The sequence below is a fragment of the Typha angustifolia genome, chromosome 7 (genome assembly GCF_048772165.1).
Source record: "Typha angustifolia cultivar Huaian chromosome 7, ASM4877216v1, whole genome shotgun sequence".
Taxonomy (NCBI): Eukaryota; Viridiplantae; Streptophyta; class Magnoliopsida; order Poales; family Typhaceae; genus Typha; species Typha angustifolia.
In genome coordinates this window covers 12272858-12377128 of record NC_133245.1, presented here as the reverse complement: position 1 = coordinate 12377128, position 104271 = coordinate 12272858, and the positions used below count along the sequence as shown (strand labels likewise).

The 104271-nt window shown below is 37.6% G+C and overlaps 2 protein-coding genes across 3 annotated transcripts; both read left to right on the top strand.

Moving 5' to 3' along the window:
* The first annotated feature begins 536 nt into the window (after window positions 1–536).
* LOC140763168 (pullulanase 1, chloroplastic) lies at window positions 537–93811 on the top strand. 2 transcript variants are annotated; one of them, XM_073101239.1, is made up of 28 exons: window positions 537–844; window positions 1215–1350; window positions 8140–8192; window positions 8358–8466; window positions 26955–27091; window positions 27190–27389; window positions 27514–27663; window positions 35616–35676; window positions 36276–36396; window positions 40196–40286; window positions 40376–40469; window positions 40577–40672; window positions 43954–44094; window positions 45349–45399; window positions 46628–46698; window positions 46835–46927; window positions 58305–58395; window positions 59391–59462; window positions 64128–64184; window positions 69099–69167; window positions 69447–69503; window positions 70150–70224; window positions 88842–88930; window positions 89119–89196; window positions 89990–90128; window positions 93043–93152; window positions 93243–93342; window positions 93448–93811. In XM_073101239.1, exons 1-28 carry the CDS (start codon window positions 605–607, stop codon window positions 93562–93564), a joined length of 2898 nt encoding a protein of 965 aa, XP_072957340.1. In that variant the 5' UTR covers window positions 537–604; the 3' UTR covers window positions 93565–93811. The 2 variants fall into 2 exon arrangements, with proteins under 2 accessions (XP_072957340.1, XP_072957339.1); XM_073101238.1 differs by having other exon boundaries at window positions 40193–40286.
* Window positions 93812–98087: 4276 nt separating this feature from the next.
* Window positions 98088–99535, top strand: LOC140763136 (aquaporin TIP1-1-like). Its single transcript, XM_073101198.1, has 2 exons — window positions 98088–98275; window positions 98620–99535. The coding sequence occupies exons 1-2, from the start codon at window positions 98143–98145 to the stop codon at window positions 99237–99239; spliced, it is 753 nt and encodes a 250-aa protein (XP_072957299.1). The 5' UTR covers window positions 98088–98142; the 3' UTR covers window positions 99240–99535.
* The last annotated feature ends 4736 nt before the right edge of the window (window positions 99536–104271 follow it).

Below are 104271 nucleotides of genomic sequence, written 5' to 3'. Positions count from 1 at the left end.
TAAAGGATAAAGTCCACATTGTAACATCTAGTTTGAATGGGTAAGTGTGCATCTTAACTTTTTTTTAATTGAAACCATGGGTAGATCTCCCTTCGTGCTTATTTCAAATCGACGGCATTACAAACTATGAGAAGATAAAAGAACGGTGAACAAGCAATTAGTGAAAGATACTCACAACTTTCTTAATATAATGCTACAGTGCTATAGTATCAATCTTAATTGAGCATATGCTAACTCCGCTCAACTAAATTATACTTTCGAGCTAAAAATTAGCTCGTTTATGGCACAAGATGACCACGAGGCTTGATTTGAGTCCATAAGTCTTAGAAGCCCATGGGCCTTTTTTTTTTTTTGACGGACTTAGCGTTAGATTTTATATAAATTATTAAATATTAAATAAGCCAAGCTAAGCTCATAAGAATTTCTTACGAGAAAATTTAAAAATTAAGCAGAGCCCAAGAACCCATAGGCCTTTATTTATTTATTTTTTAAGGGACCTAAAAGTCATTGAATATGAGCGCTATCGGCGATATTCGTCCTAAAGCGTGCCCCCTCGTCAGTTATTGACAGAACTTCCAGAACCGTCTGTCACCCCCCCCGAACCATGCCTCTCCCCTTGTCCTCGCCCCTGTCCGCGTCTCTCTTTCCTCTTCCTCCATTCCCGCCTCCTTCCTTCCCTCTCCGCCTCCCTTCTCCGACGCAAACCCTCCTTGTTTCAATCCGGCGACCCTCTTCTCCTCTCCTCTCATCTATCTCCACGGCTCGCTTCTCTCGCCGGAGCCGTCGCCGGATCTCCTGCTGCTCCCCCGTTCCCGCATCCATGGAGGAGTCTTCGCACTCTCAGGTTCTCTATATTCTCCATGAATCTCTTGTGGCTTAGCAAATTTGTGTCCCACCTGAGTTAGATATCACAGGAATCAATAAAATGAATAAGAAATTGTCCAGAATTCGACTAAGATCTTAAATGTCTTTGTCGAGGTACATCTTGATCGCAAAACAAACTAGAGTGCTTCGCGGTGATAACGAATGCCTTTTGCTTTTGGTTCTACTTGTTACTCTGTTGGAGTGCATTGTCCTTCCATTTACTTTACAACTAACACACTAAATAATGGGATTGTTTCCACACTGGCATAGCTGATATTGCTTAAAATGTCATGTTTTCAACTGCTATATTTTGTAGTGATGAACTCACTATTAATGCATAATATACTCAGGAATTCTTATCACACGCAAGGGCTCACTGGGTTGTTAGATATCTCATTTCTTGGAATGTTGCTGATGATGATAATTTAGTCTACCTCTACGCAAGCAGGAAAGCTAATCTATTCCTGTCGGACAAGGGCATTGAAGGTTGGTAATCTGCTTGCGTAGCCTTTGTTTCTTTACTCTTAAACATTTAAAATGCTATTTGCTACTGAACATTTTGATTCACATAGGGGAAATTTTTTGATAACATTCTTTCCTTTTGTTCATCTAAGATTCTGTTTAAGCAACTTGTGCAGTGAAGTAGTCGGTGTTCTCTCATTTTCATTTGTGACAATCCTCATCAAGTGAGAATACCAAACAAATGGGATCCATATAATACAGTTCCAATTAATAGATTCATTTTTATTTTAAAATTAGTAATTGCCAGAAAAAAAAGATAAAGATTACGTTAAGGTTTGAAAGTGAATATATTATTTATGTTAAGTGTATCTTATTATGAGAAAGAAACTCTTCACAATTTATTGAAGATTGGGTTGGAGATCTGCAGAAACCTTGGGTTGACTAGCTTGGACTTTGATCCCCATTTTTATCAATTCATACATTAGGCAGTTCGTTAATCATATTAGACATAACACTGCTTTTATCAATAATAACCTAATATGTAGTTTACAAGAAAATTTATGTTTTTGTGTGTGCTTATGTCCTTTGGCCTACCACTCGTCACTAAAGTTTGTTTGCATTTTTCTTCCCGCTACTTGGACCATTCGTTGTTCCGTGCATGACAACTATTTTCTCTGGATTTACCTAAGGATTACGACTAGCCATTCTCATAGTTTAGTAGAACACTGATATTAAGTCAATAGACCCTTGAATTACTTTAGGAATCAATGTTACTTAGCACTATAGAGTAGTAATATTCTTGGGTTACAAATCCCCTTTGTTAACATATTTTAATATGTGGAAGATAACTTTATACACCACAAGATATTCCATATATTTGTCTTAACCATTTCCATGTGATACAACAGCCTTCCATTCGAATGTACAAAATTCCACTCAATTGGAAGTTCACATGTTCTGTCGTTCAGACGTGTTTCGAATGAGTTGAGAACATCTACATTCTGGAAAATTCATTCAAACACTTATCGGGTTTTCGTAGTTATTGGTTGAGTCCATTTGAATGCCTATTGTAGTTTATGTTCGAGTTAATTTATTTTGAAGAGTTTGTTTTAGATAGGAGTTTGGTTTATCTCTAAATCTTGGCACATTGGAGAGAGCCTATATATATGTATTATGGTTCTGTGTTGGGTGATTATGCTATTCTTATTCGGTAAAGTTATTTTTCCCCATATTATATGAGATTTGAGATGAGGCCCCTTAATTTGGAGAGATTTTGAGGTTAATTTTGATTAGATGTCAATTTCTTAGATTGTCATTCGTTTATTTTATTATGTTTTCCAAGAGAATCATTTGAGTACCCCTTATCATCTGTGCCATTATGTCTAAAGGTAATGCCATGAGGCCATTGAGTTTAGATCGACTCACCAATAACATTGACATCTAATGCTATTGTGCTGTATGAATCACGATTCACATTTGACTGTAGTTATCTACTTGACATAGTGGTTTTAACTTTTATCTTATAAAGCTTCTCATCTACGATCCATTGTAATAGTATAGATCACCATATTTGAATTGCGAATTTGCGGTGACTAATGAGCATAATGTGTTACTCATTGACCTGTTGCCTCACCTTGTAGGTTGTATTGATTGCTCAACACTTTTTCCTAAGTATGCCTAGGCATAATTGAGAGCTTGCACATTACTTGCGTTTTGTCTAGTACATGCTTTTACTTTTATACCATCATGTGAGCTCTCAAGTTGCTATTTTAGCATGAGTTTTATGAGAAACATGGCATGTACCGATCTCTATTCCTGCTTGATGCAATGTATCTAAGAAAATGTCTTGCAGAATGAACATGGAATTTTTTTTGTTATTAATAATCTAATACCATCACAGGAGGAGAGAGTGACAATCTATGAGATGAAAACTTGTGGTGTTGTACATGGAGAGTGAACTGATATTTCAGTAGCTATGTCTCTCCATTATATTGTGTTGGACCTAATAATGCGAATAATGCGAATAAGAGATGCACGCACTACTCTTCAATATGGTTTGAAGTTTCAGTTTGAGCCATAGAAAAAAAATGAATATTTTAGACTGAAATAGAATTGTTGTAACCTATTGTGGTCCAAAATAAATGTCAAAAACCATAAATCTTAATAGCCTTAACCAAATGAGTATTAGCTTTAGTTTTCATTGACTTTTGGCCGTTACCGGTCTTTCTCTGGTGAAACTTCAAACCATACTTTTCAAGATCCTTTTTGTAAGTCCTTGGAATTGTAAAATCACAATATTTGGCACTTTCTTATCTTTGTTATGATATACCCATATTAGGGATTAATGGTTGATTCATCATCCTTGTTCCTTATTTGGCTTGTTACTAGCTAGAGGCATCTAAAGAAGTTGAATTCCTTTTCTTTTATATATATCGAACATATTGATCAAGGTCATTGATTTGACTGCGAAATACATGTGCCTATATAACATTTTTTTAATCACACTAATATTCTAGCAAGTAGCAACAATTACTCTTTGTTACATGTGTATAGTTGAAAAAAAATGAATTTGAAATACATGATTTCATGCTTTAAAAGTTCATATGTTGTTATTATGACCGATCATGTACCTCAATGCACTTGAGATACATAAAGTCTTAATAACATATTTTTAAGGTCCACATTAACAAGAATTTTAATATGAATATATTTAACTCCAGATAAATATACTCTAACAATAATGTCTAACAATAATGAAATAACTAAATGTCACTACTAATGTATCTTCAATCAAACTAAAATAACAAATAATTTAGAACTTAATGACTAATACATTTGAAAGATAAAAGGGGTAAGTCCTAAGTGGAGGTAGAGTTCCGGTACATTTCGCTTGGTCGCCACGCTGACTAGTACCTGAAATATTAGGATAAGGATCCCATGAGCCAATAACTATAATTTAGTGAGTGAAATCTACTCAAAGGCCAAACAAATTCAAAATTCATAGACATGATTGTAAGGTAAACCTTCAAATTCAGCGATATAAAATAACAGTTACACTAAGCATGCTTACAACAACAACAATAACTACGGAAACAATAATAATGTTAGTCATATCTAATAACATGCTTAGTATCAATGTACTGAATTTTTTCCATATTAATAATGCCTTATATGTCAATTGGGATAATACCCTATGGATCCATATCAATTAGAAGTCATCTCGATATATCGCTCATAACTTTTCCTCATAGCTGATCCAATTAGAGTTACCGGAAGGTATTACTATGTGATAAATGCATTTGTCTTTCCTCTTAAGGGTCACTAAGAGATGTCATTATATGATAAACTCATCATATCTCTTTCACTAATCATTGACTAGAGTCACGACACGAAATCTTTCGATTTAATCGGAGATTGTTCTTTAACCTCGTTAGAATCATCTAAGAAAGTCACTAAGTGATCCAAAAAAATTTTAGGTAGACTTGAGTCACCACAGAAAGTCGTAAGACGATCTATGCTAGGATTATTTTCTAAGCCATACCAATCATTAGTTTTGTTTTTTCACTAATATTCACGGTCAGTAAAATTGCTATTTACACGAAGTATAGCAATGCACTAAGTCATATATTTTGCACAGAAATATGATATTTAATTTACACATAGAAAGATAACATGATTATGTAAAAAATATGAAGTACAAGACGAATAAAAATATTAATGAACCCACTCACCTGAGTCTAGATAAAATGGCTGAATCTCTATTTTATGAACAAAGGCAAATCACCACCTTAAATTACATATTTTAGTTTAATTAATATCATGATTTTTGAAATTTAAAACGAATCGATTGTTAAAATATGCTAAATTAAGCGTAGAGATTTGGGTGGGCTACACCCTGCTAAAACCAATTAAATAGGATAGGCCCATGCCCCAAAACCCTTTAACTCATGAGCTGGGCTGTGGCTAGCCGGCAACCCATAATTATGAATCGAGTGGAGTCGTCCTTAGATTTGAAATCCAAATCTGAGTGAACCCGAAATTAAAATGGCTGGCTCGGGTTGAGTCTAAGCTCGACCATGCCCTCTCTCTTGAGTGAATTGACGAGAGAGGGAGGGGAAGATCATCGGCGATCATTGCCGCCAGCGGTCCACCGACTGCACCGGAGGATCCATGCCATCGCAGCCTTCAATTGGGTCAATGCTCTATGGATCCACATCAACTAGAAAACACTTCAAGATGATGCTTCGGTCTTTTTCTCATAGCCTATCCAGTTAGGGTTACCAGGAGGTATCACTAAGTGATAAACGCACCTTGTCTTTTTCACTAACTATTAAGAGAGATTAGAGTCATATCAGGAAATCTTTCAATCTAACCTAAGACTGTTCCCTAACCCTACCAAAATTATCTAAAAAGTCACCGTAGTGATTTAAAATAGGACTTTCCCCTAGACTTCCAAGTAGACTTGAGTTATGACAGAAAATCATAAGCGATATATGTCAAGATTGTTATCTAAGTCAAATTAAAAATCAGTTGTATTTTTCCACTAATATTCTTGTTTATAACAATTGCTATTTGCACGAAGTATATCAATACATTGAATCATATATTTTACACACAGAAATGTAATAACTAAATTTGCACAGAAATATAATAATTAAATTTGCATACAAAAATGTGGTTCGACAAAAAACACGAAATACGATACAAATAAATATATGAGCGAACCTACTCACTTGAGTCTAGGTAAGATAACGGAAATCTCTAATATTTAGTCCAGGTACTAGAAATCACCACCTTTAAATAATAAAGAAATAACACAAATTTTTATTTAATCCCTAATATAATTTTTGAATTTTAAAACATAATAAATGGCTAAAGTGGGCTGATTTAAACATCGTTGGATTGGACTGGGTTGAGCTGTAGTTGGCTTGCAGCCTATCTTTTCTTTTCATACTAATCGAGCTGGGCCAAAGTCCTACTCAAAACTAATGAAGGACTGGGTTGCGAGTTAGCCTATAGCCCACAACTTACTATTAAGGGTTAGGTCCGAAACCCAGATCCAAACCTGAGAGAAGAAAGAGGGAGAAAGAAGAGAGGGAGAAAAGGAAAGAGAGAGAGAGAAAATCGCTGTCGATCATTATCGTCGGCAGTCCACTAACCTCACCAATCACTCAGGAAGGTGAAAAAGTGGCCGACGACAAAGACTCCTCTTTCCATGGCCGACGGCCATGGAGGTTGCTTCCACGGTGGTCTGAGCCACGAAAGGTCCCACTTAAGGCATCCATCACAAGGCCAATAGCGTGGACAGCCGTGTGAAGGCTGTAAACTCCAGTTCTTGCTCAATCTTAGGCGTGGCCAAAGACGTTGAAATTATACTTGGCACATGGAGAGGAGAGGGCAAACTGACATAACGATGACAAACCTTGACGACTTTTAACTCATCGTCAGTTTATAGCTCCTTATTGCTGCCAAAGTTATGCTAATACCACATCTTGGAGCAGTGAGGATCTTAGATAAAATACCATGTGTGGTGTGGACCAGTGAATGCCAAAAGAGACAAGACGCTAATGGCAAGAAGCGACGAGGACGCAACTGAGGAAACTGCAAGCATGCAACCGGGACGGTCACGCATTAGGTAGGGGGAGAATGTGATGCCCAATCAAAATTTTGGGTGAAACCAAAGTGTCAAGGATGTCTAAAGACCGATTCGACATCATAGCGAAGCTAGTCTTAAGGGACACTGGGCAATAAATAGGCAAAATTGATATTTATCCGCTGTATTATTAAACAGATATATGGTAGCTGCTTTTGTTGACTTTCGGAAACCAAAGCCTCACTCGCAGCCTTATCTAGTTAGATGAGATATTTAGAATCCTTAGTCTTATCTCTAGCCTTCTAAATATCTAGAAAAGATATTTATAACTTTGGTTTTATCTATAGCCTTCTGAATATCTTAAAGAAGGTATTTGGAAATCATAGTAACTAAGTTTCTTTTGACTTTTATAAAAAGGCTTGAAAATTCTACTTGTAAAGGGATTTAAAGTTAGTGAATTAAAATAAAAATAAGAACTTTATAAAAAAAGTTTGTCTTTTCTACCTTATTAAAGTCTCTTTCTCTTTTTTTGCTTCTGCACTACATTTAAGTTGAGACTTATCTCATCTTGTGAAGAAGGTGGAGCATCGTGTGGACTAGCAAATCGATCAAAATAGTTAAGTCCGTGACAGCGTGCTCCTCATGTGACTTTTTTTCCCTAGTTATTATAGTGTAGATCTCCTAACTAACTATAATCCATGGTGAATTAGGAGGATTAAAGCCTCAATATCTTAATCCTCCAAAAGGATAGTAACCAACTCCTCCTGCTTATACCACCCAACTCCTGCCACCCACCTTAAAGAAGAAAGAGAAAGAAAGAGAATGAACAACAGGCAAATAAAACACAATTGGGTTGTGCATGTTGTATATTTAATATGTGAAATTTGTGTTGTCACTTCTCAAAATCAATGAGAATTCAACTGTGAAGATTGGCAGACAAATCTATGTTTTAACACATTAAAGTCATTCTTTATCCATATAGTTGATCTCTGTGTGGGCATATTTGTATAGCTACTACATTAAAAGTAAAATAAAAAAAGATAACCTTGAAGTGTGCAAACATGTCTAAAAAGTAAAATAAAAAAGATAACCTTGAAGTGTGCAAACATGTCTAACCGAGTGTGTACAGTTTTATTCACATGCAGAAATGTACTTGTGTCTATGTTTATATATTAAAGAAATACTATTGCTTTTGAACCAAACTTCTCTCTCCATGGCAGGTTATGATTTGAAAATTCAGCTTGAAGCAGAACATTGTGGACTTCCTGTGAATGTAAGCTATTGATACCCTAGTAGACCTTACAGTCTTTGATTAATAATTTCCAGTGTGCAGCTTTCAAAATCAAAATTCAGATACTTCAAGCATGGTACTTCAGTAAAACTTAATGTCTACCTGTAGATTTCACTCTATCTCTTATATGTTTTTGTCATTCTTCAGGTGACTCAGAAGTTCCCTCATCTTATGGGTTATAAAGCATTTAAACTTCCACAATCCACGGATGTCAGAAACCTCCTCAAATGCCAGTTAGCTGTTGCTTCTCTTTGTGGCAAGTCTTACTCTTTTGAGAAACAAACTAATCAATATACCGACTCAATTGACTTTATCTGTTTTTTTTAACTTCAAGTAATTTCTTCTATTTTTTTGTTCTATATATATATATATATATATATTTATGAACTTGAACAGCAGGTGGCAGAATTAAAAAATTAATCAATATGAGTTTTAATGCATCCTCTACTGAAAATCGTGTACGCTACAATTCTATATGGAAGAAGATGCTTTTTGGTATTACACTTTCTACATTTGCTTAATTCCACTTTTATATATCGAAAAATGCAAGCTACACCCTGGTTCGTAGGATCAGTCGATGTCAATCGAGGCTCGATTCGAACTCTTTCTTCTCACTCTCTCACTTTCTTTCTCTTACTCTTTCTTTCTCTTTCTCTTCTTATCATATAGCCATTATTTTTTTTACAGAGAGATTTATCTCCGACGAACTCCGACAATGCATATCTAACTCCGGCGAACTTCGTTATATAATTTTTTAATTTTTATTTATTTATTTCTCTCTTAGTTTTCTCATTTCTTCTATTCTCTATCTCCTTTTCTTCTCTTTTTTTTCTTCTTCTTCACTTCACTATAGTTTTATTTTCTTTGTTTTGTTTTCTTCCACTAGCTCTCTCTCTAATCTCTTCTTTTTTTCAATTTTCATCGCACCATAGTTTTTCTTTCTTTATTTTGTCATTTTTTTCTTATTTTTATTTTTTTTTGTATTTTAAAATAATATTTAGAATTTACATAATTAAAAAAAGTTCGATATGATCTAGGCGACCGATATGTATCGTTTTTTCGAAAGACCGACTCTGATCTTGATCCCTATTTTTTGAACCTTGAGCTACACAGTTATGTGGAACAACTTAAAACTTTCTTTTTGTTATCCTTTGAGAATAAAGTTAAATATTGCAATTTTAATTGCACATACCAACTTAAAGTACTTCACATATAGATAGCCAATATAGCTACATGTATTAGGCTTGGAGGTCTCCTTATATAAAACTATCATATATAACAATTATATATATATAGATATAAATATATGCATATATGAGCTATGTATACTAAGCATGTATTGTCTCTGTATTTTTCAAGGTTTGTCGTATTAGCGTATTCGTATCGTATTGTATCTATATCCATGCTTCATAGCCTGAAGGTTATGTTACATCGAATTTAGTATGTGCATGGTCCATCCATTTATTATGGCCACTACATTACGAGCCCTCTAACGTGCTTCATTAATTTAAGAAGCTAATGCATCTATAGTTTGATTGACTCTTGAGGATAGGTCATACATTAAAGCTGATTATGTTATTGTTGATGTACATATAATCTTATGTTATATCTTAGGTATATCATATCACATGTATGATGTATATCTATATATTTTCATAATGAGAAAGAGAACCATGGTTCCCTTTCATTACATGGTATCAGTGCCCAAGGCACGATCCCCCCAGTCCATCTCGAGTCACATCTTCTTGAGAGCGACAAGTTGCCCTATCCCGATCGTGTTCGAATGCCCTTGCGAACATCTGCATCAGGTACGCAAAAACAGAGAACGCGAAATGCGCGTTCGTACACCTGCATCGCATTCGCACATACAGAGAACGTCTTTTATGTGTTCAAACGCGATCAGGCGCGTTTGAACGCGATCGGCGGGATTCCACTAGGATTAGGGTTAGTTATTGTTATTAGAATTTGTTGGCTAGCCTCTATAAAGGTGTGGATGGCAGCCAAATTCATTATGCTATTGGAATATTGGTTTCTTTGCCAACCTACTACCTCTACCGTTGGCAAGGTCTCTCATAACTTCTAATCTCCCTTGTCTGTCAAGTCTTCCCTCTTCTTTGGAATCTCGACCACTTCTTCCCTTTCGTCTTAATCTTTTAAACAACATCACTCATCCACCCTCATCTCCATTATCATCCATAACCCTAACTTTCACTCTACCCGTCACCATCACCATCATCCGCAATATATCGTATTTTCGTCCCAGTTATAATTCGAATCTGCGAAGGGCGTAAATACGAAAAACGTAGATCAGGGAGTTACTGTCACGACCCAAAATCGGAATCACGACCGGCCATGCATCTCAATATGCTTGAGATGCACGAAGCCTTAATAATACTCTCTATCTATACGATGACGAGATAATTAAATAAAATAAGAATATGCTTTATTAAAATTTTTATTACTAAAGGCAATTGGAATAAAATAAACAATGTTAATGTTTTTGAATCTCTAAAACTAAATAAAATAAAATAAAATCTTCTAATCTAGAGCATAAAATCTAAAAGAGCGGAAGGGTAAATAGGTGAATCCTAAGTGGAGGTGGAATCCGGGTACATCACGCTCAGTCGCCCCGCTGACTATTACCTGAAATAAATAAACAAATACAAAACAATAGAACTCGTGAGCCAACAAATATAGCTCAGTGAGTGGAATCCACTCGAACCAAATAAACTTTTAAAACATATTAATGCTGAATAAATGAACTAAAAGCAACAATAACCATCATAATATGCAATAGACATGCTCTCTACATAATAACAATAGTAACAATAGAGAAATGTCACAACTTGTAACCTTGTACGTTTTCCAATTTATTACATCTTTTTGATATTTATACTGTCATATGTCTCAATGGGTCTAAACCCTGTGGATCCATATCAACTAGAAGTCACCTCGAGATGACGCTCGGGACTTTTCTTCATAGCTGATCCGGTTAGGGTCGCCAGAGGGTATCACCCTGTGATCAACACACTCTGTCTTTTCCTCTAACCGTTGAGAGAAGTTAGAGTCACCTAGGAATCTCTCCTAGGACTGTTCCCTAACCCTGCCAGAGTCACCTAAGGAAGTCACCGCAGTGATCTAATTTAGGACTTTCCCCTGGACTTCCAGATAGACTTGAGTCACCACGGAAAATCACAAACGATTTATACCGGGACTGTTCTCTAAGTCATATCAACATTAGTCTCATTTTTTCTTTTCAAAATTTTCAATATTAGCACGAAGTATGGTGATACACTGAATATAATAATTAAATGCACACAGAAAATAAAACAATTAAATTTTCACATGTACGGATGAAATAAATAGACTTGCATACAAAAATTGCAATAAATTAATTTTTACACATGGGGGTGAAATAAATAATTTGCACACAGAAAATTTATATAATCTGACAAAAATACGAAATACAATAAAATAAATACGTGAGTGAACCCACTCACCTGAGTCTAGGCAAGACAACCAAAATCTCAAATCTCTAGCCCACGTACTAAAAATCACCACCTTAAATAATAAATAACAATAACGTTTTTAATTAACATAATTAATTAAAAAAATTTATACAATTTTACCTAAGAATAATTTATTTGGGCTAAAATAAACCCAAATCAATTGGGCTGGGCTGCAGCTGGCCCGCAGCCCACCCAAAACCGTTTCATCAATGGATTGGGCCAAGGCCCAATCCAATTAGATAATGGAACCGGGTCGGGTTCCTTGGATTCGGATCCAACCCGACCCGAATCCACTACTAAAGGGGTAAGATCAGACTCGACAACCCGAGTCTGTCTTCCCCAAACCGAAGAGAGAGAGAGAAAAAGAGAGGAAGAAGGAAGAAGAAGAAGAAGAAGAAGAAGAAGAAGGAGAAGGCGACGCCGGCGGCCGCCACTGCGGGGGTTCGTCGGCGCACCCTTAGTTCCTGACGGGATCCGGAGGTAGCGGCCGCGACTCGAAGCCATCGGCCGGCGCGATTTGCCGACGAGGCCGAAAACCCCCAAATCAGGTAATTTCGAATTTTCTCATTTAAAATTTAATTAAGTTAGAGGGGTGGGAGAGGGCTTACGTGGGAGTCGTGTGGTGGTCTCTGCTGGCTCCGGCGACGCTCCGGCTGGCCGATTCCACGGCGACAACTCCGTCGGTGAAGGAGGATGAAAAGAGAGAGAGAGAGAGAGAGAGAGAGAGAGAGACTCAGATCCTTAAACAGAGATTAGGGTTATTAATTTATAGATTAGAAAAGGATTAAACCTAATCTGATTCGGATTAGGTGAAATCCCTTCTCTCCCACTGCGTACCAGAGTGGGAGAGGGGAGGGGCTGCACGTGCAGAGCACGTGCACCCTCCTCTCTCAACCCCTTTTTTTTTTTTTATATTATTCTGGTTTTGACAACTATTCCCAACAAAAAGAAATTTCGTCCTCGAAATTAAGATTAGTGTAATATAAGAATAAGGTAATACCGTAATAGTCTTTAAGAAGATTAAGGAAATAGCTCTGGATGCTTTTCCCTCATCTCATCTTCACGCTCCCAAGTCGCTTCCTCTGGCCTGTGGTTTTGTCATAAAATCTTCACGAAGGAGATTACCCTATTTCGAAGAGTTCTTTGCTGAGTCTCTAGAATTTCCACAGGTTGCTCCTCATAAGATAGATTTTCTCGGATCTCCAGAGGCTCGAAATCGATCACATGGTCTGCACTAGGCACATACTTTCTCAACATAGATACATGGAAGACATTATGCACTTTAGATAACCTAGGTGGTAGTGCTATCTGGTATGCCACCTCTCCGATGCGCCCTAACACCTCAAAAGGTCCAATAAAACGAGGACTTAACTTGCCTTTCTTACCAAACCTGATCAATCCTTTCCAAGGTGACACCTTTAGGAAAACCATGTCGCCCACCTGAAACTCAAGGTTTCTTCTCCGGTTATCAGCATAGCTCTTTTGACGGCTTTGAGCTGCAAGAAGCTTTTCCTTGATTTTAACAATTTTCTGCGTGGCATCTTGTACCATATCAGGTCCCAATAACTGTTTTTCACCAACCTCAAACCAACAAAGTGGAGATCTACATTTTCTACCATACAACGCCTCGTAAGGTGCTAACCCCAAACTCGAATGGTAGCTATTATTATATGAGAACTCCATGAGTGGAAGATGATCATCCCAATTTCCTTTCCATTCCAAAGAGCATGCTCGCAACATATCCTCAAGGGTTTGAATAGTCCTCTCGGATTGTCCATCAGTTTGCGGGTGATAAGCTGAACTGAATCTCAAACGTGTGCCCATAGCTGAATGAAGACTCCGCCAGAATTTAGAAACAAAACGAGGATCTCGATCAGATACGATAGACAAAGGTGCGCCATGGAGTCGAATAATCTCTCTAATATAAAGCTGTGCAAGACGATCTAAAGAGTAAGTCATACGAATGGCCAAGAAGTGAGCAGACTTAGTTAGTCTGTCCACGATCACCCAAATTGCATCATGATTCGATCTAGTGCGGGGGAGTCCCGAGACAAAGTCCATAGTCACATCCTCCCACTTCCATTCCGATAAAGGCAAAGGCTGTAACATCCCTGCAGGTTTTTGGTGCTCAACTTTGACTTGCTGACAAGTAAGACATTTGGCCACAAAGTTTGCTATGTCCTGTTTCATGCCATTCCACCAGAAATTTTCTCGCAAATCTCTATACATTTTTGTGCTGCCTGGGTGGATACTGAATCCTGAACTGTGAGCCTCTGACATAATTTCATTCTTTAACTCCTCACTAACTGGGACGCAAACTCGATTATGGTACTTGACTAGTCCTTCATCTGATCTTGAATAGCCAGGAGCTTCTCCTTTTTCTAATCCTTCCAAGATCTTCTTAAGGTTGGCATCCTCTAATTGAGCAGCCTGGATGCGATCTAAAAGTGTAGGTTTGACCACTAGCCGGTTGCAAATAGCTACTCTCTCTGGGTTTAATGTTACTTCAATCTTCAGGCGTCTAAAATCTTCAATAATACACTGCTGACAAGTAAGTGCTGATAAGTGCCCCTCTGATGATTTCCTGCTCAAAGCATCGGCTACCACATTTGCCTTCCCAGGATGGTAATTAATACTAACATCATAATCCTTGATTAACTCTAGCCACCTGCGCTGCCTCAAATTAAGTTCTTTCTGAGTGAAAATATACTTGAGGCTTTTGTGATCAGTAAAAATTTCACAAGATTCTCCATAAAGATAGTGACGCCAGATTTTTAGTGCAAAAACCACTGCAGCCAACTCAAGATCATGAGTAGGATAATTCTTCTCATGAATCTTAAGTTGTCTAGATGCATAAGCTATCACCTTTCCATGCTGCATCAAAACACAACCGAGACCCTGTCGGGATGCATCACTGTAAATCACAAAGTTACCACCCTCTGCCGGAAGTGAAAGGATAGGAGCTGAAATCAAACTCTGCTTGAGTACTTGGAAGCTATTTTCACAATCATCTGACCACTCAAATTTTACCCCCTTTTTGGTGAGGTGAGTAAGTGGCAAGGCAATCCGTGAAAATCCCTCCACAAATCTTCTATAGTAGCCTGCCAATCCAAGAAAACTACGTACTTCAGATACTGAAGTAGGCTTCGGCCATTTGCTAACAGCCTCGATCTTCTTTTGATCCACCTTGATTCCATCCTTGCTGATTATATGTCCTAAGAACGCCACCTCGTCCAACCAAAACTCACATTTCTTAAACTTGACATAAAGTTTTTCCTCACGAAGAGTTTGAAGTATTGTCCTCAGATGTTCCTCATGCTTTTCTTTGCTCTTGGAATAGATCAATATATCATCAATGAATATCACAAAACAAATTGGTCCAAGAAGGTTTTGAAGATCCGGTTCATTAAGTCCATAAAAGCTGCAGGTGCATTTGTAAGGCCAAAAGGCATCACTAAGAACTCATAATGGCCATAGCGAGTCCTAAATGCTGTCTTTGCAATATCCTCATTCCTTATCTTCAATTGGTGATAACCAGACCTCAAATCGATTTTTGAGAAGACCTGAGAGCCTTGAAGTTGATCAAAGAGATCATCAATCCGGGGTAGTGGATACCTGTTCTTCACAGTGACTTTATTTAATTCCCGATAATCAATGCAAAGACGCATTGATCCATCTTTCTTCTTTACAAATAAAACTGGTGCTCCCCAAGGTGACACACTCGGACGAATAAAACCCAAATCCAGCAACTCTTGAAGTTGGGTCTGTAACTCTCTAAGTTCTGCTGGTGCCATCCTGTAGGGTGCCTTTGATATTGGTTCAGTGCCAGGGAGCAGGTCTATGGTGAAGTCTATCTCTCTATCGGGTGGAAGACCAGGTAGATCTTCAGGAAAGACATCTGGAAATTCACTTACCACTTGAAGTTCATGAATCTCCTGCTCTGCACGCTCCACGCCCACTACCGATGCCAAAAAGCCTGGGCATCCCTTCTTCATTAATCGATTTGCTTGAAGTGCTGAGATAATACTGGTCGTAGGAATCTTTCGCTCACCTTGGAAGAAAAATTCTGGCTTCTCCGGGATAGAAAATGTAACCCTTTTCATTCTACAGTCCACTATAGCATGATGTGCAGATAACCAATCCATACCCAGTATAACATCAAAATCATGCATGTCTAGACAAATAAGATCTACTGGAAGTTTCTGACTGTCTATCTCTACTAAACAAGATTTGCAGATAAGATTTAAAAGTATGGTCCTCCCTATGGGTGTAGTCACTGCTAAACATGATTCCATAATCTCAGGTGCAATAGGTAATAAGGAAAGAAAATCAGGTGAACCAAAAGAATGAGAGGCTCCAGAGTCAAAAAGGACTTTTGCTGGTATGGAAGAAACAGATAATATACCTTGCACCACGGATGGTGAGTGCTCAGCTTCTTCCTGGGTCAAAGTATAAACTCTTCCTTTATTCTCTGGCCTCGCTCCTGGATTTCCGCTACTTGCTGGAGGCCTATTGTTCGTTGTACCAGACTGGGACGGGCGATGCTGTTGATCCTGCTGAGAAGTCGGACGCCATCCCCCACATGGTGCTCTGCAATCTCTCGCTAAGTGGCCCGGTCTCCCACAGTTGTAGCAGCTTCGAGGTACTCCATTGCACCCAACACTAGACGAATGTGAGCGTCCACACCTCGTACAACTTTTAGGCTGACTCTGTTTGGGACCTCCCCCAGAAGGGTTTGGTCCACTCCCGACCCTCAAGGGCTGTCCAAACGACTGACCACCTCCTCTGTTTTGCTCCTGAAACCTCCTCGGCTTCTTCTGTGGATGCTGCTGTTCTCGTTCTTGGCGAAGCTCCCCAATATTTCTTTCGGCAAGTAGTGCCTTAGACACCATTTCTGGAAGTGTCTGACACTGAAATAATGATATCCTATCTCTGATGGCTGGCCGCAACTTACCCTCGAAGAAGCTAACTTTCTCTTCCTCGCTCGCTGCTATGTGTGGAACAAATCGCAACAGCTCGGTGAACCTCGCCTCAAAGTCCACTACAGACATGCCTCCCTGTCTCAGCTCAAAGAACTCATCATGCTTCTTCTTCTTTAAGGCCCGAGGGTAGTACTTCTCGAAGAAAATCTTCTTAAAGTTTCCCCAAGTAAGCTCCTTCTCTCGTCCAATGAACTGGCGCTCAATCATCTGCCACCAATGCTCTGCCCGATCCTCAAACAAATAGGTTGTCAAAGCAACCTTTTGATCCTCTGAACAATCCAAAACCCGTAATATCTTCTCAATTCGCAGCAGCCATGCCTCTGCTTCGATCGGATCAGTAGTCCCTCTAAAGGCAGGCGGAGATGCCTTTAAAAATTTTTCAAACACTGTACCCCTATCTAGACTAAGGGGCCTAGACTCTGATGGAGCCGGAGTCTGCGATGACTGTCCTCCAACGGCCTGAAGAAGGGTCTGAAGCACCGATAACACAGTATGAGTAGCAGGAGCTGGGGCAGGAGTAGGAATCTGGGCAGAGGTAGGAGCAGTTTCCGATCCCAAACCAGGAATAGCAGTAGGTGCAAGAGCTGGCGCTTGAGTAGGAGTTGGCTCTTGCTCCCTAGTCCGGTCAGGAGATAAACTCTGGGCTGCAGCTCCCTGACGACGACGACGCGTATACATATTGTCCCTTCAAGATTTATAATGAGATAAGAATAATTTTACTGAATATAAAAAAAAAATTTCATAACGAACCTGAGCTGATGCCACCGGACCTCCACACAACTCTAAGGGTGATTTAGGATAACACAAATTTAGGCTCTGATACCAACATTGTCACGACCCAAAATCGGAATCACGACCGGCCATGCATCTCAATATGCTTGAGATGCACGAAGCCTTAATAATACTCTCTATCTATATGATGACGAGATAATTAAATAAAATAAGAATATGCTTTATTAAAATTTTTATTACTAAAGGCAATTGGAATAAAATAAACAATGTTAATGTTTTTGAATCTCTAAAACTAAATAAAATAAAATAAAATCTTCTAATCTAGAGCACAAAATCTAAAAGAGCGGAAGGGTAAATAGGTGAATCCTAAGTGGAGGTGGAATCCGGGTACATCACGCTCAGTCGCCCCGCTGACTATTACCTGAAATAAATAAACAAATACAAAACAATAGAACTCGTGAGCCAACAAATATAGCTCAGTGAGTGGAATCCACTCGAACCAAATAAACTTTTAAAACATATTAATGCTGAATAAATGAACTAAAAGCAACAATAACCATCATAATATGCAATAGACATGCTCTCTACATAATAACAATAGTAACAATAGAGAAATGTCACAACTTGTAACCTTGTACGTTTTCCAATTTATTACATCTTTTTGATATTTATACTGTCATATGTCTCAATGGGTCTAAACCCTGTGGATCCATATCAACTAGAAGTCACCTCGAGATGACGCTCGGGACTTTTTTTCATAGCTGATCCGGTTAGGGTCGCCAGAGGGTATCACCCTGTGATCAACACACTCTGTCTTTTCCTCTAACCGTTGAGAGAAGTTAGAGTCACCTAGGAATCTCTCCTAGGACTGTTCCCTAACCCTGCCAGAGTCACCTAAGGAAGTCACCGCAGTGATCTAATTTAGGACTTTCCCCTGGACTTCCAGATAGACTTGAGTCACCACGGAAAATCACAAACGATTTATACCGGGACTGTTCTCTAAGTCATATCAACATTAGTCTCATTTTTTCTTTTCAAAATTTTCAATATTAGCACGAAGTATGGTGATACACTGAATATAATAATTAAATGCACACAGAAAATAAAACAATTAAATTTTCACATGTACGGATGAAATAAATAGACTTGCATACAAAAATTGCAATAAATTAATTTTTACACATGGGGGTGAAAGAAATAATTTGCACACAGAAAATTTATATAATCTGACAAAAATACGAAATACAATAAAATAAATACGTGAGTGAACCCACTCACCTGAGTCTAGGCAAGACAACCAAAATCTCAAATCTCTAGCCCACGTACTAAAAATCACCACCTTAAATAATAAATAACAATAACGTTTTTAATTAACATAATTAATTAAAAAAATTTATACAATTTTACCTAAGAATAATTTATTTGGGCTAAAATAAACCCAAATCAATTGGGCTGGGCTGCAGCTGGCCCGCAGCCCACCCAAAACCGTTTCATCAATGGATTGGGCCAAGGCCCAATCCAATTAGATAATGGAACCGGGTCGGGTTCCTTGGATTCGGATCCAACCCGACCCGAATCCACTACTAAAGGGGTAAGATCAGACTCGACAACCCGAGTCTGTCTTCCCCAAACCGAAGAGAGAGAGAGAAAAAGAGAGGAAGAAGGAAGAAGAAGAAGAAGAAGAAGAAGAAGAAGGAGAAGGCGACGCCGGCGGCCGCCACTGCGGGGGTTCGTCGGCGCACCCTTAGTTCCTGACGGGATCCGGAGGTAGCGGCCGCGACTCGAAGCCATCGGCCGGCGCGATTTGCCGACGAGGCCGAAAACCCCCAAATCAGGTAATTTCGAATTTTCTCATTTAAAATTTAATTAAGTTAGAGGGGTGGGAGAGGGCTTACGTGGGAGTCGTGTGGTGGTCTCTGCTGGCTCCGGCGACGCTCCGGCTGGCCGATTCCACGGCGACAACTCCGTCGGTGAAGGAGGATGAAAAGAGAGAGAGAGAGAGAGAGAGAGAGAGAGAGACTCAGATCCTTAAACAGAGATTAGGGTTATTAATTTATAGATTAGAAAAGGATTAAACCTAATCTGATTCGGATTAGGTGAAATCCCTTCTCTCCCACTGCGTACCAGAGTGGGAGAGGGGAGGGGCTGCACGTGCAGAGCACGTGCACCCTCCTCTCTCAACCCCTTTTTTTTTTTTTATATTATTCTGGTTTTGACAACTATTCCCAACAAAAAGAAATTTCGTCCTCGAAATTAAGATTAGTGTAATATAAGAATAAGGTAATACCGTAATAGTCTTTAAGAAGATTAAGGAAATAGCTCTGGATGCTTTTCCCTCATCTCATCTTCACGCTCCCAAGTCGCTTCCTCTGGCCTGTGGTTTTGTCATAAAATCTTCACGAAGGAGATTACCCTATTTCGAAGAGTTCTTTGCTGAGTCTCTAGAATTTCCACAGGTTGCTCCTCATAAGATAGATTTTCTCGGATCTCCAGAGGCTCGAAATCGATCACATGGTCTGCACTAGGCACATACTTTCTCAACATAGATACATGGAAGACATTATGCACTTTAGATAACCTAGGTGGTAGTGCTATCTGGTATGCCACCTCTCCGATGCGCCCTAACACCTCAAAAGGTCCAATAAAACGAGGACTTAACTTGCCTTTCTTACCAAACCTGATCAATCCTTTCCAAGGTGACACCTTTAGGAAAACCATGTCGCCCACCTGAAACTCAAGGTTTCTTCTCCGGTTATCAGCATAGCTCTTTTGACGGCTTTGAGCTGCAAGAAGCTTTTCCTTGATTTTAACAATTTTCTGCGTGGCATCTTGTACCATATCAGGTCCCAATAACTGTTTTTCACCAACCTCAAACCAACAAAGTGGAGATCTACATTTTCTACCATACAACGCCTCGTAAGGTGCTAACCCCAAACTCGAATGGTAGCTATTATTATATGAGAACTCCATGAGTGGAAGATGATCATCCCAATTTCCTTTCCATTCCAAAGAGCATGCTCGCAACATATCCTCAAGGGTTTGAATAGTCCTCTCGGATTGTCCATCAGTTTGCGGGTGATAAGCTGAACTGAATCTCAAACGTGTGCCCATAGCTGAATGAAGACTCCGCCAGAATTTAGAAACAAAACGAGGATCTCGATCAGATACGATAGACAAAGGTGCGCCATGGAGTCGAATAATCTCTCTAATATAAAGCTGTGCAAGACGATCTAAAGAGTAAGTCATACGAATGGCCAAGAAGTGAGCAGACTTAGTTAGTCTGTCCACGATCACCCAAATTGCATCATGATTCGATCTAGTGCGGGGGAGTCCCGAGACAAAGTCCATAGTCACATCCTCCCACTTCCATTCCGATAAAGGCAAAGGCTGTAACATCCCTGCAGGTTTTTGGTGCTCAACTTTGACTTGCTGACAAGTAAGACATTTGGCCACAAAGTTTGCTATGTCCTGTTTCATGCCATTCCACCAGAAATTTTCTCGCAAATCTCTATACATTTTTGTGCTGCCTGGGTGGATACTGAATCCTGAACTGTGAGCCTCTGACATAATTTCATTCTTTAACTCCTCACTAACTGGGACGCAAACTCGATTATGGTACTTGACTAGTCCTTCATCTGATCTTGAATAGCCAGGAGCTTCTCCTTTTTCTAATCCTTCCAAGATCTTCTTAAGGTTGGCATCCTCTAATTGAGCAGCCTGGATGCGATCTAAAAGTGTAGGTTTGACCACTAGCCGGTTGCAAATAGCTACTCTCTCTGGGTTTAATGTTACTTCAATCTTCAGGCGTCTAAAATCTTCAATAATACACTGCTGACAAGTAAGTGCTGATAAGTGCCCCTCTGATGATTTCCTGCTCAAAGCATCGGCTACCACATTTGCCTTCCCAGGATGGTAATTAATACTAACATCATAATCCTTGATTAACTCTAGCCACCTGCGCTGCCTCAAATTAAGTTCTTTCTGAGTGAAAATATACTTGAGGCTTTTGTGATCAGTAAAAATTTCACAAGATTCTCCATAAAGATAGTGACGCCAGATTTTTAGTGCAAAAACCACTGCAGCCAACTCAAGATCATGAGTAGGATAATTCTTCTCATGAATCTTAAGTTGTCTAGATGCATAAGCTATCACCTTTCCATGCTGCATCAAAACACAACCGAGACCCTGTCGGGATGCATCACTGTAAATCACAAAGTTACCACCCTCTGCCGGAAGTGAAAGGATAGGAGCTGAAATCAAACTCTGCTTGAGTACTTGGAAGCTATTTTCACAATCATCTGACCACTCAAATTTTACCCCCTTTTTGGTGAGGTGAGTAAGTGGCAAGGCAATCCGTGAAAATCCCTCCACAAATCTTCTATAGTAGCCTGCCAATCCAAGAAAACTACGTACTTCAGATACTGAAGTAGGCTTCGGCCATTTGCTAACAGCCTCGATCTTCTTTTGATCCACCTTGATTCCATCCTTGCTGATTATATGTCCTAAGAACGCCACCTCGTCCAACCAAAACTCACATTTCTTAAACTTGACATAAAGTTTTTCCTCACGAAGAGTTTGAAGTATTGTCCTCAGATGTTCCTCATGCTTTTCTTTGCTCTTGGAATAGATCAATATATCATCAATGAATATCACAAAACAAATTGGTCCAAGAAGGTTTTGAAGATCCGGTTCATTAAGTCCATAAAAGCTGCAGGTGCATTTGTAAGGCCAAAAGGCATCACTAAGAACTCATAATGGCCATAGCGAGTCCTAAATGCTGTCTTTGCAATATCCTCATTCCTTATCTTCAATTGGTGATAACCAGACCTCAAATCGATTTTTGAGAAGACCTGAGAGCCTTGAAGTTGATCAAAGAGATCATCAATCCGGGGTAGTGGATACCTGTTCTTCACAGTGACTTTATTTAATTCCCGATAATCAATGCAAAGACGCATTGATCCATCTTTCTTCTTTACAAATAAAACTGGTGCTCCCCAAGGTGACACACTCGGACGAATAAAACCCAAATCCAGCAACTCTTGAAGTTGGGTCTGTAACTCTCTAAGTTCTGCTGGTGCCATCCTGTAGGGTGCCTTTGATATTGGTTCAGTGCCAGGGAGCAGGTCTATGGTGAAGTCTATCTCTCTATCGGGTGGAAGACCAGGTAGATCTTCAGGAAAGACATCTGGAAATTCACTTACCACTTGAAGTTCATGAATCTCCTGCTCTGCACGCTCCACGCCCACTACCGATGCCAAAAAGCCTGGGCATCCCTTCTTCATTAATCGATTTGCTTGAAGTGCTGAGATAATACTGGTCGTAGGAATCTTTCGCTCACCTTGGAAGAAAAATTCTGGCTTCTCCGGGATAGAAAATGTAACCCTTTTCATTCTACAGTCCACTATAGCATGATGTGCAGATAACCAATCCATACCCAGTATAACATCAAAATCATGCATGTCTAGACAAATAAGATCTACTGGAAGTTTCTGACTGTCTATCTCTACTAAACAAGATTTGCAGATAAGATTTAAAAGTATGGTCCTCCCTATGGGTGTAGTCACTGCTAAACATGATTCCATAATCTCAGGTGCAATAGGTAATAAGGAAAGAAAATCAGGTGAACCAAAAGAATGAGAGGCTCCAGAGTCAAAAAGGACTTTTGCTGGTATGGAAGAAACAGATAATATACCTTGCACCACGGATGGTGAGTGCTCAGCTTCTTCCTGGGTCAAAGTATAAACTCTTCCTTTATTCTCTGGCCTCGCTCCTGGATTTCCGCTACTTGCTGGAGGCCTATTGTTCGTTGTACCAGACTGGGACGGGCGATGCTGTTGATCCTGCTGAGAAGTCGGACGCCATCCCCCACATGGTGCTCTGCAATCTCTCGCTAAGTGGCCCGGTCTCCCACAGTTGTAGCAGCTTCGAGGTACTCCATTGCACCCAACACTAGACGAATGTGAGCGTCCACACCTCGTACAACTTTTAGGCTGACTCTGTTTGGGACCTCCCCCAGAAGGGTTTGGTCCACTCCCGACCCTCAAGGGCTGTCCAAACGACTGACCACCTCCTCTGTTTTGCTCCTGAAACCTCCTCGGCTTCTTCTGTGGATGCTGCTGTTCTCGTTCTTGGCGAAGCTCCCCAATATTTCTTTCGGCAAGTAGTGCCTTAGACACCATTTCTGGAAGTGTCTGACACTGAAATAATGATATCCTATCTCTGATGGCTGGCCGCAACTTACCCTCGAAGAAGCTAACTTTCTCTTCCTCGCTCGCTGCTATGTGTGGAACAAATCGCAACAGCTCGGTGAACCTCGCCTCAAAGTCCACTACAGACATGCCTCCCTGTCTCAGCTCAAAGAACTCATCATGCTTCTTCTTCTTTAAGGCCCGAGGGTAGTACTTCTCGAAGAAAATCTTCTTAAAGTTTCCCCAAGTAAGCTCCTTCTCTCGTCCAATGAACTGGCGCTCAATCATCTGCCACCAATGCTCTGCCCGATCCTCAAACAAATAGGTTGTCAAAGCAACCTTTTGATCCTCTGAACAATCCAAAACCCGTAATATCTTCTCAATTCGCAGCAGCCATGCCTCTGCTTCGATCGGATCAGTAGTCCCTCTAAAGGCAGGCGGAGATGCCTTTAAAAATTTTTCAAACACTGTACCCCTATCTAGACTAAGGGGCCTAGACTCTGATGGAGCCGGAGTCTGCGATGACTGTCCTCCAACGGCCTGAAGAAGGGTCTGAAGCACCGATAACACAGTATGAGTAGCAGGAGCTGGGGCAGGAGTAGGAATCTGGGCAGAGGTAGGAGCAGTTTCCGATCCCAAACCAGGAATAGCAGTAGGTGCAAGAGCTGGCGCTTGAGTAGGAGTTGGCTCTTGCTCCCTAGTCCGGTCAGGAGATAAACTCTGGGCTGCAGCTCCCTGACGACGACGACGCGTATACATATTGTCCCTTCAAGATTTATAATGAGATAAGAATAATTTTACTGAATATAAAAAAAAAATTTCATAACGAACCTGAGCTGATGCCACCGGACCTCCACACAACTCTAAGGGTGATTTAGGATAACACAAATTTAGGCTCTGATACCAACATTGTCACGACCCAAAATCGGAATCACGACCGGCCATGCATCTCAATATGCTTGAGATGCACGAAGCCTTAATAATACTCTCTATCTATATGATGACGAGATAATTAAATAAAATAAGAATATGCTTTATTAAAATTTTTATTACTAAAGGCAATTGGAATAAAATAAACAATGTTAATGTTTTTGAATCTCTAAAACTAAATAAAATAAAATAAAATCTTCTAATCTAGAGCACAAAATCTAAAAGAGCGGAAGGGTAAATAGGTGAATCCTAAGTGGAGGTGGAATCCGGGTACATCACGCTCAGTCGCCCCGCTGACTATTACCTGAAATAAATAAACAAATACAAAACAATAGAACTCGTGAGCCAACAAATATAGCTCAGTGAGTGGAATCCACTCGAACCAAATAAACTTTTAAAACATATTAATGCTGAATAAATGAACTAAAAGCAACAATAACCATCATAATATGCAATAGACATGCTCTCTACATAATAACAATAGTAACAATAGAGAAATGTCACAACTTGTAACCTTGTACGTTTTCCAATTTATTACATCTTTTTGATATTTATACTGTCATATGTCTCAATGGGTCTAAACCCTGTGGATCCATATCAACTAGAAGTCACCTCGAGATGACGCTCGGGACTTTTTTTCATAGCTGATCCGGTTAGGGTCGCCAGAGGGTATCACCCTGTGATCAACACACTCTGTCTTTTCCTCTAACCGTTGAGAGAAGTTAGAGTCACCTAGGAATCTCTCCTAGGACTGTTCCCTAACCCTGCCAGAGTCACCTAAGGAAGTCACCGCAGTGATCTAATTTAGGACTTTCCCCTGGACTTCCAGATAGACTTGAGTCACCACGGAAAATCACAAACGATTTATACCGGGACTGTTCTCTAAGTCATATCAACATTAGTCTCATTTTTTCTTTTCAAAATTTTCAATATTAGCACGAAGTATGGTGATACACTGAATATAATAATTAAATGCACACAGAAAATAAAACAATTAAATTTTCACATGTACGGATGAAATAAATAGACTTGCATACAAAAATTGCAATAAATTAATTTTTACACATGGGGGTGAAAGAAATAATTTGCACACAGAAAATTTATATAATCTGACAAAAATACGAAATACAATAAAATAAATACGTGAGTGAACCCACTCACCTGAGTCTAGGCAAGACAACCAAAATCTCAAATCTCTAGCCCACGTACTAAAAATCACCACCTTAAATAATAAATAACAATAACGTTTTTAATTAACATAATTAATTAAAAAAATTTATACAATTTTACCTAAGAATAATTTATTTGGGCTAAAATAAACCCAAATCAATTGGGCTGGGCTGCAGCTGGCCCGCAGCCCACCCAAAACCGTTTCATCAATGGATTGGGCCAAGGCCCAATCCAATTAGATAATGGAACCGGGTCGGGTTCCTTGGATTCGGATCCAACCCGACCCGAATCCACTACTAAAGGGGTAAGATCAGACTCGACAACCCGAGTCTGTCTTCCCCAAACCGAAGAGAGAGAGAGAAAAAGAGAGGAAGAAGGAAGAAGAAGAAGAAGAAGAAGAAGAAGAAGAAGAAGAAGAAGAAGAAGGAGAAGGCGACGCCGGCGGCCGCCACTGCGGGGGTTCGTCGGCGCACCCTTAGTTCCTGACAGGATCCGGAGGTAGCGGCCGCGACTCGAAGCCATCGGCCGGCGCGATTTGCCGACGAGGCCGAAAACCCCCAAATCAGGTAATTTCGAATTTTCTCATTTAAAATTTAATTAAGTTAGAGGGGTGGGAGAGGGCTTACGTGGGAGTCGTGTGGTGGTCTCTGCTGGCTCCGGCGACGCTCCGGCTGGCCGATTCCACGGCGACAACTCCGTCGGTGAAGGAGGATGAAAAGAGAGAGAGAGAGAGAGAGAGAGAGAGAGAGACTCAGATCCTTAAACAGAGATTAGGGTTATTAATTTATAGATTAGAAAAGGATTAAACCTAATCTGATTCGGATTAGGTGAAATCCCTTCTCTCCCACTGCGTACCAGAGTGGGAGAGGGGAGGGGCTGCACGTGCAGAGCACGTGCACCCTCCTCTCTCAACCCCTTTTTTTTTTTTTTTTTTTTATATTATTCTGGTTTTGACAGTTACGGATCGATTCCACTTGGTTTCGTAATTTTTTGACTACGAGAAAATATTTGGTGAATATTTTCCTCAGTTGCGCGGACTGCTTCCTGCAATAAATCCAAATCTTTAAAGAATTGTTCCGTAGCCTATCACACCACTAAGAATATGTTCATAAAATACAGTTCAACACTATTTTTTTTCTTTCTTTTTCTAATTCTTTAGCTGAAACTTGTCAGTAAAGTAACAGTCTCTTGTATAATTTGTTAGTAGTCAGTACTACCTTTTCTTGTATGCAGTTGACGGGAAATGCAAGAATTCTACTGGCCTGCAATTACCTGGTGTCTTGGACGACATGTTTTCATATTCTGGGCCACTTGGTCCAGTTTTCAGTAAGGAAGCTGTTGCACTTCATCTTTGGGCTCCTACAGCACAGGTATGGACAGAAATATTTAATTTTAATTTTTTTGAAGATTTCTTTATATGTCATCTCTTTTATCTTCCATTTTGTTAAAGAACTGTACATAAAAGTAGGATGTGAGTGCATGTTTCTATGAGGATCCATCTGGTGGAGATCCACTCGAACATGTCAAACTTGAGGAGCTAAATGGTGTTTGGAGTGTTGTTGGACCAAGAAATTGGGAAGCCCGCTATTACGTTTATGAAGTTTCTGTATATCATCCAAGCACTTCACGGATTGAGATGTGTGCAGCAAATGATCCTTATGCTAGAGGGTTTGTTGATTATCATATGAAATACAGTTATATGACAAAATAGTTATATTAGTAATATGTAAATGTTATAGATGCAGAGCTTGTTCTGTCTGTTTTACTCTTCGCACCTTTTCTCTTGAATCAGACTTTCTTCTGATGGAAAACGGACTTGGTTAGTTGATCTAGATAGTGAAAAATTAAAACCGGCAAACTGGGATGAACTGGCTGATGAAAAACCATGCCTTCTTTCCTTTTCTGACATCAGCATCTATGAGTTACATATTCGGGATTTCAGGTACTAATCTTTCTAATCTACTACTAAGTACAGTGTTAAGTGGACTTAGTCTTAGGCTTTACATGTAATTAAACTTCTCAACCTTGTGTACTTCTTGTCTCTTATGGAGAACATATTATGATGGTAATTTTACTTTTTTAGAATATCTTCCATGAGTGGGTGACTGTTTTCATTTTCTTAGAGGCAGAAAAGACTTGACTCCTAAGATATTGTTAGAACATTCAGAATCATCATGCGTTTGTGCCACTTTGCTGCAACTGGTTTGTGTAAGGGTAAGTCATTGTGCTTTAAGTTCTCAAACAAGTTTAGGAGTCTAGTTTAAAATTCAAGTTCACATATACCACAAGAAATAGAGAAAGAGAAAACTGCAGAAAGATGTAGGAGAACTATGTAGAAAATCTCCTTTTGAAGTGTCTTACTTATGATTCAGTGAGTTTAACATCTCTCTTTTGAATATGATGCTCATCGAGCTTTCTGTTCTTTCGTAGCTTGAGTTTTTGGAATTATTGGTGAATTAACATGGTACCAGAGCAGGAGGGTCATGAGTTCGGATTTGTCGGGCTGACCTATCATTTAAAATATTAAAAGCTTTAGCTGTTTTCGGATACACTTTTTGGTCCAATTAAATGTCTCAAGCCCAAAAGTGAGGGAGAATGCTAGTGTAAAAGAGTAAAACCATCGTTCACTATCATTGTAAGCTTTAAGAGCAATTTGTGAGATAGCACAACAAAAGCATCAACGAAAGCATCAAAGCACTACATCTATGTCCAATGAACTTTCTGTTTCTTGATATCAAGATAGTCTTTGTTATTCTTAATGAGTTTTAATAGGATAAGTTTACATCTTTGTTCACTGTTCAGTCAATAAAGAACACCCAGGAAATATATATTATTTTCAGAATAGCAAAGGAAGTGAGAAACGCCAATCAACATCAGGATTAGAATAGCAAAGGAAGTTGTCATGACCAAGGATTGTTGTACCAGTGGCACAAGGCATCCCGACCTTGGCCATGACACGTGTTAGCAAGGTCGGCATTGTAGATATTGTTGACATGTGTCATGCTGAGTTGATGTGCTATTGGCACACTTAATGGTTTTGACATACCCAAAAACAATCTTTAAAAATTTCTATGACCTTAAAAATTAAAATAGGTTTTAGGGGTTGAATCAGAGTTCATGAATGCTATATATAATCATAGATTAGTGCATGGATGGCCGTGCCAGTAATGGCATGGCACTTGGCACGGGGTGTGCTGACCCGTGCCAAGCCGTGCCGTGCTGGCACGACTGTGTGTCGTTCAGCACGGCCGCGTGCCAGTCGTTGTGCCATATGGAGTTATTTGTCCTTAATTTTTTTCTATTTTCATCAGTCATTATTAAATCAACTAATCAATTGATCATTTAGAAGGCTTAGATAAAATTTATGATAATGAGACTAGATATGATAATGATAATGATAATGATAATGATAATGATGATGATGATGATGGTGATGTTGATGGTGATGATGATGATGATGGTGATGTTGATGGTGATGGTGATGTTGATGGTGATGGTGATGGTGATGGGGATAATAATGAGATTCAGTTTGGTGGCGGTAATAATGGAGATGAGACATGCGTCCCTGTTATACGACCTTCTCAGAGAGGTATTCTTTTTACAGATTACTTGAGTTTGTAGGTAACAGAATATTAGGGGAGGTGTACTCATAGGATGATATGAGTTCATCATAATTACCATTATATTAACCACACCCACCAGAGCCAGAATACCATTATTATACTCTATATCTACAATCTACATATGCTTATGGTGTGTCTGTGCTTGTGTCGGTGCCGTTCATTCCCGTGTATGTTCATATTATAGGAGAATTATAAAATTTTTATTTGTATAAAGACTATATGAGACATTACAATAAGCAATATTATCAGTGAACGAGTTTTGAAGAATATCGACAATATTTAATGCAACATTTTCGTGTTATTCTCATGCTGACAAATGAAGTATTTGATTCTCCTCGTCATTTTACGTTCAACTAAATATTAATTTTAATTATTAAATTATTATCGATTAATATTGTGTTCAATTATATTATGGAGTATTCAATCATTAATATTAATTTTAATGAATGTCTTCAATTATAGTATGTGTTGAATAATATTTATATTTAACTGTTGCTTTATCTTTAATAAAATATGTCATTTATAAAATAATTTAAAGATAAAACATTATAATGTAGGTTTTAAACTTTTAATACATATATTTAAACAAAAAACTAAAGATTGACATATCAATGACCAAAGAATATCTTTAAATATCCTAAAAAATTTATTAAAAATATTTTAAATGCGTGCCAGTGGCACGTAGGGGTGTGCCATCGGCACGGCGGGGCATGCCGTGCCGATGGTGGCACGGCCATCGTTGCATTAGTGTAACATATGTAGTTAGATTTTAATCTCATGGTTTTCTTTACTTTTTCTTGGATTCTCTTTGTTGGGGCAAATGATCGGAGCAAAGCAAAATTTTTCTTTGATTTCTAAATGTATAATTTATAGAGATCAAGCACAAAATGCAAAGAAATAGCCAAAGGTGTCACACCCCGATCTGGGAACATGATGGCCGCGAATTTCTAGGATAAAAACCGGAAAAAACACGAAAGCCCAAATAGTAATCAAATCCTAAAATAGATTGACACAGCGAAAACGATCAGTCTTCAGAGTCCTCACTATGCAGCTTCTTAAATTTCTGCAAAATAATAAGTCCTCATGAGCGAAACGCTCAGCAAGTAACCCACTCTACTAATAATATGTCTAATGACAAATATCAACATGTGATACAAGTAGAAAAAGAATCATAATAATATAATATATATAAGCCTTCTTGAAAAATAAATAATTTTATTGTCTCTTATATTGAATTTCGATTTCCATATATACTAAATTAAAATCATAAATTATTCATATCATTTTGAATAAATTAATATAAAACGAATCAATCTCTTCTGAAAGTGTATTATCATGGAAATCGAATTAGAAATAATTCATATTAACACAATCTGAATAAATCAAGTGATAAAATGTCATATTCTCTCGTTAATGGGTACTCTGACCCATGGCCACATCGCACTACCTAGTCACAATCGAGATAGCGCCCGAGACTTTTCTAGATAGTTGATCCGTCTAGGGTCATAGTAGGTATTATATAGTGTCATAATTTTTTCACTAGTTGTTGAGAAAGATTAGAGTCACTAGGACAAAAATTCAGGAATCTTTTTCCTAATCCCTCCAGAGTCACTTGGTAGCATGTCGCAACGTTACATTCCAAGAATCTTTTCCCTAGACGTATCTTGAAATAAATTGGGTTCCAGATCTCACTTTTATCAGTATTCAACTATACTGATTCATTCTGAATCTCAAGCATCAAATTCCTTAATCATAAAAAATTCTCAATTCTTCAAATACAATATATGCACGAATAATCCATAAATCCAAGTACTACTATTTCCTCTATTATATATATAATATAAATCATTCTTAATAAGTCAGAAAACAGAATAAATAATAATCTAATATTTGACATTGCAAAATTTCACATCTCAAAAATAATATTTTATGTTTGATCATATTCTCAAAAATAAAGATCTCTTATATTTTATTTATAGAAAATAAAACATATTAGCATAAAGATTTTCTCTGTTATTTTCTGAAAATAAAATATAATAATAAATATTTTTATAAATATGAAATTCCTATAAAATATAAATAATCTTAACATCTCTAATTCTTTATTGAAAATTCTTAAAACAACAAATTTCTTAATTTTTCACATAATTGACATCATTATATTGTAAAATTTATTATCTCATAAAATTAAACTGGATAAGAATAAATATAAGGAGATATTTCCAAATCAATTCTATTTTTATATAATAGAAATTTAAGAAAATATGAGTGGGAACTTGCCTTGATCGCTCAATCCAAAATAATTTGATTTTTGCATCCTAATCGTAATCTGCACGAATTCCAATGCGCTCCATTATTCACTTCTTTTTTCTTTTCTCCTCTTTGGTACGATAAGCTCTCCTCTCTCTATTCTTCTTTTTTTGTACTTTTCTCTCTAATCTCTAATCTCTAATCTTTCTCAAGAATAATCTCTCCTTTTTTTTTCTCCCGCTACAGTACCGCCTCTGTCAAAACCAGAAAAAAAATAAAATAATAATAATAATAATTTAGGGGTTGAGAGGGGAGGGTGCACGTGCAGCCCCTTCCCTCTCTCTCTCCAGCACGCGTCGAGGCTGATAAGGGGGGGGGGGGATTTCATCTAATCCGAATCGGATTAGATTTAATCTTCTTCTAATCTATAAATTAGCCCTAATCCTCTCTCTGGTACCCCCCAGCCCTCTTCTCTCTCTCCTTCCTTCCTTCTTTCGCTTCTTCCTCACCGTCGGAGTCGTCGCCGTGGAATCGGCCAGCCGGAGCGTCACCGGAGGAAATTGGAACCACTACCCTCCTCCCCAGTGAGCCCTTTCTCATCTCTCTAGTTTAATTTAAAATTAAATAGGTAAATCCGAAATACCTAATTTGCGGAATTCGGCCTCGTCGGCAAATCTAGCCGGCCGGCGGCTTCGAGTTGCAACCGCATCGTCACCGGAGGCTTCGTGCTTCGAGCCTGGTGTCGGAGATGTCTTCTGCGAGGCCCTCGTGGCTCTGATCGGCGTTGGATTTCGCGTCGGCCGTCGGTGATGAGTCCTCCTCCACCTCGTGAGGACGACAGAGGAAGGGTGAGAGGGAGAGGAGAGGTTGAAGGTGGTCGTGAAGGGGTCACCGGCGAGAGGTCGCCGGCGGTCACCCTCTCCCTCAGCCTTCTTCTCGCGTCGGTCGCGAGGGGGGGGGGGGGGGAAGAAAAGGGTTGGTTGGGCTCGGGTGAAACCCGAGCCAACCACCTTTTCCTTTTTAGTCGGGTTCGGTTCGGGTTTGGATTTCGGATCCACAAACCCGAACCGAACCACTTAAGTTGGTGGGCTGCGGGTTAGCCCGAGCCCAATTCAATTAATTCGGCTGGGCCTCGGCCCAATCCGATTTAGTTGATTTCTTTTGGATTGGGCCGGGCCAGCAGCCCAGCCCAATCCAATGGGTAATTTTAAACTCATTTTAGTTATTTTTGGTTTTTAAATTTTAAAAATATTGTTATTATTCAAATTAAAAATTTGAATATTATTTATTATTTAAGGTGGTGAATTTTAGTACGTGAGCTAGAGATTAGAGGTTTCGGTTATCTTGCTTAAACTCAGGTGAGTGGGTTCACTCACGTGTTTATTTTATTGTATTTCGTATTTTTGTCAGACCATGTAAATTTTCTGTGTGCAAATTATTTATTTCACCCTCATGTGTAAAAATTTAAATTGTTGCAATTTCTGTGTGCAAGTCTAATTATTTCATCCCTACATGCGAAAATTTAATTGTTTTATTTTCTGTGTGCATTTAATTATTATATTCAGTGCATCTCCATACTTCGTGCTAATATTGAAATTTGTGAAAATAAAAATGAGACTAGTATTGATATGACTTAGAGAACAGTCCCGATATAAATCGTTTGCGATTTTCCGTGGTGACTCAAGTCTATCTGGAAGTCCAGGGGAAAGTCCTAAATTAGATCACTGCGGTGACTTCCTTAGGTGACTCTGGTGGGATTAGGGAACAGTTCTAGGAAAAATGAGAAAATTTCTTAGGTGACTCTAACTTCTCTCAACGGTTAGAGGAAAAGACAGAGTGTGTTGATCACAGGGTGATACCCTCTGATGACCCTAACCGGATTAACTATGAAGAAAAGTCCCGAGCGTCATCTCGAGGTGACTTCTAGTTGATGTGGATCCACAGGGTTTAGACCCATTGAGACATATGACAGTATAAATATCAAGAAGATGTTAATATGTTGAAAACGTGCAAGGTTACAAGTTGTGACATTTCTCTATTGTTATCATTGTTATTATGTAGAGAGCATGCCTATTGCATATTATAATGGATATTGTTGCTTTTAGTTTAATTTATTCAGCATTAATATGTTTTAAAATTTATTTGGTTCGAGTGGATTCCACTCACTGAGCTATAGTTGTTGGCTCATGAGTTCTATTGTTTTTTGTATTTGTTTATTTATTTTAGGTAATAGTCAGCGGGGCGACTGAGCGTGATGTACCCGGATTCCACCTCCACTTAGGATTCACCTATTTACCTTTCCGCTCTTTTAGATTTTGTGCTTTAGATTAGAAGATTTTATTTTAGTTTAGAGACTCAAAAACATTAACATTGTTTTTATTTTAATTGCATTTAGTAATAAAATTTTAATAAAGCACATTCTCATTTTATTTATTTATCTTGTCATCGTATACGTAGAGAGTATTATTAAGGCTTCGTGCATCTCAAGCATATTGAGATGCATGGCCGGTCATGATTCCTATTTTGGGTCGTGACAGCCTCTAACTACTCCCTTAGAATCTCCTCTAGGGTTTTCTTCTAGGCTCCCTTTTTATAGTTAAAAAAAATATAATGAGAGTCCTATTAGAATAAGGATTCTAATATCTTAAAGATATGCTTAAAATTTTAATTAAATTTAATCTAAATCCTAAAATATAAGAGATAAAATAAAATTTCTCATTATCTAAATGTTTTTTTATATTTTATTTATTTATGTTTTAAAATTTTGGGTTGTTAAAAAGGGATGGAAAAAACCCTCAAATTAGATTTCTTTAAAGTAAGATATACACAATTATAGTGGCTCAACAAGTGGTCTCGAAAGAGTATCGAGATACTCCCCTCATATCAGTCCCGATAATTCATTTATATTATACGTGTCAACCCTTGCTGATTGGCACGACAATTCATGGCCATAACTCATATCTACTTCGAATTGGATAGCTGAAGAATCTATAGATGGTCGTGCCGGTCGGCACGCCCCATGCTGATCGGCACTTATCGTGCAAGTAGTGGCACAGCACTTGACACGGGGTGTGCTAGTGGCACACCCCCATGCCGAGCCGTGCTGTCCAGCACGACTGCTTGCTGGTCATTGTACCATGTTGAGTTCTTTTTTTCGAAAAAGTTTATTAAAAAATATTATAAATGCATGTCAATGGTATATAGGGGCATGCCACTAGCACGCAGGGCATGTCACTAGCACGCAGGGCATGTTGAGGTGTGCCGATGGTGGCATGGCATAGCATGGCTATCGTTGGAGAAATCTATTTCATGTTGGAGATGTCACTTTTGATAGCCAGAAAACACTAGCAGTTTGGTTCACGTTTTTTGACATTTTCATGCTTTTAGACTGTTGAGCTTAGTTAAATATTTGTCATGAGAGGGACGGGGATGACTTGGCCTCATAAGTTGTACAAAAGAACAAGGGTGGTATCCTCCATTCCTCCTACTTTATGTTTGTCAGTGGCAGATAAACCAGACTAACTAGTGACCTGCCAAATACCATGAAGCTTCAAATGCAATCACTCTATGCATCTGGAGGGCTGGTGACCCTTTAATTGCATAGCATGCTTCCCAGATGAAGATTATGTTAGGGGCTCCCATGGAGTAGTCCAACAGGGGTATTATAGCTCTGGCTGGTGATTAATCCACACTGTTACAATAGGCTGTGGCCTATGTGCCAAATTATGACCTAGTTTGGGCAATGGCAGCTGCCTTCTGGTGTGACATGTAATGGGAAGGTTTTCCCTAGAACTAATGAGAGGCACGTCAAAGATATTGTTAAATTTTATTAAAACTATACTTTTTATCTTGTTTGGAAGTTGGCATTCGTTTGAGTCTTGAAAGTTGAAGTCATACTAATGTATATAGACATTTAGATTCATTTACCTTTTAAATGCTTCTCTATTATTCTCTTTCCTTTGTCATATATGTTTGCACACTAGGATTCTATGATGTTAGTTTGTTTGTAATTCATTTGCAGTGCCAGTGACAGCACAGTGGATCCCAATTTTAAAGGAGGCTACCTTGCCTTTACCTCTCAGGTTGATATTTATATTTTTGTTATCAAGATTGTATCATGAACTTAGCACTTCAGCACTTTACAGAAAGCAAATGCATCTTGAGAAAAACATACTTTGTTGTTCCTGGTAGGTATTATTTGAAATACCTTTTGGATAATTTCAATACTAGTGGATAGTGGATAGTGGAAATTAGAGTAATGCTATTTAAGAATTTTAGATTATACTTCCCTAGTTTGGGTAATGATTTTTAGCGTTTTACTCACCTACTTAAAGCAAAGAACGTTATTTTTTCAGTTAAATGTCATGATTCGATCTAAGTACCTGGCATCAGTTCAATTAATTTATTTCTAAGGGACCATATTTGTATTATTATAAATTTATATCTAATGGACCCTATTTCCCCTTTAGCTACATGAACTTAAATTTCACCAATAAGAATTTCTCTTTGAATTTCTTAGCATTTGAAAGCAGATCGATCCATGAGATATAATATTTTTTACCACTAAATTTTAATTCATAGTAGTTGATGTAGTTGATTTCTCTGTAGTATCAGTTAAAAGTTGTTGTAGAATGAGCAGACATAAATTACTGCTTTGGTGGACTAAATCTTACTAATTCAGGATTCAGCTGGCATACACCACCTGAAGAAAATGTCCAATGCTGGTTTGACTCATGTGCATCTTCTGCCGACTTTTCATTTTGGTGGTGTTGACGATAATAAAGATAACTGGAAATATCTTGGTGAGTGTTTAAATTCATTAGAATTTACTTTTTAGTTAATTAACATCTTCTCTAACTTTGGGTGATGCTTATTTAGCACAGTTTGTTAACTTGGAGTGACCTGCTAATTTATTGTCTCTACAAATCAAGTCGTTTTGTAGAAACATGGATGGTCATGTCGGTCAGTACTAGGGCTGTCAAAATAAACGAGTGGCTCGAGCTCGGCTCGGCCGAAGCTCTAGTTCGGCTCGACTCAGTTAGAAATGGGTCGAGCCTGAGCCGTCGAAACCGGCTCGAAATTAATACCGAGCTGAGCTTGAGCTAGAGCCGGTTCACTCAGGCTCGGCTCGATAGGCTCGATAGACATTGCTACTTGGCTGCGAGTCCTAAATCCTAATTGGTCAAGACAAACGAACGGCTCGGATTAGACCATCAGGAGATTCTAGGGCGAGCGAGGATCAGGCAGGTGGTGAGTCATGTGCAATTCCCCCTCGAGGTGAGTGCCAGGAGGGCTTGTTGTGGGGCCCAAAATTTGCCAGCTAGTACTTTGCTAGCATTGTCCGTCCAATCTCTAGTTCTCTATTGTTCTTCTAAGGGTAAACTGGTAAAAAACATGTGGCAGATAGTAAGGTCTGTGATTCGAATAAATGTAACACGTCACCATCTTAGAATCGCACTCGATTAGGCCTCGGGCTGCGGGTTGCACTAGCTGTCGAGCATCAAAAACCCAAATTCCATGGAACAAGGTGAAGGAGAGGTGCTTCTGTTATGGAACATATTGTAGCCTTGCGAACGGAATAGCTCTAGCCCGAAAGCCAAGAGAGGCGATGTCACCGCTGAACGAGGTGAAGGAAAGGTGGATGCATTCGACTATGGAATAAGGTGAAGGAGAGGTGCGAGGTGACGCCGCTGCTGAAGTCAGACGAGGGGTTGCTAGATGCATTGGCCGACGTCCTCCTCAAGCTCGTGAGCTCGTCCTCCTCAAGGAGAGGTGGATGCATTCGGCATCGGTGCTCGTGAGCTCGTCCTCCTCAAGCTGCCGTAGTGCCGACCGCCTCGTCCTCCTTCACCAAGCTCCGCCTCCTCCTCAAGCTGCCGGCAGCCTCGTCCTCCTCAAGTTGCCGTGGTGCTCGGCTTGGGCTCGATCTGGCTCTATCCAGCTCAATCCGGCTCGACTTGAATGAGGCTCGATAATAGGCTCATTTCAAGCTCGAACTCGGTCTAGCCCGGCTCGGGCTCGGCTCGAGTTGAGCTGAGCCGAGCTTGAGCCCAATTCAAGGCTCGAAATTCATTTCAAGCCGAGCCTGAGCCTGAGCCGGCTCGCTCAGGCTCGGCTCGTTTACACTCCTAGTCAGCACACCTCATGCCGACCAGCACTTGTCGTGCCATTAGTGGCACGACATTTGGCACGTGGTGTGCTAGTGACACACCTCCATGCCGAGTCGTGCTGATTGGCATGGGTGCGTGCCGTCCGGCACAGTTGTGTGCCGGTTATTGTACCATGTGGAGTCATTTTTTTTATTTTTTTTTCTATTTTCATAAATTATTATCAAATCAACTGACCAATTGATCATTTAAAATGCTTAAGTAAAATTGACGATGATGAGACTTGAGATGATAATAATGATGATGACGGTGATGATAATGGTGATAATAATAAGACTCAGTTTGGTGACGATGATAATGGAAATGAGACGTATGTCTCTGTTACACAACATCTTCAGAGAGATTTTTTTTACAAAGGATTTGAGTCTGTAGGTAGTAGGGCATTAGAAGAGATGCACCCACATGATGATATAAATTCATTATCATTACCATCATATCAATCACACCCACTAGAGCCACAACACACTTATTATACTCTATATCTACAATCTGTATATCTTTATAGTGTGCCTGTGCCGATTGTTCCCGTGCATGTTTAATATCCATTTCATATCATAGGAGAATCATAAAATTTCTATTTGTATGAAGACTATGTGAGCCATTACAACGAGCAATACTATTAATGGATGAGTTTTGAAAAATATCGACAGTATTTAATACAAACATTATCATGTTATTCTTGTATCAACAAATGAAGTCTTTGATCCTCTTCGTTATTCTACATTCAACTAGATATTAGTTTTAATTATTGAATTATTATCAATTAATATTATGTGTTCAATTTTATTATGGAGTATTCAATTATATCATGAAGTGTTTAATCATTAATATTAATTTTTATGAATGTATTCAATCATATTATGTGTTGAATAATATTTATATTTAACTGTTGTTTTATCTTTAATAAAATATGTCATTTACAAAAATAATCTAAAGATAAATCACTATAATGTAGCTTTTAATACATAATATTTAAACAAAAGAGCAAAGATTGACATTTGGAAAACCCAAAACATCTCTAAATATCCTAAAAAGTTTATTAAAAATACTATAAACGCGTGCCAATTGTGCCGATGGTGGCATGATACGGCACGTGCCACTGGCACGGCTATTGTTGGGTAGAAACTTTTTGTCTAAGAATTGTTATGTTATACCTAAATATACTTTAATCTGGAGTTAGTTATCTACTTTCTTGCTGAAACACAATCTAATGTGTCTAATTGATTTTAGTTGAATATTCATTCTTGATTATGTGTATATCTATTTGAGAATTATTTACTTTATTAGATGAAATGATTTATACAGTGGAATGAAAATTTTTGAGAGAAACTTTAGATCAACTCCTCAAGAATATATTTGAAAATTGTGTCAGAAGAACTTGATGGTTTTCTTTTTCTGATTTAAGTAAAGAAAATAGGATTTCATTTGCCGGAACCTCTTTCTTTTGTTCCTAAATGCAAGCTATTGACCACTAAGCATGTTTGTTGGTCTGACTCTGAAGGAAGCTCATTATTGGGCAGTTCCTCCTTCTGGAGCATGGGTCCTTCTTTAAATCCTTTTTCTTACTTGACTGAGCTTATTCAGGGCTTACTCTTGAGGCAAACAAAAATTCTGACAAACTATCACAAAAAAGCTCATTGTTTTGGCAGTCATATATGTGACAGTTTGATTTTTTTGGTCATGTGCTATGGGCCTTACAAGTTATCTAGCACACATATTGCATGCACTAACAGCGTCATCTTAGATCTATCCTATACATTGGATGCGCATTCCAGAAACCTGTGTTTTAAACTTTAACTTATAAAGAAAGGAATTTGCCCTTTGATTCCAAGGTATAAGAGCAGGTTGCTGGCAATGACTTGGTTGAATTCAAGGGTTATTGAACCTATAGACTAAAAGCTCAGATGGCCCACAACCTCTCTTCTGGATGTGAAATAAGATTCAATCAACATACCAGGACAAGTAAAGCCAATGATGGAGCTTCCCAGTTATATATACCTACCCTATTTCACTCCATTCAATCTATTTCAAGACCATTTGACTGACGGGGGAGTTAGATGAGGGAAGACAAGAACAATCTCACTCAACAGAATGCGATTATCCAGAATATCTGCAGGCAACTTTTATGAGTAGTTGGGAAAGTCATTATCTGGTCATGGTTATTACTTATTAGCCTTAAGGTGTTTCTATGTTAGTAATGAATTTTATGATCTTGATTATGGCATTTGATGGATTTGCTTACCTTTTCCCAGAAATCTTTCAACACTTCTGAAATTATCTTTTCTAATATCTTATGTGTATTTCTTGCCGTTACTTCCCTTGCTAATTTAGAATTAGAGTTTGATTTCACTATGAAATTGCTTGGGACATAAAACTTCATCATTCTTCTTCTTTTCCCCTTTGCTTGCTCCATTTATGTGGTTCTCAACAGCAGATGAGGTTGCAATGGCAAAACTCCCTCCAGATTCAGATAAGCAACAAGCTGAAATTACAGCCATTCAGGACGAAGATGGTTATAATTGGGGGTATTTATCTCTGTTTTCAGAATAATATTTTATGACATAATTTTAATAACTTGCCAAGGTATGCTTATGTATGATAATATGCAAGAAAGGTATAACCCTGTGCTTTGGGGGATTCCAAAGGGAAGCTATGCTAGCAACCCAAATGGGCCAGCTCGTATTCTTGAATTCCGGAAGATGATCCAGGTGCACATGTTTAGTTTTATGTCATTCAAATGATTTTTTTTTATTATAGATGATAATCATGATATTCTAGTGTAAGATGATATTCTACATATTATGTTGCTTTACAGGCCCTTAATCGCATTGGTCTTCGCGTGGTCTTGGATGTTGTCTACAGTCATTTATATGCAAATGGTCCCTCAAATGAGAACTCAGTTCTTGACAAGGTTATTTCTTTTTATCAACTAATGTTGCCACTTAGTAAAAGAAAAAGAAACCATTGTGATTTTATTTGTTTTTATATATGATTTTCCTACGATGACCATTCCTTTTAGCATGCACCATGCCGATGAGGGCAAAACACTCGGCACAGGCTATGCTAGTGGCACAGGGCCTTGTCGAGCTGTGTCCATCGGCATGGGTGCTTGCCAAACTAGCACAGCCTTGTGCTGACCCAAGCCGATGGGCACAGATGGAGCGATGTCCAAATCCAATAACTCGTTAAGACTTAGAGTTAGTCGAAGAGACGTTTTGTCTCTTTGTTTGAGAGCCACTTTATTAAAAATAAAAAATAAAAGTGACAAGATCTCTAGAAGGTGAGAGAGAAAATTAAAAAAGAATTTAAGATTTCTTCTTCAAATCTTATCAAGAGGTAATTTTTTTTCTTTTCCATGAGTTTTCTTTTGTTTTACACCCTAAAACTAATTTAGGATGTACAAATACTAGATCTAGCTCAATATTGTTAGATTAATCATTTGTAAGGGTCTTTCTATGTAGATCTAGTATTTTTGTGCTAGATCTATGAAAAATATTTTTTAAAATATAGGAATTAAAGGGAATATTAGATTTCCTTGAAATTTCAAATGTGCAGTAGAATTTATCAAAGATAGAAGAAAGAAAAGGAATCATCTCAAGTTCAATATGCTTACAGTCAAATAAGGGAAGAACTTGAGCCTATAAGTAACGAAATTTCAAGGGATGTGCGCTTGTAGGTTGAGATGAGTTAATCATTATCATTGTCATCATACTAGTCACCTATCGGATTTACAACACTCTTATTATGCTCCATATCCACAATCTGCATATTGTTATGGTATTAATGTATCGATTATTCCCATACATGTTTAATATATATATCACGTTATATGAGAATTGCAAATCTCATATTTGCATGAAGAGTATATAAGATGTTACAACGATCAATACTATCAATGGATGAGTTTCTAGGATTATCGATTGTATTTAACGCGACAGTCTTATTATTGTGTCAGCAAATGAAGTTATTTATCATCCCTACCATTCTACGTTCAACTAGGTTTTGGTTTTAATTATTAAATTATTGTCAATTAATAAACATATTCAATTGTATTATATGTTGAATAATGTTTCTACTTTACTACTATTGTCTTTTTAACGATAGAAGATTGTAACTTAGGCTTTTAAAACATATATTCAAACTAAAAATATTTGTAAATTCCCTAAAAAATTATGTCAGAGGTGCGCCAAAAGCATGACAGTGGCACACGAGGGTGTACTAGTGGCACTTAGGGGCATGTCAACTTGGGATAGGCATGACATATGCCTTTGGCACAGCAATCCTTGGGTTTTTTTTATATTTCTTTATTGTTTGAGGGATAATTATGTAATGAAAGTATAAACTGTTCTCCCTTTTCCTTAAGTTTCTTTTCCATGGCTCTTAAGTAGAAACAGCAGAAGAAAAAAAAAGATAAAGTAGAGAAGAGAAAATTGGAAGAGCAGCCTATGCCACTGTTTGCTAATCTTTCTTTTTCTGGCAGCTATAGAAGGGAAAAGGGAGGGAGAACAAAGGGAATGTTGCAAATGCTTTGCCGGTTCTTCCCTTCTTGGTCTGTCAGTAGATTTCCTATGGTAATAGAGAAAGAGGTTTTTTAACCAAACTAGACCCGTTTTGAATTTTTTTTACCAAAATGGCTTACAACCCAAACTTAATACCAAAAGGGGTCTATTTTACTATAGCCCTAAATAAAACGTTAAACTGTTAAGTGTTTTATCCGGTCTGAAGTAAAATATTGATCAGATCAGCATTTTATTAAGTAAAAATGATGATCTGATTAGCATTTTTATTGAAAAAAAAGAACGCTAAACATTTCAGTGATTTACTAAAAAGAAAGATTTATGTAAAAATGCTGAAAATTAAGCGTTTTATAGTTAAAAATACTATACGAGAAACATATAGATAAAAATATAAAGAAAAAGTTTATAACGTCATAACTTTATTCTCGGTTATCCATTTTAGTCATAAAATATGTTATTGTGAAGATATAGAAGAGTTCTATAAGTTGGAATGGCGTAGTGATTCCTCAAAACCAACTCGCTCAAAATCCTCCTCCAAATTTACTTTGAATCTTTTTTTTTGATTCTTTCAGATAAAATGCTTATCTTTTCAGTGTTTTCTAAACACAAAATGCTGAAGAGTTGAGAGTTTTATAAAATGAAATTTTCCGCATTTTTATTTAAAGCTTATCATCGTTTTACCTAGGGCTACAGTGTTTCAGACCCATTTTGGTATTAAGTTTGAAAAGTAGTCTATTTAGGTAAATAAAATATGAAAAAGCGCTAGTTTGGTCAAAAACTCATAGAGAAAGAGAAAAACAAAGGCAAGGTGACAAATTGGGAAAAAACAAACAAGAAATAAAATTAAAGAAAGAAAAATGAAGAGACGGGAAGAATAACTGGCTTATTAGACCAGTAATTTATTTACTCCTGTACGCCTTGCGAGCGTCACTGAAGTCTTCTTCTTCACCAAGGAATGATAGCATGGGAGCCAACTCTCTTTTTTTCATTCTACAGTGATTACAATTTGCTAACCAAGGTTTTCACCATTTTAAATTTCTGTGTTTTGGGATCAAAAGAAGGGAAGATATTGTCTCAATGGAGTTCTAGGTCTATGTAGTGTTTATCTTTTCGTTGACTTATTTATCTCTTTTTTGTTAATGTAATGAAACTTTAGCTATATATATTTACCCATATTAAAATATAAAATATTAAAACCACTATTATTTTTAGAGCAGTTGGGTAGTTATCAGGGTATTAGAGCAACACAAACTAATTTGAATTGCACCGTACTTGTCAATTAAATAAAAAAGTGTTCACTTATTTAAGTCAAGTCTACTTCCCGAGCCATAAAATTAGCGCAAACTTAATAGTGAGAGTAATGTTAGAATATAAAGCGTGAACATGTTACAGATGATCAAACAGATACATAGATAATTGAATTCAAACAGATATATATAGATAATTAAATTCAAACAGATACATAGATAATTGAACATGAGAACTCCAAAAGAAATGATGATGTTATGATTTTTCGTCTTGAAAAAAATTTGAGCAGAGAGCCAGAGACTGATGTGTTATCCTCTGGATGTGGTTATTTGTTAGTGGAAAAGATGGATTATTGTTTTGAAGTGCAGTCTATCTATACCTGTTAAATTCTTTCTGCTTGCTTAATGATAGCATTATCTTTTTATAGATTGTTCCTGGATACTTCCTTCGGAGTAACGCTGATGGTGGGATTGAGCATAGCACATGCATGAATAATACTGCTAGTGAGCACTTCATGGCAGAACGTTTAATTCTGGATGATCTTATACACTGGGTAGTCGATTATAAAGTGAGCATTGTTGTCTTAATTTTGTGAATCTTGATATTTTGTACATTTTCCTACAAATCCGATAGATATTAATATATTATAAGTAAAAAAAATCTACAAGCATTAGTATGTTGCGTCATTTGTCCCTTGTATACACAGCATTCCACTGGATTTTTGTGGGATTTTGTATATCTTACATACTTTTCTTTCTTTTAAATAAGTAGAACTCTTGGATTTCACAAATTGTCCTTCCATCTTATGCTTCTATATATACTTTTTATGAATTGAAGGTTGTGTTGCAAAGGCAGCAAATAAATCACATTTTGTGTCTTATTCATCATTAGTTGAACATTGTGTGCTGTCATTGTCTTGTACAGACTGTGAAAGATCAAAAGACAATTGTTTCCCTTTTATTCTTTTAACACACTAAATATTGTTTTAAACTACTTAAGTCTTTGTTAGTTTGGCAATTCTATTTTCCTGGGGAGATTTTCACTGACTGATTCTGTTTAGAACTTTGTATATGGATTATCATTTGTGAGCTGCTTATTCCACAACTTAGAAAGCACCCTTTCATTTTCATATACTAGGGGATCTCCCTCAGGAAAGAAAATGTTCCACGCTGAAGTATTTAGGTCCATAACCATTGTTTCAATGCATGAGGTCTTGTAGTGTATATCAATGAGTTACAAAGACACCCCTTGAATCATTTGATTCCTCTTCACCGGAAAAAGCCCGTATTCAGTGAAATGAAGCAATTGATTATTTTATGTACAGGATTCTTCTAGTCATGGGTTGTTTTTCTTGGTTAATAATGCTTGTCGTTTTGCTGATATTTGGGGATTAAAATTTTAAGTTGCCAGCTTACCTGATAAATTTTCCTTTTTGGGTCTTGGGTGAGGAGATAATAACCTTATAACAAATTTCAAGAGGGTAGGAACTGTCCCTAACCTTATGGGTTATGATAACAAAGTCTAGTTAGGAAGGAACTTTCCCCAGGACAAGAGGACATATACCTCTGGATACAAGTTGTCATGCCCACCGTAAATGTTGTAGTTTTGTATGACATATTAACAACTTTTCTTTTATGAAAAGTTGTTGACTCTTTCTGTTTTTTTGCTGACTTTTTTATGCTTGACTGATCTGTCTTCAATTTTCCAGTCCATGCAATTTACTCTTGTCGACTACTGCAATTTCCTACTTATTTTTGTGGATCGATATCTCTAACGTCACATACGATGATCTTACTGACAACTATTATGGTTGCAATATTAGGTTGATGGGTTCCGGTTTGATCTCATGGGACACATGATGAAGAGCACCATGGTAGGTGAGGCTGGCTTTATTCCACTCCAGCTCAAGATCACTTTCTTAGTTGACTTTACTTTCACTCTCTCATTGTGGTTCGGTCCAGATTGTATTACACTAAGTGGCAAAATGACTAATTAGTTGGTAAAAGCATAATCGCGACATGTATTTCTTAGTTTCTTTCTGTTGAGTTATGTTTAGCATATTGTATTAGCATTGAGAAGCCTAGGGATCTTGTCTTCTAGAAGTAGTCTCAAGTAGGGGTTGACATGACATGGCAAGGGAAATGAGTTTAGTGCTTAGGTGCCCAACTGACGATGCAGCATCATACTATGGGATCAGCTTGCTTGACCTTGCTTATTCCACAACTTCATATGCAGTTTTCAGTGCCTTTTTGATATAAAATATTGAACAAAATAAAATTATTTTATATAGAAAATGAATTGTCAGTATATTTGAAATTATTATTCTCATTTTCATGTCCACTGGTGCCAATTATCAGCATGTTGTTCTTTTTTCTGTTAAAATTGGCATGTTTTCAATTGAGAAGATATCTCATATCAAATTAAATTCGAGGTTCAAAGCGGATTGCCAAGGTATTTGTCATCTGAATCGAGAACCTTGACCTTCATGGCTGCTATGATGACACTATGGTCAGAGAGGCTTGTGTTTGTGACGAAATGGATAGCAGACTTGTCATAATTTATAGCTTGGCTGGATTAAGTATAGTAGCTATCAATGACAAAGATTAGCTGCCTCTCTCGGGGTGGCTTTGCTGAATAGCAGGAGATTGTCGGCGAAGTGATGTGTTAAGAGGAGGAGCCAACCTGGTCACCTTTAAAGTTTAAACCTCCCAGCTTGCCTGCACTCATGCTAGCATCAAGGAGGTAGACAGCATGCTAGTTCAATAATAAAGATATAGGGCGAAAGAGAGAAACCCCTGCCTTAATCCTCTAGTTGGAGAGAAGAAGCCATTGAAGCTCCCATTAATATTAACAACTAAAGTGGCAGTGGAGATGCAGGAATGCATGAGTTTGATGTAGTGATTTGGGAAACCATGGAGTTTAAGGCAATCTCTGATGAATCCCTACCATAAACGGTCAAAATCCTTAGAAAGATCTGCTTTTAGCATGAAGGCTTCTCTCCTAGCTTTGGTGGACCTCATGTAGCTTATTATTAATTGCACAGAATTTTCTATTTTGTGCATGCCATATCAGAAAACTTAATTTATTCTTCTTGAATTTAGGTGAAAGCAAAATCTGTTCTTCAAAGTTTATCAAAGGGTGAACATGGAGTAGATGGTTCAAAGATCTACATGTAAGATATATGATTTCTTATATTTGTTAAAGACATTTTAGAAAATCAATTAGGATTTTTTCAATTTGATCAATTTTCCAATGATATTACAACTAGAATATAATTATCTTTCAAATTACAATTTCTGCTACCACAGATATGGCGAGGGGTGGGACTTTGGTGAAGTTGCAAACAACAAGCGTGGCATTAATGCTTCACAGTGTAACATCTGTGGCACTGGCATTGGCAGGTACATCTCCATTTATATCTTCAAGTGACAGTATCCCTTGTAATCTGTGGAACTGCTGTCTATTGAGAGGAGTTTTCCAACAATTATTTACATGTGATGAAGGATGAAATTCTGGTGTGAGTCCAAAATTTTTAGACGAGTTATTATTTATAATTTTAATTAAAGTCTTCTTTTTTCTGATTTTACTGTAGTAGTATTATACAGATGTGGTAAGGTAGCAATTATTGTTTGGGTAGTATTATACAGAAACTGTCGATCCTTAATTAGACGTTTCTCAAACCAACAAATTCACTATATCTTTCATGAAGCTAATCAACCAGTTGATTGGCTAGCTTCGTTTGCAAAATCAAATCTTTCATTTTTTGTTTGGAATGGCTCTTCCCCCTCCCGATTTTTGGCTTTAGTTGCGGCAGATATGTATGGCTGCTCTTTCTTGCATTGCTTATGACGTTGTATATTTTTGTGGGGTGTTTCCCCATCTTTTAATGCAATTTAATATAAAAAAAGGGTAGCTGCCACGACTCAAAATCGGAATCATGACTGACCATGTACTTTAATGTACTTGAGATACACGAAGCCTTATCTAATATTTTTTTAAGTCCCAAAATGACAAGAATTTAATTATGAACAACTAACTCCAATAAATATAATCCAATAATAAAGAAAAGATTGATGTCATCGATAATGTGTCACCCATCAAACTAAAATAACAGATGGTTTAGAATAAAATAGCTAGTACAACCGATGGATAAAATAGTAAAATCCTAAGTGGAGGTGGATTCCTGGTGTACCTCGCTAGTCGCCTCATTGATCAGCACCTGAAATATTAGAAGAGGGAACCCATGAGCCAACAACTATAGCTCAGTGAGTGGAATCTACTTAAAAATCAAATAAATCCAAATCCATAAACATAACTTTAATTAAATACAAGTCTAATAATATAAATGAGAATCTCACTAAGCATGCTTATGATAACAATAATAATATCAGTACAAGTAACGACAGAGTAAACTATATCTCATAACATAGCTCGTGTCAATATGCTGAATTTCTTTTAATATTAATAATAATGTCATATGTATCAACTTGGGACAATGCCTAAGGATCCATATCAACTAAAAGTCACCTCGAGATACGCTCGAGTCTTTTTCTTATAGTTGATCCAGTTAGGGTCACTAGGAGGTGTCACTATGTGATAAACTCACCCTGTCTTTTCCACTAACCATAGAGAAAGATTAGAGTCACCATAGGGATATTTCTAATCTAGCATGTAACTATTCTCTAACCGCGTCAGAGTCACCTAAACAGATTATTTACTGATCAGGAATAGGTCTGTCTCCTAGATTGTTCTCTAATCGCGCCAGAGTTACCTAAATAAATCATATGCCGATCAGGTATAGGTCTGTTACCTGGACTTCAAGATAGACAATGAGTCATCAGAGAGATGCACGAAAAATAGCTAGCCTGTGTTTGTTCTCAAAGTCCTACCACATTTCAATCATGTTTTTCCACTAATATTCACGATCATTTAAATGACTATATGCACTAAGTATAGCAATGCGCTGAGTCTTATAGTTTGCTCACAGAATTATAATAATTAAATTGCAAATAGAAAATATAATAAATAAATTTGCACACAGAAATATGATGTTTTATTTGCACACAAAGAAATACGTGATTTAATAAGAAAAAACACAAAGTATAAGACGAATAAATAGAATAAATATGTGAGTGAACCCACTCACCTGTGTCTAGGTAAAATGACTGAAATCTCTAGTCCATGTGTTAAGAGAATCACCACATTTAATAATAAATAAATAACATATTTCAATTTAACCAATATCATGATTTCTAAATTTTAAAATTAATTAAATTATTCAAATAGGCTAGTTTAAGCCCAAATGGTTGGGCTGGGCTATGGCTGGCCTGTAGCCCACAAAACCCACTAAATAGTTTGGGTTTAAGGCCCAAACCCATTATTATTCATGGGCTGGGCTGCAGTTGGCCCGCAACCCACCCAAAAATCCATTTAAATGGATTGGGCTTTTTTGCCCAATCTAACTAAATTAAATGGGTCGGGTCAAGTCCCTTGGATTCGAAATCCAATCCAACCCAACCCGAAACCCTTTACTTTAAAAATGAAGATGAAACTCAGTTGCCAGAGTCTGCCTTCCTTATCTCGAAGGGACCAATGAGAGAGAGCGAAAAGAGGGAAGGAGAGGTCGCCGGCAACGGTGCTGCCAAAAGGCCAACCCGAAGGCATCAACGCTACCCTCGCGACCTCAGCGACTCCTACGAGATGTCAGCTGTCACGACCCAAAAACAGGAATCATGACCGGCCATGCATCTCAATATGCTTGAGATACACGAAGCCTTATTAATACTCTCTACGTGTACGATGGCAAAATAAATAAATAAAATGAAAATATGCTTTATTAAATTTTATAACTAATTGCAATAAAAATAAAACAATGTTAATGTTTTTGAGTCTCTAAACTAAATAAATAAAACTTCTAATCTAAAGCATAAAATCTAAAAGAGCGGAAAAGTAAATAGGTGACTCCTAAGTGGAGGTGGAGTCCGGGTACATCTCGCTCAGTCGCCTCGCTGACTATTACTTAAAATAGATAAATAAATACAAAAATAGAATCCATGAGCCAACAACTATAGCTCAGTGAGTGGAATCCACTCGAAAACCAAATAAATTTTAAATCATATTAATGCTAAATAAAATTAAACTAAAAGTAACAATATCCATAACAATATGCAATAGGCATGCTCTCTAAATAATAACAATGATAACAATAGAGAGAGTCACAACTCGTAACCTTACACGTTTTCAACATATTAACATCTTTTCAATATTTATACTGTCATATGTCTCAATGGGTCTAAACCCTGTGGATCCACATCAACTAGAAGTCACCTCGAGATGATGCCCAGCCAGATAGGAAATGGATTGGGCTGCGGTTTAGCCCGTAGCTCATCCAATTTAATTAGTTAGGGTCGGGTTTGTGGATCCGAAATCCAAACCCGAACCCGAACCCGCATTCAAAAGAAAAGGGGGTGGCTCGGGTTAAACCCAAGCCAACCAATCCCCTTTTTTTTTCTTCTTTTCTCCCTTCTCACGTCTGACGTGAGGGAGGGAAGGATCGAGGGAGAGAGTGGCCGCCGGTGACTTTGCCGGTGGCGGTTCACGACCGGCTCCCTCCCTCTCTCTCTTTATTTCTCTCTCTCCCTCTCAGTTGTCCTCACGAGGTGGAGGAGGACTCACCACCGACGGCCGACGTCGACTGGAGCCACGAGGGCTCTTCCAGAAGGCATCCATGGCGCAAGACTAACGATTTGGAGCTCTCGAGCACGAGCCGCAGCAGCCCGACGCCGCCGGCCAGCGAGAGTTGCCTGCTCGAGCATGAGCCGCCGGCCAGTAGCCCAATGAGTCGCGTGGTGGTCTCAGATGGCTCCAGCAGGCCGATTCCACGGCGTGACTCCGATGGTAAGGAAGAAGAAAGCGAAAAAGGGGAGGAATAAGAGAGAGAAAGGGGGGGCTGAGATGGTTTAACAGAGGAAATAATTTTTTACGGTTTTAATTTATAGATTATAAGAAGATCAACTCTAATCCGAAAATCTTCTCTGCGCCTCGTCACGTGCCGGAGAGGGAGAGGGGAGGGGCTGCACGTGCAGAGCACATGCACCCTCCTCTCTCAACCCCAATTTTTTTTTTTTTGATTCTGACATCAGCGGTGGGCGGCCGGCACAGACAGACGTAACTCCACGATTGTCGCTCGCCTCTACCACTTTCCGAACCACGAGGACTAAAGGGCGACGCCGACGCCGAATATAAGTCACTAGCCGACGAACCTCGCCGACAGGTTGCAAATGCCCAAAACCGAGGTACCACATTAACCCTAAAATTTTCAACTTAACTTTGAGGGATTGGGGAGGGGGGGAGAGAAAAAACTCACTGATGAGTCGAGTTGCTGTGATCTCCGATTGCTCCGGCGGTGCTTCGGCGCGCCAATCTGAGGATGCGACTCCGACGAGAAATAGAAGAAGAAAATGAGAGAAAGAAAGAAGATGGGATCTCTGTCGTCGGAGTTGCGATCTCTGATTTCTCCGGAGATACTCTAGCTGTGCTCCGGCGTGCCAATCCGAGGACGTGAGTCCGACGAGAAATAGAAGAAGATGGGGGGTTTCGGCGTGTCCTCCCCAATTTAGGGTTAGGTTTAATTTTAAAGAGCAAATCCCAATTTCAATTAGGATTTAGCCGAAGATATCGCAGCCACCTCCTCGTCGCAACACGGGTGAGAGGAGAAGGGATTGCATGTGCAGTGCAGGTGAGCCCCTTTTTTTGGGTTCTTACAGTAGCAATTACTGTTCACTATGAATGCTGAACAGTACCGTCGATTACTCTGTTAGTACTTTCTTTAGTCAAGTTGGCTTCTCTCTCTCTATTCTCCATTTCTTTGTACTTCATCTTTTGACTTCTAGTCTCCTCAATCTCTTCTAATTGAAAGTCCAATGTCACATCGTAGGCAAGGTTTGAAAAGTCAAGATTGAGATCGGAATCAACCTCCCGAAATAACGATACCTGATCGGTCGTATCAGTTACCAGGATCGGATCATATTATTCTTAATTATGTGAAATTCTAAATATTATTTAGAAATGCAGGAAAATTTTTAAAAATCTAAAAATAAGATAAATAATAAGAAAATAACAATAAATCACATATGAAGCCTAAAAACTAAAAATAAGTATTAACTTACTCAAAATTTTAATGAATATCAAGCTGGTTTTTGTAAATTTCTATTATTGACGTCATCATAATCACCATAAATTTGTAAATAATGATGTCTACGGCCTATTACTTTAATTAGTGATTATATCTTAGTTATATCAAATAGATCTTATTGTCTCTTAGAAGGATAATAATCAGTATATAGATCTTCTATCTGAAGATACTGAGGAGAATAATAATTAGTATATGGATTTTATGATGGCTCCAAACAATGAATACTTGATGAATCATAGTAATGCGGACATCAATGACATATTACACAGGCACATGTATCAGTACAGTTTCTCCTTTAGAAAATTAGTCATAAATCATTTATTTTTATTATATATTTGCTATTTATAGTGTTTAGAGTCATATTTGTTTAGAGTCATATTTTTATTTATAAGTGTTTAGGGTGTTATTTGCTTATTTTTATTTATAGAATCTATATATATAGGCTAGCTTTTTTACTCAATTGAAGTTAATGAAGAAATAAAAATTTTGAAATTAATATTCAAAGTGAGTTTTGGTTATGAAACCCTAGTTGAGAATGAAGGTTTGAAACCCTGTTCCTTTTCTCTTTATTTCACCATCATTGGTATTAGAGCAATGGTTTTTAGGATTTAAATCTTCTCCAAACCACCTTTTCTCTCTCCATCGCCTATTAATTTACCTATGCTACCCATCTTTCCCAACCTTTATCACCATTCTACCGGGTATAGACACCTTCCAAGTTGTATGTTGCCTTCGTTCAACTGGAGCAATATGAATGCTGCATGGGACACACTCGACTGAGTCGAGTTCTCTGTCACTCGAGGAGAATGATTCGGATATCAATGACATATTACACAAGCACATGTATGAATGCAGTTCCTCCTTTAGAAAAGTAATCTTCAGTCAATTATTTTTATTATATATTTGCTATTTATGGTGTTTAAGGTTATATTTATTTTTTTGAAATTGTTTAGAGTATTATTTGCTTATTGTCATTCGTAAGGTTTATATATAGGTCAGCTTTTTACTCAATTGAAGTTAATGAAAAAATGAAATTTTTTTGAAATTTATCTTCAATGTGAGTTTTAGGTATGAAACCCTAGTTGAGAAAGGAGGTGCGAAACCCCATTACTTTTTTTCTTTCTTTCATCATCATCGTTCTTAGAATCCTAATGATCCCATTATTTCATATCATATAGTCATAGAGAGAAACATCCTAGCAAGAGCGGCCTCCAACCTCCCCTCCATCTTAGCCAGTATTTCTGCAATGCAAATTATCTTCTTCCCCATGCTCCATTATTTCCTTGCTTGTTGATGAAGAGTTAACTCCAGCGCATCGGGACGGTCTTCAGCCGACCTCACTCGTATCTTCGACATCCTCCCAAACCTTGTGGCAAGTTGTAGAATAGAATTGTGTTAATCAGCCACAAATGTTCTTGTACCAATTGATAGGATTTGGCCCAACAAATTTGCCAAGTAATACCACAACAGTTTTAATGGATAAAAGAGAAGAAATTAATAACCCTAGCCCCTTGGCTAGACTTAAGAGAGAAGAGATCGAGAAAAAAAATATTTACATTGTTTGCCCTAACTTACATAAAGCAACTTATATATAGTCTTTCAATTAAACAAATTACTTAAGGTTGTGCGCCCTGCGTGCCAGTGGCATGCCTCTAAATACTTTTTAGGGTTTTTATACATATTTTTGTTTTAATATATATATTGAAGCCTATATGAGAATCTTTTATCCTTGGATAATATTGTAAATGACTTTTTTTACTAAAAATATAGCAATAATCAAGTAAAAACATGATACAACACATAATATAATTGAATATGTTCATTAACGGATAATAGTTTAATAATTAAAACCAGAATTTAGCTAACAGTCGTAATATTTGGATTCAAATCAACTCATATTGAATTAATCTAATAGGTTCATAATTTCATATACCAATTATGATTCAATTTGAATGAATTTAACAAATTAATTTTGGATTTATTGAAATTTGGGGCAAAATTTAGGGAATCAAAAATTTTCTTTGATTTCTATATTTTAAATGGTATTCTTTATAGATCTAGCATCAAACTATTAGATCTATCTAGAATCCATCATTTGTATACCTCAAATTAGTTTTAAACAAGGTTCCCAGTATTGAGATCAGGATCGGTATCGGTCGTCCAGAAAAACGATACGTATCGGCTGTATCGGATCGGACTATTTTTTAATTATATAAAATTTTAAATATTATTTAAAAATGCAGAAAAAATAAGAAAAAATGACAAAAAAATAAGAAAACAAAAATTACTCACATATGAAGTCTAAAAACTTAAAAAATGTATTAACTTACTCAAAATTTAAAACTTTGATGAATACCGAGCTGGTTCTCGTAAATTTCTAGTCTTCATCATCATAATCACTATAAGTTTGTAAATATTGATGTCTAGGACCTGATGCTCCAAAAAGTGATTCCATCATACTAGTCATATTGCATTGATCTTGTTGTGTGACTTACGTATGAGGAGGATAATAACCAGCATTTGAATCCTGTGCCTGAGAATACTGAGGATAATAACTAGTATATGGATCTTGTGATGGCTCCAAACAATAAATACTCGATGTACCATAATCATAGGAACCAAAATGCATCTCATGACGACGTCGCTGATATGTATATATATCCTCAGTTTCTCTGTCTTCACTCCTTATGCCTCCTTGACTTTCCTCAACAAATGTAGATAGAACGATCTCACCACCATATGTATCATCAGGACTATGACTGGTACTAGTAGGTATACTATCTCTCGCTACTGAATGAGTCGTACCAGCCTCTGCCCTCGTCGTGGTCTCTCCCAATATTTCATCCAACCATGGGTTATCTCTGTCATCTAATAACCTATCCTCTATTTCTCCGATCCATGGAGTCAAGGGGGCTTCTTCATCAAAAACATGATTTAAATCAATCAGTTGTTCATTTTCTGCCTTTCTTTTTAAATCTCTCCCTCAATCTCATATTATAATGACAAAAAACTAACTTCTCCAATCTTTCCATTGTCAATCGGTTGCGTGTTTTTGTGTGGATTAAGGAGAAAGTAGTCTAATTTCTTTCACACTGTGATGAAGACACAGTTTGACTTAAAATCTTCTTTGCTATTGGCGTCAAATTTAATGCCTCCTCCCATCCATAGATAGACCACCATTCAGCTGGAGTGTTATGAGATATAGCTGCAGTAACTTTAGCAGTACTGAATTGCCCAGCTCTCAATATATATCTCTCCATCTGAAATCAGAAATATATTATTAGCTTATTGATTATATTGAAAGTTAAAACTTGAAACAAATAATAATAAATTATTTAATTGAATCATAACTCACTTCTTTATCGCACAGGATTTGTTTATGAATATCGGGCTCAAGCTTGCTGATTACCTTTCTAACCCCCAACAAGACTTCACTATCATTATTGACATTTTTAGAGAATTGAAATCTTGGATTAAGAAAATACCCTGTAGAAATTTAAAATTTGCAAGCATTCAAATTTTTAAATATTCATAAATAAAAGTAAATTAGTAAATTAAAACTTAAAACTTAAAAGCATGCCTATCAGCAGCGTGTATATTTTTATGTAGTTGTTTGTTCCATCTAGAATCAATCATCTTGCACCACTTCTTATAACTTTGGCCCACATTTTTTTTATTGATTCTTTAGCTATGTCCATTGCCTCATATAAGAAACCCATCTCAGACTTGTCATCACTGTCTACAAGTCTTAATACTTTAATAAGAGGCTCAAATACTGTGGTGGCAATTGTAATATTATCCCAAAATATATTTCTAAGAGCCATATTTTTCAAAGTTTCACCTAAAGATTTATCTTTAGGTTTCATATTCTTAATTTTTATAGACCACTCCTGTGATGTAAACATCCGCATAATATCATCCTAGTAGCACATGATGCTCTCCAAGGCTAAAAAGTGAGTGGCAAATCTAGTGACCCCAGGTCTGATGATCTCCTTACCACTAGTTATCTGCTTGAGTAAATTAAGAACCCAACCATGGTTATATATAAAATTTGTTAACCTCTGACCTTCACGTATGACCATGTCAATTTCAGGCTCTTTTGCAATATCCTCTAACATCAGATCAATACAATATGCAGCACATGGCGTCCAATATAAATGAGGTATTTTAATCATCAGTAAATTTCCAGCAGTTTTATAATTTGTCCTATTATCAGTAACCACTTGGACTACTCTTTTTTCACCGATTTCTTATACCACCTCATCCATCAACCGACAAATTTACCGACAAATTTAATCTGCATTTTTGAAATAGCAGTAGCATCTACAGACTTCAAAAATATTGTCTCCATGCCAGAGTACACTAAGAAATTAATTATATTTCTTCTGTTTTATGTACTCCACCCATCACACATCAGTGTACAACCAAATTCATCCCAATACCGTTTAATTGTCTCAATATAAGCATGAAGTTCATCTACCTCTGAGTCAAGATATTCAGTAGCAATATCATTTGAACGTGGAAGGGGAACACCAGGCCCTACTGATTGTATAGTATCCACCATAGTGTGATAGTAAGGACTATCAGCTACATTGAAAGGAATATGATTGTAGAAGAAAAATTTAGAGATAGCCCTACAAATGTGTTTCTTTGCAATTTTAATTACTTTGAGAGCTGTCTTGATAGAAGTCTGTGTACGACCCCTTTTTTTTCTGAAGATATGTATCTATTGGTCCAATATTTTCAGACTCTGCTGTAACACCAAGAGTCTTATGGGTAGAACTGCTCCCCCCATATTCTCTCTCTCCTCGTATATTAACTGATCTAGATCTCTGAAAGTTACCACCAATGCTTCTTCTCATCTCTTCCTATTCTCTATGCATATTTGTGCTCTTTTTCATTGCCTTCCTCATCCTCCTTACTTTGCTCACTACTATCATCATCAATGTGTACAGGATTATGCATCAATTCTTCACGAACCATTGACTCTCTTTGTTGTGCAGATTGTTTATCCTTCTTTTTGCCAATTAAATGAGCCAACATCTGCTTTCTAACTTCCAAGGACACTTGAGTGTAAGCTGCTACATTTCCTTGTCTTTCAGCTAAATGTTCTTTTAAACGGCTGACAGCACTACTCATTTCCTTTCCACACCAGTTACATTTAACACGACTTTTATCTTGCTCAATAGTGCTGCAATGTTGCCACTCAATGTTGATATCATATGACTTCTCTTTTGAAGCCATTGATATTTTAACTCTGCAACTAAAAACCATGAATAAAAATTAAAATAAAATATAAAATAATTTAAAATTTATGAGGCATAACTGTATAAGCAGCACAAGGTGCTGCTGCAGTAGAGAAGCTGCTGCTGCCGCTCTGCTTCTGCTGATGTGCTGAGAAGCAGCAGCAGCACCTGCTACAGGTTGTGCTACTGCAGGTGCAGGTGCAAGTGCGCAGCAGCACCTGCTGCAGGTGCAGCTGCTGCACAACGAAAAAAAAAAGAAACTGAAAAAAAAAACTTACCCGAGGTCGCCGGAGATTGAGGCCGTCGAATCTTCGTCGGAGAACGTCGCCGGAGGTCGAGGTCACTGGAGATCTACTCACTACTCAGTCGCCGGTGAGAAAGAGAGTAAGAGACCCATGAGAAAGAGAGAAAGAAAGAAAATAGAGAAAGAAAGAAAAGAGAGAAAGAGAAAAAAAAAAGAAAAGAGAGAAAGAGAAAAAAAAAGAAAAGAGAGAGAGAGAGGCAGGTGGGGGGTGCGGACATCAATTATTGATGTCCCCCGGGTCGGATCCGATCCGTTCCCACCCATTTCAGCCGAAACCAGCAAACCGACTGGTTTCGGCTGGGATTGGGATCGACTAGGGCCGATCCCGATTCGTTTCGGCCAATCCCACTCGGGATCGGCCGAAACTGGAAACCATGGTTTTAAAGTGTAAAACAAAGAAATTTGTGAGAATGATAGCAAAATTTACCTTTTGATGGGATGTGGAAAAGAAATTTACTTTGTTTTCGTAAATTGGTGACCAAAGAAACCTTAATGGGTCTATTTTACTAGCCCTTAATGGGTTAATGTATTTCCGGCGGCACCTAACCTGTGACAAGTGTCGTTTCTTCCAACGATGGTCGTGCCACAAGCATGGACCGTGCCAACCACCAGCCGTGCCATAAGAGAGGGAGAGAAAAAGGTAAGGGACTACTCACCTTCGCTGTCGCCGCTCGCCGCTTAGCTGTCGCTTGAGCTCGCACCCCCATCGGGTGCCCTAGCTCGAGGGATGAAGAAAGGGGTGATGTGCGGCACCTTTCGTGCCACGTGCTGGTACGCCGCTGGCACGATCATCCATGGTTTCTTCATTGCATGGTAACTACCAATCGACACAGGGCATGCCGACTAGCATGGCCATCCTTGACTAAAAGAGTGAAATAAAAAAAAGATAAAGAAATGTGAAAGTCTTATTAGTTCAACACAGAACTCGGTTACCTTCTTTCTCTAAATGTATTACGTATGTTAATTATGTTTGACTTTCTGTTCGTTTGTTTCTTGTGTTGCCTAAACTGTCCCTTTTTGTCCTAATTTTGTAGCTTCAATGACCGAATACGTGATGCAATTCTAGGTGGATCTCCATTTGGTCATCCACTTCAACAAGGTTTTGCCACAGGTCTATCTTTGGAGGTAACTGCAGGGGTTCATTTCACTGTTATTTTTCCACTGAATACTACTTGATTTCATTTTATGACTATGTTGGAAATGGGTCGCTCATCTTCCGGTAGCTCAGTTTGCTGAATGATAGTTATAGAAGTTTATATTCTAGATGTAGTCTGTGGCTCTGTGCATCTTTTTTTGTCTTATTATCTGCTTTATGTTAGCATTGACTTTATGATTTTTTTTCCCTCTGCTTGTCTTGAAAATGGAAGCATCTGAAACATTTTATGCTTGGATATGCCATATGTGTTTGTGATTTTTGAAGGTTAGAGCATGTGCATCTACGCTTTAAGGGGGCATCTCATAGAGATATGTCTAAACTATTGGTGAAAGTTTTAGCAGATTCGGAGATGATTTCTTCCATCCGTTTAATTTAACTTAAAAATCTGAAGAAAATAAAATTGATGACAACCACTGAAAGTAATAAAAAAGTAGAATGGATATCTGCCCTTTAGTGATTCATCCACTCAAATCTTGTGAAATTTGTTTGAAATTTCATATAAAATTGGGAAAGATTTCCACAGCAGTTTGTTGGTACAACATACAGGCAAAATATCTACTTTATTTTTTATGTTAAGATGTGTCTAGTAGGTTTACCTTCATAGATTTAGATCAAAGGGCCCCCCATACAACTTAACAATCCTCATATGGACCATGTTCTTGGAGGTTTAAGGTCCAATAGATTTCCCCTATAAATTGCTACTCGTTTTGCATCCTGTGTTTTTCTTTTTAAGCTGTTACATTATAGGAGAGGATCTTGACTGATGGACTATAATTATTTCGTATGAATTCCTATAAGGCATACACCAGAAATTTGGAATTTTCATTGAATTTCATTAGGTATATGTAGTTACGGTCTTTCCTGCTTTTACATTTATATCTTTCAGAAGTGTCTCAATATTGATGTCATCTGATATTTCTTTTGTTAGATCATTTACTCATTGTTCTTCTTTTTCTGTTGTCAGCCTAATGGATATGATCATGGTGATGAATCTGTTACCAACTGTATGCTCTCAACGTCAGCCGACCACATACAGGTTGTGTGTTTTTTAATTAATAATTTGTGCTTCCAATATTTTTTGTCAGATGATCTAGTTAGGGATCTTATCCACAATTGAACACACTGATTTTTCTACCTATCTGCTTCCTTTTCTTCTTACATCCAAAGAAAATGCTTTCTACAATGAGATGTTGGAATTAAACTTACTAAGGCAGATTATATCTGGTATGTCAATTCTTAAACAACCAGAATGCTCTGCTCAGTCTTTTCATCTGTCACTGCTGAAATTTGGAGTTCCTTTTATGGGAGCTTCAACCTGTGATCATCTTTAATAAGAATTGGCGTAACAGCTACCCATTATTCTCTGATATTCTGTCTAAATCTGCAGATTTATAAACAAAGAGAAAGACATTGGAAGTGAAACTAGGAGTTTGTTCTTCTTATAAGATAACAATGAGTATTTGTCTCTTTGTACAGATACATCAATTCTAGAGATTGTCCTCACTAGGTATTGCAGCATTAATGGTCAGGTTCTTATTACAGACATTCAGCTCGATAGTTGGCTATTTGCTGCAAACTATTCATACTTATCCCCAAAGTTTCTTTCTCCAACTATTTGGTCAAATTTTTCACAAAGAAACGTGATAGTCATCATCCTACTCTAAGAACTAGTCGAATATATGAGGAATCTTGATCATTAAAGCTAGTTTGAATCCATAATCTAGGTGGCATTTGGATGTAGTTTAACTTCTAAACCTAATTAGCTACTCTTATTTCTTAACCTTGAATAAGGTTAGCTTAAATCGGTTTAGAAAAATATGGTCTTTGGTTATAAAATAGTTCAATAGTGTCATGATTACACTTGATGTGACATGAAAAAGTAGTGAATTTAGGAGATATATAGTGAATAAATGAGGAGAGGAGAGGGGAGAAAAGGACTGAACGAATAGTTAATTGAAGTGATATATTTTTAAGGGTAAAATGGTAATTAAGTTTTTAAGGGTAAAATGGTAATTAAGTTTTTAAGGGTAAAAGGACTGAATGAATTTTAATCATGTTTGTTTGTACTTTGAAAGATTTGAAAGTTGAGATGATAACTGATGTATAGAGGTTCAACTAAATGTTATGCAATGATGGCCGTGCCGATCGGCAAGGGGTGTGCCGATCGGGACGCCCTCGGCACGCCCCGACGTGCCAGTGGCACACCCTTACGTCCCATTAGCATGCATTAATATATTGTTAATAAAAAATTTAGGATATTTAGATATATTTTTAATGACCTATTTTATTAAATATAAAACAATAGTCAAATATAAATATTATTTAACACAACATGATGGGGTTTTTTGCACCAAAAAGCCACTTGGTTTTCATTTTTGTGAGTCATGCTTGTATTCGATTTTCATTGCAAATGAGCATTTTTTTCCTTTATTTCTTTCAAGTTTGCCCTTCTGTCATTTAGTGCTCATTAAATGCCGATGGGGCAATGTAAGAGAAAAATGATTTTTACCCTCTTCTTTTTCTTCTTCTTCGTCTGTCTTCTTGTTTTTGTTGTTTTTTTTACTATTTTGCTGCTACTATTTTTCTTCTATCTCTTAATCTTTTTTTTCTATACAAGTCTCTCTAATCGCTCTTTAATTAGTATAATAAGAGACTAATTAGAACTAGTTTAAATAAATAAAAACTCTTTAATCAATGTTTCAAAAAGAGAATTTAACTTATGTTGCAAATAAATTACAGTATCTACTTAAAGAAATTATAAATTATAGTTATAATTTGTATTTAAATACAAATTTCGTACTTAAGTTATAAATTCTTTGTTCCGCTGTAGATAAATTTTGAATCTGAAAAAACTTCAAATATAAAAGTATAGATCATGATGTCACGGAATTTATCCAATTTGTTTCATAATTTTTGGACATTAGATGATTGATTATCTTTTGAATATTTTTTTGAAATCGTGCAGAATTAAAATTTCGTAGTTATGAAATTTCGTACTTTAAGTATGAAATTTGTACTTAAATTATGAATTTTATACTTAGACTACGAAATTTTTATTCTGCGTAGTTTTGATAAAATATTCAAAAAATATTCATATAACGTTCAAATAATATGAAACTAATTGGATAAAATCGGTGACATCATGATCTAGAATTTTATTATTTAGAGTTTCTTCAGATTAAGAATCTATCTAAAGTATTTTTTGCACAAAAAAAATAAGAAGAAAAGTATATGAGTCATATAGTTTTCGTACTTAAACTATAAAATTTTATTTTAGCGTAGTTTTAGAAAAATATGCAGAAGATAATTATTTAACATCCAAGTATCATGAAACCAATTGAATAAAATTGGTGACATCATAGTTTAGAATTTTTGTATTCGGAGTTTCTTCAAATTAAAAATCTATATACGGCAGAACGAATAATTCCTAGTTTAAATACGAAATTCTGCATTTAAGTACGAAATTTTAATTGTAATTCATAATTTTTTTAAGTAGATACCGTAATTTATTTGCAACATTAGATTAAGTTTTTTTTAAAACGTTGATTAAAGAGTTTTTGTTTATTTAATTTATTTTAATTATCTCACCACTATCTATGATTAGTCTTTTTACTGTATTTTTAAAGAGCTATTAGAGAGACATATAAAGAAAAAGAAAAAGAATGACTAAGACATAGAAGAATAAGAAGCAACAATAAATAAGAAGAAAAAAAAGAATTAGAAAAAAAATGAAAAGGGTATGGGTCAAATAGTTTTTGTACTAAAAACTACAAAATTTTAATTTAGTGCAGTTTAAAGAAATATTCAGAAGATAATTATCTGACGTCCAAATATTTATGAAACCAGCTGGATAAAATCAGTGACATCATGATATATGATTTTTGTATTCAAAATTTTTTCAGATTAGGAATCTATGTGCAGCAAAACGAATAATTCTTAGTTTAAGCATGAAATTATGAATTATACTCAGAATTTTGTACTTAAACTAGGAATTAGATGTTCCGCCACAGATAAATTCCTAATCTAAAAAAACTTTGAATACAAAATTTCTAGATCATAATGTCGTCGAATTTATCCATTTGGTTTCATAATATTTGGACGTCAGATGGTCAGCTTCAAAATATTTTTTAAAACCTACGCTAAACTATAATTTTATAGTATAAGTACAAAAACAATGTGACCCATACTCTTTTCTTCTTGTAGTTCTTTTTCTTTTTATTCTTATGATGCTGCTTTTTCTTCTTTATATTATTCTTCTTATTCTTATGATGATCCTTCTTCTTTATTGTTGCTTTTTATTTTTCTTCTATCTCTCAATCAGTCTTTTTCTTCTTTTTTTCTATACAAGTCTCTCTAATTGCTCATTAATTAATACAGTAAGAGACCAATCATAGATAGTGGTGAGATAATTAGGATAAATTAAATAAATAAAAATTCTTTAATTAATATTTTAAAAGGAGAATTTAATCTATGTTGCAATAAATTACGGTTAGAATTTCATATTTAAACGCAGAATTTCGTACTTAAATTAGGAATTATTCATTTGCCATAGATAGGTCCTAATCTGAAGGGACTCTGAATACAAAAGTTGTAGATTATGTTTTATCAGTTGGTTTCATAATATTTGGAAATCAGATTATTATCTTCTGAATGTTTTTCTAAAACTGCACTAAACTGGAATTTTGTAGTGTAAGTACGAAAGCTATATGACTCATACCCTTTTCTTCTTTTTCTTCTTATTCTATGTGACCCGTACACTAAACTGGAACTTTTATATTTTGAGTTTCTTCAGATTCAAAATCTATCTGTAGTAAAACGAAAAATTCTTAGTTTAACAAAATTCGTAGTCTATGTATGAAATTCTGACAATAATTCATAATTTTTTAAGTAGATACTATAATTTATTTGCAACATAGAATAAGTTCTTTTTTTGAAACATTGATTAAAGAGTTTTTATTTATTTAAACTATTTCTAATTAGTCTTACTATATTAATTAAAGAGCAATTAGAGAAATTAGAGAAATTTGTATAGAAAAAAAAATAAGAGTAGAAGAAAAATAGCAACAGCAAAGGAAGAAAAATAAGATGGGGTACGAATCATTTCTCTCTTACATTGTCCCATCAGCATTTAATGATCACTAAATAACATAAGGACAAACTTGAAAGAAATAAAGGAAAAAAATCTCATTTGCAACGAAAACCAAAAATAGACCTAACTTAGAAAAACGAAAATCAAGTGAATTTTTGATGCAGAAAATCCTAATATGATTAAATACATTCGCTAAAACTAATATTAATAATTGTATACATTCATTACAACTAATATTAATAATTAAACACTCCATAATATAACTAAACACATAACAACATTCAACACATAATATTAATTGATAATAGTTTAATAATTAAAATTAACATCTAATTGACGTAGAATAACGGGGAGGATGAAAGACTTCTTTTGATGATGATCGATAAAAATAGGAAAAACTTTATAGAAGAAGTGCTCCATATCAGCACGGAGACCAGCATGGCCATCCTTGATGTTATGTACTATATACTATATAATCATTGAGTAGGAGGAATGGTAGTGAAAGATACATACAGCTAAGAGGCTTACGCATTCTATCATAGTCATAGTCAATGATTGTTTTATTATGCAATTTATCATATTTTTAAGTAAATGTTGTGCTTTCTATCTCAGGTTGGATTAGCAGCTAATTTGAGAGACTTCATCATAACATGTCACACAGGGAAAGCAGTAAGAGCTAAATTTGATTATCTGCAATCTGAGTTTGCTATTAAGTCCTTTCTTTTCTTTTCTTTTTCCTTTTACAATTCAAACATGACAAGAATGTCTTCTAGTTGTTGCAGTGTATAGCTGATGAGATGTATTCACTTATTAGTATATAGTCTACACCTCTAGAGTTACTAGAATTGTTAGCAGAGTGGAAGTGTGAGATCTTATGGGGCTTATACTGGAGTTTGAGTTACAAAATAGCAACATGGACAATCACAATTGTTGTCACGATCCAAAATAGGAATCATGACCGACCATGCATCTCAATATGCTTGAGATACATGAAGCTTTATTAATACTTTCTACGTATACGATGGCAAAATAAATAAATAAAATGAAAATGTGCTTTATTAAATTTAAAACTAATTGCAATAAACATAAAACAATATTAATGTTTTTGAGTCTCTAAACTAAATAAATAAAACTTCTAATCTAAAGCATAAAATCTAAAAGAGCGGAAAAGTAAATAGGTGAATCATAAGTGGAGGTGGAGTCTGGGTACATCTCGCTCAGTCGCCCCGCTGACTATTACCTGAGATAGATAAATAAATACAAAAAAATAGAATCCATGAGCCAACAACTATAGCTCAGTGAGTGGAATCCACTCGAAAACCAAATAAATTCTACATTATTTTAATGCTGGAAAAGATTAAACTAGAAGCAACAATATCCATGATAATTTTTCAATAAGCATGCTCTTTAAATAATAACAATGATAACAATAGAAAGAGTCATAACTTGTAACATTGCACGGTTTCAACATACTAACATCTTTTCAATATTTATAATGTCATATGTCTCAAAAATTAGTCTAAACCATGTGGATCCACATCAACTAAAAGTCACCTCGAGATGACGCTCGGGACTTTTCTTCACAGCTGATCCGGTTAGGGTCATCAGATAGTATCATCTTGTGATCAACACACTCTGTCTTTTCCTCTAACCGTTGAGAGAAGTTAGAGTCATCTAGGAAATTTTCTCATTCATCTTACGACTGTTCCCTAACCCCGTCAGAGTCACCTAAGAAAGTCACCGCAGTGATCTAATTTAGGACTTTCCCCTAGACTTCCAGATAGACTTTAAAAACTAAAAAGAACTAAAATGGGTTTAATTTACCCATTGGATTGGGCTGGGCTACTGCTGGCCCGGCCCATTCCAAAATGAAGCTAATCGGGCTGGGCCAAGGCCCAGCCAAGAAAATGGATTGGGCTGCGGGTTAGCCAGCAGCCCATCCAATTTAAATTGGTTCGGGTCGGGTTCCTTGGATTCAGATCCAACCCGACCCGAATCTAACAACCTAATAGGAGAAGGCCAGACTCAGGTTGCCCGAGTCTGCCTTCTCCAAGCCGAAGAGAGAGAGAGAGAGAAGAAAAGAGAAAGAGGAAGACATCGACGGCCACCGCGGCAACGGTTTGCCGGCCGCACACTCAGCTCCCCAACACCCACACGGTGCCGTCATCCTCGCGAGGTGGAGGAGAACCCGCGAACAGCGGTCGATCCCATGATTGACGGCGATCGGAGCCACGAGGGCTCCAACGATGAACGCCCACGGCACGAGGCCAACAGCAAGACGCTTCCAGACGGAGCGGCTGCGACCCAAAGCCGCTGGCCGGCCTGATTCGTCGGTGAAGCCGAAATCCCAAATTAGGTATTTTCGATTTACCCTATTAAACTTTAATTAAAATTTATGGGTGGGAGAGGGCTTACCAACAAGTCGTATGGTGGTCCTTGATTGCTCCGGCGGCGCTCTGGCGATCTGATTCCACAGCGATGACTCCGACGGTGAGAGCAAATAAGAAAACGAAGGAGGGGAAGAAAAAGAGAGAGAAGGGGAGGTGAGATGGTTTTGCAGAGAGGGAGAAGGAATTAGGGTTTTTAATTTATAGATTAAGGAAACAAAATCCTAATCTAATCCGATCCGGATTAGGCGCGATTTCGCCCTGCCCAATCCAATGGCCCAGCCCGATTAGCTTCATTTTTTGGAATGGGCCGGGCCAGCAGTAGCCCAGCCCAATCCAATGGGTAAATTTAAACCCATTTTAGTTCTTTTTGGTTTTTAAATTTTAAAAATATTGTTATTATTCAAATTAAAATTTTGATTATTATTTATTATTTAAGGTGGTGATTTTTAGTACGTGAGCTAGAGATTTGAGATTTCGGTTGTCTTGCCTAGACTCAGGTGAGTGGGTTCATTCACATGTTTATTTTATTGTATTTTGTATCTTAGTCAGACCATGTAAATTTTTTGTGTGCAATTTATTTATTTCACCATTACGTGTAAAAATTAAATTATTGCAATTTCTGTGTGCAAATCTATTTATTTCATCCGTACGTGCGAAAATTTAATTGTTTTATTTTCTGTGTGCATTTAATTATTATATTCGGTGCATCACCATACTTCGTGCAAATATTGAAATTTGTGAGAAGAAAAATGAGACTAGTATTGATATGACTTAGAGAACAGTCCCGGTATAAATCGTTTGTGATTTTCCGTGGTGACTCAAGTCTATCTGGAAGTCCAGGGGAAAGTCCTAAATTAGATCACTGCGGTGACTTTCTTAGGTGACTCTGGCGGAGTTAGGGAACAGTCCTAGGATGAATGAGAAAATTTCCTAGGTGACTCTAACTTCTCTCAACGGTTAGAGAAAAAGACAGATTGTGTTGATCACAAGGTTATACCCTCTGATGACCCTAACCGGATCAGCTATGAAGAAAAGTCCCGAGCGTCATCTCGAGGTGACTTCTAGTTGATGTGGATCCACAGGGTTTAGACCCATTGAGACACATGACAGTATAAATATCAAAAGATGTTAATATGTTGAAAACGTGCAAAGTTACAAGTTGTGACATCTCTCTATTGTTATCATTGTTATTATTGAGAGAGCATGCCTATTGCATATTTTTATGGATATTGTTGCTTTTAGTTTAATTTATTCAGCATTAATATGATTTAAAATTTATTTGGTTTTCGAGTGGATTCCACTCACTGAGCTATAGTTGTTGGCTCATGGGTTCTATTGTTTTTTTTTGTATTTGTTTATCGATTTCAGGTAATAGTCAGCGGGGCGACTGAGCGAGATGTACCCGAACTCCACCTCTACTTAGGATTCACCTATTTACCTTTCCGCTCTTTTAGATTTTATGCTTTAGATTAGAAGTTTTATTCATTTAGTTTAGAGACTCAAAAACATTAACATTGTTTTATTTTTATTGCAATTAGTTATAAAATTTAATAAAGCACATTCTCATTTTATTATTTATTTTGCCATCGTACACGTAAAGAGTATTAATAAGGCTTCGTGCATCTTAAACATATTGAGATGCATAGCCGGTCATGATTCCTATTTTGGGTCGTGACAGTGGGTGTAATTGATATGATGATAATTATGATGAACCCATTTTATTGTATGAGTGCACCTCTCTTGATGTTCTGCTACTTACAGACTCAAGTTCTTTGTAAAAACAATACCTCTCTGAGAAAATTGTGTAAAAAGAACGCATGTCGCATCTCCAACATCACTACACTAGACTGAGTTTTGTTTTTATCACCGTCATCATTATCATCTCTAGTCTCATTATCATTAATTTATCTAAACCTTCTAAATGATCAACTAATCAGTTAATTTGATAATATTTAATAAAAATAAGAAAAATTTAAAAAAAGGGGCTCCACATGGTACAATGACCGGCACGCGGTTGTGTCGAACACAGCCGTGCCAGTTGGCACGCACCCGTGTCGATCCGGGTCGGCATGGATCGGCACAGGGTTGTGCCACTGGCGCCAAGTGCGATGCCATTACTGGCACGGCAAGTACCGATCGGCACAACAAGTGCCGATCGGCACGGCCATCCATGACCCTAACACTAATAATGAACAAATACATAATAAAAATTACTCAGAATCAAATCTCTGCATAAGGGATCATCAGCTGTTGGCAACCCTTGCGCTGAAACATGCACTCGTGTGATATGTTGGTGATGTTCACATCACTCACCTATTGACATAGATTGTTCTGTGTGAGACCTAAAAAAGTCAACAACTCTTCAATTGTCACCTACAAAAGGATTGTCAGACTATATTAAATATTGCTTGCTTTCTTAGATGCCATGTTAGCACTCATTTTACATATAACCCAGTTACTCTGTTTAGGCTAGCAACAAAGTCCATTTGTTAACATTCTTGAGAGGATTTTTTAGATTTTTTTTCTTCTTAATGTCAGCCTTCTCACTTGAAATATTTACAAATAGGCCTAGGTTAGAAAGTGTTTAGCAAGCATCTCCGTGTAGTGCAGTTACACACCCATGATTTCGACTTGACCAGCTTGCCTAGCGTTGGCAAATTAGTACATGCTGCCATCTAAGATTTAAGTGGTTGACAAATAGATCCTTGACGGTGTATTGCTGCCAATATATTTGATTGTACGTTGTAAATTACTACATTAGCATAGTAAGATTTGAAAGTTTCCAAGATAGTGTAAAGGTGAAACTCAATTTGCATTCAAAATTTGTCACAAATAATCCAAGTTATTTTTCTTTGGATTTGTTTGTTGAATTTCTACTATGAATCATTCAGATGTATGTGCTGTTGTTTAGCATATGTAGTTTCCATATTAAATTAATCTCTCACGATGATATGTGCAAGTATATCTACATGTTAGCAGTGCAGATGGGACCCGAGTTGTTGCTTGTCGCTAGAAGTTATCTGTGGCATTCAAGTGTTCTACATTCTATTAGTGTTGTAAATAACATTCACAATTATGCACTTGAATCCTTCCCCATGACCTGTCTTATATTAATTGTATAACTTTTCTCTTTAACCTAACCAGAATTATATAATAATAGTCTTCCTATTTATGTGGATCTCTTTCTTAACAGATGAAAGGATCTGAAGTTCTGACCCATGATGGAACGCCTGTTGGATATGGTTTATGCCCCACAGAAACAGTATGTATTTTACATAATAAATTTTGGCACATGAGTTTTTTTTCTTTTTCTGAGAAATAAATTTCAGCAGTTTAAGTTAAAAATCACATTTTTGTGTCAAAGCGCATCTTCACTTTTTACTAGTTGACACTAATCTCTATTTGGGATCTGTTCTGTCTGAATTAAATCTTATTCTTTATTGATGGGTTTTGTCTAAACTGTGAAATATATGTTGTTGACATCGCTTGATAACACATGTTTAAAAATTCATTAAACACATAATTTTTGTGCTTATTTCAGGTCAACTATGTGTCTGCTCATGACAATGAGACTTTGTTCGACATTATTAGTTTGAAGGTATAATTTCTGTGCTTATTATTTCCATCTAAATTTTTTTATTCTGTTATCCTAATATTGACCTTATTTGTTGTGACCAATTTCATTCTCCTTGTTCATTTTCTTTGTGATTAGCTAAATAGCTAATAGTACACAGTGTGCATTCCCATGCACACACACCCCAACATGCCCACGCACATTCCCACGCCTACACGCACATGCACATGCACACGCACACGCACACGCACACGCACGCATGTATCTATGTATGTATGCATATATGTATGTATGAGTTAAGACTACAAATTCTCCCTTAAAATTTTGATATAAGTTTTAACACCTTTTGAGCCCTCGATGTACTTTAGAATTTTAAAACACTTTTTCTGAGGTAAAAAGAGAGTGCTTTTAACTTTTCTTACATTGGAATGAGATTTTCAAGTCCCAAAGTGGACATGATGGCTACAGAACTGTTAAATTATTTTTCAGAGATGTAACAAAAAGTTTGTAGTCTATTTTTATATATGTTGTTAGCGAGAACTTTTTTAACTTCAATCCATGTATCCGTTAACTTCTTTATTAACTATAGCTCCAGACAAGTCTTTCGCATTACCTTATATACATCAACTAGCATTTGTTGTTAGCCTAATATCTGATTTTGCCTATACAGACTCCAGTGGAACTCTCTGTGAATGACAGATGTAGGATGAATCTTTTGGCCTCAAGTATCGTAGCATTGTCTCAGGTTTCTGCTTTTCAATAGCGGATCTATCATGTTATACCATTTCTTTGCTTAGTTTGCATGGTAATTAGCTTTCTGCATAATTGTTGCTAGTTTCGTTCATTAGATAAATTAGTTTCTCTTTCTTCTAAACTGCCATCAAGAGTTATTCTTGGTGATAATCTATATGTGGGTGCTTATTAATTCGCAGTGTATTTGCAAGGCGGCCGTGGGTTGCGAGCGGTTATCGCACCCCCTAGCGCCTTGGCAGAAGGCAAGTGTCAAGGCGGTCTAGCATTTTTAAATTTTTAAAAATTAAAAATAATTATATATAATATATAATGTATATACTATTATAGTGTATAAAGTATATATAAAATTTTTAATAGAAAATTAAATGCATCTCATTCCCTTCTATGACTCCAGGTGTCAAATATCGGAAATTTTTGGAGATAAGTGGTGGGTGGTGTCCAGCTAGCATACACATATTTAGAGATAACTAAATGGTCCAACACTCGTTTAGCACCAACTCTATCATTTCCAACTCCATTATTGCCATTATAGCAGCGGGAGAAAGAAGGCAACAGTAAGAGAGGAGATTAAGGGAGGAGATCAATTACCGTTTTTTTTTAAGTTAGCAAGAACCCGTCCCGCATCTATCGACCTGACCTGTGTTCGTCTACCAAATTAGCGGGCCGCCAAGCACCAAAGCGGCCCGCCTCGAGCGTCAATGCGACCTACCCGCCTTTGACAGGCCGCATTGCTACTTTGCAGGGCGGCCAGTGCGTCGCCCTGCCACAGCCGCCACCAAGGCACCGCCATAACTGCTTTTCAAAACCCTGTTAATTCGACTAGCAACTGCTCCTTGATTTATGCCTCTCGCTTTTCTTGAATGACGCTCTTCTCTAAAAGTTGTTTCTACTCCCTATCTCTAAAAGTTGTTTCTACTCCCTATTTCATGATAGTTCCTTTGACCTTCCATTCAAGTACACAAAGGCATATTCTCTATGGTTTTTATTGGGGTTATTGTAGTTATATTTTATTAATTTATTTAGATATATAGTGACTTTGTATAAATAAAGCTAAGGCCCCTTCTTTTAAATCAAGCAATACTTTTTTCACCAAAACCTCTCCTCTATTCCTCTCTTCTCAAATCGATTTTAGGATAGGGCTTGTATTGTTTCAAGCAAGGATGGTCGTGTCGATCAACATGGGTGCATGCCGTGTCACGACCCGAAATAGGAATCATGACCGGCCATGCAACTCAATATGCTTAAGATACATGAAGCCTTATTAATACTTCCTAAGTGTATGATGGCAAAAATAAATAAACGAAGAAAATCTGCTTTATTAAATTTAAAACTAATTGCAATTATTATAAAACAATGTCATTAAAATGAGTCTCTAAACAAAATAAATTTAACTTCTAATCTAAAGCATAAAATTTAAAAGAGCGAAAAAGTAAATAGGTGGATCCTAAGTGAAGGTGGAGTCTGGGTACATCTCGCTCAGTCGCCACGCTGACTATTACCTGAGATAGATAAATAAATAAAAGAAAACAAATTCATGAGCCAACAACTATAGCTCAGTGAGTGGAATCCACTCGAAAACCAAATAAATTCTAAATTATATTAATGTTGAATAAAATTAAACTAAAATCAACAATATCTATAATAATTTGCAATAGGTATGCTCTTTAAATAATGACAATGATAACAATAGAATCATAACTTGTAACCTTGCACAGTTTCTGTCATGACCCAAAATAGGAATCATGACCGGCCATGCATCTCAATATGCTTGAGATACACGAAGCCTTATTAATACTCTCTACGTGTACGATGGCAAAATAAATAAATAAAATAAAAATGTGCTTTATTAAATTTTAAAACTAATTGCAATAAAGATAAAACAATGTTAATATTTTTGAGTCTCTAAACTAACTAAATAAAACTTCTAATCTAAAGTATAAATTCTAAAAGAGCGGAAAAGTAAATAGGTGAATCCTAAGTGGAGGTGGAATCCGGGTACATCTCGCTCAATCGCCCCGCTGACTATTACCTGAAATGGATAAATAAATACAAAAATAGAATCCATGAGCCAACAACTATAGCTCAGTGAGTGGAATCCACTCGAAAACCATATAAATTCTACATTATGTTAATGCTGAAAAAGATTAAACTAAAATCAACAATATCCATAACAATATGTAATAGACATGCTCTTAAATAATAACCATGATAACAATAGAGAGAGTCACAACTTGTAACCTTGCACGGTTTCAACATATTAACATCTTTTCAATATTTATACTCTCATATGTCTCAATGGGTCTAAACACTGTGGATCCACATCAACTAAAAGTCACCTCGAGATGACGCTCGGGACTTTTCTTCATAGCTGATCCGGTTAGGGTCATCAGATGGTATCACCCTGTTATCAACACACTCTGTCTTTTCCTCTAACCGTTGAGAGAAGTTAGATTCATCCTAGTACTGTTCCCTAACCCCGCCAGAGTCACCTAAGAAAGTCACCGCAGTGATCTAATTTAGGACTTTTCCCTGGACTTCCAGATCAACTTGAATCACCACGGAAAATCGCAAGCGATTTATACCGGGACTGTTCTCTAAGTCGTACCAATACTAGTCTCATTTTTCTTTTCACAAATTTCAATATTTGCACGAAGTATGGTGATGCACTAAGTATAATGATTAAATGCACACAGAAAATATAACAATTAAATTTTTGCACGTATGGATAAAATAAATATATTTGCACACATGAATTGTAATAATTAAATTTTTGCACGTAAGGGTGAAATAAATAATTTGCACACAGAAAATTTACATGGTCTGACAAAGGTACGAAATATAATAAAATAAACATGTGAGTGAACTCACTCACTTGAGTCTAGACAAGACAACCGAAATCTCAAATCTCTAGCTCACGTACTAAAAATCACCACCTTAAATAATAAATAACAATAAAAATTTTAATTTGAATAATATCAATATTTTTAAAATTTAAAAACTAAAAAGAACTAAAATGGGTTTAATTACCCATTGGATTGGGTTGGGCTAATGCTGGCCCGGCCCAATTCAAAAAGAACTAATCGGGCTGGGCCAAGGCCCAGCCAGAAAGGAAATGGATTGGGCTACGGTTTAGCCCACAGCCCATCCAATTTAATTGGTTCAGGTCGGGTCTGTGGATCCGAAATCCAAACCCGAACCCGAATTCAAAAGAAAAAAGGGTGGCTCGGGTTAAACCCGAGCCAACCAACCCCCTTTTTTTCTCTTCTCGCGTCCGACACGAGTAAGGGAAGGATCGAGAGAGAGTGGCCGCCGGTGACTTTGCCGTCGGCGGGTCACAACCGGCTCACTCTCTCTCTCTCTCTCTCTCTCTCTCTCTCTCTCTCTCTTCGTCGTCCTCACGAGGTGGAGGAGAACCCATCACCGACGGCCGACGCCGAGGCCGACATCGATTGGAGCCACGAGAGCTCCTTAGAAGACATCACCGACACCGGGCTTGGAGCACGAAGCTTCCAGTGACGATGCAGTTGCGACCCGAAGCTGCCGACCGGTCTAATTTGTCGACGAGGCCGAATTCCACAAATTAGGTATTTCTAATTTACCTCTTTAAATTTAAATTAAACTAGAGGGATGAGAGAGGGCTCACCGGGGAGGAGTATGGTGGTCCCAATTTCCTCCGGCGATCCGATTCCACAGCGACGACTCCGAAGGTGAGAGCAAATAAGAAAACGAAGGGAAGAAGAAGGTTGGGGGGTTGAGGAGAGAGAGGATTAGGGTTTAATTTATAGATTAGAAGAGGATCAAATCTAATCCGATTCGGATTAGATGAAATCTTTTTTTTTTCTTCTGCGCCTCGTTGCGTGCCGGAGAGGGAGAGGGGAGGGGCTGCACGTGCAGAGCACGTGCACCCTCCTCTCTCAACCCCCAATTAAATTTTTTTTTTCCTCTGGTTTTGATAGTTTTAACATGTTAACATCTTTCCAATATTTATACTGTCATATGTCTTAATGGGTCTAAACCCTGTGTCTAATACTAGTCTTATTTTTCTCTAAGTCGTACCAATACTAGTCTCATTTTTCTTTTCACTAAAACTTAATATTTGCACAGGGTATAGCGATGCACTGAGTATAATGATCAAATGCACACAGAAAATGTAATAATTAAATTTGCACGTAAGGATAAAATAAATAAATTTGCACACAGAAAATTTTATGGTTTGACAAGGTACGAAATATAATAAAAAAATAAAAAAATATGTGAGTGAACCCACTCACCTGAGTCTAGACAAGACAATTGAAATCTCAAATCTCTAGCTCACGTACTTAAAATCACCACCTTTAATAATAAATAATAATAATAATTTTAATTTGAATAATATCAATATTTCTAAATTTTAAAAACTAAAAAGAATTAAAATATGTTAAATTACCCATTGGATTGGGCTGGGAAACCGCTGGCCCGGCCCAATCCAAAAATGAAACTAATCGGGCTGGACCAAGGCCCAGCCAAAATAATGGGTTGGGCTACGGGCTGACCCGCAGCCCATCCGAATAAGTGGTTCGGGTCGGGTCTTTGGATCCAAAATCCAAACCCAAACCCGAAATTCGTAATAAAAGGGTTGGCTTAGGTTAACCCCGAGCCCAACCAAATCCCTTTCTTCCCGCGACCGACGCGAGGAAGAGAAGAATCGAGGGAGAGAGTGACTGCCGACGGTAGTTCGACGACCACCCTCAAGCCTCTCGACTCTCTCTCTCTCTCTCTCTCTCTCTCTCTCTCTCTCTCTCTCTCTCTCTCTCTCTCTCTCTCGCAACTTCGTCGTCCTCACGAGGTGGAGGAGAACCCACCACAGACGTCGACTCAAAAGCCGACGACGACTGGAGGCACGAGGGCTCCAAGGCGACCACCAATGGCACGAGACCAATGATCAGAGGCTTCCAGGAGGAGAGACAGAGATCCGAAGCCGCCGGCCGGCGTGAGTCGCCGGCGAAGCTGAAATCCCACAAATTAGGTATTTTTATTTTAACCTATTAAACTTAAATTTAATTTGAGGGATGGGAGAGGGCTTACCGACGAGTCGTGTGGTGGTCCCTTATTACTCCGGCAGTGCTCCGGTGGTTCGAACTCACGCCGTGACTCCGACGACAAGAAATAAGAAAACGAAGGAGAAGAAGAAGAGAAAGGGAAAGGAGGCTGGAGTAAAGATAGAGAGAGGATTTAGGGTTTAATTTATAGAGCAAAAAGATCAAATCTAAACTAGATTCGGATTCGGTGAGATATTTGCGACTGCCTCGTCGCGTGCCGGAGAGGGAGAGGGGAGGGGGTTGCACGTGCACCCTCTTCTCTCAAACTTTTTTTTTCTCCGGTTCTCACATGCCGGCCCATGCCAGTCCAGCACAAGTCGCGTAAGGTTCGAAACGGATTGTATTGATCCAAAATGGATCTATTATAGTAAATCTAAAATATTCTATGAGGCTTGTTTTATCATGTGACAAATATGATATGTCATGTGGAGCCCATTTTTTCAACTTTTTTTTATTTTTATCAATCAACATTAGTCATTTCCATCAAAACCTAGATAATCACAGAGCAGAATTTATTAGAAGTAGAAGAAAGGAAATGAACAATCTCAAGCTCAACATAATTACAATCAAATAAGAGAAGGACTAGAGTCTATAGGTAGCAAACGTTAGAAGAGGTGCGCTCATAGGATGATGTATTCATCATCATCATTAGCATTATATCAATGACACCACCAGAGCCACAACACCCTTATTATACTTTATTTCCACAATCTATATATGCTTATGGTATGCATGTGTCTGTGTCTGTGTCGGTCGTTCTCGTGCATATTTAATATCTATATTATATCTTAGGAGAATTATAAAATTCATATAGTATAAAGACTATGTGAGACGTTAATACAATCAATAGATGAGTTTTGAAGAGTTCGACAATATTTAACACAACATTCTCATGTTATTCTTATGCTAGAAATGAAGTCATTGATCATCCATGTCTTTCTACGTTTAACTAGATATTAGTTTTAATTATTAAATTATTATTAATTAATATTAGGTGTTTAATCATATTATATGTTCAATCATATTATAGAATGTTCAATCATTAATATTAGTTTTAATGAATGTATTCAATCATATTATGTGTTGAATAATATTTATATTTGACTATTGCTATATATTTAATTAAATAGGTATTTAAAAAAATAATCTAAAGATAAAAGACTGTAATGTAAGTTGTAATATATATATTCAAACCAAAAACTAAAGATTGATGTGCCGAAGTCCCAAAAACATCATTAAATATTATAAAGTTTTCATTAAAAATATGTTAAAAGTGTGCGAGTGGCATATAAGGGCATGTCAGTTGGTGGTGGCATGGTACGGTACATGCCTTCGAACGACCATTGTTGGTTTCATGGTATCAAAGCATCCCAATCTCTAAGAACTCTTGCTTCTATTGGATTGTTTTTCCTTCGCCTTCAGCAAATAACCCTCTTCCATAGAGAATCTCTTTCATCGGATGTCCCCTTTCCATTGAGGGTCTTATTGGCACTTCAGTGAACAAGCCCTCATGCTTCACGAATCCCCTCCCAACCCGGACAACACCCTCATCTGCAAGGGTCTTCTTCATTGAGGCTGAATCCAACGCTGACGAGGCTCTCCTCTGCCGCCACTGCTGCTGGCATGCTCTCTTTGAAGACCTTGATGGGTTGAGCAAGCGCTTCATGGGCGACTCCTTTGGTTGGGTGTATACCTTCTCCTCTGCCGGTGACGTCGTCTTTAAGCCCTTGCATTGCACGAAACCACCATTTGTGAGCTCGCTTCCGTTCTGTGATCGATCGATTTGAAATGAGAGAAAGATCCTCCAACCAAAGTTGTTTTCTTTCGCCCTTCTCCCCTTCAAGCCACTTCTGCTGCAGAACAATGTAATCGGCATTGCTGCAAGCTTCTTAATTCTGTTTTGCCACCTGTCTTCTTTCGGTTGATCGCAACGCATCGTCTATAGCTTCTAGGTTTGGCCACCACTCTCTTTCAGCCAGTCACAACCCATCTTCACGCCACCCTTCTCTAGTGAAGCCGAGTTCTTGCCATAGTCCACCATCAGTTGCTTGACAAGAATAGATCCAGGCCTAAGCCAGTGTCTCCACTAATGCCCCTGCTCACAATCTGTTTGTTGAAATGCCTTAGTGAGAAACATTTCCCTGCTCATCAAATGTTTGAGGAAAGGCCTAAATAAGAAAAATTTTGAATTGCCCTCAAGGTATTTGATAAACTGTTAATCTTTCAATGGCGTCTCATGCTCCGATCACTTGTGGGAGCGTGTCCTTGGCTGGCTTTCTACTTGTCACTCAAAGCGATTAGATCACATAGGCCACTTCTATCGAGTAGTCCTTGGTGGGCAATGTCTCCTCAGGCACATCGACGGTACTTTTGTAGATGTGCTCCCCCTCGCATAGTCATCCAGACTACTACTGTGGCTTCTACTAAATCTAAAATCTAAAATACCCGAAACCATTTCATCAGAGATTCCTCCCCTGAGTATGCTGAGTGGGTTCTACGTGACATGAAGGCCTACATCTGTCTTATCTTGTAGGTCGATCGATTGTTTCGACCATAACTATAAACATTTTCTTCAGCTCAAGCTGTCTAGGCTCATCTCAGTTTGCGGATTTGTTCAGTAAGAAGCTCCATGGCGATGACACGCCACGACTAATATTTCCACTGGCTTTTTATGCACTCTATCTTAGAATTTTGTTCTCACATGACTGACAGCTTGTATGAGCTTATGTCAGTGGAGTTTACTCTCTACCCCTCTGACTTGGCAACTACTCAACGTCATCGCAATAGGGATTATCTGATAGGCTTCCTAGCTGCTTTATGTCAAAAGTTTGAGGATCTAACTCATTATTTGTTGCATTGTTCCACTTTCTCGAGCCTAGACAGTGTCATCGTAGAGTTATAGGATGAGAGACTTAGGTAGCATCTCCTCCCTTCTCAGCAGATCTATAAACTATCTTCTGCTACCGCAGAGAGATTGCTTGGTCCTGCTGAAACACACAAACCTCCAATACACGTGTTTATCATGTGAGTTAATCTCCACGTGGTACATCACGTGATCTGTTAGTAAGATGTTTCCTCAAGGTATGCAAAAAATTTATATACCATAGATGTTCCTAAGCAAAAAAATAAGTTTGGATACAAGTTCCACAGATCACAACAAGCCTTCAAAAATATATGCCAAGATACAACTCAAATCATAAAACCCTCATACGAGCTAAGTCCGACTAACAAAATGTAGATAAACTTAAATATGAAGTAAAAGCAGCTACTCTTCCCTACCCGTCTCTGCTCCCTCTAACTCTGAAACATTTCCACTAAGAGGTGCTGAGCACACGGTCCAACGAGTATAATCTATATAGTCTATAACAATACAAATGCATATTGAATGCTTCAATGCATGCTCGTGATTACCAACAATTAAAATAAGCATATCTAAAGTGAGTTACAATGAATTCCTTTATAGTTGCAAGATATAGGTAATGCATAATATTATCCTTGTCCATGCCAACTCCCTATTATATTAAGATAAACTTACAGAAAATAAAATATAAATGATACATATCTCTTACTCATACAAAATCTCAATCATTAGAATTCACATGTTCGCATAAAGTCCTAAATGCTATTTTCCATTATGTTCACACAGTCATAAAGAATTAGATTTCAACATGCTCCCCAAGAATCTTAGTCATGAATTATTATTACATGCTCATCGAGCTAGCCACTACATAATCCACATATGTTTATAGAGCTATCCATCACATTGCAAGCCCCTATCCCCATCTATAATATTATCATCGCACACAGCAGAATAAACTAGAGCACTCAGCTCATCGATGGATGCCCTGACCTTGCGTTATTGGGTACCGCTAAAGACATATCCTTACCTCACAATCATATTCCTACTATTATCGTAATCTAGTTTCTAATAAGACAGTGTAATTACTTAAATGTCACTCAGGCTAACGACCTTAGGCGTACGCCTCTAATAGTATAAGTACTATATAATACACTCCACCCTTAACCCTAGACTGGGTGAATGGAGGGCACTGCCTAGTCAGAACTCAACTAACAAATGATAGATATAAGTGATGCAGTGTCTGTTAACATATAAGTTATGTCATAGTTATCATGATCTCCACATTTATCACAGACAGATATGTAAGAGTGTTTCATAAAAGGGATACATAGTAATTAACACTAATAAGATATGAGATGCATACACTAGAAGTATCATATTATAACATCATGAAAAGCATACTATCAACAATTGCATTGTCCATAAACTCAGATAAGATCTACTCGTCTGAAGGTATCCAAAATACTCTACCTCTCCTCATCTAGCTAGTTCCTCCTAAATCCCAAGATCCTCCTTGCACGGTATCGCGCCTAATAATTCATGCAAGTAAAGCAATACGTAAGAATGACAAATTAATGGAACTAGTTGTCTTATTACATAATTTAGGTTTGGCTCCCTAGGTCTAGATAGATTGACTCAGTGTCTACATTAATTCTACCATACTTACAATATCACTTAATGTTATTTAAATAGGTTATCGGGGATAGAATTTAAATCCCACTTAGTCACATGAGTCAAAGACTTCCTAAGATTAAGTTCCATATTGTCCTAAACTTTATACTATTTACGTAATAGGAAATAATTTTTGGAAAGATGGTTGGGATAATTAATAAGACAATGAATAGAGAATACAGCTTATCGGGCCAACAGACGACCCATGGGCCTAGGCTGGGCTTTAGGCCTAGCTCGGCCTACTATTGATTGCCCAAGGGAGTGCTGGATTGGGATCGGGCCCAATCTAGCAAAATTGAAGGGGACGGGGTTTTGTGGTGAGATTCCATTGTCGATAAGAACTCTAGCAGGTATAGAAGAAATAGGTAATGTACCTTACACCACAGATGGTGAGTGCTCAGCCTCTTTTTGAGTCAAGGTATAAACTCTTTCTTTGATCTCTAGCCTTTATATTTTGAATTCCACTGCGTGTTGGAGTTCTATTGCTAGCTGCTCCAGACTGGGATTGATGTGGGCATCATCTTCAATTTGACCAAAATAAAATTGCTTGAGTCCAATTTTGGTCTAATTGTTGATTTTTAATTCAAATAATCAATTGATAGATATGGTAGCCTATATGCGGGGGATGTCCGCATTGAGTTATTACCTAAATTGGGTTAGTCAATTTAGGTAAGACTTAATCAATTAGGATCCTGTTAGGAAATGAATTCCTATTAGAATCTCAATTGATAGTTATGATAAGCTTATATGCGGGGGATGTCCACATTGATTTATTACCTAAATTGGGTTAGTCAATTTAGGTAAGATGATCAATTAGAGTCCTATTAGGAAATAAGTTTCTATTAGAATCAAAATTGTTAACCTATTTAAGGGTTATTGCATGAGAAAGAAGGACAAGTTGGAACAAGATTTATTTGAGATCTCTCACTTTCTCCCCTGTGGTCTTCTTCTTCTTCTCTCTCTCTCTCTTTCTTTTTCTCCCTTTCTCTTACTCTGTCTTAAGATTCTTCTCTAATATCTTCTACTTCCTCTCTAAACTTCTCTTCTTCTTTAATCTCTACTTTTTCGTTAGTTACTGCTGCTGTCCAGAAGATTCCAGTAGTGAAAGAGAATCTTTGGGTGCTCGGACGTGAAGAGGACTTGGTTTCAAAGTAAAAGCACTACTATTCCATTTATTGGTAAACCTAAACTCTAAAGTCTTTTCTTACACCATATTTTAGGCCTTTCTACTATTAACGTACCTATTTGAGAGTTGAGGAAGCTACTGCCTTATCTGAGTGGTTTTCTCTCCTTCCATCTAGTAGTGATCATTTTAATCAATTAACTTCTTATCAGTTATTGCTTACTATATTTTACTTTAGTTACTTATTTGGATCGATTATTCTCCAAAACATTGCATTCATACTAGATTTGCATCAGGGATGGTTGATGTTGCTGATTCTGTTGAGAAGCTAGATGCCATCCTCCACGAGGTGCTTTGCTGTCTCTCGCCATGTGGTCGGGCCTCCCATAACTATAGCAATTTCGAGGTACTCCATTGCATCCCATGCTAGACGAATGAGAATATCCACACCTCGGACAGGACCTGAACTAGCCCTGCCTGTGACCTCCCCCAAAAGGTTTTGGTCTACTCCCGGTCCTCAAAGACTGTCCAGATGACTGTCCACCTCTGCTACTCTGACCCTAATAGCTCCTTTGCTTCTTCTATGGGTGTTGTTGTTCTCGTTTCTGGCGAAGCTCCTCAATATTTCTCTTAGCAAGGATCTAACACTGGAAAAGTGAGATCCTATCTCTGATGGCTGGCCGCAACTTCCCCTCAAAGAAGTTGACTTTCCGCTCACTTGTTGCTATATGTGGAACAAATAGCAGCAACTCAGTAAACTTTGCCTCAAAAGTCCACCACAGACATGCCTCCCTGTCTAAGCTCAAAGAACTCATCATGTTTCGTTTTCTTCAAGGCCCGGGTATAGTACATCTCGAAGAAGATTTTTTTGAAGTTGTCCCAAGTCAACTCCTCTCGACCAATGTACTGGCACTCAATCATCTGCCACTAATACTCTGCCTGATCATCAAACATATAGGTTGTCAAAGCAAACTTTTGGTCCTTAAAGCACTGTACCTGTCACGACCCAAATTCGAAATCATGACCGGCCATGTATCTCAATATACTTAAGATACACGAAGTAAAATTTTATATTCACAACAGATATTTATGCAAGGGTTGCTCATACAGGATACATGTAGATCATCGTTACACTAATGCATGTGCTAACATTAACATTCTCATAACATCATGATGAGTAAACTATCAATAACTGCACATGTCAAAATATATCATAGTACACTATATGCATGTATTAATACTAACATTCCTACAGTATCATGGAAGGTATAATAGTTGCAACTATATTATTCTAGACTTGTATAAACTCTACTCGCCTGGGGGGTCTCCACAGTACTCTAGTTCTCCTCAGCTAGCCAGCCCCTCCGGAATCCCAAAATCATCCTCACGCAGTGTCGATCCTATTAATTCACGCAAGTAAAGCCATACGTAAGGTTAGCGAATTAATAGAATTAATTACATTATTAAAGAATTTAGGTTTAGGCATATACATGAGTCAAGGGTCCCCTAGGGTGACTTACATGTCGTCCTAAAAATCACACTATTTAGGTGATAATAATTTGTCTTTAGGGGAGTGGTTAGGCTAAATAATCAGGTGGAATAGAGAAATGGGGCTATAGGGTCTAAATGACCCCAAATGGGCCTAAGCTGGGGTGTTGGGTTGGCTCGAGTCCAACCCAATAGGCAAGGGAGGAACTAACTCATGGGCTGCGGTCCAAACTGTAGCCCACGGGCTCCATGGGCTGCGGTTCAGATGCAGCCCACAAACTCTAAGGCTCCATGGGCTGCGGTTCAGACCGCAGCCCACCAAGGGCGTGGGTGGGGGTTGTTTAACCACCACCCTCTCTCACCATCCCCTTCCAAGGGAAGGAGACAAAGGGGAGAGAGAAAGGGCCCGGCGTTGCCGATGGCCCACACCGCCGACAGCCCGCCCTTAAGGTCGACGGCCCGCGATCCTCACTCGGGGTGGGTGGCTAGCCGAAGGGAAGGGGAGGGAAAAGAGAGGAGGAAATCGAGAAGAGAGACGTGACCACCACCGAGGTCGACGGCGTTGGTGGCGCAGCCACGCGGCCAGGTAAGGCACGGCGGCCGAGAGGGGTAAGTACAGGGAAAGAAAGAACAACAAAAAAAGGAGGATTTACCGAGGGGGTCGCGCGGTTGGCTTCATCGGCTCCGGCGTCGACAACCTGAGAGAGAGGAGAAGGAGAGAGAGATAGCGGGGTGGAGAAGAAATAAGGGAGGGTTGTGATGGTGGCGTGCACGGCAAGAGAAGAAGAAGAAGAAGAAGAAGAAAAGAGGATGACAGCCGGACGGGGTGGCAGGGGGACTAGGACGCACGCACGCGCTCAGCGCGTGCGCGGGTCCCTTTTTTTTTAAATTTTAGGGTGTTATAAAAGATGTTTGCTAGCGACACTCACCGCCAGCATTTACATGCCCGACGCCAACACCATCCCTACTGTCCCGACGACCCACAGTGGAGGAAAAACAGCTCCAAGCGGCCAACAAGTAGAGGTGGCAATCGGATCTGGTTAAGCAGGTTCGAGTCGGGTCAAATTCAGGTCGGGTCAACTTTACCCTAACACGAACACAACCCGATTAATAAACGGGTTGCATTTAGTAAATACGAACACGACTCGATTATTAAACGGGTAACACGACACGACATGTTAACACGACCCGTCTAACCCATTTAATAAACAGGTCGTGTTAACATAATACGTTAACACGACCCCGCCTAACCCGTTTAATAAACGGGTCGTGTTAACACGACACGTTAACACAACCCTTCTAACCCGTTTAGTATTATTATATAAAATTTAATATTTATTGATTCAAACAAAATAATCTCTTTTTATTTGAAAAAATATACAATATAAAAATATACAATTCTAAATATTCAACCATAAATTCAATTTAACACAAATCTGTATACTAATTCAACTACCGGCATTCAACATTAAGTAAATAAATTTAGGTACTAATTTTAATTTTAACTTACAACTTACAAATCTAACAATCTCATGGCAATTATAACATAATTTCAAGTTCATAATATATTACAAACTGCAAATAATTAAAAAAAAAGCATATAATAGCATTGGGCCCTCAATTTTATTATCCAAAGATCACGATCTTGTCAAGAAAAAACAAAAACAAAAGAGAATGTTACATCATCTATTACAAACTGCCAATAGTTGTAATCTCATGACAATTACAATATAATTTCAAGTTCATAATATATTACAAACTGCAAATAGTTTAAAAAAAAGCAAATAATAGTATTGAGCCCTCCATTTTATTATTCAAAGATCATGACCCTGTCAGAAAAAAATAAAAACAAAAGAGAATGTTAACTAAAATAGAGAATATAGAGAGATAATAAAGCATCTATTATACATAATAAATCAAGTGAATAGAAGATAACAAAGAAATTAGGATGTATATTTCCCTAGTTATTATACATAATAAATAAAACATCTATCATTTCAAAACTGTCACTGCAAAATAACTATGCACAAGACTCCCTATTTTTCTGGATCTATGTATGCTAAAATTGAAAGCATGCACTTAAAAATAGCATCAGAACTAGTATTTACATTAGGCTGCATGATTTTCTTCCATTTTAAACAAGAAAATCTTGCCTATTTCTTATTCTAGCAACTCTATTACTATGCTGATTGTTATATGTAAATACCCAAAAACTTACATCCAAAAATTTTGCTGTCCATTTTATTTCAAAAGAAACTCCTAAATAAATACCCAAAAACAAAAAACAAGTTCACAAAACCAATAAGAACATTCAACACAAATCTAATTAGCAGTATATGTATAAGAAATTTGAGTACAAAAACAAAGAAAAGAACTAACCTGTTATACACTTATACTGGACATATTTCATGTATGCATCATCTATAGATCTAGATGCCATAAAAGCACTGGACACTAAACTAAACTAAATAGATGGATTGACAGTCAAGATTGGCTATATCTTTTATACTCTTTTGTGTATTACAGAATAAAAGATTATTTATACAAAATAAATCATCTTTTACAGAATAAAAGATAATTTATACAGAATAAAAGATGTATATTTACAAAATAAAAGATGATTTATAAAGAATAAAAAAAATATCTTAGACCTCGCGTGAGGAAGCGTCGGTGTGAGGAGATTTGACGGGTAACAACTGCGTGAGAAGTGAGGAAATCCGAAGGGCGATGACGACATGAGGAGATCCGACGGGCAATTTGGGCTATTGGCATGGGGAAATGAGAGCGGCAAGCGAGCTGAGGCAGCAGCGTGGGTAGATAGGAGCGGCTGGCGATCTGAGGCAGGCGGTGTGGGGGAGGCGGCGAGAGGCGAGAAGCGGCGAGATGGAGATAGAGCTTTCGAGAGGCAAGAGGAGGCAAGAGATGAGAGCTGAGAGGAAGACTATGGTCTCTGTGGCGAGAGACAGTAGAGATGTGTGAGGCGGTGGAGATGGGTGAGACGATGGAGATGGATGGATTGTTGTGAGGGGTAGGTTACTTTTAGAGTTTAGTTTATATAGTAAGGGTTGGCAGGTTAACTCTACCTGACCCGTATACTTAAACGGGTGAAAATGAATCAGCTATAAACCCGAACACGACCGATTATTAATCGGGTTAGGCAGATTGACCCGTTTATAACCCGAACCCGATTAGACTAAACTCAAACCCGATTAAGAGGCGGGTTATCGTGTCGGGTCAAGATTTGCCACCCCTACCGACGGGGAGAGACTCACCATGATGGTCGTCATCCATGGTGGAGCACCTATTGGGGCTTCTAGAACAAGAAAATACACCCACGACACGAGGTCGTCAACGTGAAGCTATTAGACAGATTTGGCATCGATCGATATTGTCGGCCGATGGATCGCCCAACAAAGCCATGAACACTAAAATTAGGTTTTTATAATATAACCTATTAATCTCTAATTAAATCTGTGGGTGGGGAGGACTCACCTGTGATGCTTTTGGTGTTCTCTCACTCCGGTGACTCCTCGATTTCTAGATCCGATGATGGTGGCTCCGACAAGGTAAGGATGTGGAAACAAAAGATTAAGAAGAGGAAGTAGGAGATAACCCCCGTGGAGGAGAATAAGCCTCGATTTATATAGGAAAAGAGTTGTTAGGGTTTACGGATTCTTTCCGCGACGAAATCGTTGAAAAAAAAAAGATTTTCCTCCTTCCATCTCCGAAAAAATTTCAGTTCTTACATCTCTATCCCTATCCTATCTTTCGTCCCCTCATATGTCTCTATTCTTGCTCCCCTATATGCCTTCCATATGCCTAACACTCCTCTACTCATGCATACTTCTTTACTACAATTTCATTTGCCCTTCTAAACTGCTCTCTCATTGAGTCCCAACCCTTCCAAAAGAGTACCTATTTCTATGACGACCCCGCCATACTTCTGCATCCCAAGCTATGTTCCCCTCCTACAGTTGAGCCTCCCTCTCCTAATAGTGTCCCTCTAATCACCTCATCCTCTATAGTGACAACTCCTGCACCCACTTGGGCAATCTAGAGCACGAGTGTCGCCCTCTTGATTGGTATGATTTTCTGATGTCTTCTGCTATATATTCTTCCTAATTTTACATCTTCCTTGCAGTTCTCCACCCTTTAGCCCAAGTCTTCTCATGAGGTTGTTCAGGTTCCAGAGTGGCAACAAGCCATAGCAGATGAACTTCAGGTCCTTCAGCAGATGCATACTTGGGATATTATTTCTTACCCGCCTAACATCTTGCCTATCAGCTGCAAATGGATCTTTAGGGTCAAATATCGACTTGATGGATCCATTGCTTTTATTCACCAATGGCCTCTACATAAATGGACGTGAAGAATGTGGTTCTTCATGATCTTCTTGATGAGAGCGTGTACATGGTTCCTCCACTTAGTTTTTCCATTCCTCCATGTTATATTTGTCGACTGGCTATCTATGGGATCGCCTAGTTTGATCATATTTGTAGTGTTCTCACAAACTATGAATTTCAGGAGAGTCTCTCTAAGCCATCCACATTTATGTGGTCTTTAACTCAAGATCGAGTCCTTCTGTATATCGATGATATGTTTATCACAGGAGATGACTCGGTCGGCATTCGCTCTCTTCAGCAGCATCTTTACCGCTAGTTGTCCCAGCAAAAATATAATACAGATATTCACAATTATGCCACCATCAGTGACACTTGTCTAATTGCTACCTCTAATTGAGCTTCATGTGAAGCTTCACCTCGATGATGGTTAGCTTCTTCTAGATCCGACTAGATATCGTAAGCTAGTTGAAACCCTTGTCTACTTGACCATTAACTAGTTTGATATCTCTCATGAAGTTGGTCTTGTCACTCAAATTATGCAGACTCCTTGATCTGCCCATTATGTTGCTCTTATGCGTATTCTTCGTTACCTTCATGGCACCATCATTCGCTCTCTTTATGCCATCCATTTCCATCTTAGTGCTGTGGGTTTATTCTGATGTAGATTATGCTGGTGATAAGTTTTATCAAAAATTTACTATTGGCTTTTGCATTTTTCTGGAAGACTCCTCTGGTATTGAGTCTGAGTGTCATGCTATGTGTACTGTACTGCTATGACTAACAAGATTATTTAACTCCGTCACCTCCTTTGTGACATGGGTGTTCTCTTACCTCCCTTAACTTTTTTTAATGTCAATAATGACAATGTCAAAAAACTCGTTGAGAATCCTATTTTTCATAAGAGGATAAAGTACATTGAAGTCGAAATGCACCACTTGTCAAGAGTACCGAGATGGCATTATTTCTCTCCATTAACTTAGCATTGACGAGTAGATTGCTAACTTATTCACGAAGTCTCTTCCTTTCTACACTTTCAGCATCTAGTTAGCAAATTCTCGATTTATAATCCATCTTGAGTTTGAAGGGTAGTAGAGTTATTTGTCATATTTTATTCACTTATTTAGATACATGGTGGTCTTGTATAAGTATGACTAAGGCTCTCTCTTTCAAATCAAGCAATACATTTTTCATCAAATCCTCTCCTCTTTCTCTCTTTTCCCTGAACTTATTGAGTTAGGGCTTAGGGCTTATATTGTTTCAGTTCCATATTCTCACTAGCCACTTGTCTGCACCTTTCAGCTCTTAATGCAAAAATAACCGCTTAAGTCTGCATTTAATACGGTTTGCATCTTTCAATGTGAGCTTGTGAACTGAGACGACTGACAACTTTTTGGGTAGAATAAATCTGGCTTTCATTTGGACTATGATGAAGACCAAAACGAGGATATTATTTATGCCTAGCTTTGAGTATATTACTCGTCTAGCTTCATTGGTGCATATTCAAATAGTTACCTTTTGATTGAGGTGCAGTTTTTCTTGATAGCCATATTTATTTGTTAGAACTCTGCTTTACTGTACTATACATGAAATGTATGCCTGTCACTATTACACCACCACAGTTGGACTTCTACACCCCTTCTGGAAGTTCTTAAAACAATCATTGTCCAAGTGTGATTTAGTCCACATTGAAATTATTGGAGAAATCAACACATAATAATTTATCAACTCCAAGCATCACTATGCTGTAATTTGTATCTGAATTAACAGAAAATTAGAACTACTCTTTTAGGAAAAGTACTTTGAAGTATGCACAGTTGATGAGCAATTTATGCTATGTGGTGAGTTGAGAACATAAAGCCCAAAAGATCATTTATAGAGATGTTGATTTTTAACCATCTAAGCTTCCTAGTAAGCTGCCTTGACCAATTGCTTATCAATATCTACATTTTGACTGTTTAATCTTGTATAGAATCATTATAGAGGTTTCTTTGATAAGAAACAGGTTAATATAATCACAAAAATAATGTTTGTCTTCCATCTCCTTAGGGAATACCGTTCTTCCATGCTGGTGATGAGATATTGAGGTCAAAATCACTTGATCGTGACTCATATAACTCTGGTGATTGGTTTAACAGGTTAGTTTTACCTTAAACTAGTAATATCATTTCTACAAGAATGTAGTACTTTTGGACCAACCATAATTGTTTTTGTTTTCCTTTTCTGTGTTTTATCATGATATAAGTAAAAGGTGAGAAAGCAAATTTCTTATATTCATACCATTTCCTTTTATTATAATCTCATGTGGTTTTATCTGTTTGAAAAGGCTTGACTTCAGTTATGAATCAAACAATTGGGGTGTTGGACTTCCTCCCAGAGAAAAGAATGAGAGAAGCTGGCCTATGTATGTTTTTCAATTAGGTGTTGTTACGGTATCATGTTGATGCTCTTATTTCTCTTAATTTTCTTTCTTATTTCTTTCTCTTTCATCTTTCTCTGTTTCTGAGTTGTTGCTCCACTTTAATTTAGTATACCAAAAGAAAATTGTTTGATTTTATTATTGTTAACTCCCCAATTATTCTCGAACTTTCAGTTGTTCGAAAACAGCAGTTTTGAATCCTTTATATTTCGACAGTATCCTTATATATGGGTTTGAGACATTTTACTAGACCCAAGATATGGATTTTGAATTAATGGGCAGAGGTTTGATATTTAGTTGACAGACGAGCCTAGTAGAATTTTGCACTTAGGACTTATGCTTCAATACCATGTTAATTCACCAATTACTCTTAAATCTCAAGCTATTAGAGACGGTAATTTTAAATGCATTATATTCTACCAGTTACTTATCTTTAGACAAGGCTATGAATTGTTTTGCTAATTAGTGCAGTAAACCTTGTTATATATATATATACAAAAGTACATACCTTATATGTGTGTTTTCTGGCCTGGATGACAAACTATGTCAAATCTTGTTGGCAATAGATTTTAACACTTTTTTACTATTGAATGCATCATGGATTGCCCTGCTGAGCATGCCGATCGGTGGTAATTGACACTCCTAGTGTCACTGACATGGCAACCCTTGCTTGCTGATTTAGGGATAATGTATTTTTGATCCTGCCGATGTATATACATGCATCTATATTTACTTACATTTATGTTGTGTACTAGAATTAATTTATTGCGCACTTCAGGATTAGACCACGACTAGCAAATCCATCCTTCAAGCCTAAGAAGCTTCACATGCTTGCTGCACTTGATAATTTTGTTGACCTTTTGAAGGTCAGATATTCGTCGCCACTTTTCCGTCTACGGACAGCAAATGACATCCAGGTATCATGTTTTTACTTCCTGCAGGTTAGATTGCAGAAATTTATTTGAAGAGAAGAATTCTAATAAGATTAGAGAGAGTTTTGCACTGTTATTTACTAATTCAAGTTACCGGTGCAGAAAGCCTTAAATATTTATATTATTTTATTGTAATCTTCAGTTCACTATGAATTACTCGATTAGCATGAATTGCATGGTATATAAATCAATTGCACTCATGAATAGCTTACTGAATATTTAAATAAGTTTAGCTCTTTCTGACAACATCCAATTTCATTTTCAAATCTTATATTGTAGTTGGCTAACAATCGTTTCACAAGTTTCAGAAAAATTATAAAAATTTACTGGATGATAGCTTTACAAGTTAGGGTTCTTTTGGCTTGATTTTAGTGAATTTGGAGTTTGGTGCAAAAAGTTACAGCCAAAATGGTGAGGAAAGATTAAAATTGGGCTGAAACAGATTATCCGATGTTACGGCTATCGTCAGAGGGTGACGAACAACGGTGGGATGGTGGAGGTCAGCCTTAAGGGTGGGTGGCTTGTGGAGGAATATGGTGGCTAAGATTTGAAAGCTTAAAAGGATTCTAGTGTTAAGATCTACTCCTATGAAAATAAAGATAATCTAACGACTCAAATAAAAGATAAATGCGAAATAATAAAATAACTAAACTCAATATTCATTCCATACATACTAAATAACCCATGACCTCTCATATTTATAGAAGTAGAGTCATAGCAGATCAGATCCAATTTATCCTATTAGGCTTACATCCACTTTTATTTAAAATTAAAAACAATAAGCAAATATAAATGCGATTAGACTTGACTTATTCGACCCATGTTGATGGATCATAATATCATGCTTAATTAATTACATCTCTATTAAGTAAGACTAGATAGATAGTATAATTTGTTGAGTTTGAAGTTTATATTATACTTTTTTATAATTCCAAAGCCTACATATAAGTTGAACAATAGGGCTAGCCCTCTCTAATATATAAGGCACTTAGGCTCACAATCTCAAATAATTAGATTGGACAATTAGGCAAAACTACCATAGAAATGGGCTGAATCCAATCACAATGCACTCCAACACAATTTGTCCTCACGAAATACCCTCATAAAAATTCTTCCCAAGTCTATGTGTGTCACGACCCAAAATAGGAATCACGATCGGCCATGCATCTCAATATGCTTGAGATGCACGAAGCCTTATTGATACTTTCTAATATATGATGACTAAATAAATAAATAAATAAAATGAAAATGTGCTTTATTAAATTTTAAAACTAATTGCAATAAAGATAAAACAATGTTTATGTTTTAAGTCTCTAAACTAAATAAATTAAATAAAATTTCTAATCTAAAACATAAAATCTAAAAGAGCGGAAAAGTAAATGGGTGAATCCTAAGTGGAGGTGGAGTCCGGGTACATCCCGCTCAGTCGCCCCGCTGACTATTACCTGAAATAAATAAACAATAAAAGAACCCATGAGCCAACAACTATAGCTCAGTGAGTGGAATCCACTCGAAAACCAAATAAATTTTAAATCAGTGAGTGCACCCTCCTCTCTCAACCCCAATTTTTTTTGTTTTTTTTTTGTTTCTGATTCTGACAATGTGGGGATTTGAAAACCCAACCTCTTGATAGGGATGTTAGGAGCTCAACAATTTATGCTAATGGTCAGGCCTTTAGTCTATTTGATGTTAATATGTTGCTTAAGCTCATCGAGGAAATATATCCTTTAGTGCCTTCTTTTAGACATGTTCAAGTCTTAAATAGTTGAATATCCTTTTTTGTTCTGGCATAAGATGTTTAAATTTTCTAATGTTAGAATGTGTCACCCTAAATTGCAATTGAGAAGGTAGGTTTGTCTACCGACCAACTCGCCATAATGTTTTTACTAGAAATCCCTTTATTATCTGAGTTTTCTTTAATCAGGAATTTAGCATCAATTTATAGAGGGTTGATGTTAGGTCGAGTGGTTAACAGCCAGTCATTAAACATGTCAGTTATTTTGGAGCCTTCTCATATTAGAGCTGTTCCCTAATTGCCCCATATCATCGAGAAAAGGCTTGGGTGATAATGATGATGATAATAATCATGAGATGTTGATAATGATGTAGATGATCCAATTGAGTAACTGTGCATGATGTAAAGAAGTAGAATGTTAGGATAGCGTAGTTGATACTATGATATTGATATTTTATGCAATTGATCCCCAAATAGCTGTGACAGAAGTGTTGTTCTTGCTGCAATCATATTATACGAACTATGAAGTATGGCAGAAAGATCCAAAGGTTTTATCACATTAAAGAAAAAGAAACATCATAAATCGAGAAGGGCATGAATTAAATGGTAACTGATGGTACCTCCAATATCTCATCCATTTCCATCCACGTTGCTTTTCTGAATCTCCAGTTGAACCATTTTCCCCTTCATAAGATTGCGGTAGTAGACATGATATATCTGATGTTCCAAGCCACTTATGGGAGACGATATTCTCACTCCATTTTTCAACTCTTAACTTTCTTGAATATTGATTCGATGCGCCAGGCTGCCAGCTTATATAGCAAAATTTTATCTGTCGATAAGATTCATTGTCTTTACACATCAATCATCTATATTTTTGGTTCAATGTGCCAGGCTGCCGCTTATATAGGAAAATCTTATCTGTTGGTAAGATTCATCATTTTTACACATCAAACTTCTATATTTTTTAAAGAGATTTTTAGCCTACTTTGTGAGACCTTAGTTTTCTTTCACTTGGTTCACCTTATTCCTTTTGTGTCCGCGCACACACTGTGCTGTAAATTTTGTGCAGCAGATTATAACTTCTAGCTGGAAGAAAGCATATGTTGTTATGTCATGCAAAATACTTAATACCTACATTTTGTTTCTCCCATCTTATATTAGGAAAGGGTGCGCTTTCATAATACAGGACCCTCATGGGTCCCAGGAGCTATTGTTATGAGCATTGAAGATGGACATGATGGAAAACCTGCCATGACTCAACTAGATCCAATGTGAGTGGTGTAAATTTGCTTTCATTTTCCTCAGTTACTGTGGCATGTAGTTGCAATTAGACACAATTTAACTATTACCTTTTACTGCAGCTACTCCTATATTGTAGTTGTCTTCAATGCATCCCCGTCTGAAGTATCCATAGAAATTCCTGCACTGATGTGGAGAGCACTTGAGTTGCATCCTGTGCAGGTAAAAGATCATGTTTTAGTAGCCCTGTCTCTGTCTTTGCATTATTATCTTTTTACCATTTAAGTATCATTAAGATTGTATACTGATGGGAGTGAACTGATGCAGTTGAAATCGGCAGATGAAGTAGTTAAGAAATCAACATATCTGGCTGCCTCTGGACGCTTTACTGTTCCCCCAAGAACAACAGCAGTTTTTGTTGAAGCTCGAGGCATTTCAGCATAGGGCTAAAAACTTTATATGTGATCTCCAGAAAATTCAGGCATCTGAGCACAGTGAGGCAAAAAAGAGTTTATTAGGTCTTCAACTCTCATTATGTAGTGGAACCAAGCCACCAAGGGTATGGAGCAAAAGTCATTAAAGTAGATCAGACGTTAAAACAGATATTTCCTAAACCTATCACTCATATCAAGAACATTATATGGAATTTTTGATAGTATTATAAAAGGTCTACAATAATTAATAAACATAATTATGAAACCAGGATAAGGTTTGAGATATCCTGGTGACACTCAAGACTGCCCTATTGATATTTGTCAGTACACTTCACATGATGGTTGGATGATTGTGTATAATGCCATAGTTTTGCAGTTTAGATAGTACTCAGTACAACCAGTGGCATAAGTTCTTAAAAGTTGGGAGCTCCATTATTGGATTTAATTCAACAATAATATCGAATACAATATCCACTGTCAAGAAAAGAAGGGAGACGTCCATCGTGCTCAGAGGACCCTTCTGATTGAGACACGAGAAATCAACAATTTGTGTCAAAGTTATATTATACAATTGCAATATCCGATTAAAACTATTCGATTAGATAGATTGCAATTTCAATTTATTCATCATTAGTTAAGTCACCCTCTAATAATGAATCATTATGCTCTTCATTAGATGTTTCAACTGATTTGTAAACCCAAAGTATGTTATATAATATATGGCTAGTTTGTTCACCTTTAATAACGCGTGCAATAGCTGAATCAATAGATTAATATCTAAACCAATATATGATAGTTGCCTACAGCCTTCATTACTTATATTAGTAACTTTATTAATACTAGGGATTTCATGACTTATGTAGTAACTTTAGTAATACTAGCGACTCCAAATAATTCAATGAGGCTTTCATAATTTGGTTGACTAGAGCTTCCATTAATTAGTTAGTTGACTAGATCCTTCATTAAATATTTATGTAACATCAAACTGCAGCAAATCATTAATATTGTACAATGGAGCTTTAATTGGTGTATTACTATGATTGTCTTTTTCGTAAATAATTAGTGTACCCATAATATAGACTTCCAACATACCCTAGTATTATTCTGATAAGCATAGTATCAGCATCGCCATCACCATTAATTCTAATGAACTCTAATTTTCCTCCTTGAAAAACTCTATTACATACTAATTTTTATACTATAATACTCTTACTCATTTTACTAACTTTTGAAAACTTTTCGACCAATCCATTGTAACTACAATTTTTATTAACTTAAAAAAAAAATTGACACGCCTTCCAATTAATTGTACCATCTTATAATTGTATAATATTGCTATCCCAAATACATATAATCGATATGAACTTCTGAGCCATCTTCAAAAAAAGAATATATATATATATATATATATTGTTTAGAAAATTTCACAAAGTTAATAGAATCAGAAGTAAAGTTAGTCAAAATTAAAGGTCCAAATTCTGTCAAAATTTTCAGTTAGTTGAGTAAATGTAAAGTTACTAGAATAACTGAAATTTTTATCAAAATTAACTGAAATTTACTAAAACTATTACCCACATTCCATCAAAATTAACTGAAATTATTACTCAAATTCCTATTAATAGAATAACTGAGATAATGAAAGAGAATGATGATGCCTCTGCTACCTAGAATCATGAATACAATAATGACCTGAAACGAAGAGAAAAAAAAATAGGTGATATTTTGAATAGTTAAGCTGAAGGATTCAAACAGGTGTATAGCAAAAAGGTAATCACAACTTCTTATTTGTTTGGTTGGATTAGTCTGAATTTGAAAACCTAGCCTCATAGATTTAGATTGACATTGAAATAATTCAGGTAGAACCCTCCTTAAAAGGCATGCCAGTGGCAAACTAATATTCACTAATTGGAGACCATTAACTAAATAACTATCTTGAATTCATAGAGAAGCATATAAAGTAAAAAAAAAAAAAGTTAAAATACAGGCTCGGGAATTAACTCAAACACATTGTAGCTACTTATTACCAAAATTGTAACAACTCGGATACTTACCAATTTTCGAGCGGTGATAATGCCCCTGCTAGCTAGGGTTTCTGAATGAGAAGGACAAAAAGAATGTGGGTTTGTACTCGAGGAGAGGAGAAGAAGCATGTTGCTAGAGGGAAGGACAAGAAGAAGCAAGGAAGAAGATCTATCGTTCTGCTAAGGTTGGCTATGTTAGAAGAAGAAGAGGATCGGCGGTTTTAAGTTGTAAGACGCTAATGAGTTCAACATTTTAGACTTAAGTGGCCTTAGACATTATCAATTCAGCATTTCTTATTGTAATACTAACTCTACTTAGGCCACAAACTAACTCCTCGTGGGTTCAAGAAAATCTGGTAAAAATATTTAAGTAAGAAAGTGAGGCATGGAATTTTCATTAACCCACAAAAGTAGGATTAGGGAAATTTGGTTCCTATAAATAAATACTTAACTATTCATTGTTTTATTCTTCAATGAAAACACCAAACTTGTCGGCGCTAAAGTTTTTTATTTAGTGCTATAATAAATAGACCCCATTTAGTATTAAGTTTGAAAAATAATCTATTTTGGTAAATAAAATTTGGAACATAGATAGTTTGGTGAAATCTCTTTTTGCCCCAGATTTAGATTACCTTTAACTGATGAACCGCTATCAAGCCAACCAATAATAGGATCATGATGGCACTCATGGGGAGAGAAATAGAGTTCTATTCTAATCATGGATCTCAGAATCCAATACTATATGTATCACTCGTGACTCACGAAACCCCTCAAGCTCTTTACAATAGAACTTAATTAAAACTCATAATCGAGTAGACTCTTCTATATAAAAGAATTAGTTTTAAATACATTTTATCTTTTGTACTTATGTCTAAAATTATTTTACCTCCCATTTATTTTAAAAAATCCCAAACTAATTCTCGTACTTACAACTAAAATGATATCGTTAGATTTTCTGTCTAAATTAATAGCGCGCAGCCAAATAACCAAAATACCTCGTCGGTTTGTTAAGCAAAATCAACGGGGTTTTGATCTAGTTTTTCTCGATTCATCTTCTTTCCTAACTAGGGTTTTTGAGAAAGGAAGAGGCCACATGTGGAAAAGAAAACAAGAGAAGAAAATATGGTATCAAAAATAAGAGAAAGAAAGGCATATATAAGAGGGAAAGGGCATTTTTGTCTATAAAAAAAACTAGAAAACGAGGGAAGTGAGCTTGTCATTCGGTTTTTGAAATTATTTAGGTGCGCCACGTTAATTTAGACAGAAAATCTAACGGTATCATTTTAGTCGTAAATACAATAACTAGTTTGAGATTTTTTTTAAGTACAGAAAGTAAAAAAAAAAAAAAATTAGGCATAAGTACAAAGAGATAAAATATATTTAACCCCAAAAATAATTAATTACACCTAAACCTGTGTATACTCTTATTTTCACATAAACTCTCTTATTTATTTTAACTTTAATCCTCTAAACTATTTAATATCTCTTGCCTTGTAACAGTAATAGAAAACACAGAATGACTATCTAACCCTCAATCATTTTCTTCCTCAAAAATAATATTAAGATAGTCCTCAAAGAGCCTAAACTTAATTACGTAATTCTTTTAACAAAAAATCCAACACTCTGGAGGTTTTACATATTAGAAGGGATTAATATTTCACGATATATAAAGATGGTGTAATTATCTTTTAAAAATAAAATAGGGAGAAAATTATATATATACTTGTGGAGCCGTTACAGCCTTAGCCGTGGCATTCTATTTCAAAGCACGTCCAAATAACCACGTGCCTCTGCACGTGCGGAGTGACATGCATATCCATCCATCTGGGCACATGATATATCCATGCATGATGGATAAGGATAGCCCTTATGGACCATAAGAGGGACCCATATCACATCATTAATTTATATATGTCTACCTGTTCTCATGTTATGCTATCCACTCGGTCAACATATCCAAGAATTAAACTAAGATTAGGATTAGCATATAATATCCACTTATCCATGTTTCAACGGATAATTAATTAGTGCAAATACGTGAGCAACACTTGCCTCGTCATTATAGGTATTTATATGCATAGATTGATCCAGTGCAGTCCTCCACTTGTCCTCACTCATGAGATTATTATTACTTTGATTTGGCCCAAACCTACCAAATAATTAAATTGGTCGTTTGCAAAGCATCCGAGTGAATTGAAAGAGAGGGAATTGGAATTGATCTATAAATTATATTTCCTAATTATAATATAAACAAAGTCGTAAATAATAACATTAATCCACGTCACCATGCACAATCCACCAGCCATGTCCCCCATCCAGCCAGCAGACGTGGCGCAAAGACAGCTCTTTGGCATGAGATGCTGAGCTGTCATTGAAGAATTCTCCCACGAATCATCACGTAGCTCGGAAGAACATGTCGTGGTTACCGGTAACCGGCCACGTCCGGTCGACGATGGCCTTCTCTCGAGTATAAATAGAAGGAAGTATCCATCCTCCGACCACACCACTCTAAGTGTATATTTTCTCCCCTCCTCCTCCATCTTAATTTCTTGAAGCTAAGAAAAAAGATGCCGGCTAGTAGGATGGCGATCGGAACCCCGGATGAGGCGATTCAGCCGAGCGCCCTCAAGGCGGCTCTCTCCGAGTTCATCTGCACCTTCCTCTTTATCTTCGCCGGCCAGGGCTCCGTCATGGCCTACAGTACGTGCTCTTTTAATTGCATCTCCTCCTTATTCCCACCATAGAAACAAATTGTATATCATGTTAGCTCCTCAGCTACTCTCAAACTTTTACAGTCTTCATATTTGTTTTCATTAATTTTACGTGATTAGTTTTATCTTATCTTATTTTAGATGAAAGAAGGAGATAAAAGTTCGAGGTGTAAGTAATTGGAGTTGAGAATAATAAATGAGGAGTCTATGACTATAGTTTAGGGGTTTATGTGCAACTAATCCTTTGTTTCGGATATACTTAGTGTGTGTATGTGTGTGTGTGGATATATTTTCTAGCAAAAGTTGATCATGACATATGATTTCAACTGGCAGGCAAGTTGACGGCCGGCGGGCCGTCGACGCCGACCGGCCTGATCGCCGCGGCGATCGCGTACTCCTTCGCGCTCGTCGTCGCTGTATCCGTCGGGGCGAACAACTCCGGCGGCCACGTCAATCCGGCCGTGACCTTCGGCGCCTTCGTCGGCGGCAACATCACCCTCATCCGCGGCCTCCTCTACTGGATCGCGCAGCTCCTCGGCTCCGTCGTCGCCTGCTTCCTGCTCCGCGTGGCCACCGGCGGCCAGGCCACCGGGACCTTCGGGCTGGCCGGAGTTGGGTCCTGGAACGCAGTCGTCCTGGAAATCGTCATGACCTTTGGATTGGTGTACGCCGTCTACGCCACGGCGGTTGATCCCAAGAAGGGTAGTTTGGGAACGATTGCACCGTTGGTGATCGGGCTCATCGTGGGCGCGAATATCTTGGCCGGCGGGGCCTTCGACGGCGCCGCGATGAACCCGGCCGTGGCTTTTGGGCCCGCGTTCGTGAGCTGGTCGTGGTCCCACCACTGGGTCTACTGGGTCGGCCCGCTCATCGGTGGGGGCCTCGCCGGTGTGATTTACGATGTGTTCTTTATCTGCAACTCCCATGAGCAGCTCCCCACCACCGATTACTAATTATAAGAGAGGGAGGAGGAGACTCTCTTATGATTTGTTTTGATGTACCTTTGATTTGATTTTGCTCATCTCTTTGGCTTTCTATCGGTTGATTTGGGTTTTTATTTTAATTTCTCTTTTTCATTATCCTTTGGGTAATAAGGAGATGGGTGATGGTGTGGTCTTTATTAAAGAGTGTTGAGATGCTCATTTTGTTGATTGCAATGACCAATTGATCATGCACTTATACCTTTTGTGTTCCTCCTTGTGATTGAAGTCTTTTATTGAATGAGGAGAACATAATGTTTTGGCTACAACCCCTTTCGTCTCAACATGGAGAAAGCCCTTCCTTCTATGCACCAATATCGTTTGCCCAGCTAAACCCAGGATTTATCCCCACCAGCATGATTGCAAAAAGACATCCGTTGGTGTTGTGATTTTTCTGTTTAAGAGCTCAACATAGTTATAAAGACATTTGTTCACATTGCATCACTACAAGATACAGGGGATCAATTGTTACAGACCAAATCTGGACTAATCTAAATATAAAAAAAATATGATATTTTTATAAAAACTAGGAAATCACAGATACGATGGCTTTGGTTTCGTAAGATTTCAAAGTCGGAGTGGAAAGATAAAATTTAAATAATGAAGGAAGGTCAGAACTTGACAGATTGGTTATTATTTGATGTTGCGGGCGATCGTTGGAGGGTGGTGAATGGCGGAGGGTGGTGGTGAACAGCTGTAAGGTTGGGTGGCTCATGGAATAGATATTAGCTAAAGTTTAGAAGTAAAATTAGGGCTCTAAGTTAAATATACTCCTAGAAAAATAAATAGCTATGATTAATTTACTTCTACTCCTAAATTATCTTATTCTTACTCCTAAGATAGTATAAGATTAAAATATAATTCTTAATTCTTCATTGGATGCTTGGATGATTAAAAAAAGTAGCCCAACCCCTTTATATATAGAGATAAGATAAAATGAGTCCTACCAAGATTAAGGCTTACATAACTTAATTAGAATTATCTTAAAAGCTTACTTAATTTAACTTGACTTAAAATGTTTACTTAAGTTAATTGGACTTATCTTATGGGTTTGTATGATTTAACTAGACTTCCTTTAAGGGCTTATATAAGTATGATCTGGCCTAACTTGATTTACATCATCAACTAGCTCATTGGCTAACACATACCCATATATGCCCTAAGACCAAACTAAGCCTAGTTAGATCTTGACTCAAAGCTTAATCGAGAGTGGGTTTACTCTCTCTTAGCCAAGCCAGCTCGGCCTAAATCCAAAAGGCTTGACTCGTATCTATACAACTAGTGCTGCCAAAATAATAAAGCTAGCTCGATCTCGGCTCATATTTGAAACAAGCAAAGTTTAATCAATTGAATCAATCTCAAATTTGATTCAAATCTAATTTTCCATGGAGCTTGAGGACAAGCAAGCTTAATCAGGCTCAGCCCAATAAAATTCAATTTACTTAATCAAGTTTAATCAGGCTCAGCTCCCTACATTTTGTTTTCATTATTATTTACACCATATTTTATATATATTTATCTTTCAACTCCTACATTATGTGTTTAATCCTCCGAAACACTCTAATATTAGTTTTCTTAATTAAAAGTAATCATATAAATTAGTTAACATAATCATAGATGAAAAATAATTAAGATGCTCTTAAATAATTTATCCCTCTACTCTTCCTTTACCATAGATTTTAGTATGAAATGGGAGTAATTTATGTATGAAAAAACCCCTAGACACACGTATGTATCTAAATACTAGGCAATGATCTCGCTCGTTCGCTTAAGTAAAAGATCGAAGAAATATAAAGAACGAAAGTAAAGATGAACACCAAGATTTTAACGTGGAAAACCCAAACGGTAAAAAACCACGGATCCAAACTCGGATCAAAACCAATCACTATGATAGTCGCAGTTACAAGACTGACTCACAAAACAACCCGTCGATCCAAACGACTTTGTTCCTCTCAGTCTTGATCGCTAGAACCCACGATTCACTGCTTCTTGTGATTGAAGTCCAATCTCAGTAACCCTCGAGATTGATCTTTCGTCTAGATAGCCCTTAAGACGAAAGATTAAGATTTTTAGATGCGAAGGGCCTTGTTTGTTGAAGAACCAATGTAGCCTCCAAAAGGTCTCCTTAAATAATCTCCTTCAACACCCTAGAGTTAGGGCAACACTATCCTTATATATGATCTCCAAGATATTTCCAAATCCAAGTAATATTCGTACTCATGAAAATCCAATAAATTGTAAACTCCATAGGTGCGTTCGAACGCGGCCCAAGTGCGTTCGAACGGCCTAACTTAATCTCACTTGCGTTCGAACGGGCCCAAGTGCGTTCGAACGCGACAGCTTGAATTCTTTAGGTTGCGTTCGAACGCGTTTGTGAACGCTGCTCTCGGTCTGTGTGAACGCAGTACCCGCGTTCGAACGCGTTTGTGAACGCTGCTCTCGGTCTGTGTGAACGCAGTACTCGCGTTCGAACGCGTTTGTGAACGCGGCTCTCTGTCTGTGTGAACGCAGTACCTGCGTTCGAACGCGCTTGTGAACGCGGCTCTCTGTCTGTGTGAACGCAGTGCCCGCGTTCGAACGCGGCTCTCTGTCTGTGTGAACGCAGTGCCCGCGTTCGAACGCGGCTCTCTGTCTGTGTGAACGCAGTGCCCGCGTTCGAACGTGCTTGTGAACGCGGCTTTCTGTCTGTGTGAACGCAGTGCCCGCGTTCGAACGCGCTTGTGAACGCGGCTGAGAACGCGACGGCTTTTCTCCAATGATCTTGAAATTCTTCACACCAGTGATATTCTAGACTTGTGTAAAGCTCATATACATGAAAAAATACACTTAGAATATTTTGTACACAATTGCCAACAAATAAAAACCTAACAATCTCCCCCTTTGGCAATTTGTGACAAAACACCTATGTTACAAGATATTACAAAGATTTCAAACTGAGCAATCAACAAGTCTAGAATATTTTGCACATCAATCCCTGCAAGGAAACATATACCAATCCAAGATCAAGTGAAAATAACTTGAAATAGAAAAAATCAAAACACAAGTTATCACAAGAGCAAAAATTTAAACAGACAAAGATTAAACACACGTTATCACAATTGCTTCAAGTTAAGTTTCAAATGCCAAGATCAACCATCAAGTAAACTCCACTAAACTCCCCCTACACACCTAGACACTTAACCACTGAGACACTCTCTCCCCCTTTTTGGCACAAATGCCAAAGACTAAGAACTCGGAGGAAACTGACGATGAAGAATCGTCAACACGGAATCAAGTACAGTTCCCTGACGGATTTGCTCAGTACGTAGATCATTCACCGCGGAATGGAGATCCTGCACTTGAGTACTAAGTTGATCGAACCGGTCCGAGTACTGAGGTAACTCCCCCTCAGTGGGAGATGAGTCATCGGCAGAGCTATCATCTGAACTGTCGAGATGCGATGACCGACCAGCGGCGGAAGAGGACGGTTTGAGAGGAGACGTCTGGTCGTGAGCTTGACTCCGCTTCAGAGTAATCCGATCCAATGGTTTCTGCGAAGTAAGTGAAGGTTCCGAAGCATCTACTCGCACCCCACTCTGAGTGCACAAATTGGTAAGAAAGATGCCAAAAGGTAATCCCTCACGAGGTGCTTCTTTCTGTGCAGCTGAGAGAATCGAATCATAGATCACTGCAGCTAAGTCAATAGAGACTCCCGATAACATGGCATGAAGAAGGAACGCACGATCCAAACTAATGCTGGAATGTCGGGTCTTGGGGATGACATTGTACAGACAAAAGAGATGAAGCATGCGAGCCACAGATGTCAGCCTTGCATGTGGCATCATGTTACCTTTCCAACGTTCCCCTTTGATCAGGACTGTACCGGCATAGTCATTTATATCAGGGAGTGGAGCAGACGTCGGATACTGAAACTCACCAGCAGGCAAACTCAGTTCAGCACGAATAACATCGGAATCCAAGTATATAGATACACCACGAACAGTAGAACGTATACAGTGATCGAAAATCGTGGCATTACTAAAGAATTCTCTAACAACTTCCACATAAGCAGTCCCGCTCATCCGACACACTGATAACCATCCTCGGTCAGTAAAGATCTGTTCAATCCCCAACTCAGAAAAATCAGATATAACTACGGGTCTTTCACAGATAACAGGACGGGTGCCAAAATTATGCTTGTAACGACCCTCAGCCGTTGTTGAAGAAAACTTGGGAGCCGAGGATGGCGAGGAAGGCGGCCTTGGTTTCTTGGTCACCGTCGTTTTCTTAGGCATTCTTGAAAAGAAAACACGTTTCAATATTCAATACATTCCCGAAAGCAACCAAAAAAAATAGCAAGAAATCCAAAGAAAAATGGTAAAAACCATGAAGCCCCAAAAGGAAAAACATCTTGCACTTGAAAAATGCTAAGATATCACGTTCAATCTCACAAGAACCATCAAGAGTTGAACATTAACGTGATCAAAAGTTAAGAACGCACACATCACTCAAAATCAAGCAAGTGTATATAAAAATAATAATAGATGATCATACCTTGCAAATGTGGGGAGAAACTCAAAATTTTGGTGGAAAGACACTAGATCCGGAGGAGATCGACCCCCAAAAAGGATTTGAAGTGAAAAATTCGATGAAAAACACTAAGATCTTGAAGATTTGAGAAGGGGAAAATGAAGGGTTTTTAGGGTTTGGAGAATGGAAGATGAAACCCTTGGGTTCGGACGCAATATTTAAAGAACCCACGCGTGCGTTCGAACGCACCAGTCCGCGCGTTCGAACGCGCTGCGTTCGAACTCAAGAATCCTCGTTCGAACGCCCTCTCTTTTTTTTTTTTTTAATTTAATTTAACTAAAAACAAGGTAAAAATCTTTTTGAAGATGCACTTCTAGAATTCCAAAATATAATCAAGACATAGAATATGACAATCAAATGAAATAAGTCATACAAGATCAATCAAATCATCAAAAGCATATTATACTCAATTCAAATGCATCACTCAAAATTACAT

What these genes read in the sequence shown, in the direction of transcription:
- LOC140763168 (XM_073101238.1), top strand. Translation starts at nt 605, where the DNA reads ATGCCTCTCCCCTTGTCCTCGCCCCTGTCCGCGTCTCTCTTTCCTCTT. An exon ending in ACCTTGCCTTTACCTCTCAG is followed by an intron (nt 35,677 to 36,275) that starts GTTGATATTTAT and finishes TTACTAATTCAG; the next exon opens with GATTCAGCTGGCATACACCA. An exon ending in AGAACTCAGTTCTTGACAAG is followed by an intron (nt 40,673 to 43,953) that starts GTTATTTCTTTT and finishes ATCTTTTTATAG; the next exon opens with ATTGTTCCTGGATACTTCCT.
- LOC140763136 (XM_073101198.1), top strand. Translation starts at nt 98,143, where the DNA reads ATGCCGGCTAGTAGGATGGCGATCGGAACCCCGGATGAGGCGATTCAG. An exon ending in GGGCTCCGTCATGGCCTACA is followed by an intron (nt 98,276 to 98,619) that starts GTACGTGCTCTT and finishes TTCAACTGGCAG; the next exon opens with GCAAGTTGACGGCCGGCGGG.